At 45.6% G+C, this 144,179-nt stretch overlaps 1 protein-coding gene across 1 annotated transcript; it reads left to right on the forward strand.

Annotated features, from left to right (window-relative positions):
- Positions 1–51,781: 51,781 nt before the first annotated feature.
- Positions 51,782–119,841, forward strand: LOC309523272 (inositol polyphosphate 5-phosphatase OCRL-like; the record flags this gene model as incomplete). The annotated part of the gene is given in 27 exon segments (XM_082207053.1): positions 51,782–51,927; positions 60,042–60,240; positions 73,653–73,780; positions 73,863–74,067; positions 75,246–75,428; positions 76,137–76,257; positions 76,365–76,574; positions 77,969–78,099; positions 88,422–88,531; positions 93,164–93,299; positions 93,796–93,906; positions 94,352–94,543; positions 95,362–95,552; positions 95,554–95,572; positions 95,855–95,878; positions 98,375–98,429; positions 98,432–98,481; positions 98,973–99,073; positions 99,761–99,881; positions 100,697–100,808; positions 102,060–102,162; positions 116,706–116,757; positions 117,517–117,633; positions 117,867–117,946; positions 118,435–118,531; positions 118,664–118,747; positions 119,833–119,841. Coding segments are annotated over 27 exon segments (3,087 nt in total).
- Between the last annotated feature and the right edge of the window lie 24,338 nt (positions 119,842–144,179).

A 144,179-nucleotide genomic window follows, 5' to 3' on the forward strand; every position in this document is an offset into this window, starting at 1 on the left:
CAAGGTACATAGGTGGCAACTATGACCCTTGCTTGGTTAATTCAACAATGGAATCCTCCATTCACCCTTGCAGACTAGCTCCCAAACTCACAAGGCTGAGGGACTTGGCAAGACCAAGGCTGTTTCAAAACCAGTTTTTAGGTGCATGTAGCTTTGTGTTCTATAGCTTTTAGCCCAATATTGATTGATGGGGAATGGAGGCTTATTTTGGGATGGTTTGTGGTGCACAGCCCTGTCTTGCTCCCCCTGGCGACTCATTGACTGAGCTTGTTGAGGGCTGGAATATCCAGCTCCTGGCAGCCATTGATGAGATCGCACCTAGGCGCCCTCTGCGACCCCACAGAAACTGGGCTCCCTGGTTTACCGAGGAGCTTCGGAAAATGAAGCGGGACCTCAGACGGCTAGAGCGAGTATGGCGGGGTGCCCGTGATGGAGCTTCAAGAACATCTTATAGGGTTTTTATGAAAACCTACGAGATGGCAGTGAAGGCCGCTAAGAAGTCCTACTTCTCGGCCTCCATTGCCTCCGCTAGCTCTCGCCCGGCGCAATTATTTAGTATAATTCGGTCTTTAACGTCCCTCGAAGGACAGCCAAATTTAAATAACAATTCGACACACAGCTGCGAGGCATTTGCGAGCTCTTTTGCGGAGAAGGTCCTGTTGCTCCGCCATGACCTCCCTGCCAATTTGGATACAATGAAGGAACTGGAGGCCCCTCGACTGTCCTCGGGTCCAGTATTGGACCACTTTGACCGGATATCCCCAGCCGATGTGGACAGACTCCTCCAAGCTGGAAAGCCCACCACTTGTCCTCTTGACCCGTGCCCGTCCTGGCTGATTAGAGCGTGTCCAGACGAGGTGCGGGCCCCCCTGGGTGATATCATCAATTTGTCCCTTGGCACTGGGATATTCCCAGGGGAACTGAAGGAGGCAGTGGTGCGTCCGCTCTTAAAGAAAACATCATTAGATCCTTTAGATCTATCCAATTACCGCCCGGTTTCGAATCTTCCATTCCTGGGTAAGGTGATTGAGAGAGCGGTTGCTGAACAGCTTGGTAGGTTTCTGGATGAAACATCTGCTCTCGACCCATTCCAGTCCGGCTTCCGCGCTGGCCATGGGACCGAGACAGCTTTGGTCGCCCTAACAGATGATCTCCGCAGGCAGCTGGATCGAGGCGGGTCGGGGCTGCTGATTCTTCTAGACCTGTCAGCAGCCTTCGACATGGTCCATCACGAACTCCTGGACCGCCGCCTTGCCGACGTGGGGATCCAGGGCACAGTCCTTCAATGGCTGCGCTCGTTTCTCTCCGGTCGGGGACAGAGGGTGGCGCTTGGGGGGGAATTGTCATCGCGCCACTCCTTGGTGTGTGGAGTGCCTCAGGGTGCGATTCTCTCCCCGATGCTTTTTAACATCTTTATGCGCCCCCTCGCCCAGCTTGTCCGGAGTTTTGGGCTGGGCTGCCATCAGTATGCTGATGACACCCAACTCTATTTGTTGATGGATGGCCATCCTGACTCGGCCCCAGATACACTGACCAGATGTCTGGAAGCTGTGGCTGGATGGTTACGTGGGAGCCGGTTGAAGTTAAATCCTTCGAAGACAGAGGTCCTCTGGCTGGGACGGAGCGATATGGGATTGAGGGGGCAACTCCCATCTCTTGCGGGGGTGCAATTAGTGCCAGCATCATCCGTGAAGAGTTTGGGTGTAATCTTCGATACCTCCCTCTCTATGGAGGCGCAGATTACAGCTATAACAAAGGTGGCATTTTTTCATCTCCGCCAAGCTAAGCAGTTGGCTCCTTATCTCTCTCGCCCTGACCTAGCCACTGTGATCCATGCGACGGTCACCTCCAGACTGGATTATTGTAACTCGCTCTACGTGGGGCTGCCCTTGAGACTGACCCAGAAACTCCAGCGGGTGCAGAATGCCGCGGCGAGACTCCTTACGGGGTCTTCGCTGCGAGATCATATCCATCCGGTGCTGTACCAGCTGCACTGGCTCCCGGTGGAGTACAGGATCAGGTTTAAGGTGCTGGTTTTAACCTTTAAAGCCCTATACGGCCTAGGACCCTCGTACCTACGGGACCGCCTCTCCTGGTATGTCCCACAGAGAAATTTACGGTCTGCAAATAAAAACACCCTAAAGATCCCAGGCCTCAGAGAGGTTAGGCTGGCCTCAACTAGAGCCAGGGCCTTCTCGGCCGCGGCTCCAATCTGGTGGAACGCTCTGTCACACGAGACTAGGGCCCTGCAGGACCTGACATCCTTCCGCAGGGCCTGCAAGACAGAGCTGTTCCACCAGGCCTTTTGTCAGGGCGCAGCCTGACCCCCTCCTCTGGCAATCTGCACAAAATTTTGCTTGATGGTTGCCATTAATTTGATTTTAATTTGATTTAATTAATTTTATAATGAATGTTTTAGAATGTTGAGCTATTTTGATTGTTGTTAGCCGCCCTGAGCCCAGCTTCGGCTGGGGAGGGCGGGATATAAATAAAATTTATTATTATTATTATTATTATTGTCTTGTCCTCTTGTGTATTTGTGTGTGTGTATTTTTCCAAGGGCTTTTTGCTTGTTCACCGGGATCCTTCAGAAGGAAGAGACAAAAGAGGAGTAGTAACATTTTCCTGCAGGTACCATCTTATCAGGGGTCCCTTCTCTGCTATCTTTTCAATGCCTACTTCCTCTTCCTCTTTCAATAAGCCTTCTAAGGAGAGATTTTTCTTAGTCTGCTTCTGTGTAGGAACTGTTTTTGGATGTTTTGGTTGTTTAACTGTTGTGTGTTTGCTGCCCTGGACTCCTTTGGGAGGAAGGGTGGGATATAAGGATGCCGAGTAGTGCCTCCTGCCCATACCTGAAGGTTTTGTGGAGGCGCCATAGCCTCAGTGTGTCAGCACCTGCATTGCATGCAGAAGGTCCCAGGTGCAGTCCCTAGCACCTGCAGTTAGAAGCTCAATGTAGGTAGGAGCCTCTCTCTGCCCAAGACCTTGGAGAGCTTCTGCCACTCAGGGTGGAAGTGGGCAATACTGGGCTAAATGGATCAATCAGGTTTAGGATCAGGGACTTCCTTCTCTTAAATGAGCTACCTTCCCAGGTGGATGAGCCCCACTGCTCGTCACTTCCCTCTACAGCACGGGCAGAAACCACCTTCTTGACTGTTGGACCCCCTAGTGGTCTCATCTGCTCAATTGTCCGGAGCCTGGCTGTCAGGGCTGATTCAGCTGCAGTTCAGCAGCAAAACTCAGAGATGAGCAGTAAGGTGGACTCTTTCTTCAGAGAGACAAAACCCGAGAGAGAAACTCCACAGGCAGGACTAGCCCCAGTTGCCAGAACGGAGGATATTAGCCTCCTCCTAAGGTAGGGCTATCAGACATCAACAGATTCTGGGTCTTCCTTTAAGAAGCTCAACAATTTGGGGGTCTTCCTAAAAATAGCTCCACAGCTTTCGGGGTGTCTTGGTTTCTACTTTTAGAAATATGGCATCCCTAGCCTAAGGCTCCTCCCCAGTCGGCTGACTTCCCAACAGTCGTGGAGGGGCTCTCTGTGCCTTTTGTTCTGCTCCATGTAATGCCTCCCTTGTTCCTGGGGACAGAGGAGGAGGGGAGAAGGGAACAGTGGACATGGCAGGTGCCTGGGGATCTGTTGCAGCCTCAGCCGCCGCCACCTCCTCCTCCTCCTCAGCTGCCTCAGTCTCCCTTAAACCTGTTGCTTGTTTAGCCTCCAAGCCATCTGCTCCCCCTTCTTCTTCTTCTTCTGACCTGTCTCCTGCATCCCACCAGCAGTCTCCTGGCTTGGAGCCTTCCCACTTTGATGCTTCCCTGGGGGGGTTCCCTGGCTGTAGCCTCCCACCATTCCTCCTCCTCTAGCCAGTACCCGACACTAGCTTTGCATGCAGGGGAAGCCCCTAACTCACTGAGGGTTTGAGACCCATCAACTCCCCTCACCTGGTTAGCCTGCCAGTTGAAGCCATTCCTGGGGTGTGGCTGCTGCTGCAGGCTGACAGTTTCTAAGAGCCGCAGGTGAGAGCTGTAGTGACCAAAGGTGGACAAACTACCCCAGAAGGAGCACAATGTGCCCCCCACCAGAGGTACTACCCCTCCCCTCGCACCCTTGAGTCGTGAAGGACAGAGAGTGGAGAGTTGAATGTGTGTAGAAACCAGCCTCCCTTAGGAAACCAAAGTTTACATTCATCACTCCACCCACTTTCACCTGTGGCCCCTCCCACCACAGGCACACGGCCCCTGGAAGGCTTCCCAGAGGAGAATATGGCCCTTAAGACTGAAAAAGAGTGCCCAACTCCGAACTAGTGACAAACTGCCATTGATGGCTCCAGCTGGATGTTGAAATCTCCCTCTAAGCTCCTTCTCAGATCCATGTTCCCTTTCAACAACTGGCTTCCTCCTGCAGGTCAGACAGTCCCCTCAGTTCAAGGACCCATTGTTTCTCCATGTGCATTTTCAGCAGCCTCCCATGTGACTGCCAGTGATATCATTTTTCCCAGCCTCAGATTTTGCCCCACCCCCGGCAGCCTAAAATTCTCATTAGCTTATATCTTCAAAGGAAATAAGACATCTCCAGCTGAGCAAGACCTCCATGTGGCTGGGGTATTCTGGGGCTTCTGTACCTTGAACTAATAATTTCTTGTTTGCATGTTCTACCCCAGCTGCTGCTCCCTGTTCAGTTCAACTGGGGGATTAATTATGCCTTGTCATTTGATTCATCAGGGTCTGTTCCATACATGCCGGGTGGATAAAACGACTAATTCATGTCATGTCTAACTGGTTTGAGCGAAAGGCTTCTCAGAAGCTAGGGCATGTCATAAAAGACAGTAATGTACAAAAGCGGGTGGAGGGTGGACATTAAAATCAGTCCAAAGAATTCAAATGTCTGGGTGCTCAAGAAATGTTTAAATGATAGCACAGAGCTGTTGGCATAGAAAAGGTCTTCAAGAGATGCCTGAAAGTCAGCATTTCATTCCAGATCAGCCTTCTCACGGGTTCAGTCACTTGTGCAGACAGCTCAACTTCTGCAACCAATGACCTCCTGCAGAGTGTAGCCACAAAAGAGAGTTTTGGGAGGACTGGAGGACAGGCTTGCAGTTCATTCAGGGCAGAAGCAACGGGAGAAGGGCCATAGCTTAGTGGTAAAGCAGCTGCTTACATGCAGAAGCTCTCCGGTTCAATCTGTTGTATCTCCAGCTAGAATGTCCTCTGTCTGAAACCCTGGAGAGTTTTTGCCATCCATTGTGGACAAGACTGAGCTAGATAGAGCCATAGTGGGACTCAGTATAAGGCAGCCTCCTATTGTCCCAGCAACAAGCCTTTGCCACGCACAGAGGACTCCTTTCAGACATGAAATAAATAAAGCTGCCCTGGAAAGGGATGCTGAACATGAGTCACAATTAGAAAGCCCTGGGACAACGAAACACTCGGACACAGTGCCTTTAAAGCACGGACCTGGGCCTAGGAAGCATGGGGCGCCAGGTACCTGTGGCTGAGCCTTGAGAGACTGCTGTCCAAGGTGCTGAAGGGATTGAATACAAAGATGCAACTGTTAGCATGTCAAGGGGCATGATGGTGCTTTGAATGCCTAAAGCAGATGCGGCCTAACTTGCACAGTTGCAGAATGAAATGAACTGAGCTGGAAGAAGCAGGGCTACATGGGATGTAGAACGCTATACAGGAAATGGCTCGGGGTGGCCCACTTTGAGAGGCACATGATGCAAAAAGCGGCAGTTCCAACCCATTCATGGGAAAGAGAGCTCTGAAATCCTGGAGAGCAGCTGCTGGCTGTGGCAGACCATACAGAACTAGATGGCCCAGTGGTCTCACTGGGTTTTCAAGCCAGAACACAGCTTCAGCGCCCCCAGAACAAACCAATTTTTAATCCCCCAAACTCTTACTAATCAGAGTTTCCTTTTTAAAGCGACATTAGTTCAAAGCATTGGCTAGGGGCTTTTCAATGTTCAAAGGCACTTCGGATGCCTTGACTTGCAATCCTTACAACAACCCTGCAGAGCAGTTCAGTGTTATCTCGAGTTGCAGAATAGCGAGGCGCGATGCCGAGGCGGACGCAGGGTGGCCCACCTAAGGAGTTCATGGTAGGGGGGCCTAATGAGGCCAAACTCTTATTTCCGCTGTGTCTTGGCTCTGTGCTCACAAGTGTTCTAGTGACTTTCAGGTAACTTGGAAAGCATGGTAATGATGTCTTGGTTCTGAAGAATGCAATTTCCCCCAGTCTGACTTCGTTATCCTGGTGATGATTCAGCTAGATGTTGTACACGCTGACCATATTCCAGAAGGGGTTTGTTGTCTTGGCCTTGCTTTGGCTTACTGAGATCTGTCTTCTCCCTATAGGTGCTCATTCTAAAATGGGTAATTGTAACGTTTGACTTCATTGATCAGAAGGAAAATATGAATGCTCTCTGTGGTTTCTTCTTCCGCTTCTTACAATATGAGAAATTGGTAAGATAAAAAGGAATGTGTTATTTTGAAGGAACTCGCTTTTTTTCTGACATTAACCCAAATCAAACAATAAAGAGTACTTTCCGACCACACAACAGGACACCATGTGAAAAGTGGGGCCTTACAAAAACCTCTCCCATTTCCTTCCTTTTCCTGTCTTGTTCCTTCCCAATGGGCGCCGGTCGCAGCACCCCCCGGGTGCACGGCATGTTCAGGCAGGCAGGCAGGCAGGCAGGCAGCTATCGGATGTCGATCCCGCCCGTTCCTCCCTCCACCCCCCTCAAAGACAGCCGCGCAGGCAGCTATCCGATGGAGGGAGGGGGGGAATCCTGTTCTGCATAGCTATCAATTCGGGTGTGATAGTCTTATGTTTGCATAACCATGGCAGGGACCATGGCAGGGAGAGAAAGGGTTAACCTCATCCACATCCCTCAGCAAGGTTGCTTTGTACATATTTAGAACACTACAAATGTGAATTGCACATGTCTCCTTTGGCTAGCAGGATGCCTCCTCAATACCCTGCCAAGCAGAGAGCAGCAAGGGGTCAGCTGCAAGGGGGTGGGGACTGGTGGCCAGTGTTATAAGGAAAAAATGGCCCCTTTTCCCTTCTGGGGTACCTCAGAGCCCATATAGAGTCCTTTGGTAGGTTCTCTGTCAGTAGGAGAAAATAACAGAGGCCAACCAGAGAACATTGAGAAGCAAAGCAGCTAGTAAGCCAGATCTTTATTAACTGGTGCTCACCCCCCCACCCCCACACAGAAGGGAGGAGGAGACCCCGAACCAAGTCCTTATATAGACATTTGAAATTGCCCACCCTGGAGCCCAAGACCACCCCTCCATACATCATACATACATCACAGAAGGGGCGGCCTACAACAGACTCCTGTCTGCCAGGAAACCTCTTGATGGGTTTACCTGGCTGTTCATGGGTTTACCTGCATATTCTTTTGTGATGAGAACTACTTACGGTATTTACGGTATGTATGTGTTTATATCTTAGACCTTCTAATTCTCCTAGCACCAGGAATTGACCAGATGGTGCAGGATGCCCCCCCCCAAGTATCTGTTGCAAGCAGATTTAGGAGTGGGGGGTGGAAGCACCTACTGGTGGGGAGCACACTTCTTCTGGGGATGCTTCCTCCTCCTCCTCCTCCTCCTCCCACTTCTCCCTGGGGCCTCAAGATGAGAAGTCAGGCTGGAAGTCTCCTCGGAGAAGACAAAGGAGCAAGCATGGCTGCCTTTCCTCTTCTCCAGACCAGTTAGTTGGACGAGAAACCTTTCCCGTCCCAGTTCTGCAGTGGTTTTCAAGCAGTGTGCTGTGGCAGCTGGGGTGCCTTGAATGATGGTCAGGGGTGCCGCGGGAGACACTGGCCTCTGTCCCTCTTCCCTTCCCTCCCTCCTCGGATGCCATCTCTGCCTCCCCAAGGCTTGTCCAGCTGTTCTCCCCCAGAGAATGGTGCCTCTGGGGCTGGCCAGGGGGTGTGGGCTGCCAGGAGCTGAGGCGGCCTCAGAGGAAGCAAGCCAACTGGCGAGGGGCCCTTGCTGTTGGGAATGGACAGGCAAGTCCCAGGCCCCTGGGGGGCAGCGGGGGCAGCTCAGAGACCAAGAGGAGGACTCCTAAGGAGAGGGGAGAGAAGAGGAGGCTGAGAGAGCACTCCGCAAGGCAGGCTGTTGGAGAAAGGGGGAAGGGAGGCAAGCTGGGCAAGCAAGGGGGGACCTAACTGGTCTCCTGAGCCCCACAGGGGTGCCGCAGAAAGAAGGGAGTTGGTCCAGGGAGCCGTGGACCCAAAAAGGTTGAAAACCTCTGTACTTTTCTTTCCTCCAGTCAATTACTTTCCTATTATAGCAAGGCCACTGGACCCAAGAAGTCAGTAGAATATCCATCTCCTCTCTTTGTCGCCGCCTGGAGATTTGGAGGAAAGAGAGAGGGGAAATTCTGGCCTATCAAGCAGACCTGGACAAGGAAAGCAAAGACCTCCTTGGAAGTGTCCCTATTGTTACTAGTGAGGGAACAAGCACTTCAAGAAACACGTCCGGACTGAGGAGGGATGGGGAAATCTGCCCATTTCAACTTCTCCCCATTTCTCCTTTTCCCATATCGGTTTGCTATTTATTTATTATTCTGAAAATGAATCAAATGCTAGGGTGGCTACTTTCTCGTATAAATAGTTTGATACGTGCTTTACCCTCATAAATTCATTTTTTGTGAACACTACCTGGCTGGGTCAACCTTGAGAAATTCAGAGGTGTTAATTTCAAAAGATTGCTGTTTTGGTCTCCATATTTTCCCAAGAATTGTGAATTAGGTAAGTCCACCTTTGAATGCAGCTAAATGGAGTTTATTTCCCATTGTTGTTTATTATGTGAAAAGCAGTCAAGGAGAAGCCTGAGGACTTGTGAGCTGAGAGGGTGGAAGCAGTTCAATTCAAATCCTAATTCTCTTGCTGATGTTTTGAAGACTGACCATCTTCCTCACTCCGACCTCCTCAGAACCGGAGGCTGAAGACTGTGGAGAAGTTGAGACAACTGTGCCAGTTCCTGGAAGAAGAAGAAGAAGAAAAGCGTCTGCTGAATCATGTGGAAGAGGTGGGGAAGGAGATTGCAGGGAGAAGGGATGAGCAGCTGGTCAGACTCTGCAGGAAACTCTCCTCTCTTGAGAGGATCATCCAGGTGATGGAGGAAAAGGGTCAGCAGCCAGCGAGCGAACTGGTGCAGGTAAGACGGCTCCAGGAAAAGGCTGCCTCCCATCCTTTCTGTGGCCCTTTCATGTACGCAAGGAGTGTAGGGGCTCAGTTGACGGAGCCTCGAGTCAGCTTTGTAATGGACAGGAACACCCCAGAGACCTGGGATGCTGAACTCACCTGAAGGCCGACTAGAGATTCTTCAGTCTTCTTGAGGGAAGGGGAGGGGATTTTCTGCTCCTTGCTGATGATTTGCCTCCGAATGCCTTCCCACTGGGCAATGCTGCCTTCCTGCCCTGCCCTGGGCTTCGCCAAGGATGCAGTCGGGCCTCCTTCTGACATGAGCCAGTCTCTTGACCAGGCTTGTCTTCCCGTTCCCTCCACAACTTCTGGGTGGATCCCTTTCCCCATAGATCCTGATCGGCCCCAAATGGTGCTCGGTCACAGTGACCAAAGAGCAAGACAGAGGGACTCATCCAGACTGCGCCACCTTCTCCACTCACAATCCCATATGGCCAGACATACAAGTGCTTCTGAACGCCCTCTTTAAGGAGGCTGAGAAGGCTGACATACTGGCAAAGGCAGGAGAAGCCCTATTACGGAATGATTACCAGATGTCCCCGTCTCCCGGGGACAGTCCCTGGATTTACAAATCTGTCCCCAACAAAATCCGTCCCCGGAATGTCCCCGGATTTCATATAAGGCCCCCAGATTTATATTTTAAGTGTTGTAGATTTATTAGTAGGGAAGGAATGTTGTGTGATTGGTTCAACAGCACAAGACACATCATATGGGGACTTCCGGCGAGGCAAAATGGCGGGTGCCAGGGCAATGAGCAGCTCCTGAAGCCAGCCAGAGCCAAGTGCACTACCAGGCTGGCTCCGGGCTACTGAGACTGCCGCTACCGCTGCCACTGCCGAGGGGGAACCAGGGATGCCCGGCGCGTCAACTGGGGGAACCGCTGACACACACACCCCAGGACCCAAATCGAGGCGGGAGTGAGAGTGCCCGGCCACATGGCCGACTGCCCAGCGGCGCTCCAGGGCCAGTAAAAACCCCGGAGCCAACCCAAGGAGATGGAGGAAAGGAGAAGGAAGAGAGAGAAAGAGGAAGGAGAAAAAAGAGGGGAGCCCCGACCTTGTGGTCGCTGAGGAAGAGAGGTAGGAGAGCAACAGGAAGGCAAGGACACGGGGCCGAGCCCAGGCCCGACCCGAGCCTACTTCACGGCAGATAGCACTCCAAGAGATCAGACTGGGGCCCAGAGGAAGGCCACGCGACAGAGGAGACCCAGAAGAGAAGGTATTACTTCTTATTTTTTAAAAAAATAATTTTTAAAAAATAACATTTTTTTCTCTTTTGAAAAAAAAAGTGTCCACAGATTCTTTGAAAAAAATCTGGTAACCTTACCTTAAATCCTAACCTTCTAATTCCAAGTCTCTTCTTTCTCAATATCCCCCATTTAAAATGCAAGCTTTCCTTTGCATCTCACAGAACTTTAAATGTAATTCGTGGTTTTTTTCACCTGTCTGCCAAACGTAGGTCGTTTTGCCATCCTTTAAATGGGAAATCAGTAGTCAAGCCATACTTTTTGGTAAAACGTTCATCTGGATCCCGGAAGTCCTACCTGAGAAGAACAATGGGAGTGTCCGCTAGTGCCAGCCGCTTCTCCTTCTGCAAGCAGCGCCACCCGAATTCCCACCTGGGATGAGCCACTTGGCACACTAAACTGAGCTGCCGGAGAAAGACTGGGGTGGGCGGCAAGTGGGAGGGGGAAGTTGTGCGCTTCTGTCCCTTGAGAAAAGTGCTGCTCCTCCCCGGAGGCAGCCTGCTTGCAGAGAAGGGGGCTGGGCTGCCTCAAAGCCCATCAAGGCCAGAGGCTGCTAGCATGACTCATCCCAGCTTTCTCATCTGAGGGGAAAGGGTGCGCGGTCTTAAATGCTGGCCTTGGCAACTTGGCTGAGCTTCCTTGGGCCAGTCCTTGGGCCAGTCCTTGGGCCAGCTTAGCCTCCCTCACAGAGGGTTGTTCTGAAGATACACTCAGGAAAACACCCGAGGCATGAAGAAGAAGAACGAGGAGAGTGGGGTCTGGAAAGGGGGGTGGGGAGCGCTCCCACCCCAGCCGCTCCAGGATGGGAAGTGCGTTCCAGGGGAAGCGGGATTCAGGCGGAGGAGGACGTCGGGTTGGGTGGGGGTTGCCAGGAGCAGCACAGTGTCCCTTGAACCCCCGGCTTCCACTCTCCAGGCAGGCGCCCAACGTGGCCAGCTGGCAAGGGCTCTTTCTTACTCCAGCCTTGGCGTGCAGATCCCGGGTTCAGCCCCAGATCTCTGGAGCGGAAAGGCTCTTGGGCGTGAATATGAAAGGCAGCTTCTGTCAGAATAGGTCATACTGAGCCAGTACAGATGAACATGACTATTGGTTCGCTTCCTCGGCATCCCAGAACTGTGAAGGTTGCCTCAACTGTTGAGCAGCACAGCTAAGGAAGAAGGAGTGGGGTTCTCCGGGGGGAGCATAGCTCCCATTCCCTTCCAAACGCACAGACAGGACTTCCGGGTCAGTGCCATCGCTAATGGTGGATTCCCTCTGAGTCTCGGAGGGATCGGCTCCGTGGGATCGGGTCTTACCGCTGCGGCAAAGCGGGGACCCTTTTAAAATCACAGGCGAAGGAAGCCTGTGAACGTGGGGACTCGGCGGGCACCATTTGCGCCCCCCCAAGTTGCGAAGGGACCCTTTTTAAGGGCTCCAGAGCGGGACGGGGTGAGCGGCGCGGTGCTGAGAGTCGACTGCTTCTTCCACGGAGTGAAGCCGCACAGCCGTTGATGGAGAGCGTTGACTTTTTCCTGGGACAATTGGACTTTGAAAAACAACTACCCGTGAGTAGGATTAAGTTAAATTGGATTTAAAATGAGAAAAAAACAGCTAATTCGGCACCGAAGCGGGAAGGTATAACCAGGAAGTCTGCCTTCCTTTCTTGTAAACAGATCAAAGCAAAGAGAATGTAAAGCGGAAACATAGAAAGACGTTTGGTAAAAAGACCTAAATCTTAACATCTGGAAAGTGGTCTCCCCTCCGGATTGCAGGAGAGGAGGGGGGAAGGTTTGAGTAGTATTTACCTGCAAAAAAAGGGGGGGAAGGAAGCTAAAATCTGCTGCTTAAAACCTGGGAACGGACTGCCCCCAGATAAGGAATGCCGTTCAGCGGAAAGCCTATCGGTAAACAGAGGATTTTTTTACAGCTAACTCTGCAGAAGATACAGTGTTTCTGGACTTCTCCTGGTTTTAAAGTAACTGTTTAGGTGTACTGAAACTGTTGTTTTTAAGTGAATTGGGGGACTTATAAAAACCATCTTTGCTCTTAAAAGTTGCAAGTTTTGGCTGTTACTGTGTCCCCCTAGAGGAGGCTGGACGTTGTTACAATAACAACTGGGCTAGAGGAGAATTCCATTCCAAAACAAACTTTCAACTGTGGGAGCGACCTTGAATTCTCATGAGAGTGTTATGGCAGAAGGGAAAGAAAAGATAGAGCTGGCGCAGGAAAAAACTACCAGGTCTGGCAGACACTATCGGATAGATACTGCGCAGCAGAGAAGGGCTTCTACATCTGGAGCATCTGGAACATCAGGGGCCGTACTCCCACAGGTCAAATCAAAAGTTATGTCGTCCGAAGACGTTTTGGCACATGCACTTGGAAAAATTAATGAATCTTTGGAAAATTTAGCTAAGCAGGTAGCTGAGACAAATAAACAAGTAGCTGAAGCATCAGGTAAAATTGATCTGAACACCACAAGTATCAATAATTTGGGACAGAAGGTGAATTCCAACACAGAGTCTATTGAAAAATTATTACAGGAATCTGTTTCGACCCGTAAGATAGCCGAAGAAGCAAAAGATATCGCAACTGCCATTCAAGAGAAGATACCACCAGTGTATAAGAAATTGGAGGACCACGATTTGGCCTTCTCAACCCAATTGAGATTAGAAACTGTTTCCAGAGGTACTTTAAACAATTATACATGCAAGGGCCACAGAAAGAAATGGACATAGACCGATTTTTGAAGACAAATGGATTACAAAAAATCTCTCAAGAAAGTAAATTAATGTTGAACTATAAAATATCTGAACAGGAAGTGGAAGGTGCCATTCAAAATATGTAACTGGGTAAATCTCCAGGACCGGATGGGCTGACTTCTAGATATTACAGATCCTTGAAAGAGTGGTTATTGCAACCTTTAAAGGAAGTCTGCAACGAAATTTTGGAAGGGAAAAGGGCACCAGAGTCGTGGAAAGAACCATACATTACACTTATACCTAAAACAGAGACTGAAAAGACTCAGCTTAAGAACTACCGCCCTATATCGTTACTTAATGTGGATTACAAAATCTTTGCAGACATTTTGGCCAAGAGATTGAAAAAAGTTTTGATGGAAGAGATTCATAAAGACCAAGCGGACTTTCTCCCGGGAAGACACTTGTCTGATAATTTGAGGAATATAATTGATATTTTGGAAAAACTAGAAGTGAATATAAACACTAAAGCAGTTCTGACATTTGTGGATGCGGAGAAAGCTTTTGACAATATCTCTTGGAGTTTCATGAAGAAGAACCTACAGGGGATGGGGGTAGGCTAAGGTTTTGAAAATGGTATAGGTACAATATACTCTGAACAAAAGGCTAAACTAATTGTAAATAATGTGGTGACAGAAGAATTTAAGATAGAAAAAGGGACACGACAGGGGTGCCCAATCTCCCCACTGCTTTTTATATCGGTCCTGGAGGTTCTGCTGAATATGATTAGAAGGTTGGTTAAAGGTATACAGGTCGGAGCTAAACAGTACAAACTGAGAGCATTTGCAGATGACTTAGTACTGACGTTATAGGAGCCAGAATCTAGTACTAAAAGGGTTTTAGAATTAATTCAAGAATTTGGTCAAGTGGCAGGATTTAAACTGAACAAGCTAAAAACTAAGGTTTTAGAGAAAAATTTAACACCGATTGAAAGAGAGAGGTTTCAGAATGAGACAGGTTTGACTGTGGTTAAGAAAGTGAAATACTTGGGGATTAATATGACAGCAAAAAATGGGAATTTATTTAAAGACAACTATGAAAAATGCTGGGCCGAAGTGAAAAAAGATTTAGAAATTTGGTCAAACCTGAAGCTTTCACTGTTGGGTCGTATTGCTGTGATAAAAATGAATGTATTGCCTAGAATATTGTTTTTGTTTCAGACATTGCAAATTGTGGACAAGATGGACTGTTTCAAGAAGTGGCAGAGAGATATTTCTAGATTTGTCTAGCAGGGCAAGAAGCCCAGAATAAAATTTAAGATATTAACTGATGCAAAGGAAAGAGGTGGATTCGCCCTGCCAGACTTTAAACTTTAGTATGAATCAGCAGCTTTTTGCTGGTTGAAAGAATGGCTACTTCTTGAAAATACAGAAATTTTGGATTTAGAAGGTTTTAACAACGTATTTGGATGGCATGCATATTTATGGTATGATAAGGTCAAAGCACACAAAGCATTCAAAAATCATATTGTCAGGAAAGCATTGTTTAATGTTTGGATAAGATACAAGGATTTATTGAAAAATAAAACCCCAAGGTGGTTGTCACCGATGGAAGCGAAAGCTTTGAAAAGGCTCAATATGGAGGCCAAATGGCCGAAATACTGGGAAATTTTGGAACAAGAAGGAGACAAATTGAAATTGCAGAGTTTCAAGAAATTAAAAAACAAAGTGAGAGATTGGCTTCATTATTATCAGATAATGGAGGCATATAACTTGGATAAGAAAATTGGCTTCCAGGTGGAAAACTCAAAACTAGAAACAAAACTGTTAGAACCCAAAATTAAGAATTTGTCAAGAATGTATAACTTGCTGTTGAAATGGAATACTCAGGATGAAACGGTGAAATCTGCTATGATTAAATGGGCACAAGATGTTGGGCATAATATTATGTTTGCTGACTGGGAACAGTTATGGACCACAGGTATGAAGTTTACGGCATGTAATGCTTTAAGAGAGACTATTATGAAAATGATATACAGGTGGTACATGACCCCAGTCAAGCTTGCAAAAATCTATAACTTGCCCGATAATAAATGTTGGAAATGTAAAGAAACTGAAGGTACATTCTTTCACCTTTGGTGGACGTGCCCAAGGATTAAGGCTTTCTGGGAAATGATATATAATGAACTGAAAAAGGTATTTAAATATACCTTCTTGGGACTTCCGGAGGCGGCGCGAAACTGTAATGGCGGTCCTCTTCGTTCTCTGAAGAGGGGCTCCGCGGAAAAGGGTCACACGCTGCGGCATAGCGGTGACCCATTAAGAGAGACCACGGGTAGAGTGAGCCCGTGGCCGTGGGACTCGGCGGGCACCAGAAGCTACCCCAAAATCACAGAAGGGACCCCGTAAGGAGATCCGGAGTGAGAGAGGGGGAGCGGTGCTGTGAGTTCATCGCTCTTTCCGCGGATGTGAAGCCGCGCGGCTGTTGCAGATGAGCGCTGACCTTTCTTCCTAAAAACCAACATCAAGCTGCAATCAACATACCCGTGAGTAAGGGGCTAAAAATTGGCAAACAATTTGTTGAATTTGACTGAAACCGGGAGACGAAAAAAGGGAAGTCCGCCTCCCGGCATTGCTGGCAAGATCAAAGCAAAGACTCAAGAAACGGAAAGCGCTTAAAAAGAGACTGTGGAAGTTTTAGCTCCCGTGCGCTTTCGGAGCTGTTCTTTTCTAGATAGAAAATAGAGATGGTTATTGAATAAAAGGGACTTTAAGTATTAAATTGGGACTTTCCTCCTATCTTTTCTGGGACTATAAATTTCAAAGAGCCAGATCGTCGGGCTGCCGGGGAGGAGATACTTTGTTAAACTGCGGATACAGTTACTGAAACCTATTGGGACTAAATGATACTTTTGAGCAGAAAAGGCTGGATGTGATATTGTTACAGGCACCCTCTATGAAGCTTTGTTGAACTTTTAAAAGTGCTCTGGGGGACTTTTGGTCTGTGAAGGGACTTTTGGATTTTCAGAACTGAGTGAAATTGGAACTTTAATGGCGGAAAACTTACTTCTTTGTCTTTGAAACTTGGTGGCACTCCCCCTATAGGGCTTTGGGATTATAAAAACCTGGGAACTGATTTTTGTTTTGACTTTTTCTTCACTGGCTGTTTATAACTGGATCTGTCTTTCCCATGGAACAATAGACAATCTGACCTTGAACACTGACAGATGTGTAATGAGTGGTGCAGGGAGAACAAGAGCGTCTAAAGCCAAGGAAACTAAAGAGGCTAAGGAAAAAGAAAAGGAAAAAAAACCAGCTCAACTTGTACAAACAACTTTGACCCAAGGACGTCGATCGTCGGTTCCAACTGTGCTGGTGGCACAAAAGGTGGAAGCTGAAACAACTGAGAAGCCCACTGAGGAAGATATGGCAACAGGTGGATCAGATGTAGTTTTGAAACAAATATTGGAACAATTGGCAAAGCTAAATCAAAAGGTGGACGACCAGTCTTTGAAAATAGATAAGGCGACATCCTCAATTCAAAAATTGACTGAACAAGTTTCCCAGCACACACAAGCAATAGGGAATCTGCAAGGAGCAACAGCTGAAAATCGTGAATTAGCTGGGGAAGCCATTCAGAAAGTGGGAGTTTTACAGAAGGAGGTTGAAGAGATAAAAGGAGAAGTTAAGCCTCTACATAAACAGGTGAGTGAACAACAAGCTTACCTGTCAATGGTGGAATTGAAAAACCGCGAGACCAACGTCAAATTGAGAGGCATCCCAGAACTTGAGCAAGGAGATCTGATTGGATATTTGACACAAGAATTTTCCAAGTTCTGGGGCATAGAGGAAGATACAGACTTCAAGATTGTGTCGGCTTTTAGACTGGGAAGATTGGTAAGGAAGGACAGATCTAGAGACTGTCTGATAATTCTAAGATCAAAGGAAGAGAGAGATAAGATCCTAGGCCTTCATTTTAAAAAAGCAATTGAAATACAAGACAAAAGGGTGGAAATCTACAGAGATATCCCGAGACAGCTATTGGACCTTAGAGCCACCTACACAGAACTGGCAAAACTGCTGAGACACAACGCAATACCCTATAGGTGGGAGTTCCCACAAGGACTATCTTTCACTTACAAAGAAAAGAAGGTAAGAATTAGAACACCTGAGGACAATCAAAGGTTTCTTCACGACCACGGGGAAGATCTTCAAAAAAGAGCCACTTGGCCACCACCTTTACCTACACCAGAACTGCCAGGAGGTGGGCCGGCGCCTATACCCTCGGGACCTGAGGAAAAGGAAGACACCCCACTTTAAGAGCAACATAAATAGAACAGGATGTCTCTGCAGCTACTTAGTTGGAATATAAATGGCGCGAATTCACCCGAAAAAAGAAGGAGGATATTTCACATCTTAAAAAAAGAACAATTGGACGTAATATGTCTTCAAGAAACACACGTGACTAGGCTCCATAGGAGAATATTAATCAATAAAAGACTAGGTCAAGAATTTATATCATCGGACAAAGTTAAAAAAAGAGGTGTGGTAATTTACGCAAAGGAGAACCTGTCACCAAAATTCTTATTTAAGGACGACTATGGAAGAATTTTAGCAATTGAAATTCAGACACAAGGTGAGAAAATCTTGATATTAGGAATTTATGCGCCAAATGACGGGAAATCAGAATTTTATAAGAAACTGCATGAGACAATGCTGGACTATTTGGACTATTCTAACATTATTGTGATGGGAGATATGAATGGGGTGGTGTCAACAAACATGGACAAATCCCAAAATCAAAATTTAACAACAGACGGCAGACTCCCTAAAACGTTTTTTGAAATGACAGACAATATGGACTTGATTGATATATGGAGGACAAAAAACCCCTTGGGTAAAGAAGGAACCTTCTTTTCTGAGGCCCATTTGTCATGGACACGAATCGACCAAATCTGGATATCTAGAGGGCTGGCACCTAAAACAAGAAAGGTGGAAATCTGCCCAAAAACCTGCTCCGACCATAATGCTTTGAAAATGGAACTGAGACTTACCCCAACCGGATCCTTCAGATGGAGAATGAATGACACCTTGTTAAGAGATCAAGAGATTGTTAAGAAGGCCCAAAAAACACTAAAGGACTATTTTGAAATAAATTTGAACACTACGGTTGAAAAAAGAATAATCTGGGACGCAAGCAAAGCAGTTATGAGAGGGTTTCTGATACAACAGAACACAATAAAGAGAAAATTTTGGAATGGAAAAAAGGAGAAGATCCTAGAGAAAATAAGCGAAGGAGAGAAAAAGCTGAGAACTAAACCAAAGTCAAAGGAGGTGCTGAGAGAAATTAAATTCCATCAGGCACAATATGCGAAATTGATCAATCAAGAGATAGAATGGAAAATTAAACAAATGAAGCAGAGATCGTTTGAATCAGCAAATAAATGTGGAAAGCTGCTAGCCTGGCAGCTGAAAAAAAGGCAAAAGCTAAATACGGTTACAAACTTAGAGATTCAAGGCAGAACAGTTCAGAAACCAGAAGAAATAAGGAAGTGCTTCCACAGATATTTTAAAGATCTTTATGCACAGGGGCCTCAGAAAGAGCTGGAAATAGACCAATTTTTAAAGACAAATGGACTATCTAAAATAAGTCAAGATAAAAGATCAACTCTAAACTGTAAAATAACTCAACAGGAAATTGAAGGTGCCATTCAGAACATGCAACTTGGCAAATCTCCAGGCCCAGACGGACTCACCTCCAAATATTATAGGACTTTGAAGGATTTTTTGATACAACCATTGTTGGAGGTTTGCAATCAGATTATGGAGGGGAAGAGAGCACCGGAAACGTGGAAGGTAGCATTCATCACATTGATACCCAAGTCAGAACTGGAAAAGACTCAGCTTAAGAATTACCGTCCCATCTCACTCCTGAATGTGGATTACAAAATATTTGCAGACATTTTAGCAAGTAGACTTAAAAAAGTACTAAATGAAGTAATTCACAGGGACCAAGCAGGCTTTCTTCCTGGTAGACACATGTCTGATAACACTAGGAACATTATCGATATATTGGAACTTTTGCGGATTAGGAACACAAGGGCGGTGTTAATCTTTATTGATGCGGAGAAAGCATTTGACAACATTTCTTGGATGTTTATGAAGAAAAACTTGGAAGGGATGGGTGTGGGGCGTGGGTTTGAAAATGGAATAGAGGCAATCTATTCAGAACAAAAAGCTAAACTGATAGTGAACAATGTGGTGTCGGAGGAACTCAAAATTGAAAAAGGGACACGACAGGGGTGCCCTCTATCTCCTCTTTTATTCATTTCTGTCCTGGAGGTGTTGCTGAATATGATTAGGGAGGACCGGTTGGTGCAGGGTATAGTGGTCGGAGCGAAACAGTACAAACTGAAAGCATTTGCAGATGACCTAGTCTTAACATTACAGGAGCCAGAATCTAGCACAAAAAGAGTTCTTGAACTGATCTCGGAGTTTGGTCGGGTGGCGGGATTTAAGCTAAACAAACAAAAAACCAAGGTTTTGACTAAAAACTTAACACCTATAGAGACGGAGGGGTACCAGAAAGAAACAGAATTAAGTGTGGTTAAAAAAGTGAAGTACCTGGGGGTATTTTTGTCCACCAAAAACCTGAATTTATTTAAGGATAATTATGAAAAATGCTGGTTGGAAATTAAAAAGGACTTGGAAATTTGGTCAAGATTGAAACTTACCTTGTCAGGTCGAATTGCAGCTATAAAGATGTGTGTTTTGCCGAAGATGTTATTTCTGTTTCAAACCCTACAGGTCGTGGACAGAGTGGAATGCTTTGGAAGATGGCAGAAGGATATATCTAGGTTTGTCTGGCAGGGCAAAAAGCCCCGAATAAAATTTAAAATACTAACTGACTCAAAGGAAAGAGGGGGGTTTGCCCTGCCGGACTTAAGGCTATATTACGAAGCTGCAGCCTTCTGCTGGTTAAAAGATTGGTTCTTGTTGGAGAACACTGATGTCCTAGATCTGGAAGGGTTTGATAACGCTTTTGGTTGGCATGCATATTTGTGGTATGACAAGGCGAAAGTGCATAAATTGTTTAAAAACCATATTGTCAGAAAATCAATTTTTGCCGTCTGGATGAAGTATAAGGATTTATTAGAAAACAAGACCCCGAGGTGGCTATCACCGGTGGAGGCCAAGGTTCTCAAAAAAAGGCCCAATATGGAGGCCTACTGGCCAAAATATTGGGAATTAATTGAAAGATCTGGAGATAACTGGAAACTACAGAGCCAGGATAAGCTAAAAAATAAGGTGCGAGATTGGCTACATTACGCTCAAATTCAAAAGGTCTTTAAAATGGACAAAAAAGTTGGTTTCCAGGTGGAGAAATCGAAACTGGAGACGGAGTTGCTAGAACCAAAAACTAAGGTACTTTCGAGAATGTATAACTTGCTACTTAAATGGAATACACAGGATGAGACAGTTAAATCTGCTATGATAAAATGGGCACAGGATGTAGGACATAACATTATGTCTGAGGACTGGGAAAGGTTATGGAACACCGGTATGAAATTTACGGCATGTAGTGCCTTGAAAGAAAACATTATGAAAATGGTATACCGGTGGTACATGACCCCAGTCAAGTTGGCTAAAATATACCACCTGTCTGATAACAAATGCTGGAAATGTAAAGAGGCAGAAGGGACATTCTTTCACCTCTGGTGGACCTGCCCGAAAGTAAAGGCCTTCTGGGAAATGATATACAACGAATTGAAAAAGGTATTTAAATATACCTTCCCCAAGAAACCGGAGGCTTTCCTTCTGGGCATGGTGGACCGGAAGGTCTCAAAGAAAGACAGAACTTTGTTTATGTATGCAACCACAGCAGCAAGAATACTTATTGCAAAGCACTGGAAGACGCAAGATTTACCCACACTGGAGGACTGGCAGGCGCAGTTGATGGACTATGTGGAGTTGGCAGAAATGACCGGCAGAATTCGAGATCTGAGCGAAGAAACAATTGAGGAGGACTGGAAAAAATTCAAGGACTATTTGCAAAAATACTATAAGTTGTTTGAATGTTAAGATTGTGCACGATTAGGAAACGTTATGCTTCCGCAACTTGATTAGGTAAATGATAAAGTAAGTGATGACAAAAAAAGGAGATAAATTCGAAACAAATATATTATGTTTATTATAAAAGTATTAAAATTAAATTACAAATTTTTGAAATTGGTAACATAATGAATCCAAAGGTATAATAAGTGGTGAAATAAGGTAATAAATTGCTGATACTGTTAGATTAAAGAATGCAATGCTGGGAGGATGTGAGGAGGTCCAATGGAAAGTAACTTCTTGAAAGATGATTTGAAGCATATTTAGTTCTTTCTTTTTCTCTATTTTTCTTTATTTCTGAAAACTGTTTCTTGCTTGTTGTTTTGTGATTGAACTTGTGAACCTTTGAAAAGAAACGCAATAAAAAATTTAAAATAAATAAATAAATATACCTTCTTGAAGAAACCAGAGGCCTTTCTTCTGGGCATCGTCGGCCAATTGGTGCCAAAGAAGGACAGAACTTTTTTTATGTACGCTACAACAGCAGCAAGAATACTCATCGCAAAGTATTGGAAGACACAAGATCTACCCACCTTGGAAGAATGGCAGATGAAGGTGATGGACTACATGAAATTGGCAGAAATGACCAGCAGAATCCGAGACCAGGGAGAAGAGTCGGTGGAAGAAGATTGGAAGAAATTTAAAGACTATCTACAGAAATATTGTAAAATTAATGAAAGATAGAATGATGTTAGATAGTAATTAAGGGGTTTCCAGCTGTAATGCCTTAAGAGAATATGAAAAAGGGTTATAAATGGGTTAAAATGTAATGGTAAGGATTTGCTGAACCAATAATTTGAAGTGGAATACAAAGGAGGGAGGTATGAGGAGGTCCGGGAAATAAGTTAAAGAAAAATAAGTGATAGAAAATATGTGTCTTTTTAAAAAAACTGTCTTTATTTTGTATTTTGTATTTTTTTATTTTTATTTTTTACTGTATTATTTTAAAAAACCTTAATAAATATTTTATGGGGGGGGGACCACACAGACAGGACAGTGTGGTGGCACCCAGAGAATAGTTGCAGCAGCCGGATGGCTGGCTGAAACACACACCATTGCACTGTTTTTGAATGGGATTCACTCTGAATCAGCCAGTTAGTGAACTTGGTATGAAGCATCTGATCAGGATCTGCATTGTAAAATGAGCTTAAAATATATATTTTAAAATATCTGTATCTCTTATGCCAGGCAGCATCTCTCATGCCAGGCAGTGAGTGCATCGGCAGATGTGCTCATCTTAAACAGGGCCCCTCTGACAGAGCCTCAGGGTTGCAAAAGGAAATTACAGGCTAGGAGCAAAAGGTCACACTGACCATACAAAATTACAGAATACAATTAAGCTATAAAAACACAATTATTATGCCTCCTATTAGAGACTTAAGCCAAAGGGTGAATTGAAGAAGTTGCTTTTAGAACAGCAGCTGTTTCAGCAGGAAAAGGGGGGCTGTAAACTAAGAGGCTTCTCTCTGAAGTTGATTCTGGAAACTACTGTTTTTATTAAATTCCTTCTCTTTGAAAAGGCCCTTTCCTTCTAAAAATCTATATATATTAATGTATAAATATATTGGCTTAAAAGTAATTACGCAAATTGTCAGAGCTGCTTCAAGATCCTAGCTCACAGAGGATCACGCTAGCCAGCGGTTACTTAGTAAAAGTCTTTATTGAATTACAGTTTCCATTCTCAAGCTGCTGCGTGCAACTCTACGTCTTATGGGTTAGACCGGCGAAGCTCCGTCTGAGTCTCCGCCCCCTGTACACCAGCTAAGTACCCTAGCCTTACTCCACCTTTTCCGCCTGACCGTTCTTCTCTGGGTCCCTCTGCCCCCCGTGGTCTCTTCCTTTCTGGACGCTTCTGACGCTGACCCCCCGGACCCTTCTGTCTCCTTGCGTCGGGCTTTAGGACCTGGCTCCCTTTCCGGGCTGCTTACTGCTCCACCTTCCTGTGTATTTGAACTTGGCGCGTGCGCCCAACCTTCCACTTGCCGCCTGACCGTTTCCTCGCTCCCCGATGGAGGTGTGGCCACTCCTGACTCATGCCCTCCCTCCTGCTGCGAGCTGCCAGAGCTCGGTACCTTGCGCCCTTCCTCTCCACTACGTTCTGTTGGTGATGCTGGCCCCGATTTCCAACTGCTGCTCTCTGAGCCCCCTCTGGACCCTTCTTCCTGTGGTGTCCCCCTAAGCTCCCCCCTTGCTCTGGCCACTGGTGCTCCTTCCTGTGAATCTTCTGATTCACTGGAAAGACTCGGAGATCTCGGGTTGTCGTCATCACTCATCTTTTCTTCTGCCTCCTCCCCCTCGCTCTCTGTTTCCTCCCTTGCCCTCGCCTCTGCTCCTGAACCCCTGACATCCATCCCCCCCTCGAAGCCCCCCCTTCCCCCCTCCCCTCCTTCAGGTGTGGGTGCTGGGTGCTCCATCGTCATGGGGACGAATGTCGGATACAGTTCGCTTCCCGTGGCGGGCCTCCACCTGAAGACTTCCGGTTCTTCCTCCCTGCACTCATCGACAACGGTCACCCGGTCACCTCTGCCTCCATCTCTGTGCCTCCATGCTCGAACCCAAAATCCTCCCCGTACATGTCCGCGTCCATCTCCGCCTCAGGCGTTCCCGGATCCGTCGCTTGACTTGGAACCTCCAGCCACTTCCTGCGCCACTGTTTCTCTGGTCTATCGTCCCACCAATACGAGGGTTCTGAGGCAGATTCCGCTGTCGACCCCTCCGGGGAACGAGTGTCTATTGTCGGTTCCTCATCCGAGTCGAACCCCCGGAACGTGCTGGCGGAAAGCGTGGGTGTGAAAAGCCAGTCGTCGAAAAACTCGGCTGGCATGGGCCTGTGCGGGAAGAGGGCATGAAACTCGTCTTTGAGCAGAGGTTCCTCCAAAGCGTAGCCTGGCACCCAGCTGTTGTCACTGGCTGAGGTGCCCTCTCTGGCGAGAAGGTATTCTACTCCCTCTTCCCCCCATCTAGAGTCCAAAATCTCTGTGACCTCGTTGAGGGGCTCTTCCTGCGGTACTCCCCCCTTCTCGTCCCCCCTCTGGAGTGGACTCGGTGCCGTTCCCGGTTCCTGAAATCTGTGAGGAGCCTTGTAGGGAGTGAGCACCGATCTGTGAAACACCGGATGCATCCTGGATCCCTCCGGAAGAGTCAGCCGGAAGGCCACCGGGTTGACCTGTGCCTCGACTTGGTAGGGCCCCAGTTGCTTATGCCCAAGCTTCTTCTTTGCCAACGATCTGGCCGGCACTGCGTGGGCTGCCAACCAGACCCAGTCTCCCACTTGGATCTCTTCGCCGACCCGCCTGTGTTTGTCCGCTTGCACCTTGTATGCATGCTTAGCTAGCTCCAGCTGCCGCCTGAGCTGATCGTGGACCTCCTGCAACTCCGACGCGAACGCGTCTGCTGCCTGTGGCTCCCCCTCCCCCATTCTTTCCAGTCCCGGGAAGGTTCTGGGGTGCCTTCCATTGTTGGCGAAGAACGGCGTCACCCCTGTGGACACGTGCTTCGTGTTGTTGTAGGCGAACTCGGCGAGTGGCAGGTAATCCACCCATGTTGCAGGTTGTTGGTTTGCATAACATCTCAGGTACTGCTGCATGATGGCATTGACTCGCTCCGCTTGGCCATTGGTCTGCGGGTGTCTCGCCGACGCCAGGTTGATCTTGACGTTCAGGAAGCCCATCAGCTTCTGCCAGAAGTTCGAGATGAACTGTCGCCCCCGGTCGGACAGTATAGACCGCGGCAGACCGTGAACCTTGAACACGTGATCTATGAACAGTTTAGCGGTTTGTTCCACCGTGGCCACCTTCGCACACGGAATGAAATGCGCCATCTTGGTGAACAAGTCCACCACCACGAGCACCGCTGTCTTGCCCCTCGAGCTGGGTAGATCCGTGACAAAGTCCAGGGCCACTCTCTCCCACGGTTCGAACGGGGTTTGCAGCGGTTCCAGCAGTCCGGCCGGCGGTCTGTGCACTGGTTTGGCCCTCTGGTAGGTGTCGCACCTTGCCACGTAGTCCGCGACTTCCTCTCGCATTTTGGGCCACCAGAAGTCTCTAGCGACTAATTCCATCGTCTTTTCCTTGCCAAAGTGCCCGGCAGTGGGCGCGTCGTGCAGCTGCTGCAGTACCTTGGCGCGAAGTTCGTCTCCCGGTACGTAGATGGCGCCTTTACGGATGAGCAATCCATCACGCACCTGGAACTCGTCGGTCGCCGCCGTGCCCCTGTGCACCTCTGCCATCTTTGCTTGCGCAAAGGAGTCATCCTGCAACGCTCACCTTACCGCATCCAGGTCAACTGTTGCCGAAGCGCACGCCCACACTGTCGGTGCGAAGATGTGCATGGCCGCCGCTGGCGTCGCCTCCTCCAGATACTGCGGTTTACGGGATAGGGCATCCGCCATGACGTTGGTGTCTCCCGGGACATACTCTATGCGGAAGTCGAAGTTCGCAAAGAACTCTGCCCAACGTATCTGCCTCTGGTTCAGGAACTGCGCCGTGCGCCAGTGCTCCAGATTCTTGTGGTCCGTGCAGACCTGCACCGTGTGCTTGGCGCCGATCAGGAAGTGCCTCCACGCCTTGAATGCTGCATGAATGGCAAGCAACTCCCTGTCCCAGATGGTGTAGTTCTGTTCAGATTTGCTGAGCTTCCTGGAGTAAAACGCTCCCGGCCTCCAAGCCCCCTGCGGGTCTCGCTGCAACAGGACTGCTCCCACGGCTCTGTCTGAAGCGTCCGTCTCCACCCTCATCGGCCTGCTGGGGTTGACATGCAGCAGCTGCTCTTCCGACGCGAAGAGACGCTTGAGTGCCTGAAAGGACTGCTCCGCCTGTTCCGTCCAGATGAACTTCTTCTTCTTGGAGCTGAGCGTGTCTGTGATGGCCGCTGTTTGCATCGCAAAGCCCTTGATAAACTTGCGATAGAAGTTCGCAAAGCCGACAAACCGCTGGACCTCCTTCCGGTTGCGCGGGCTTTTCCAATCCAACACCGCGCGAACCTTGGCGCTGTCCATGGCGAGCCCCTTGTCAGACAACTTGTAGCCCAGGAAATCCACCTCCGTCACGTCGAACTGGCACTTCTCTAGCTTGGCGTAAAGCCTATGCTGCTGTAGCCTGCTCAGCACTTCCTTGACGTGTCTGTCGTGATCCTGCTGCGATTCCGAAAAGATCAGGATGTCATCCAAGAAGCAGACGCACATCTCGTAGAGGAGCCCCGCTAACACGTGGTGCATGAAGGCTTGAAAACAGTGGGAGCCATTTTGTAGTCCAAAAGGCATAACTCTATATTCGTAGGTGCCCAGGGGCGTAAACATGGCTGTCTTCCACTCATCTCCTTCCCGCATGCGAATGAGGTTGTACGCCCCTCGCAGGTCCAACTTGGTGAACACGCGGCCCTTGCGCACCCCTGCGAGGAGGTCGTCGATTCTGGGCATGGGGAAGTCCGATGGCTTGGTCACACTGTTCAAGGTGCGATATTCCACCACCAGCCTTTTTTGGGGCGTGTCCTTCTTCTTAACAAAGAATACAGGACTGCCCCCCACTGCCTTGGACTCCCGGATGAAACCGTGCTCCAAATTGTGATCTATGAACTCTTTGAGTTCCTGTAGTTCGTCCTCAGACATGGAATACAGCTTCCCTTTGGGCAGCGCCGCCCCTGGCAGCAGGTCAATTTTGCAGTCATATGGTCTGTGGGGGGGTAGCCTGTCCGCCTCCTTCTCGCAGAAGACCTCCAAAAATCCCGCGTACTTGTGGGGAATTGCTTGCAGCGTCCCCAGCTGCAGCTGTGCCTCCTCCCCCTCTCCCTCTTGCTGGGGCAGAATGCAGTGTTCAGCGCAATATGAGGAGCCGAAAACCAGTTGCCGCTGGTACCACGCCAACGTCGGACTGTGTCTGTCCAACCAACTCATGCCCAAGACAATAGGCGTGTCCGACAGTCTGGTGACATTAAAGCTGATGACTTCCTTGTGATTTCCCAGTCGCATCACCATAGGCGGCGTTTGCTTCACCACCTGCCCCCCTAGCAGCTCCCTGCCATCCACTGTGACGACCTGCAGGGGCAGCGTGGCAGGCAGCAGCTGTATAGCGTGTTTATCGACAAAGTCCTGCCCTATAAAGTCTGCATTGCTTCCTGAGTCAACGGTGATTGGCACTTCTAGAGTGAGGCCATTGGGTAGCTGAAGCGATGCAGTGAGCTGCACTACTGGTTTGGGCGGGAGGGGGTCTGTGGGCTGCAAAATCTCTGGGGACTGCTTCACTGACTCGTCTGGCTGGGCCCCAGTGCCTCTGTCTCCAGCCAGACTCCGTCGTTTCCCTGCTGTGAGTCTCCGTGCTGAGTAGCTGCAGTCACCGTTGCAGAGGCTGCATTGAGCTTGTGGATCCTCTGGGGACACTCTTTCGCCATATGCTGCGGACTTTCACAGACGTAACACTTCCGGTTCCCTCTAGGAGGCTTCGCTTTGACTGCTCCCGGTGCTAGGGCTCTGGTTGCTGACTGAGCCCTGGCACCGCCAACCTCCATAGGTTCCGCTCCCCCTCCTGGCGGAGGTGTGGATTGCGCACGCGCAGCTTCCCTGGGAACGAAGGAGAACCCTCTCGCTGTTTCGCGCCCTCCACGCCCTTCGTCCCTGCTCCATGGCCGTTCCTCCAGCCGCACCCCAACCGCCAGCGCCCTCTGAACGATCTCCTGCGTGGTCCGGGGTCTCTCCCCCCTTGCAATTTCGTCTTTAACTGCGCTGTTCAATCCTTCCCAAAACAGGTCTCTGACTGGAGCCGAATCTCTGTCCCATTCCAGGGCACTGACCAATGCAAAAAAGCGGGCGTGGTACTGTCTTACACTGGCCCTCCCTTGCTTCAGCCCATGTACCTCCTTCCGTGCAAGATCCACGTCTATGCTTGATAAGAAGCACCCACCCATTGCTTTAATAAAGGCATCCGCATCTCGGAGCGCCGGATCCTTATCCCTCCACAAATTGCGCAGCCATGCTTTAGCATCTCCATGCAAATGGGACATGATGAATCCCACCTTCTCTTGCTCATCTCTAAAGTCTTTGTTCAGCAATTGCAGTGCACACATTACATCTGCTCTAAAGTTGGGGTACTGTTGCAAATTCCCATCGAAGTGAGAGACTAGACCGCCTGTTCGTCTCCCCAACCCAATCCCCTCCGGTTTGGGTGTCAGTTGCCCTTGCTTCGTAAGCACTTCCAACCTGACCTGGAGATCCCTGTAGGCGGCAGCTGCGTCCTCCTCTCTCTTCCTGGATGCAAGTGCTTCGGCATTCAGTCGTGTTACTGCTTCTTTGAGTTCCGCTATCTGCTGTTCGGCCGTCATATTGTCTACCGTTCGTGAGCTCGCAAGTAGGCACCCGCTTTCTCTCCTCTCCGCGAGACCGTAGATGCCCACAATTTAAGAGACGGAGCTTACTGTCAGAGCTGCTTCAAGATCCTAGCTCACAGAGGATCACGCTAGCCAGCGGTTACTTAGTAAAAGTCTTTATTGAATTACAGTTTCCATTCTCAAGCTGCTGCGTGCAACTCTACGTCTTATGGGTTAGACCGGCGAAGCTCCGTCTGAGTCTCCGCCCCCTGTACACCAGCTAAGTACCCTAGCCTTACTCCACCTTTTCCGCCTGACCGTTCTTCTCTGGGTCCCTCTGCCCCCCGTGGTCTCTTCCTTTCTGGACGCTTCTGACGCTGACCCCCCGGACCCTTCTGTCTCCTTGCGTCGGGCTTTAGGACCTGGCTCCCTTTCCGGGCTGCTTACTGCTCCACCTTCCTGTGTATTTGAACTTGGCGCGCGCGCCCAACCTTCCACTTGCCACCTGACCGTTTCCTCGCTCCCCGATGGAGGTGTGGCCACTCCTGACTCATGCCCTCCCTCCTGCTGCGAGCTGCCAGAGCTCGGTACCTTGCGCCCTTCCTCTCCACTACATTCTGTTGGTGATGCTGGCCCCGATTTCCAACTGCTGCTCTCTGAGCCCCCTCTGGACCCTTCTTCCTGGGGTGTCCCCCTAAGCTCCCCCCTTGCTCTGGCCACTGGCGCTCCTTCCTGTGAATCTTCTGATTCACTGGAAAGACTCGGAGATCTCGGGTCGTCGTCATCACTCATCTTTTCTTCTGCCTCCTCCCCCTCGCTCTCTGTTTCCTCCCTTCCCCTCGCCTCTGCTCCTGAACCCCTGACACAAATGATTTAGAAATTAGAAATGTTAGATTCATGTTAGATTCTTATTTCATAGAATCATAGAGTTGGAAGAGACCACAAGGGCCATTGAATCCAGACCCCTGCCGGGCAGGAGACACTATCGGAGCACTCCTGACATATGGTTGTCGGGCCTCTGTTTAAAATGAAATTAAAAACCATCTGGTTTGCAGGGAATAGGGAAAGAGGGGCCAAAGATTATCTGGTAATTAAGGTGCCTTGTCGAGGTTAATGGCTACTTGTTTGCCATTTATAAATAGAAGAAAATATAGCTCTCTGTCTCCCATAAAAGGTAATAGGAAATGGTTCTAGCAAACAGCCAATAGAAATTTCAACCATGCTGATTGGACAGAGGCAGCCAAAGGAGGAGCAAGGGGACTGGTCTGAGGGAATATAAGTGCTGGCCATAATGGCAGGAGGGCAGGCCAGAGCTTGGTAACCATATACCACTGTGCCTCTTATTTATTTGTCCGACAAATAAATTATTATTTTAATTTCTCTATTACTGCGTTGAATATTTCATTCCAGCTAAGCGTTAACCACAAGCAGGGTGCTACAGGTGCTCCTGTGCAACAAAGCCACTACAAAATTGCTCTTCCACACACACTTCCAGGTCCCTCCAGCTGGGCTTTTCGAGTGTGATGGGTTTTTCTCACTCCAGAGCAGTTTGTGTTTAAGCTGAAAGTCACCAGGAAAGCAAGGGAGGCTAAAAATTTTGCATTTGTTGATATAACAAGGTTTTAAGAACTCTAATAATGCCTATGTGGAAATGACTGGGAAAAGGGAAAAAAGGAAAATCAAGGTTTTTGACTCTTGGTTTCCTGGAAGAAGATCAAAAGACTCCCCTGGACTAGAAGAGACATCTCATTAACAACTGGAGAAATGCCAAAGAACTTTGGATATCTGCTTGGGAACTTTCTGATGCAGTATTAATTTAACAAGGAGCCAGGAGTGAAACCGAAAGTAGACTGACCAGCTAGCTGAATCCAATTATATTGCTATGGGGTGGGGGGAACCTCTAACATTTTACTTTTCGATATTTGTACTTCCAGGGTGAATTGAATGGGTGGAGGGGGGGGTGGAGGAGAGGCAGAAAGAAGAGCTAACTTGTCCGTGGCTAGGGGGCGCAATCTGGACGGTTCTGCCGGGGCGCAAGATCACCTAACTACTGCTCTGCGCCTCTGGACCAGGGGTGGATGGTGCTCATTGGGACTGGGAGGGTGGAAGGCAAGGAGGCCAACAGTAGGTGGCGCCAGAGCCAAGGAGTGGCAGAGCAAATGCGTTCTGTATCTGAGATGGAGTGGGAAGGGGCTGGCAGCCATCCCCTATCTGCCCTCATGGAGCGGCCAGAATCCACTGGGCAAATGCTCATCTTGCCAGAGTCTGGGTCTTCTGCTGTTGCTCTCTCAGAAACCGTGCCCAGGTGGGATGTTTCGTTTTTCGTAGCTTGTTCCTTTTCTTTGTTCAGGAGAGCCAGTGTGGTGTAGTGGTTAAGAGCGGTAATCTCGTAATCTGGGGAACCGGGTTCGCGTCTCCGCTCCTCCACATGCAGCTGCTGGGTGACCTTGGGCCAGTCACACTTCTTTGAAGTCTCTCAGCCCCACTCACCTCACAGAGTGTTTGTTGTGGGGGAGGAAGGGAAAGGAGAATGTTAGCCGCTTTGAGACTCCTGAAGGGGAGTGAAAGGCGGGATATCAAATCCAAACTCTTCTTCTTCTTCATCATCTTCCTACTTCACACCAGCAGTTTAAATGGCAACACTCCTTTGCAAGATTGTCCGCCTTTTAAATTGTTTGTTATGGAAAATCAATAAAATGATAAGTTCCCCTGCCAAAGGGTTGCATGACATCTGGCTGAAGACTTTTTGTGCTAAAAGTTGAAGCTATGCTGGGGTGTGTGGGTGGGTGGGTGTTTGTCCGTCCATGTGGCCGCTGTGTATTCCACATTCCACCTCCTCCAAAGAATCCTAAGAACCTTAGTTTTCCTTTCACAGTGCTACGATTCCCAGCACCCTTAACAAACCATTGTTCCCAGGACTTTTTGGGTGTGGGTGGGAGGAGATGTGCTTTACGTGTGCGGTGTGCAGGCATCTCCCAGCACATGTGTGTGGGGATTCAAGACTAATTCATATGCTTTTCTTCCTTAGACCAGCTTGACGTTGAAAAAGAGGTTCTCTGCGTTGAGGAACACATGCCATTTCACGGCGAAGCAGAACACGGGCTGAATGGTCACTCTGCCATTGCATTTGGTGAAGTCAGACTGGCTTTGCAAAGGAGCTTGCCCCTGAAGCCAGTTGGTTGCCTGCCTCTGGCTGGCTGGCGGCTTGGCACCAGCAAAACACAAAGAGACAGCCCCATGCAACCTCACACCCAAAGATTTCTGCCCATGCTTCAGACATGCAGCCCTAAGAGCAGCTCTGACTCCCACTCTAGGCCCCTCTGCCCCAGTCTTCCTCCTGATGTAGGCTACAGGATCTGGGAAGTCTGATCCAGCTTTGAGGTGTGGTTCCATATGGCCGTTAGTACTGTTGTGCTTTTGCCAGAGAGCCACGTGGTAAGGAAGATCTCCAAGCACGCTTCCTAGGGGGTCCTCTTTAATCCCCAAATGTGCCCACAAAGGCATGAGCCAGCACCCTCATGCCACAGCTGCCTCTGGAGTGACCCTCCCTCCGGTAAGAGGCATGCCTCACAGCTGAGTGCCTGGTTGTTTGTGTAGGGCGGAGGCTTGGAAATCTTGTGGGCTCCCAGATATTGCCAGAGCCAATGGCCTTCTGGTCTAGTGAATTTGAGGTTCTTGGTTTCTCTCCCTCTGCCCCCTTTTGCCTGGAAAAGCACTTTGGCAGATTCCTTTGGAGGATTTGGGTGTGACAAGCTGTAGCAGCGCACTGAATAAAACAACTCTGAGAAGCTGAAACACCGGGCTGTTTTCTTTTCTAATAAAAATATTCACTGTGCAGTTCACAGGCACAAAACACAATGTTGATATTGTCCAGGAAATGGGTTTTCAGTTGGAAGGCATGGGTTGTGTGAGAGCATGTTGTGCGGGATAACCAGTCTCGTATAACCAACATGCTTCAGTCTAATTAGTGCATGAAGGGGTTAACACCATAGAGTAAGCTGTCCTGCCATCTTAGCCATGTCTCTTCCCCTTACCTTGGGAGTCAGTTCTGATCTATTCTGGTATTCACTTCTTCAGTGTTTAATGTACTGTAGGTTTTTCCTGATTTTATGGTTTTATCTTTCTGTAAACGGCTTTGATGTTTCTTACCATCTGGTAGTGTATAAGTTTTATGAAATAAATAAATAATTTCGAATAAATAAATAGGAAGCTGTAAAACCACAACCTCCGAAATGAAAGCTACTGTGCCTCCAGACGGATGTTTTTGCCTGGAGGGGGGCCGTATTCTGCAATGTGCTATCGATGCAATAATAGTGCAGCTTTCTTTTTTTAAAAAAAAATAATATTTATTACTTTTCCAACAATTTAAACACAACAAAAAAAGAAAAAAGACAATACAATACAACACAAAGACACTACATAACACTAACACATTAAACTAACAAAACAAAACAAAAGCCATTTAAAAAACATCAAACAATTTCAATATCTTATCTTTCATTCGCTTATTTCAACGACTTCCTCACACCTCCCTTTTTGTATTCCACTTCTGTTAATTGTTTCAGCAATTCCTTTCCATCTTCCTCTGTTTTCTATCCTATAATTATCTTAACACATCCTAACCTTATTTTTTCCTTTAATACTCTATTATTATTATTTTTTAATATATTTATTAACTTTTCAAAGTTTATACAAAAAAGACAAAAAACAAAAATACAAAAATTAAAAACACATATAATTTCATTCACTTATTTTCTTTTACTTATTTCTCGGACTTCCTCATACCTCCCCTTTTTGTATTCCAATTCAAATTATTCATTCAGCAAATCCTCACCCTTAATTTTCACTTAATTTTACACCTTTCTTTCTTCTTTCCCCCCCCCCCAATTATCTTTATCATTACAGTTGATAACCACTTAGATTCTATCCAACATCAATCTAACATTCCCTAATTTTATAATATTTCCCAAGATAGCCCTTAAATTTCTTCCAAACTTCTTCCGCCGTCTCTCTTCCCAGGTTTTGGATTCTGCCAGTCATTTCTGCCAGTCCCATGTAGTCTATCACCTTCATCTGCCACTCTTCCAAGGTGGGTAGATCTTGTGTCTTCCAGTACTTTGCAATAAGTATTCTTGCTGCCGTTGTTGCGTACATTAAAAATGTTCTGTCTTTCTTTGGCACCAATTGGCCGACCATGCCCAGGAGAAAGGCCTCTGGTTTCTTCAGAAAGGTATATTTAAATACCTTTTTCATTTCATTATATATCATCATTTCCCAGAAAGCCTTAATCTTTGGGCACGTCCACCAAAGGTGAAAGAATGTACCTTCAGTTTCTTTACATTTCCAACATTTATTATCGGGCAAATGATAAATTTTGCAAGCTTGACTGGGGTCATGTACCACCTATAAATCATTTTCATAATATTCTCCCTTAAGGCATTACATGCCGTAAATTTCCCTTTAATACTCTATTAATCTATTTATACTTAGTTCCTTATAACATTTCTACTAAAGCCATATCACTTCATTCCAACATTTTTCTAACATTCATTAATTTTACAGTATTTCTGTAAATAGTCTTTAAACTTTTTCCAGTCTTCTTCCACCGACTCTTCTCCCTGGTCTCGGATTCTGCCAGTCATTTCCGCCAGTTCCATGTAGTCCATCAACTTCATCTGCCATTCTTCCCTGGTGGGTAAATCTTGTGTCTTCCAATACTTCGTGATGAGTATTCTTGCTGCTGTTGTTGCATACATAAAAAAAAAAAACTCTGTCCTTCTTTGGCACCAATTGGCCGACCATGCCCAGGAGAAAGGCCTCTGGTTTCTTCAGGAAGGTATATTTGAATACCTTTTTCATTTCGTTATAAATCATTTCCCAGAATGTCTTAATCCTTGGGCATGTCCACCAAAGGTGAAAGAATGTACCTTCAGTCTCATTACATTTCCAACATTTATTGTCGGGCAAATGGTAATTTTTTTCAAGCTTGACTGGTGTCATGTACCACCTATAAATCATTTTCATTAAATTTTCTCTTAGGGCATTACATGCCGTAAATTTCATACCTGTGATCCATAACTGTTCCCAGTCAGCCATCATTATGTTATGTACAACATCTTGTGCCCAATTAATCATAGCTGATTTCACCATTTCATCCTGAGTGTTCCATTTCAACAGCAAGTTATACATTCTTGACAAATTCTTGATTTTTGGGTCTAACAATTCTGTTTCCAATTTTGATTTTTCCACCTGGAAACCAACTTTTTTGTCCAAATTGTATGCCTCCATTATTTGGTAATAATGGAGCCAATCTCGCGCTTTGTTTTTCAATTTTTCAAAGCTCTGCAATTTTATTCTGTCTACATCTTGTTCCAGAATTTCCCAATATTTCGGCCATTTGGCCTCCATATTGAGTTTTTTCTGTGCCTTCGCTTCCATTGGTAACAACCATCTTGGGGTTTTCTTTTCTCACAAATCCTTATATCTTATCCAAACATTAAACAATGCTTTGCTAACAATATGATTTTTAAACACTTTATGTGCTTTTACCTTATTGTACCACAAATATGCATGCCAACCAAATGCATTGTTGAAACCTTCTAAATCCAACACGTCAGTGTTTTCAAGAAGCAGCCATTCTCTCAGCCAGCAAAAAGCAGCTGATTCATAATAAAGTTTCAGGTCTGACAGGGCAAGTCCACCTCTTTTTTTAGCATCAGTTAATATCTTAAATTTTATTTGAGGCTTCTTGCCCTGCCAGACAAATCTAGAAATATCATTCTGCCACTTCTTGAAACAATCCATCTTATCCAAAATTTGCAATGTTTGAAACAAAAACAACGTCCTTGGCAACACATTCATCTTTATCACAGCAATTCGGCCTAACAATGATAACTTCAAATTTGTCCATATTTCTAAGTCCTTTTTCACTTCAATCCAACATTTTTCATAATTATCCTTAAATAAATTCACATTTTTAGCAGTCATGTTAACCCCTAAATATTTCACTTTCTTAACCAATGTTAACCCTGTCTCCTCCTGAAACTTCTCTCTCTCCTTCACAGTTAAGTTGTTCTCTAAAACCTTAGTCTTCATCTTGTTCAACTTAAAACCTGCTACCTGTTCGAATTCTTGAATCAGTTCCAATACCCTTTTAGCACTAGATTCTGGCTCCTGTAAAGTCAATACTAAGTCATCAGCAAATGCTTTCAGTTCGTACTGTTTAGCTCCCACTTGTATACCTTTAACCTCTTGGTCCTTTCTAATCATATTTAACAAAACCTCGAGGACCGATATAAAAAGCAATGGAGAAATTGGGCAACCTTGTCGTGTCCCTTTCTCAATCTTAAACTCTTCTGTCACTACATTGTTCACAATTAATTTTGCCTTTTGTTCTGAATAAATTGCACCTATACCATTTTCAAATCCTTGACCTACCCCCATCCCCTGTAAATTTTTCTTCACAAAACTCAAAGAAATGTTGTCAAAGGCTTTCTCTGCCTCCACAAATATCAAAACTGCCTTATTATTGATATTCACTTGTAGTTTTTCTAGAATATTAATTATATTCCTCAAATTGTCAGACAAATGTCTGCCTGGGAGAAAGCCCGCTTGGTCCTTATGAATTTCTTCTACTAACACTAAATATTTTAGCCAATCTGCAAAAATTTTGTAATCCACATTAAGCAGCGATATGGGGCGGTAGTTCTTGAGCTGTGTCTTTTCAGTCTCTGTTTTCGGTATAAGGGTAATGTAAGCTTCCTTCCACGACTCTGGTGCCTTTCTCCCTTCCAATATTTCATTGCAGACTTCCTTCAATGGTTGTATTAACCATTCTTTCAAAGATCTGTAATATCTTGAAGTCAAACCATCTGGTCCTGGAGATTTACCTAATTGCATATTCTGGATGGCCCCTTCCACCTCCTGATCCGTTATTTTCTATTTATTTTTTTAAAAAGATATTTATTGCAAATTTTAAACAACAAACAAACCACCAAACATATAAAGTACCATTACCATATAACAAACAGAAAAGATCAAAGCAAGATTAAGAAATAAACAAAAAATAAGAAAGAATACAAGTAAATCACAGTTATTCATAAATCATATTTTCATGATCTTTGGACTTCCTCGCATCGCCCTTCCCTGCGTTCTCGATCATGTAGTCACATACAGCAATTTGTTACCTTATTTCAATTCCTATTCTGTAAATCTCAAATGTTATGTCACAAGTTTGAATAATTTTATCATAAAATAGACTGCTCAGCTTAAACATAATATTAATTCAACATTCATCAATTTCTTGAACACCACTTATTCTCATATATCTTACAACTAAATTACTGATGCCGTGTTATTTTCAATCGTGCATTCTCTTAGCATTCATACAACTTATAATGTTTCTGTAAGTAGTCCTTAAATTTCTTCCAATCCTCTTCCACCGTCTCTTCTCCCAGGTCTCGAATTCTGCCAGTCATTTCAGCCAATTCCATATAATCTATCAGTTGCGCCTGCCATTATTCCAGAGTGGGCAAATCCTGTGTCTTCCAATGCTTTGCAATGAGTATTCTTGCTGCTGTTGTTGCATACATAAAGAAAGTTCTATCCTTCTTTTACACCCCTTGGCCGACAATGCCCGAAAGGAAGGCCTCTGGTTTCTTAAGGAAGGTATACTTAAATACCTTTTTTAACTCATTGTAGATCATTTCCCAGAAAGCCTTAACCCTTGGGCATGTCCACCAGAGGTGAAAGAATGTTCCTTCAGTTCCTTTATATTTCCAACATTTATTATCGGGCAGATGATATATTTTTGCAAGCTTGACTGGGGTCATGTACCACCTGTATATCATTTTCATAATATTTTCTTTCAAGGCATTACATGCCGTGAACCTCACTCCGGTGGTCCATAACTTTTCCCAATCAGCAAACATAATATTGTGCCCAATGTCCTGCACCCATTTTATCATAGCTGACTTAACAGTTTCATCCTGCGTATTCCATTTCAACAGCAAGTTGTACATTTTTGAGAGTACCTTAGTCTTGGGCTCTATCAGTTCTGTTTCCAATTTCGATCTTTCCACCTGGAAACCTGTTTTTTTATCCAAATTAACAACCTCCCTGATCTGAGCATAATGTAACCAATCTCGCACTTTATCCTTTAGTTTCTCAAAACTCTGCAATCTCCAAGTATCTCCTTCTTTTTCTAGTATTTCCCAATATTTCGGCCATTTGGCCTCCATATTGAGTCTCTTCTGAGCCTTGGCTTCCATTGGTGACAACCACCTTGGGGTCTTGTTTTCTAATAAGTTTTTGTATTTTATCCAGACATTAAACACTGCCGTCCTGACAATATGGTTCTTAAAGGCCTTGTGAATTTTTACCTTGTCGTACCACAAGTATGCATGCCATCCGAAGGCATTGTTGAACCCTTCCAGATCTAGGACATCAGTGTTCTCAAGAAGAAGCCAATCTTTCAGCCAGCAGAAAGCTGCAGATTCATAATACAGCCTCAAATCTGGCAGGGCAAACCCCCCTCTCTCCTTAGCATGAGTTAGTATTTTAAATTTTATTCGGGGCTTTTTGCCCTGCCAGACAAATTTGGAAATGTCTCTCTGCCACTTTCTAAAACATTCCACCCTGTCCACGATCTGTAGGGTCTGAAACAGAAACAGCATTTTTGGCAATACATTCATCTCTGATCCGTTATTTTCTAATTCAACATTAGCTGTTTTTCCTGAGAGATTTTGTGTAGTCCATTTATTTTAAAAAATTGATCAATTTCTATTTCTTTCTGCTTCTCCTGCGTATAAAGTTGTTTAAAATACCGAGACTTCCGGGGAGGTGCCTCCGGTAATGGCAGAATTCCTCTGATTGGGAGGAATTTCCCCCGTGGGAATTGGGTCTGCCCGCCACGGCGAAGGCAGAGACCCGTAAAAAATCACAGGCGGGAGAAGCCTGTGAGCGTGGGATTCGGCAGGCACCTTTTGCGCCTCCCCTACTCGCAGGGAAACCCAGTTTCGGGGATCCAGAGCGAAGTGGGATGAGTGGCATGGTGCTTCGAATCGTCTGCTTCTTCCACGGAGCGAAGCCGCATAGCTGTTGCCAGAGAGCACTGACTTTTTCCTGTGGACAATTTGACTTCAAAGTAATTACCCATGAGTAGAGAGGAAGCGGGAGAATTGGACTTTAAATGTTTAATTTGGCATCGAAATGGGGAGGTTCAACACAGGAAGTCCGCCTTCCCCATTTGTAAATAGACGGAAGCAATGAGGCTGCAAGCTAAAGTCTTGGAAAGCCTTTTGTAAAAGACTAAATTTCCATCGGTAAAGAGTATAACCCCCCCCCCTTGGTGGCAGGAGAAGGGGGGGAAGCTGTGGACAGAGTATACCTGCAGGAGAGAGTGAAGAGAGTTAAAATACCGCCGCTCTGACCCTGGAAACGGGCTGCTAGCAGGACCGACGTTTTGGAATGTTCATTGACAGCGCTTAGAACGTTCTTTGACAGCTAGTAAAATAAGAGAAATACATTGTTTCTACTGTCTCCGGCTGTTTCTAAAAAGGAGTAAAAGTAACTGAAAAATTGAAGCTAACTTCGGATTTGTGTTTGAAAGAGGATACTAATTGACTATTATAAATAGAAACTGTTTCCCCCTAGTGGAAGTCTTTGAAATTGGTTGCTTTACAAGAGCTGGGCTAGGGGAATTTCCAGTCACAAGATAAAAAACCGTGAGACTCTGGGACTGACCTTGAATTTGTCAAGTGTTATGGCAAATGAAAAGGGAAAAACAGACCAGCCAACAACTGGGGGAACATTGAGGTCTGGTAAGACTTAGCAGCAACCCAGGAGAGCTTCAACACCAGGCCCTTCTGCCTCTTCTGCGGCTGCTGTTTCTGCATCAGTACATTTAAAATCAAAAGGAATGTCGACAGAAGAGGCTCTAGCGGTTGCATTAAGTAAGATAAATAATTCGCTGGAACAGCTTAACAAGAAAGTGGATACTGCAACTAATAAAATTGTTTTAAATACAGAAAGTATAAATAACTTGGGACAAAAGGTGAACACCAATACAGAATCCATTCAGAAATTGATACAGGAATCTACTTTGACACGGCAGACTGTGGAGGAAGCTAGGGAGAAGGCAGCAGCTGCTGATTGTAAAGTAACTCAATTGGAGAAAGAGGTAGTTCCAACCCTTCAGAGGCAACTTGACAAACACAAGGTGACGCTTGCTATGATTGAACTTAAAGAAAAACAGACAAATTTGAGGATTAGAGCCATACCGGAATTGGAGAAGGAAAGCTTGATAGATTTTCTTACACAGGAATTTGCTGATTTTTGGGACTTGGACTTGGGTCAAGAAGAGTTTAGAATTGTGAGGGCGTTCGGTCCCAGCGCCTGCCAACCTAGCAGTTCGAAAGCACCCCCGGGTGCAAGTAGATAAATAGGTACCGCTTACCAGCGGGAAGGTAAACGGCGTTCCGTGTGCTGCGCTGGCTCGCCAGATGCAGCTTTGTCACGCTGGCCACGTGACCCGGAAGTGTCTCCGGACAGCGCTGGCCCCCGGCCTATAGATGTGAGATGGGCGCACAAACCCCAGAGTCTGTCAAGACTGGCCCGTTCGGGCAGGGGTACCTTTACCTTTACCTTTAGACTTGGAAGAGGAGGGAAAAAAGAGAAGAATAGAACAAGAGACTGTTTGATTTCCCTCCGGACCAAAGAAGAGAGAGAAAAAAATCTTGGGTTGGCATTACCAGAAGAACCTAGAAATACAACAGTCAAGAGTGGAAATTTTTAAAGACGTTCCGAAATACCTTTTGGATCTTAGACCTAACTACGGAGATATTGTTGCTCTGCTGAGAAGGAATAAAATCATCTTCAGGTGGGATTTCCCCCAAGGTCTATCTTTCAGTTTCAAAGGAAGGAAAATAAAAATAAGATCAATAGAAGATAAAGTAAAGTTTTTGTTTAAATACGAAGAAGATCTGCAGAAGGGAATTGGAAAAGAGCCAACAGCATTGGATAGAAGATCACCAGATAGAGGACCAGAGCAAAGAGCATCAGACAGAAGATCACCAAACAGGGGAATACTGGATATATCAACATTATCCTTTGGATTGGACCTCCCAGTGAACGTGTCACCATCACCACCAACAGAAGAGGAGCAAGCATTGGGTGCAGTTGGGGGGATACCAGAGTAATTACATGATGGCGTTGCAGGTTTTGAACTGAATTGTGAATGGACTGAACTCCCCCGAAAAAAGGCGGAGAGTATTTCATTTATTGAAAAAAGAGCATTTGGACTTGATTTGTTTACAAGAAAACACATGTGATAAGGCTACACAGGAAGATATTGAGTAATAAAAGATTAGGCCAATAATTTATCTCATCGGATAAAGTTAAAAAAAGAGGAGTGGTCCTCTATGCAAAGGAGAGCCTATCACCAAAATTCATATTCAAAGATGATCAAGGAAGATTTGTTTCAATTGAAATTCAATTATAAGGAGAGAAATTCCTGATTGTAGGTATTTATGCACCAAATGAAGGGAAATCGGAGTTCTTTAAGAAGCTACATGAGACTCTGATGGACTATATGGACTACAATATGATCTTGATGGGAGATATGAATGGAGTGGTGTCCACAAATATGGACAAGGCACAGAGACAGCTAGTCACCAAAGATGGTAGACTACCAAAAACCTTTTTTGACATGACTGAAAGTATGGACTTAGTTGACATTTGGAGAATGAAGAACCCTCTGGGAAGAGAGGGAACTTTTTTCCCTGAGGCTAAAATGACTTGGACAAGAATTGACCAAATCTGGGTAACCAGGGGACTGGTTCCGAAGATCTGCAAAATGGAGATTGGCCCCAAAACTTGTTCTGACTATAATGCTGTGAAGATGGAAATGAAATTGACGTCAACTGGTTCCTTTAGATGGAGGATGAATGATACTCTGTTCAGGAATAAAGAGGTGACTAAGAAGGCCCAAAAAACTCTAAGAGATTATTTTGAGATAAATATGAATACTACAGTGGAAAAAAGAGTAATTTGGGACACAAGCAAAGCGGTTATGAGAGGATTCCTAATACAATAGAATGCAATTAAGAAGAGAATTCAGAATGAAAAAAAGGATAAAATCCTGGGGAAAATAAAGGAAGGAGAGAAAAAACTGAGAGCAAAACCAAAGTCACAGGAGATCCTGAAAGAGAAGCTTACATTACACTTATACCGAAAACAGAGACTGAAAAGACACAGCTTGTCAGGGCTACCTCAGGTCCCAGCTCACCAAGGACCAACGCCAGGTTTCCTTTATATACAAAGAAGATTATTGCAGTTCATTTTCCGCTTCACAGCCGAGGCGCGTAGCCCCACGTCTGTTACGCTTAGACCGTAGAAGTCCCCTCTGAATCAGTCCCTCCCCTGCACCAGTTTAAGATGCTTGCTTTGCTCCACCTCCTCCTGTCTTTCCTTTTCCGCAGGGTCTTTCTGCCCGCTGGAGTTCCGCCCCTCCTGGATTCCTCTGACGCTGAATCTCCCGATGGCTCTCCCTCCCTCCTGCGGGCTTTGGGACCTGGCTCCTCCCCCGGGCTCTCCGTTTCCCCGCGCGCTTGCACATTTGAACTTGGCGCGCGCGCCCAGCTTCCAACCTTTCTCCTGATCGTTACGTCACTCCTTTCACTGCTCCCCTCCCCTTCTGGGAGGATAGCTTGTTCTGACCTCTCCTCCGTTCCAGCCGACGGAGCTGCTTCCCATGATACACTGGAACTTCCCCCCCCCTTCGCTACGCTCCGGAGGGGAAGCCGGCCCTGATCTCCAGCTGCTGCTTCAGGATTCCCTGTTGGCCTTCTCCCCCTGATGAGTCCCCCCTGGGGCTCCTCTTGCCCTGGCTACAGGCGCCCCCTCCTGGGAATCCCCCGATTCGCTGGAAAAGCTCATGGAGTCCCTTGGGCCACAGTCCTCCTCCTCCTCGCTGTCCTCGGACTCCGCCCAATCGTCCTCCCTCTCCTGCCTCCCATGTGCCTCTGCCCCTGAACCCCTGACATCCATCCCCCCCTCGAAGCCCCCCTTCCCCCCTCCCGCTGCTCGGGAGCTGGTTCCGGGTGCTCCATTGCCGTGGGGGGTAATGCTGGAAACAGTTCATCTCCCCCGGTTTGCCGCAGTCCATCTGGCTCTGGCCAGTCCGTAACGACCTCATCGACGTCGATCTCCTCTGCTTCCAGTTCAGTGTATGCGTGCTCAAAACCGGGCTCCTCCCCCAACCCGTCCAAGCCCGCCTCTCCCCCTGGTACTTCGGGCGATGCTGTTTGCCAAGGCCCCCTCAGCCACCTCATGCCCCACTCCACTTCTGGTTGATCGTCCCACCAGTACGAGTGGTCCGTGTCCACCCCCGAACACGATCCCCTTGGAGGGCTCGATTCCGGCGTCGTCTCCTCTGCGGAGGAGAACCCCCGGAACGTGCTGGCTGAAAGCGTGGGTGTAAAAAGCCAGTCGTCGAAATAATCCGCTAACATGGGTCTGTGTGGGAAGAGTGCATGAAACTCGTCCTTGAGCAGAGGTTCCTCCAAAGCATAGTCCGGCACCCAACAGTTGTTGCTGGCCGGGGTACCTTCCCTGGCGAGGAGGTATTCTACTCCCTCCTCCCCCCATCTCGAGTCCAGAATTTCCGTGACCTCGTTGAGTGTTGTGGCTCTCGGTGACTTCCCCCCCTCTGGTGACTTTCTGCGTGGGTCTGGTGCTGTCCCTGGCTCCTGAAACCTGTGCGGGGCCTTGTAGGGTGTGAGCACCGACCTATGAAAGACCGGGTGCATTCTGTGTTGGGAAACTGCCAGGGAGATATTGTCCATCATGGCCCCAAGCCGGCTGCCGGACGTCCATCGATCTCCCGTAGACAGGCAGATCCAGCAGTTAGCGACACGAAGCCTCGAAACAGATTGCCACATTCCAGGCTTGTGCACAATGTTTATCAGCAGAAACACAGGCAGAAAGCTGCACCGCAGAAGAGCATTATTTTCAGACTTTATTTAGCATTGAACAGAACAAAGAAAAACATGACCGTTCTCAGTCAGCGTCTCTGACCGGCTGGAGAAATCGAAAGGAACAGCAGAACATAAACATCCTGTGAACAGGACATGCGCAGACTCTGTTACTCACAAAGCCTGCTCCCTTTTAAGGTGGAACGGAAATATCCTAACATCCTCCCCCTTTCCGTGTAACCTGTAGTACCCGTGGTTCAACCCAATTGCAACCTTTGTACATAAACCTTAAGTTGTTCTCTGTTAACAACCTTAGACAACAGATCAGCAGGAATTTCATTTCCTGGCATGTAGGACACCTGAATGAGTCCTTTCTGAATACACTCCCTTGCACGATGTAGCTTAATCTGCAAGTACTTGGTTCTTTGCTTGCAACTCTCCGAGTTCAGCAAAGCCAAACACGATCTATTGTCTTGATACACTTGTACAGGACATTTCACAGACACCCTGATGTCCTTAAACAGTTGCATCAACCATTCACAATCCATGAGTGAAAATGACAGAGCATTGAGTTCTGCTTCACAGGAACTAAGGCTCACTGTTGTCTGCTTCCTGCACAACCAGTCAAACAGGCAGTGGTTGTACATGTAGCATACTCCAGAAGTGCTTGTACCATCCGTGGTGTCACTTCCAAAACTTGCATCTGCAAATATTTCAAGACCTCCAGTCTTCTGACAGGTGAACCTCAGCCTGTAGTGCATAGTCCCTTTCAAATAGCGGGCTATGCGCTTCAGAGCTTTCCAATCCTGAACCGTAGGATTGTTGGCATGTCTGCTAAGCAGATTACAGCTTACAGCTATGTCAGGTCTTGAACATCTGGCAATGAAATTCAACTTGCCTAGAATGCATCTGTATAGCGTTGTGTCAGAAAACGCTTCAGCAGTACTGTCTACCTGGTAACCTGTCACCATCGGTGTGTCTGCTGGGTTTGCATCAACCAAATTCAACCTGGTTAATACATCAGCAATTTTCTGTGTTTGGTGTACCAGAAAATTACCTGCTTGGTCCCTCTCCACCTGCAGAGAAAGATAGTTGGATACCTCACCAAGATCCTTCATGTCAAAGTGCTCCTTCAGCTGAGCTAGGGTGCTTTGATAAAAAGCCTGATTCTTCCAAAACATCAGAAGATCATCAACAAAACATAAACAATACAGTTTGTTTTGCCCCTCCTCCTTGACAAACACACATGGATCAGCTTTGCCCTGGTGAAAACCTAGAGAAAGCAATGTCTCAGTGAGTTTTGTGTTCCAACACCTGGCACTCTGCTTGAGACCATATAAGGATTTCCGCAGTTTACAGACCATTCCCTTCTGTATCTCCATCCCATCAGGTGGAAGCATGAACAGCTCCTCGTTCAAAATTCCGTACAAAAAAGCTGTATTAATGTCATGATGGGAAACATGCAGTTTCTCCTCCGCAGCGATCTTGAGCATCAGCCGAATGCTCTCATATTTGACTGTGGGTGAGTAGGTCTCGTGGTAATCCTGTCCTGGTACCTGTGAAAAACCTCTGGCAACCAATCTGGCTTTGTGTCTGACAACCTTGCCATTCTGGTCTGTCTTGGCCTTGAAGACCCATTTGCTGCCAACCAGTCTCATTCCTGGGACTACCAGTACCAGTTCCCAAGTTTGGTTCCTGTTCAAGGAATCAACTTCAGCCTTCATGGCATTAAGCCAAGGCTCAGCATCTTTAGAGGTTAACTCCTGAACCTCTTTGAAGCTTGAAGGTTCCCACACCTTCTCTGAGCTACTAAGAACAGCAGTTGCTGTCTTAGCAAACTCATCAGCAAATCTCTTTGGAGGTCTGCCCTTTGTCGCCCTTTCAGACCTACGTACTAGACGCAAGTCTTCTGGACTCATCTCCTCTTTCTTAGGAGAAAAATGACCAATGGTGAACAGTGGTTCTTCCAGTTCATTGTCAGATGCATCAGATGGTCTGACTGAGGCCTTTGCGCTCTTGTAGTCTGCTGTGTCATCACTGTCACTGACACCAGCAGCAGCGCCGCCCACTGAACTGGAATCCGAACTCTGATCATCATCATCATCATCATCATTATCATCATCATCATCATCATCTTCAGCAGCTTCCTCAGCTTTAGCTCCTTGCTTGACATCACCTTCACCCTCCTCTGGGTAACTCTGGAAAATTCCCACATTTTCCCCCCACTTAGGATTGTACTCAACACTCCTTGTGAACTTAATGGACTTAGAGTTAGTCATCCATACCCTGTATGCACCTTTTTCGTACCCCATGAACAAACCATGTGCCCCACGCTTCCCAAGCTTGTTGGTTTGTGGGGAATGTACCCACATGTCAGAACCAAAGATTTTCATGTGCTTGATGTTGGGCTTTTTGCCAAACATCTTCTCATAGGGGGTACAGCCAATGGGTGATGACAATCTGCGATTGAAAGAATAAACAAAATTCCCCAGAGCTTCCCCCCAAAACTTATCAGGGAGATTGGCATCATGCAACAAGGTTTTGATTCCTTGCAGCAATGTCTGATTTGCTCTCTCCGCAAGCCCATTCATCCATGGCGATCTGGGCGTTGACATGTCATGCTGGATTCCCTTCTCAGTCAGGAAAGCTTCAAACTGCTGAGAAGTAAACTCCCCGCCCCGATCAGTAAACAAACAGGCAATACGTTTACCGTGCACATTCTCCAACCAAGCACAGAATGCCTTAAACTTCGGAAACGCTTGCGATTTCTGCTCGAGCAAAAACACATGAATGTACCTGGAAAAAGAATCAATCAGAATCATGAAGTACCTTGCTCCTCCTAAAGAGGGCGCAAGTGGCCCAACCAGGTCCGCATGCACTAGCTGGTAGGGCTTGGAGGCCTGCCTGCTAGACTCCTTGCCTTTGGGAGCAACCTTCACCTTGTTCTCTGCACAAGATACACATTTCATGTGAAATTTACAGGGTTTGATGTTCAAACCCTCAACCACCTCTGGCATCTTGGCCAGTGCCTTCCAAGAGAGGTGACAAAACCTTCGATGCGCATCGTGAATGCAACCTGCATGAAGAACTTTGTTATTTTGTGCAACACAACAAGAATCAGCATTTGATACAACAGTAGTGTCGTCATAAGTTATATGGAACAAACCATCCATAAACTTTGCATGCAAATAGTCCTCTTTGCCTTTACTGATGACACAGACGCTCCTCTTGAAGGAAATCTGAAAACCACGCCCAGTAAGCTGTGGGACACTTAGCAAATTGCTAGCAGCTCCCGGAACATAAAGTACATTACTGATGGTTGTGTGCAGACTTGCAAGTTTCACAGTCCCTTCTCCTGCGATTTGCAACGTCTTTCCGTCAGCCAGGTGGATCTCACCTTCTTGAGGCTTGAAGGAGATAAAGAGATGGCGGTCCTTCGAAATATGGCGGCTGGCACCTGAATCAACAATAAATCTGCCTTTGGCTGTTGGAGCAGTCTTTACAGCAAGCAAACCCTTGTTTTCCACTGGTGTGGGCTTTTGCAGCTTGCCCCCCTGCTGCTCCTGGCCACCAGACGTGCCTTTAGCCTTTGGTGAAGCTGTGCCAGCAAACAAAACTTTGTTTTTCCCTGGCGCGGGCTCTTCACCCTCCCTCTGCTCCTGGCCATCTGCAGGCGTCTGCCTCTGTTTACCTTTGCCTTTCCGGCCTCTGCAAAGGCGTTGACCTTGGTTCCCATGAGAAACAGAGCTCTCAGCTGCCGACTCCTTGGCTCCCCCTGGAGGCTGGAATGCTGCCTGGGATGACGTGACGGTCAGCTCCCCCTGCAGCTTGCAACCGGTGACCTCAGCATCCCTGCATTCACTTGCATTCTGGGAAACAGCCAGGACTTCCGATGCAGTCAAACTCTGGGCTGGGATGACTGGCAAATGAGCAGCTTTCAAAGCATTCCACATCCCACGTGCAGTGGTGTTGCCAGCTAGCGTCTTAATTTCCTCAAGAGAGACGGATAAGACTATTACGTCTATCGCCTTCGAATCATCGGCTTTCCACCTCTCTGTCAGAGGAACCGGAGGGGCCTCAGATATGGCATGCCAGACCCCAAACTGACGCAGCAAACTTTCACACCATTTTGCCCGGGTTTCATAATTCTGTCCATGTAACTTAGGACACTCATCATTTGCCTCAGAAGCTTGGAAAAACTCCATTTCCAGCTTTTTGCTTTAGCCGTGAGTCTTTTTAACTTCAGAGACTCCTTATCTTGGCAGGTCATTAATCACGAACTCTCTGGCTGGCTCCCAGGCCAATTAAGCCTTCCAGAGTTCAAAGACTCCTTCCGAGGTAAACAGAAAAGCCAAAAGCCTCCCTCTTTTCTTTCACTTTTCCCACGTACCTCAAACGCAGTCTGTTGCAGCATTTACTCTCCTGTAGGTGCTGTGAATCTGGGCCCAAAAGCTTGTTGTTGGGAAACTACCAGGGAGATATTGTCCATCATGGCCCCAAGCCGGCTGCCGGACGTCCATCGATCTCCCGTAGACAGGCAGATCCAGCAGTTAGCGACACGAAGCCTCGAAACAGATTGCCACATTCCAGGCTTGTGCACAATGTTTATCAGCAGAAACACAGGCAGAAAGCTGCACCGCAGAAGAGCATTATTTTCAGACTTTATTTAGCATTGAACAGAACAAAGAAAAACATGACCGTTCTCAGTCAGTGTCTCTGACCGGCTGGAGAAATCGAAAGGAACAGCAGAACATAAACATCCTGTGAACAGGACATGCGCAGACTCAGTTACTCACAAAGCCTGCTCCCTTTTAAGGTGGAACGGAAATATCCTAACATTCTGGACCCTTCCGGGAGGGTCAACCGAAAGGCTACAGGATTGATCTGGGCTTCTACCTGGTATGGCCCTAGCTGCTTGTGGCCTAGCTTCTTCTTAGCTAGCGATTTGGCCGGCACCGCCTGGGCCGCTAACCACACCCAGTCCCCCACCTGGATGTCTTCCCCTGCTCTCCTGTGCCTGTCTGCCTGCACTTTGTAGGGATGTTTGGCTAGCTCCAAGTGGCGTCGGAGCTCTTCGTGGACCTCCTGCAATTCGGCGGCCAAGTGCGCAGCTCCCTGCGGCTCCCCCTCCGTCGGCATCTCCAACCCCGGGAAGGTCCTAGGATGCCGCCCATTGTTGGCGAAGAACGGCGTCACCCCCGTCGACGCGTGCTTCGTGTAGTTGTAGGCAAACTCGGCTAGCGGCAAATAGTCCACCCAGGTCGCAGGCTTTTGATTGGCGTAACAGCGCAGGTACTGCTGCATGATGGCGTTGACCCTCTCTGCTTGTCCGTTGGTCTGCGGATGTCTCGCCGACGTTAAGTTGATCTTGACGTTCAGGATACCCAGCAGCTTCTGCCAGAAACTGGAAATAAATTGGCGACCCCGGTCGGACAGGATGGACCGTGGCAAGCTGTGAACTCTGAACACGTGGTCTATGAACAGCTTGGCGGTCTGTTCCGCTGTGGCCACCTTCGCACAAGGAATGAAATGCGCCATCTTGGTGAACAGGTCTACAACCACAAGGACCGCCGTCTTGCCTCGCGAACTGGGTAGATCAGTAATAAAGTCCAGCGCCACCTTCTCCCACGGCCCTAGTGGCGTCTGCAGCGGTTCCAGCAGTCCCGCTGGCTTCTTGTGCACTGGTTTGGACCTCTGGCAAGTGTCACACCTGGCGACGTAATCCGCGACCTCTCCTCGCATTTGGGGCCACCAAAAGTCCCTGGCCACTAAGTCCGCCGTCTTTTCCTTGCCAAAGTGACCCGCGCTGGGTGCGTCGTGTAACTGCTGCAGGACTTTCGCACGGAGATCGTCCCCCGGCACGTAGAAAGCACCTTTGCGGGTTAGCAGGCCGTCTCGTATCTGAAAATTGGTGTCCTTCGCTGTGCCTCTCCGCAGTTCCTCCATCTTGGATTGTGCGAAGGGATCCGTCTGCAGCGCGCGACGCACCGCGTCCAGGTCCACGGCTGCTGAAGCGCATGCCCATGCCTGCGGTGCGAAAATGTGCCTGGCTGCCACTGGCTCCACTTCCTCGAGATACTGCGGTTTCCTGGAGAGCGCATCTGCGATGACATTGTTGTCTCCCGGGATGTACTCTATCCTGAAGTCGAAATCCGCAAAGAACTCCGCCCAGTGTATGTGCCTCTGGCTCTGGAGCTTCACCGTGCGCCAATACTCTAGGTTCTTGTGGTCTGTGCGGACCTGCACGGTGTGTTTTGCCCCGATGAGGAAGTGCCTCCACGCCTTGAAAGCCGCGTGAATGGCCAACAACTCCCTGTCCCATATGGTGTAGTTCTGTTCCGACTTGCTGAGCTTCCTGGAATAGAATGCGCAGGGCCTCCAGTTCCCTTGCGGATCTTCCTGCAAGAGGACGGCCCCCACCGCTCTGTCTGACGCATCAGTCTCAACCCTCAGGGGCCTGCTGGGATTCACGTGTAGCAGCTGTTCTTCGGACGCGAAGAGGCTCTTAGGTTTCCGAAAGGACTGCTCCGCCTGGTCCGTCCAGGTGAACTTCTTCTTCTTGGAACTGAGTGTGTCCGTGATAGCCGCCGTCTCTTTCGCGAAACCCCTGATGAACTTGCGGTAAAAGTTGGCGAAGCCAACGAACCTCTGGACTTCCTTCCGATTGCGCGGGCTCTTCCAGTCCAACACCGCGCGGACCTTGGCGCTGTCCATGGCTAGTCCCTTGTCGGACAGCCGGTAGCCCAGGAAATCCACCTCTGTCACGTCGAACTGGCACTTCTCCAGTTTGGCGTAGAGTCTGTGCTCCCGTAGCCTCTGCAGGACCTCCTTTACGTCTCTGTCGTGAGCCTCCTGCGATTCCGAGAAGATCAGGATGTCGTCGAGGAAGCATACGCACTTCTTGTAGAGGAGTCCCGCCAGCACGTGGTGCATGAACGCCTGGAAACAGTGGGAGCCATTTTGGAGACCAAACGGCATAACTCTGTACTCATAGGTGCCCAACGGTGTGAACATGGCTGTCTTCCACTCATCCCCCTCCCGCATGCGTATGAGATTGTATGCGCCGCGTACATCAAACTTGGTGAAGATCCTCCCCTTCCTCACCTTCGCGAGCAGGTCGTCAATCTTGGGCATGGGAAAGGCCTTGGGCTTTGTCATCGAGTTCACGGCCCTATAGTCCACAATGAGTCTTTTTTGGGGCGTGTCCTTCTTCTTCACGAAAAACACAGGACTGCCCCCTACTGCCTTGGATTCTCGGATGAATCCCCGCTTCAGGTTGTGATCTATGAACTCCCTGAGTTCCTGCATCTCATCCTCGGACATGAAATACAGCTTCGCAGTCGGCAGCGTTGCCCCTGGCAAGAGGTCAATTGCGCAGTCGTAGGGCCGGTGGGGTGGCAACTGGTCAGCCTCCTTTTCGCAGAAGACCTCCAAAAACCCCTTGTACTTGTGGGGGACCGCCTGCACCATGCCTAGGTGCAGCTGCTGCCCTTCTTCCTGACCCTCTCCTCCTGACCGATCTGGATGCAATGCTGTGCGCAGTAGGATGAGCCAAAGGTGAGCTGCCGCTGGTACCACGCTAATGATGGGCTGTGTCTATCCAGCCAGCTCATGCCTAACACTATAGGCGTGTCTGACAGGCGTGTGACGTTGAAACTGATGATCTCGTGGTGATTCCCAATCTGCATCATCATGGGTGGCGTCTGTTGCACCACCTGCCCACCCAGCAGCTTCCTGCCATCGACTGTGACTACGTTCAAGGGCAGCGTGGCTGGTAGAAGTGCTATGCGATGCTGCTTGATGAACTGCACCCCCATGAAGTCTGCGTTGCTACCAGAGTCAATTGTAATGGGGACTTCCAGGGTGAGTCCATTGGGTAACTGGAGAGTCGCAGTGAGCTGCACCACAGGCTTGGGTGGCAGGGGGTCTGTAGGCTGCAAAATCGCTGGGGACTGCTTTACTGACTTGCCTGGCTGAGCCCCAGCATCTCTGCTTTCAGCCAGGCATTGTCGTTTCCCTGAAACTGCTCTCCGTGGCGAGCTGCCTCTGTTACTGTTGCTAAGGCTGCAGTGTGCTTCTGGAGCCTCTGGGGACACTCTTTGGCCATGTGCTGCACACTGTCACAGATGTAACACTTCCTGCTCCCTCTAGGAGGCTTAGTCTTGACTGCTCCGGGCGCTGGGGCTCCGGCTGCTGTCTGAGACTTGGCACCACCAAGCTCCATTGGTTCCTCCCCCTCCCTCAGCGGAGGCGAGGGATGCATACGTCCCAGGTCCCTGGGAAGAAAAGAAGACGCTCTAGCCTGTGCGCGCACCTGGCGACCCTCATCACTGTTCCAAGGGCGTTCTTCGTGGTGCACTCCTATCGTGAGCGCCCTCTGCACGACGTCTGCAAGGGTTTGAGGTCTGTCCCCCCTTGCCAACTCATCTTGAATGGAGCCATTGAGTCCCTCCCAGAACAAGTCTCTCACTGCCAGGGAGTCCTTTTCCCAGCCCAGCACATTCAGCAATGCAAAAAAGCGAGAATAGTACTGTCGTACTGTATCTTTGCCCTGCCGCAATCCATGCATCTCCCGCCGCGCCATATCCACGTCCACGGTAGATTGGAAGCAAGCGCCCATGGCCGCGATAAATGCGTCAGAATTCCTGCGGGCAGGACCATCTTCGCGCCACAAATTCCGCAGCCAGGCTTTAGCTTCCCCTTGCAAGTGGGACACAATGAAGCCTACTCTCTCCTCCTCATATCTAAAATCCTTCCGAAGCAAATGCAGCGCATACACGACGTCAGCTCTGAAACTGGGATAATGCTTCAGGTTCCCATCGAAGTGGGCTACTAAACTGCCCCCCCCGCCGGCCGAGTCCAATTCCCTCCGATCTGGGCCCCGGGAACCCTTCTGTGCACGCACGCTCCCACCTGGCTTGCAGATCCTGGCATCGCGCTTCTGCTTCTTCTCCTTTCTGCTTGGAGACCACTACTGCAGTGGAAAGCTCTGATACTGCGTTTCGCAGGGCTGTCAGTTGCTCCTCAGAAGTCATGTCTGCCAACGTTCGTGAGCTTGCAAAAAAAAATTTGCGTTTTTTGAGAGGGGACTTACTGTCAGGGCTACCTCAGGTCCCAGCTCACCAAGGACCAACGCCAGGTTTCCTTTATATACAAAGAAGTTTATTGCAGTTCATTTTCCGCTTCACAGCCGAGGCGCGTAGCCCCACGTCTGTTACGCTTAGACCGTAGAAGTCCCCTCTGAATCAGTCCCTCCCCTGCACCAGTTTAAGATGCTTGCTTTGCTCCACCTCCTCCTGTCTTTCCTTTTCCGCAGGATCTTTCTGTCCACTGGAGTTCCGCCCCTCCTGGATTCCTCTGACGCTGAATCTCCCGATGGCTCTCCCTCCCACCTGCGGGCTTTGGTACCTGGCTCCTCCCCCGGGCTCTCCGTTTCCCCGCGCGCTTGCACATTTGAACTTGGCGCCCAGCTTCCAACCTTTCTCCTGATCGCTACGTCACTCCTCTCACTGCTTCCCTCCCCTTCCGGGAGGATAGCTTGTTCTGACCTCTCCTCCGTTCCAGCCGATGGAGCTGCTTCCCCTGATACACTGGAACTCCCCCCCCCCTTCGCTACGCTCCGGAGGGGAAGCCGGCCCTGATCTCCAGCTGCTGCTTCGGGATTCCCTGTTGGCCTTCTCCCCCTGATGAGTCCCCCCTGGGGCTCCTCTTGCCCTGGCTACAGGCACCCCCTCCTGGGAATCCCCCGATTCGCTGGAAAAGCTCATGGAGTCCCTTGGGCCACAGTCCTCCTCCTCCTCGCTGTCCTCGGACTCTGCCCAATGGTCCTCCCTCTCCTGCCTCCCATGTGCCTCTGCCCCTGAACCCCTGACACAGCTCAAGAACTACCGCCCTATATCGCTGCTTAATGTGGATTACAAAATTTTTGCAGATATTTTGGCTAAAAGATTAAAAAAGGTGTTAGCAGAAGAAATTCACACAGATCAAGCGGGCTTTCTCCCGGGCAGACATTTGTCTGACAATACGAGGAATATAATTAATATTCTAGAAAAACTACAAGTGAATATCAATACTAAAGCAGTCTTGATATTTGTGGATGCAGAGAAAGCCTTTGACAATATTTCTTGGAGTTTTATGAAGAAGAATCTACAGGGGATGGGGGTTGGTCAAGGTTTTGAAAATGGTATAGGTGCAATTTATTCAGAACAAAAGGCAAAATTAATTGTGAACAATTTGAACAATTTGATGACAGAAGAGTTTAAGATTGAAAAAGGGACACGACAAGGTTGCTCAATTTCTCCATTTCTCGAGGTTTTGTTAAATATGATTAGAAAGGACCAAGAGGTTAAAGGTATACAAGTGGGAACTAAACAGTACGAACTGAAAGCATTTGCTGATGACTCTACAGGAGACAGAACCTAGTACTAAAAGGGTATTGGAACTGATTCAAGAATTTGGACAGGTTGCAGGTTTCAAGTTGAATAAGATGAAAACCAAGGTTTTAGAGAAAAATTTAACTATGAATGAGAGAGAGAAGTTTCAGGAGGAGACAGGCCTGACACTGGTTAAGAAAGTGAAATATTTAGGGGTTTATATGACTGCTAAGAATGTGAATCTATTTAAGGATAACTATGAAAAATGTTGGACTGAAGTGAAAAAAGATTTAGAAATATGGTCAAATTTGAAGCTATCGTTGCTAGGCCGAATTGCTGTGATAAAAATGAATGTATTGCCAAGAATGTTATTTCTATTTCAATCACTGCAAATATTGGACAAAATGGACTGTTTCAAGAAGCGGCAGCTAGATATTTCTAGATTTGTCTGGCAGGGCAAGAAGCCTCGTATAAAATTTAAGATTTTAACTGATGCTAAAGAAAGAGGTGGATTTGCCCTGCCAGACTTAAAACTTTATTATGAATCAGCTGCTTTTTGCTGGCTGAGAGAATGGCTGCTTCTTGAAAACATGGATGTCTTGGATTTCGAAGGTTTCAATAATGTATTTGGTTGGCATGCATATTTGTGGTACGATAAGGTCAAAGCACACAAAGCGTTCAAAAACCATATTGTAAGAAAAGCACTGTTTAATGTCTGGATACGATATAAGGATTTGTTAGAAAATAAAACCCCAAGATGGCTGTCACCTCTGGAGGCAAAGGTCCAGAAAAAACTCAATATGGAGGCGAAATGGCCGAAGTATTGGGAAATCTTGGAACAAGAGGGTGACAGATTAAAATTACAGAGCTTTGAAAAATTAAAAAACAGAGTGCGAGATTGGCTCCATTATTACCAAATAATGGAGGCATATAATCAGGATAAAAAACTAGGTTTTCAGGTGGAAAAATCAAAGCTGGAAACAGAATTGTTAGACCCTAAAGTTAAGAATTTGTCGAGAATGTATAACTTGCTGTTGAAATGGAACACTCAGGATGAAATGGTGAAATCTGCTATGATTAAATGGGCACAGGATGTTGGACATAATATTATGATGGCTGACTGGGAACAGTTATGGACCACCGGTATGAAATTTACGGCATGCAATGCCTTAAAAGAGAATTTAATGAAAATGATTTACAGGTGGTACATGACACCAGTCAAGCTTGAAAAAAATTATCATCTGCCCGATAATAAATGTTGGAAATGTAAAGAAATTGAAGGTACATTCTTTCACCTTTGCTGGACATGCCCAAAGATTAAGGCATTCTGGGAGATGATCTATAATGAAATGAAAAAGGTATTTAAATATACCTTTATAAAGAAACCAGAGGCCTTTCTCCTGGGCATGGTGGGCCAATTGGTGCCAAAGAAGGACAGAGTTTTTTTCATGTATGCCACAACAGCAGCAAGAATACTCATCGTTAAGCATTGGAAGACATAAGACCTACCTACCAGAGAAGAATGGCAGATGAAGCTGATGGATTACATGGAATTGGCGGAAATGACTGGCAGAATCCGAGACCAGGGAGAAGAGTCGGTGGAAGAAGATTGGAAAAAATTTAAAGTATATTTACAGAAATATTCTAAAATTAACGAATGTTGGAAGGATGCTGGAAAGAAGCTACATGACTTTAGTAGAAATACTATAAAGAATTAAGTATGAATAGATTGATATTGGGTAAAGGGGTAAATTTAAGGCTAAAATGTGTTAAGATAAATTATAGAACTAAATTTGAGAAAGAGGGAAAGAACTTGCTGGAATAATTAATTGAACTAGAATACAAAAAAGGAGGTGTGAGGAAGTCAAGGAAATAAGCAAATGAAAGATAAGGGTATGAAAATACGGGGTTCTTTTTATCTTTGTTTGTTCTTTTTTTGGGTTTATTAAATGTTTTTCTTTTTTGCCTTTTTCTTTTTTGTACTGTTGATGTTTTGTATTACTGTATTTATTTTTGTTTCTGAGGTTTTGTAATTGTTTATTGCTTGTATTTCTTTTTTGTTTCTCTTTTCCTTTTTTCCCCTCTGTAATGTTTAAACTTTAATAAATATTATAAAAAAATGAAATTTATTTATTTATTTATTTATTTTCTTTGTTGATGTGTTTTTAAATTGTTTTTATTGTATTGTATTGTATTGTAATGTATTGTTTTTTCTTTGTTTTGTTTTTTTGGTAATGTTTAAATTGTTGTAAAAGCAATAAATATTATTTTTTAAAAAATAAAGTTATTTAAAATACCTCTGAAAACACTTCCTAATCTCCACTGAGTTCTGCATATTCTTTCCTTCCACTTCCAAATTCGTAATAGTATTGAGTTTTTGTCTTTTTTCATTTGCCAGGCCAACAATTTTGCACACTTATTTGCCGATTCAAATGTCTTTTGCCTCATCTGTTTAATCTTCGATTCTATTTCCTGATTCATCAGCTTCGTGTATTGAACTTGGTATAACTTTATCTCTTTCAGGATCTCCTGTGACTTTGGTTTTACTCTCAGTTTCTTCTCTCCTTCCTTTATTTTCTCCAGGATTTTATCCTTTTTTTCATTCTGAGTTCTCTTCTTAATTGCATTCTGTTGTATTAGGAATCCTCTCATAACTGCTTTGCTTGCGTCCCAAATTACTCTTTTTTCCACTGTAGTATTCATGTTTATCTCGAAATAGTCTCTTAGAGTTTTTTGGGCCTTCTTGGTCACCTCTTCATTCCTAAACAAAGTATCGTTCATCCTCCATCTAAAGGAACCCATTGGTGTCAATTTCATTTTCATCTTCACCGCATTATGGTCAGAACAAGTTTTGGGGCAAATCTCCACTTTGCTGATCTTCGGAGCCAATCCCCTGGTTACCCAGATTTGGTCAATTCTTGTCCATGTCATTTTAGCCTCAGGGAAAAAAGTTCCCTCTCTTCCCAGAGGGTTCTTCATTCTCCAAATGTCAACTAAGTCCATACTTTCAGTCATGTCAAAAAAGGTTTTTGGTAGTCTGCCATCTTTGGTGACTACCTGTCTCTGTGCCTTGTCCATATTTGTAGACACCACTCCATTCATATTTCCCATCAAGATCATATTATAGTCCATATAGTCCATCAGAGTCTCATGTAGTTTCTTAAAGAACTCCGATTTTCCTTCATTTGGTGCGTAAATACCTACAATCAAGAATTTCTCTCCTTGTGATTGAATTTCAATTGCAACAAATCTTCCTTGGTCATCTTTGAATATAAATTTCGGTGATAGGCTCTCCTTTGCATAAAGGACCACTCCTCTTTTTTTAACTTTGTCTGATGAGATAAATTCTTGGCCCAGTCTTTTATTACTCAATATCTTCCTGTGTAGCCTCATCACATGTTTCTTGTAAACAAATCAAGTCCAAATGTTCTTTTTTCAATAAATGAAAGACACTCCGCCTTTTTTCTGGGGAGTTCAGACCATTCACATTCCAACTCAAAACCTGCAACCCCATCATGTAATTACGCTGATGTTCCTCCAACTGCACCTAATGCTTGCTCTTCTTCTGTTGGTGGTGGTGATGACACGTTCACTGGGAGATCCAATCCAAAGGATAATGCTGATATATCCAATATTCCCTTATTTGGTGATCTTCTATCCGATGCTCTTTGCTCTTTTCCAAGTTCCTTCTGCAGATCTTCTTCATATTTATACAAAAACCTTACTTTATCTTCTACTGATCTTATTTTTATTTTCCTTCCTTTGAAACTGAAAGATAGACCTTGGGGAAACTCCCACCTAAAGATGATTTTATTCCTTCTCAGCAGGGCAACAATATCTCGATAGTTAAACCTAAGATCCAAAAGATGTTTCGGGACGTCTTAAAAAATTTCCACTCTTGACTGTTGTACTTCTAGGTTCTTCTGGTAGTGCCAACCCAAAATTCTATCTCTCTCTTCTTTAGTTTGAACGGTGATCAAGCAGTCTCTTATTCTATTCTTCTTTTTTCCCTCCTCTTCCAAGTCTGAAGGCCCTCACAATTCTAAACTCTTCTTGACCCAAGTCCAAGTTCCAGAAGTCAGCAAATTCCTGTGTAAGAAAGTCTGTCAGGCTTTCCTTCTCCAATTCAGGTAGGGCTCTGATCCTCAGATTCGTCTGTTTTTCTTTAAGTTCAATCATAGCAAGCGTCAACTTATGTTCATCAAGTTGCCTCTGTAGGGCTGGGACTCTCTCTCTCTCTCTCTCCAGTTGTGTTACTTTGCATTCCGCAGCAACGGCTTTCTCCCTGGCTTCCTCCGCAGTCTGCCGTATCAAGATAGATTCCTGTATCAATTTCTGGATGGTATCTGTATTGGTATTCACCTTTTGTCCCAAATTATTTATACTTTCTGTATTTAGGTCAATTTTAATAGTTGCAGCATCACTTTCGCATTTGTCGCATCCACTTTCGCATTTGTCGCATCTGCTTTCTTGTTAAGCTGTTCCAATGAATCATTTATCTTACTTAATGCAACCGCTAAGGCCTCTTCTGTCGACATTCCTCTTGGTTTTGAATGTACTGGTACAGAAGCAGCAACAGAAGAAGCAGGGAGGCCTTGTGTTGAGCCTCTCCTAGGTTGCTGCCATGTCTTCCCAGACCTTAATGTTTTTTCAGTCGACTGGTCTGTTTTTTCCTTTCCATTTGCCATAACACTTAAAAGATTCAAGGTCAGTCCCAGAGTCTCACAGTTTTTTTAACTTGCAGCTGGAAATTCCCCTAGCCCAGCTCTTGTAAAGCCACCTGTTTCAAAGGCTTCCACTAGGGGGAAACAGTTTCTATTTATGTTAATCAGTAATGTCCTCTTTTAGACACAGTTCCAACCATCCAAATTTAGTTTCAGTTTTCAATTACTTTTTTACTCCTTTTTAAAGGCAGCCGGAGACAGTAGAAACAATGTATTTCTCTTATTTAGATAGCTGTCAATGAATGTTCTAAACACTGTCAATGAACATTCCATAAGACGTCAGTCCTGCTAGCAGCCCGTTCCCAGGGTCAGAGCGGCGGTATTTTAGCTCTCTTCACTCTCTCCTACAGGCATACTCAGTCCACAACTCCCCCCCTCTTCTCCTGCCTCCAAGGGGGGGTTTAATGTTCTTTGCCGATGGAAATTTAGTCTTTTACAAAAGGCTTTCCAAGACTTCAGCTTGCAGCCTCATTGCTTCAGTCTATTTACAAAAGGGGAAGGCGGACTTCCTGTATTGAACCTCCCCGTTTCGATACCAAATTAAACGTTTAAACATCCAATTCTCCCACTTCAGCTCTACTCACGGGTAATTACTTTAAAGTCAAATTGTCCACAGGAAAAAGTCAGCGCTCTCCGGCAACAGCTATGTGGCTTCACTCCGTGGAAGAAGCAGACGATTCAAAGCAACGCACCGCTCACCCCACGTCGCTCCGGACCCCCGAAACTGGGTTTCCCCGTAAGTAGGGGAGGCGCAAAAGGTGCCCGCCGAATCCCACGCTCACAGGCTTCTCCCACCTGTGATTTTTTGCGGGTCTCCACCTTCACCATGGCGGTCAGACCCAGTTCCCACGGGGCAAATTCCTCCCGGTCAGAGAAATTCCGCCATTGCCGGAGGCGCCTCCCCGGAAGTCCAATAGTGCAGCTTTCTAATGGACTTTCCATGCAAACATCATTCTGCTTTCTCAGTTGCTCTGCAATGCTTTGCCAGGGTTACCACATCATGGCCACCTGGGGGTGCGCTCCTGTGTTGTAGCTCAGCAAAAGCAGGGCAAAATTCCTCTAGTATGGCTCACAGTGAGGGCTGCTGAGAGTTAGGAGAGATCTCGGAGGCCAAAGAGTTTGCTTTTCTGCTCAGTACAGGGGATCTTGCCAGCTCTTCACCCCTGACTGGCCGAAGATGCCCATCTCTCATCCATGCAGCTCCACAGCGTGCCTGGATGATGACTCAGATGGAGCTGGACACACCATTCCTGAAGGATGCAATAATCTTGCAATTGTGGTGGACCAACTACATGCTAACAGGATGTCGGACTGAATGGGCCTTGGCCTGAACCAGCAAGGCTCTTCAAATACGCTTATGTTCCCCTGACTTTGGGGAAGCCTTGCAGGAGTCTCACCCGTCTCATGGCTATTCTTCTAGTGTGGACCAGTTCTACAAGCTCTCCCCTGAAAGCAGGTGCACCATCCAGAACATGCTGGCACTGTACCTGAAGAAGAAAGCGAACACAGACCAGGAGGCAGGGACTTCTAGGGGAAGCGAGGCCTTCATGCGGGAAGCCTTGACTCCTCACGTGCTCCCCGGGATCAGCTTCGACCCCACCACCCAGTCTTCTGCTGGTGTCACTCTTCCCCCTGGCCCAGAACAGGAGGCTCCTTCCCAACACGCAGAATGCCTTGCACGTGATCAATGGGCCTGTGCTCACTGTGACATAGGCAGGGCCGGATTTATGTATAGGCTAAGTAGGCTGAAGCCTAGGGCCTCTAGATCTAGGGGGCCTCGCCAGCCTGCCCGCTCCCCAGCGCCGCAGACAGTCTTCCCTCTCCCCAAATTGCAAACCCAAGACTTCATGCAGGGCATTTCTCCCCCATTTCAAGGACATTTTGCTTCAAAAGGAAAGGTGGACTTGGAGAAGGCAAGCAAAATGCGAGGGAGATAATGAAAGATACAGGAAATTGAATGCAGATTTCCAAAAAATAGCAAGGAGAGACAAGAGGGCCTTCTTAAATGAGCAATGCAAAGAAATAGAGGAAAACAACAGAATGGGAAGAACCAGAGATCTGTTCAAGAAAACTGGAGCTATGAAAGGAACATTTCATACAAAGAGTACCATAATAAAGGACAAAGGTGGAAAGGACCTAACAGAAGCAGAAGACGTCAAGAAGAGGTGGCAAGAATACACAGAGGAATTATACTAGAAAGATATGGATGTCTCATACACCCCAGGTAGTGTGGTTGCTGACCTTGAGCCTGACATCCTGGAGAGCGAAGTCAAATGGGCCTTAGAAAGCACTGCTAATAACAAGGCCAGTGGAAGTGATGATATTCTAGCTGAACTATTAAATTTTGTTAAAGATGATGCTGTCAAGGTGCTACACTCAATATGCCAGCAAGTTTGGAAAACTCAGCAGTGGCCAGAGGATTGGAGAAGATCAGTATACCTCCTTTAGAGGAAAAGGCCTTGACTTCCGGTCGGCGCCAGCGTTAATGGCGGTCCTCTTTCCGAGCTCCGGAGGAGGACTGCTCTGTGAGTTCGGGTCTGACCCGCTACGGCAAGCGGGGGACCCCTAAAATCACAGGCGTAGAAGCCTGTGAACAAGGAGACTCGGTGGGCACCAGAAGCGCCCCCCTTACTGCGAAAGAGCCTTTTTAAAGGCTACGGAACGGCATCGGGAGAGCGCGGTGCTGAGAGTCGCTACCCAGCCCGCAGAGTGAAGCCGCGTTGCCATAACGGAGAGCGCCGATTCCTTCCTGTAAATCTGGGACTGAAAAACCTGTGAGTAAGACTGAACGTCAATTTGGAAAATTTTAAATTTTAATCGGAAATTCGGCTGAAAACGGGGAAGGTGAAAATTAAGGAAGTCTGCCTTCCCCCGACTGCATAACAGCTAAAGCAACGGAACTTTAAAGCTGCATCCATATGAAGTACTTTTGGATTACTTAAATCTGACATTGGATTTAGATTTCCCCTCTAGCAAGCAGGGCAGAGGGGAGGAAGAAGGGACATTAGGAACCTGCATGATTTATCTAAAAGGAAAAAGCCTTCTGCTGTCTTAATACCTGGAAACGGACTGCCAAATACGACATTAGGACACTGAATTGTCTTTAGACTTCTGGGAAAGTTACATGGTTGAAGTTTTGTTTGATACAAAGTTTTAAGACTTCGCTGCCACAGTATATTGGAGTGTGCTGAAAGAGTATCTACTGGAAAAAGTGTCGCAGCATATATTTTCAAGCCTCCTGACACACTTGCTCTTAATTTCTTTGTTTCCTCACTTGGACATTTTGTTTTGCTCCCTCTAGAGGGCTGAAAGTAACGGTTGCAACGGTTTAAGACAGTGGGAATTTCCATCAGGGAATTGTTTTTGTGGGAACGTCCTTGGGACATGAGTGGCCCAGCAGAAGAGATAACCACCAGAGCCAAAGCTAAACAGCAACAACAGCAACAACAGCAACAAAAGAAAAGAGGCTCAATTTCAAGTCTAACTCCTACAGGAGCAGCAGGACAAGAAAAAGTGACAGCTGCCTCCATGGAGTCAGTGACACAGGCGTTACTCAAGATAAATCAGTCTTGGGAGACTTTGACAAAGCAGAGTACAGAAAATACACAGAAATTAACAGAACTAACAGCGAGACTGGATTTGAACACAAAAAGTGTGACAAGCAATACAGAATCTATAAACAGGTTGATTGAAGAAAACTCTGCAACACGTAAAATTGCAGAGGACGCCAGAAGCATTGCCGGAGAGACACAGGAGAAGCTGGAACCGATTGCTAAAAAGGTTTATGAACATGATGCAACTTTGTCTTTGATGGAATTACAGAGAAAGGAAAGAAATCTGAAATTAAGATTAATTCCCGAAAGCGAAGGGGACAGCCTTGCGGAGTTCCTAACACAAAAGTTTGCAGACTTTTGGGAAGATTTGGAGGAGGAAGAATTCAAGATAACAACAGCATTCAGATTAGGCAGGAGACTGAACAAAAAGACTCCGAGGGATTGCCTGATTACTCTTAGATCCAAGGAAGAAAGAGACAAAATATTAAAACTACATTACCAAAAGGCCTTGGAAATTGAAAATTCACCTATACAAATTTTTAAAGACATCCCTAAATATATCTTGGAGGTGAGAACCTTCCATAAGGATCTGGTCTACCTGTTGAAGAAGAACAACATCCTCTTTAGGTGGGAGTTCCCACAAGGACTGCCCTTTAACTACAAGGGAAAGAAGGTGAAAATAAAGACAATTCAAGATAAAGAGAAGTTTCTGGAGAGAAACCAAGAGGATCTGCAGAAGGGAATGGTGGATCCAATTGCAGAACAAAGGAGAGCACTAGATATTCTGAACCTACCGTTTGGACTTAACCCACCACCATCAGAGGAAGAGCAACAACTTGGAGCGGTCGGAGGAGTAACGGAAAAATAACAAGATGGCCCTGCAATTCCTTAGTTGGAATTGTAATGGGCTGAACATGCCTTTGAAGAGACGCCAAGTGTTTCATATTTTGAAAAGAGAACAATTGGATTTGATTTGCCTACAAGAAACCCATGTAACCAGGGTACACAGGAAACTACTTATAAATAAAAGACTAGGACAAGAATTTATTTCATCAGACAAAGTCAAGAAAAGAGGAGTTGTGATTTATGTAAAAGAGAAATGGGCCCCAAAAATGATGTTTAAAGATGAACAAGGAAGATACCTGGCAGTTGAAATACAAGCACAAGGAGAAAAATTTTTAATAGTTGGAGTTTATGCACCAAATGAAGGCAAGGTGGAATTTTTTAAGAAGCTTCATGAAACTCTGATGGACTATTTGGATTATAATGTAATAATTATGGGAGATATGAACGGTGTGGTTTCTACAAATATGGACAAGGCACAAAGATTGACAATCTCCAAGGAAGGGAGACTTCCGAAGACCTTCTTTGAAATGACTGAAAATACGGACCTAATAGACATATGGAGAACGAGGAAACCTCTTGAGAGAGAGGGAACTTTTTTCTCTCAAGCAATGATGACCTGGACCAGAATTGATCAAATTTGGATCACTAGTGGGATGGCTCCAAAGATTAAGAAGGTAGAAATCTGCCCAAAAACTTGCTCCGACCATAACGCCGTGAAGATGGAAATGAAACTTACAACAACTGGTCAATTTAGATGGAGGATGAATGACACCCTGTTTCGAGATAAGGAGATCCACATGAAGGTCCCAAAAACTTTAAAGGACTATTTTGAAATAAATCTAAAGGCCGATGTGGAAAAAAGAGTGATCTGGGACGCAAGCAAAGCTGTGATGCGAGGATTTCTGATTCAACAAAATTCAATAAAAAAGAGAGAGCAGAATGAGAAGAAGGAAAAGATTTTGGAAAAGATAAAAGAAGGAGAGAAAAAATTAAGATCAAAACCAAAGTCCCAGGAGATTTTGAGAGAGATCAAGTTATATCAAACACAATATATGGAATTGATGAATCAAGAGATTGAGTGGAAGATAAAGCAAATGAAACAAAAGACATTTGAATCGACAGATAAATGTGGTAAACCTCTGGCTTGGCAATTGAAGAAAAGGCAGAAACTAAATACAGTTACAAGCCTAGAAGTGGATGGAAAGAATATATCTAAACCCAACGAGATTAGAAACTGTTTTTTGAGCTATTTTAAAAAACTATATTCTCAAGGGCCACAAAATGAAGAGGATATAGATGAATTCCTTAATAAATATGGATTACAAAAAATCTCTCATCAAAGCAAGGTGGATTTAAACCAGAGAATAACAGAACAAGAGATAGAGGGTGCCATTCAGGACATGCAACTGGGCAAATCTCCAGGACCAGACGGACTGACTTCCAGATATTACAAAGCCTTGAAGGAGTGGTTGGTTCAACCGTTAAAGGAAGTCTGCAACGAGATTTTAGAGGGGGGGAAGGCACCAGAGTCGTGGAAAGAAGCTTATATTACACTCATACCAAAGACAGAGACTGAAAAGACTCAACTTAAGAACTACCGCCCAATATCATTACTTAATGTGGATTACAAAATTTTTGCAGACATTTTGGCAAAAAGATTTAAAAGAGTGTTGATGGAGAAGATTCATAAGGACCAAGCAGGCTTTCTCCCAAAAAGGCACTTATCAGACAATGTAAGGAATATAATAGATATTTTGGAACTGCTAGAGGTGAACATAAACACCAAAGCAGTGCTGATCTTTGTGGATGCGGAGAAAGCCTTTGACAATATTTCTTGGAGTTTTATGAAAAAGAATCTCCATGGGATGGGGGTAGGTCAAGGATTTGAGAATGGTATGGGTGCGATATACTCTGAACAAAAAGGTAAGTTGATTGTAAATAATGTGATAACTGAGGAGCTTAAGATAGAAAAAGGAACACGACAGGGGTGCCCAATTTCCCCATTGCTTTTCATTTCTGTTCTGGAGGTGCTGCTGAATATGATTAGAAATGACCAGCAGGTTAAAGGCGTACAGGTCGGAGCTAAACATTACAAGTTGAGGGCTTTTGCAGATGACTTAGTATTGACTTTACAAGAGCCAAACACTAGTACGAAAAGGGTGTTGGAGATAATTCAACACTTTGGCCAGGTAGCCGGATTCAAACTGAATAAACAAAAAACTAAAGTCTTAGAAAAAAATTTAACAGTCATGGAGAGGGAGAAATTTCAAGAAGAGACAGGTTTGACAGTGGTTAAGAAGGTGAAATACCTAGGGGTTCACCTGACATCTAAAAATTTGAACTTGTATGAAGACAATTATGAAAAATGTTGGTCAGAAATTAAAAAAGATCTAGAAATATGGTCAAATTTGAAATTGTCAATGTTAGGCCGAATTGCAGTTATTAAGATGAATGTATTGCCTAGAATGTTTTTTTTGTTTCAAACTTTGCAGATTCTCGGCAAGATGGATTGTTTCAAGAGGTGGCAGAAAGACATTGCGAAATTTGTCTGGCAGGGCAAAAAGCCCAGAATAAAATTTAAAGTACTTACAGATGCAAAAGAAAGAGGGGGATTTGCCCTGCCGGACTTAAAACTGTACTATGAAGCAGCAGCGTTTTGCTGGCTGAAAGAGTGGATGCTCCTCGAGAACACAGATCTCTTGGATTTAGAAGGTTTCAATAACACATTTGGTTGGCATGCATATTTATGGTATGATAAAATCAAAGTGCATAGGGCCTTTAAAAATCACATTGTCAGAAAAGCGTTGTTTAATGTTTGGATAAGATATAAAGACTTGTTGGAAAATAAAACCCCTAGATGGTTGTCACCCTTGGAGGCTAAGGCATTGAAGAAACTCAATATGGAGGCCGAATGGCCAAAGTATTGGGAAATCTTGGAACAAGAGGGAGATAAATTGAAATTACAGAGTCATGAGAAATTGAAACCTAAAGTACGAGATTGGCTCCATTATTATCAAATAATGGAGATCTACAAACAAGATAGGAAAATTGGCTTCCAGGTGGAGAAATCAAAATTAGAAACTGAATTGTTAGAACCCAATACCAAGAATTTGTCAAGAATGTATAATTTGCTGCTGAAATGGAATACACAAGATGAAACAGTTAAATCGGCTATGATTAAGTGGGCACAGGACATTGGTCATAACATTATGTTTGCTGACTGGGAATGGTTGTGGAACACCGGTATAAAATTTACGGCATGTAATGCCCTAAAGGAAAATATTATGAAAATGATTTACAGGTGGTACATGACCCCAGTCAAGCTAGCAAAAATTTATCATTTGCCTGACAATAAGTGTTGGAAGTGTAAAGAAACCGAGGGTACTTTTTATCACCTTTGGTGGACGTGCCTGAAGATTAAGGCTTTCTGGGAAATGATATATAATGAAATGAAAAAGGTACTTAAATGTACTTTCCCTAAGAAACCAGAGGCCTTTCTCTTGGGCATTGTCGGCGAATTGGTGTCAAAAAAAGATAGAATTTTCTTTATGTATGCTACAACAGCAGCAAGAATACTTATCGCAAAGTATTGGAAGACACAAGATCTACCCACACTGGAAGAATGGCAGATGAAAGTGATGGACTATATGACATTAGCTGAGATGACCGGCAGAATCCGCGACCAGGGGAAGGAGACGGCAGAAGAAGAATGGAAGAAATTTAAAATCTATCTTAAGGACTATTATAGACTTGATGAATGTTAGAATGTCGAGGTTTTGAGAAAGAAAGGGTTACAGCGATATAAGATTAGACTGAAGGAAAGATTAAGAAGAAATATGTTTGACAGATTTAATTGGAAGTTGCTGGAAAACTTTGGACATTGGGATGCAGATAGGGGAGGTATGGGGGTGTCTGAGAAACGAGGTTTATGAAAAAAAGTTATGAAACTATATGTGTTTGTATGTCTTTTTATATGTTCGTATTGTTCAAATTTTTTTTTGTAAAACCAATAAAAAATCATATTTAAAAAAATTTAAAAAAAAGGAAAAGGCCTTGAGGGGAGGACCTGTTGCCTCCACAATCCTTCGTAAACATGCATAAGCTGAGAGGCAATTTTCCGGCAAATGTGGTGCTGTGGGGAGGCAGGAACATTTTCCTGCAGTTAAGTATTTTCTTTTTTTTTTCAAATGCTTTTTATTATATTTCCTTCATCATACACATCCAAAGAAGCACAACCAAAAAGAAACATTAAAAGTTAGACATTAAACATTAAAAAGACATTAAATAGAAAAAGAAAAATTAAAGAGAGAAAAGTAAAGAAAAGAAAAAACACATACCACACGTTTACATCGACTTCCTTCCCTCCTGATTTCGGGTTTCTACTTTTGATAAATTCATCTTACAGCTGGTGTTGGTTTATAGTTTATAACATCGGAAGAGTTAAATCAAACCTACTGCAGTTGTTAAGTTACCAGAATTACCTTCACTATATACCATAAATTTATTCCAATCCTCTTTTAACTTTGTATTTTTTTGATTTCTGATTCTTTGCGTCATTCTTGCCAATTCTATAAAATCATATAGCTTCAGTTGCCAATCCTTCACCGTTGGTGTAGTTGGGTTTTTCCAATTTTGGGCGATTAGCATTCTAGCCGCAGCTGTTGCGTATTGGAACAGGGTTTTATCTTTTTCCGGTATTTCTTTTCCAACCATCCCTAGTAAAAAGGCCTCTGGTTTTTTGGGAAATGTGAGTCTAAATATTTTTTTTAGTTCATCATATATCTGATTCCAAAATTTTTTTATTCCCTCACATGTCCACCACATATGTATAAAATTCCCTTCATTTGTTTTGCATCTCCAGCAGGCCTTGTTACCGGTCTTGTACATCCTATTTAGTTTTTCTGGCGTTAAATACCATCTGTATATCATCTTTTCTAAATTTTCTCTAATTGCTACACTTGCTGTGAATTTTATTCCCTGATTCCATAATTTCGACCATTTCTCGTATTCTATATTGTGCCCCAAATCTCTTGCCCACTTTACCATAACTTCTTTAATTTCTACATCTTTTGTATCCTCTTCCAATAAGATATTATACATTTTGGATAATAATTTAGATTTACTTTCAATTATTTCGATTTGGAATTTTGATTTCTTTTCGCTCATTCCTACTTTCTTATCTTCCGTCCATCTTGCATTGATCTGATGGTACTGTAGCCAACCCTTCAGCTTTCCTTTCAGTTCCTCGTACGGTCTTAGTTTCCAGTTTTCATGGGAGCTTGTCAGTAAATCTTCGTATGTTAAATTTTTCTCATCCAGGTTTGTTTTTTTAAATGATAAAATGTCTATTGGGGACAGCCACCAGGGTGTTCTTGGTTCTAACAATTTTTTATTTCTTTCCCAAACTTCATATAATGGACCTCTAATGATATGATTCGAAAAGCCCTTATGTGTTCTTCCTTTATTTAACCAAAGGTAGGCGTGCCAACCCCACCTGTTATCTGCACCTTCGAGTTCCAATAGATCCGTGTTCTCCAAAGTTATCCAATCTTTCACCCAACATAAGCAGGCAGCTTCATAATATAGTTTTAAGTTGGGTACCGCCATCCCCCCTCTCTCCTTTCGATCTGTAAGTAGTTTGTATCTGATCCTTGGCCTTTTTCCCTGCCATATAAATCTTGAGAGGACTTTCTGCCAGTCTTTGAATATTTTGGTCCCTCTAATAACCGGGATATTCTGAAAAAGGAACAGCATCTTGGGAAGAGTGTTCATTTTTATTGCCTCCATCCTACCGAGCCACGAAAGATTAACTCTGCTCCAAACATCCAGATCTTTTTTAATTTTATTCCAGGTCGTTGTATAATTATCTTCAATTAAATTTATATTTTTTGGTGTAAGCCAAATGCCTAAATATTTTACTTTTTTAGTCACTTTAATTCCGTGTTGACTCTCTAATTTTTCTTTTATATCATTTCTCAATTTCTTTGTTAATATTTTGGTCTTTGAGCTATTCAATTTGAATCCTGCTAGTCTGCCATATTCTTCTAATATCTCCAGCGCCTTTTCGATGCTCCCTTGCGGCTCTTCTAAGGGTAACATCAAGTCATCTGCGTAGACTTTTAGTTTGAACTCCTTTGATCCTATTTTGATCCCTTTGATCTCAGGTGTTAATCTTATTTTATTTGCCAAGACTTCTAAAACCATAATGAATAGGAGCGGGGAGAGGGGGCAACCTTGCCTGGTTCCTTTTTCAATTTGGAACATGTTTGTAAGATTGTTATTTATCACCAGTTTGGCAGATTGATTTGAATATATTGCCTGTATTCCTCTCAGAAATTCTCCCTCTATCCCCGCTTCTTCCATAGTCTTTAGTAAGAACGGCCAAGAGACATTATCGAACACCTTTTCGGCATCTATGAAGATCAAGGCCGCTGGTATGTTGTTGTTAATTTCCAGATATTCGATTAAGTTTATAGTGTGTCTCACATTATCCTTCAGGAATCTATTTGGTAAAAAGCCTGCTTGGTCTTTGTGAATTAAATTCAACAGGCACTTTTTTAATCTGTTTGCCATGATATCGGCGTATATTTTGTAATCGTTGTTCAATAGGGATATTGGCCTGTAGTTTTTAATACACATGTTATCTGCATCCGGTTTTGGAATTAATGTTATGAAGGCTTCCCTCCACGACTCAGGTATTTTCCCTCCTCTCAAGATGTTGTTCATTGTATCACAGAGCACCAATGATAGTTGGTTTCCTAAAACTTTGTAATATTTGGCCGAAAGACCATCCGGGCCTGGGGCTTTTCCTATTTTCATTTTTTTTATAGCATTTTGAACCTCTTCTATATTAATGGGTTTGTTTAGTTGAAATCTTTCTTCCTCCGTGATGGTCTTCCCTTTATGTCTCTTTAGATATCTTTCTATTTGCGTTAGGTCCTCTTCCCCCTTCTTATATAGTTCTTCATAAAATTCCAGAAACTTTTTTTGTATTTTAATTGGGTCTACTATCAGATCTTCCTCTACTTTTATTTTATTTATCATATTCTGTTTCTGTCTTTTTCTCAATTGCCAGGCCAGAAATTTCCCTGTTTTGTTCGCTGACTCAAAGTATCTTTGCTTCATTAGTTTGATTTTCCATTCAATTTCTTGACTCGTCAGCATCGAATATTGTGTTTGTAACATTTTTATTGCTCGAATACTTTGCTCATCCTTCGGGTGGTCTGTTAATTTTTTCTCATGCTCTCTTAGCTGCTTAAGTATTTCTTCTTTCTTCTGCTGTCTTATCTTCTTCTTGTAGTTGTTTTGCTGAATAAATAGACCTCTTATTACCGCCTTACTGGCGTCCCAGACCACTTCTATGCTTGTTCCTGTATTTAGATTTGAGTTAAAGTATTCTTTTAGGGTGGTTTTGGCCTTTTCAATAACGTCGTCATTTTCTAATAGGTATTCATTTAATCTCCATCTGAAGCTTCCCTGTGTTATCCCTTTGATTTCCAAAGTTATCATGTTATGATCCGAAAATGTTCTTGGGTGAATTTCACAACTTATTGTTCTTAGAGTGAGTGCTCTCGAGGTCCAGATCTGATCTATTCTGCCCCAGCTTTTATGTGCTTCGGAAAAAAAGGTGAACTGCTTTTCTGTTGGGTGTTTATATCTCCATATGTCTATTAAGTCTAGGTTTTCTTCCAAATCTTGGAATGATTTCGGTAACTTTCCTTGATTTCGTTTTCTGTTTTCCGTTTGTCTATCCCTTTCTGGTGACGGCACCGCGTTGAAGTCTCCCAATAATATCGTCTTGTTGTCATCTAGATCTAATAATACTTGTTCTAATTTCTTGAAAAACTCAGGTTTGTTTGTATTTGGAGCATAAATGTTAACTACATTAATCTTTTCTCCCTGGAACTTGATTTGAACCCCTAGTATCCTCCCCTCCTCATCTTTGTATATCATTTTTGGTTCCCATTTTTCCTTCACATATACTTCCACCCCCTTTTTTTTTTTCTTCCGTAGAGTTTATAAATTCCGTACCCAAGAGTTTGTTTGTTAGGACATGTTTATGCTTTTTAGCTACATGGGTTTCTTGAATACAGATTACATCCAATTTTTCCTTTTTCAACACATTTGCAATTTTATTCCTTTTGGCTTTTTCGTTCGAACCATTTACATTCCATGTTACGATTTTAAGGTTCATTATCACTTTTGTCTACTAATAAGTCAGTAATTTCCCGGTTTGGTTTTGTCTGTTTAGGCTCGGGTTGGTTTGTCTTCTGTTTGTTCTTCGACCTCTTCCTCCTCCTCCTCCTCCCCCTCCTCCCCCTCATCTTCATCCCCTCCTCCCCCGGCTCCTCCCTCCCTCTCCAGTCTCTCCTCCAAACGCACCCCCCCTCTTTCTTCCCTCTCTCCATCCCTCTCCCCATGTCTTTCCTCCACCCCCCGAGGTCCTTTTCGTATCTACGTAGAAATTTGCTGACTTCCTGGTTATCAGTTATCTTAAATCTTTTCCCTTTGTAAAAAAAGGAAATCCCTTCTGGGAATTCCCATCTATGTTGTATGCCATTTTTCCTTAAAATACCAACTATTTGTTTATAGCCCTCTCTTTTCCGAAGTAATCTAATTGGAATTTCTTTAAAAATAATAATTGGTTTTCCATCAATTACCAGTTTCTTCTGGTAGCTCTCTCTCAAAATCCTATTTCTCATGTCTATCGATTTGAAGATCACTAAACAATCTCCTGGGACTTTTTTCAATCTGTTTTGTTTGGGTCTTATTTTTATTCTAAAAGCGTTTTCTATCTTTTGCGCAACCTCTTCTTCTTTCAATACAAGCCATGTCGCAAGTTCTTTGATCATTTTCCCTTTTATATCTTCCTCTCTTTCTTCCCCTATTCCTCTGAATTTTAAGTTTAACTGCTTTTGTTTCATCTCCATCAAGGCTAGGTTGTCTAACACCTGTTCTTGAGTTTTACTCAATTCTCCAAAATTTTCTTTAGCTTTTTCAGCTTCTTTTCTCTGGTCTCTCAAATCTTTTTGCATTTTTTTATTTAATTCTTCTAAAGACTTTGTTTTGACTGTTAAATCTTTTATTTTGTTAGAGAGTTCCCCTGTAACAACTTCAATCTTTTTATCAAAGGATTCCTGCATCTCTCCTAACTTTTTTTCTATACGTGTTTCATTCTGTCTGAGTTCCTCTTTTATTTTCAGCCATAATGCATCTAAGTCTTTTATTTCCTCTTGCCTTGAAGTTCTCCTATCCATTGGTGTTCCCACAGCCTTCTTTCCGTCTCTCCCCGTCATCTGTCCACCTCCCTCCCCTCCCCACCTCCCACCCCTCACAATGAATTAACTTAAGGGTTTTTGTGGTTTTCCCGGCAGGGCATACAATCTTGGGTATTTTGGATATCACAAAAAGAGTTACATTGACCTGCTCCCTGGATTCAAACAATGTTTATGTTAGTAATATCTTTTAGGTCAATGTAAATCTGTCCCCTCTATTTTCAGACTCGATACACAATTAGATCTCTTGCACCATACTGGGGGCCTTCCCGTCTAATTTACATATCCTTGCACTTGGCTGATAAAAAAGATGAATTTCCGCTGAAAGATAAAGGTGTGAAAAAGCCAAAGATGAGAGGGAAGGGGAATGTTAGGATATTCTGGAGGTATGACCCGAAGGAGAAGCAATAAAGGAGTTAATACAGTCAAAATAAGGCAGGTAATATGAAGGCTTCTCTTTTGATTTTCAGCCACTTGTTTGGCTTAATCCGTTCCCCCGTATAACAGGTTCTTGTCCTATTTTCTTAAATCAGCCACATGCAGTGTTACTGCCTGGCTAGGTAAGCAAGGATTCTTATCCTGTTAATATTCCCTTAGACGCAACCAGCAGTCGAAGGGCTTGAAACACAAAAAAGATAGGGGAGGTGGGCATGGGAAGGGGAGGGACAGGTGGGGGAGAGGGGAGACAGAAAGGCAGACGCTGGGACAGAGATCCCTAGAGTTTCAGGGTTTCTCTGCCAAGTTTGAGTTTCTCCAAGAGGGGGAGGGGGAAGAGTTTGGATTCAAAAATGAAGAGTCTAATCCCAGTCTCAAAAAAAAAAAAAAAGAGGCAGACGTCAAGGAAACGGCTGATTCAGCGACGCAGGCTCAATCCAAAAAGAAAGAGGCGAAAAGTTCCTTCCCAGTCTCTAAGTCCTTTGGGGAGACCAGCTTCAGGTAGGCCCAACCGGACATCCCCCAGACAAAAGCAAGCTGTTTCTTCTCACACACAGGGACTTGCGCGCTGTGTTCCTTTTGGTGTTAAAACAGTATGGCAACAGGCTACAAAAGCTGGAGAGCTAAAAAGAACGCAGGTACGGCGGGTCGGGGTAGTTTTAATCCGTCGTGGGGTTTGACGGAGCGGGGGCTGGTGGAGGGGGGGGGGGAATTTGCCAAAGCCTTCAGACTGACTTGCTCTCTCTTTCCCCTCTGTTTGTCTTCCCCACTTCTAGAGTCTCTCCGTTCGCTCCTCCCGATTTTCCCTTTAACTTTCTATCCAGCTCTCCAATAGTCCACTTTTCAATTTCAATTCAAAGTATTTTCTAAGTTCCTTTCCCGAAACGTCCCCAAACGGTTCTGAAGCCTCTCTAACCTCAGAAGTCTTTTCCTCTCTCCGGAATTCTGGGATTCGAGGATAACTTCATGGAGAAGGAAAGAAACCTGCAGAATCAGCAAATGAGTGCCCGCCGGGGGCCTCCACCCCCACCGCTGCCACCAAGCAGGCTGTAAGTTGCCTTAGAGGTGTACTGTGCCCTCCCGCCTCCTTGCTTTTAAGGACTACTTGAGTTCTGTTCTCATCTCCCTGAGGTGTATCCGTGACAAGGAGAGCATGAGCAAGAAGCAACCCCAAGTGACCCACACTATGAGCCAGCTCTTTGTGCCTTCCACACATACTCAGTCCGGACAGAGAGAGGGACTCATCAAGCACGTCCTCGCCAAGAGAAAGAAGGAATATGTCAACACCCAGAATTTCAGGTCAGATCATGCAAAAGTGCAAAGACCAGTGGAACCTGTATCAGAGTTGGGGCTGGAGAAAGCGACATCTACATGACAGCTTTATTGTTGGGTGCCAGGCAAAGTCTGTCCTGTTCACTCAGGCCACATGGGTGGGTAATGGAAAGTATTAGTTGTGGTGGGCAATTTTCCTTGGTGCCACATACTGAACCGTGGCTTCATATTATGAGCAGAACGGCAGCCTCTCCTCCAGGTTTGCACACCTCTCCCCCACCCCAAGCCTATTGGGAAGCTTCCACTTGGATTTTAAATTAACCACAGTTTGGTGTGTCCAGATCCTATGGTGATTCATTTTAAAAGCTTTGTAAACCCACGATTGGAAGTTGGCTTGTTTCAATGAGCCATGGTTCAAATGAAGCGGTTTGTGCAGCTTCAGACATTGTGACAAGATGCAGTTAATCCAAAACTGAAGCAAAACCTTTGGAACTCCTCCTAAAAGCTGTGCTGGAGGACAGGGAGGTGTGACCCCCCCCCCAACACTTGGTGTGGGTCATCCTTATAATGCTAAGCTTACTACTTCAAACAAAGTTTTTGCTTTGGTTATTTCCTTGTACCATTAGTAGTACCCAGGGGCCATTTGTTTTTCATGTCTGCTTTTATGATATGTTTATCAGTATGTGGTTAGCAGCTTCAGATCCTACTGTTTTACAGAGGCTGTTTAGCTTGCTCTTTTTACCCCTTTACTAGACAGGCTGTATTTCTGTGCTGTTTTCAGAGTCGGGAATGCCCATTCCTTCATGGCCAGCATGGAAACACAGAAGGCTAGCCATTTAGGAGGTTTGCAAAGAGGACAAGGGTGTTACGGGGTAATTTTCTAGCAAACAAGCTTGGCACAGCAGATCTGAGAGGTGGTTTTCTGCTCCCGGAAAGCCAGCCTGGAAACCAGGTTGCCAGGTGAAGGAAGAATGGAGAGACCAACCAACTCACTTGCCTTCAAAGAATTTCTGGTTGCCTGTGGCTACTGGGATAGTGCTTAGATATCAGGCTGGCTGACACATCTTAAAAAATACAAGGGAAAAGCTTTTTTTCTTTCATTAGCAAAGCTCCTTTGGGGCCCCGAATAGCTAAGCTGAGGAAGAAGTGGCTGGTCTTACTTGTTTGTTCTTGGTCCTGATCTTGCCTGCCCTTGTAATCCTACCTGCCACACACTCCTGTTGTCTTTCCATATTTAAGCAGCACGTCTGTTCCGATTGGAGTCCTATTCCTGCAGTTCCACATCCTTCTCTTTGGCACTTGGGCATTCGGTTCCAGGAGCTGGACCTGAGCACAGAGGCTTTCTTCTACTTGGACTCGACAAAGGAGCAAGAGTGGCTGACAGCTGTGGAAAAGGCTTTGCGTTCCAAATCCAAGTACAAAAAAGTAAGTCCAACCCCACCCATTTCTTCAGCAGCCAGACAGCTGTCAGGAGCTGGAGTGAGGAGGAGGAGGAGGTCAGCAAGAAAAAACACCTGGAGTCAGTGGTGTTTTATTCAAAAGAAGCCAACATTCTTCATTCAAAGAAACCCAAACCGTCAGGCCTCGTGATCACAGAAACCTTTCCCAACAGGTCTTGCCCCAGTGAGGTAGTTGTGAAGGCTGAAGGTTGCTACCCTCCCACCACTCTCTGAAGTCTCCTCCTCCCCCTGGTCCTTCCCAAGCAACCTGAGACTCTGACACCTTGCCTGTCTTTGCTCCCTCCTCTTAATTTCTCTGTGTTCTGGGAGACCAGCAGGGAGGGGAGCTGATCGCAGCAGGATGGGGAGACCCCCTGGCTTCTTCAGCAGCCTGCCTGATCTCTGCCTCTTGACCCCCGCCTCCAGCCTCCACTTCTGCCTCGGATTCTGGGCTGCTGTTTGCCACAGAATCTTCCTGCCCTCCTGCCTCTTCAGTTTCCAACACCTCCTCTTGCTCACAGTCTGCTCCCTCTTCTCCCTCGGACGACCCCCCACCAGTTCCCTGGCTCTGAGCCTTCTTCCCTTGGGGGATCCCCAGTTGGTGCCACCTGCCACTCCTATCTGCATCCAGCCGGCCCAGGACAGCAAGCAATGAACAGAGCTGGTAGACATCCCAGTACCTTGCATCTTCTAGGTGCAGCTGGTCCGTCTAGTCGGAATGATGTTGCTCATCTTTGTCCGGAAGGACCAGCTCAGCCGCATCAAGGAAGTGATGAGGGAGACAGTGGGCACAGGCATCATGGGGAAGATGGGGAGTAGACCCTGAGAGCGGAATTCCCTACGTCGATCTTTCTGTCTGTCTACCTGTTTTTCTAATCTCTGCCAACCAGTTCCCCCCTCTTTCCTGCTTGCTCACTAACAGGCATCTTTGCTCTGCCCCTGCAGGGTAACAAGGGGTGTGTGGCCGTGAGGCTTGTCTGCAACAATACCAGCTTCTGCATGGTCAATTCCCACCTTGCTGCCCACGTGGAAGACTTTGAGCGCCAAAACCAGGATTACAAGGATATCTGTGCCCAAATGAGCTTCCTGCCCCCTGACCAGGGTCTGCCGCAGCTGACAATCATGGAAACGAGTGCGTTTCGAGGGCTTGGAGGGAGAGAGCCTTGGCTGATGTAACTTGCTGGTCTCCGCTATCTGTAGAAGCAAATTGAGTCATGTTTCTGTAACTTTCCTGCCTGTGTGTAGCTCAGGGTAGGCAGCATTTGTTGTTGTTTAGTCGTTTAGTCGTGTCCGCCTCTGTGTGACCCCCTGGACCAGAGCACGCCTGGCCCTCCTGTCTTCCACTGCCTCCCACAGTTTGGTCAAACTCATGCTGGTAGCTTCGAGAACACTGTCCCACCATCTCGTCCTCTGTCGTCCCCTTCTCCTTGTGCCCTCCATCTTTCCCAACATCAGAGTCTTTTCCAGGGAGTCTTCTCTTCTCATGAGGTGGCCAAAGTACTGGAGCCTCAGCTTCAGGATCTGTCCTTCCAGTGAGCACTCAGGGCTGATTTCCTTCAGAATGGATAGGTTTGATCTTCTTGCAGTCCATGGGACTCTCAAGAGTCTCCTCCAGCACCAGAATTCAAAAGCATCAATTCTTCGGTGATCAGCCTTCTTTATGGCAGGCAGCATAGTGCTCTCCAAATGTTGATAGACCAAAATTCCCATAATTGCTAAGAACTGGCCTTGCTGACTGGGGCTCATGAGAGTTCCACTTCAGCAACACCAGGAGGGTGCAGTGTCGGCGATCCCTGCTGCTGCAGCTGCACCACTAAAGTTTCTACTAGAGCAGCCAGTAGAGAGCAACATAAACCGAGTGGCAGAGATGTACTAGATTAGATTATAGCAAATGTAGGCAACTTCTCCAGTGATCGGGGTGGGAGTTGCAGTTTGTTAAGGGCAGTAACGCGAAAGCAGAGTGGCCATTTTGCATGGAGAAGGTTCCAGGCTCAGTCACCAGTGTGTGCAGCTAGGGCTGGGCATGATCTCTGCCTGAAAGCTGCTGCCAGTCCATGTAGTCCGTCCTGAGCTTGATGGGTCAATGGTCTGCCTCAATATAAGGTAGCTTCCTATGTTCCTGTGTACTACAGCAGGGTTTGGAGGGCCACAAGCTCCCTGCCCATGAATTCAAGAACCAGGGGAAATTCTAAAAGTCTTTGCTGAAAGGACATCGAAGCAGGGGCCAGGTGAACCTCTTTGGGAGATTATTCTGAAAGGTTGGGTGCCATGACTGAAAAGGCCCTGCCATACTTGAAAGAGCAGGAGTTCCCTGGGAAAGGGATTCTAGTCAGTGGAGAGGCAGTGCAAACATAAGTGGGCCTTCTTCTGGTACCCTTTTCCTAAACCTTGAAACACTTGAAAGGCCAAATGGGATGCTCTGAATTGGGCCTGGAAGCAGTTCAAGAGTCAGTCTAGTTCACAGAGCACTAGCCTAATATGATCATACTGCCCAATCCTAGTTATCAGTCTTACTACATATTGCAGGAAGTGGCAGCAGGCTGCTCCCCGACCCCCGACCCCGTGAGCTAGCCTGTAGCTGTGGTTGCTTTGCTTTTTTCCAGCATTGTCATCTGATCACTAAAAATGAGCTTCAGAGACTTCTGACCTACGACCAGGTGAGAGAGATCTTTGTGTTATATGTGGTGGTTTAGGATATTGCCCTGTTTATTTCCTTTGTCTGGGATACCCCAGCCTAGGCTAGAGAAACCACTTTCAGGCAGTTAGGAGCAAAGTGTAGCTAGAACATAGGATGACTGCGACTTCTACAAATGCTTTTTATTTATTTTTTATTTTTAAAATATTTTTATTGCATTTTTTCCCAAATACAGATACTAAGTCAGATATATATAAAGAGATAACAGAAAGAAAAAAGAAGAAAGAAAAAGAAAGTCATCTATCTAAAAACATTTTAACATAACCAACCGGACTTCCCCACGTCTCCCTCACCATGCATTCTTTACAATAAATATATCAGCAAATTATCACCTTGTTTCGTGCGTTCTTTTGTTCCTTCAAATAATTATATTTTAGGTTTAAAATACTTCTTATCAATTTACTTTTGCTCTAAACCAAATGTAGTGTTGTTTTAAACATTAGTCCTTTCATTAATATAACTTAATTTCCCATACCATCAAATCTTATTGCTGAAGCTAAATTTTCCAAATCATGCAAATTCTTAACATTCATATAACTTATAAAATTTTTGTAAGTAATCCTTAAATTTTTTCCAATCCTCCTCTGTTGCTTCTTCTCCCAAATCTCGGATTCTGCCAGTCATTTCAGCCAGTTCCATATAGTCCATCAATTGCGTCTGCCACTCTTCCAGTGTGGGTAAATCTTGTGTCTTCCAGTATTTTGTGATGAGAATTCTTGCTGCTGTAGTTGCATACATAAAAAAAGTTCTATCCTTCTTTGACACCTTCTGGCCGACAATGCCCAGGAGGAAGGCCTCTGGTTTCTTAGGGAAGGTGTACTTAAACACCTTTTTTAACTCATTATAGATCATTTCCCAGAAGGCCTTCACTTTTGGACAGGTCCACCAGAGGTGAAAGAATGTCCCTTCAGCCTCCTTACATTTCCAACATTTATTATCAGACAGATGATATATCTTAGCAAGCTTGACTGGGGTCATGTACCACCTGTATATCATTTTCATAATATTTTCTTTCAAGGCATTACATGCCGTGAATTTCATACCAGTGGTCCATAACCTTTCCCAGTCTTCAAACATAATGTTGTACCCAATGTCCTGAGCCCATTTTATCATGGCTGATTTGACTGTCTCATCCTGAGTGTTCCATTTAAGCAGCAGGTTATACATTCTCGTAAGTACCTTAGTCTTTGGTTCTAACAGTTCTGTCTCTAGTTTCAATTTTTCCGCCTGGAATCCTGTTTTTTTGTCCAACTTAAAAACCTCTTGAATTTGGGCATAATGAAACCAATCTTGCACCTTATTCTTTAGTTTTTCGTAGCTCTGCAACCTCCAATTGTCACCAATTTTTTCTATTATTTCCCCATATTTCGGGCAGCCGGCCTCCATATTGGGTTTTTTTCGAGCCTTGGCCTCCACTGGTGATAACCACCTCGGGGTCTTACCTTCTAATAAGTCTTTGTATTTTGTCCAGACCATAAATATTGCTTTTCTGACAATATGGTTTTTGAACATTTTATGAGTCTTTACCTTGTCGTACCACAGATATGCATGCCATCCCAAAGAGTTGTTAAACCCTTCCAGATCTAGGACATCAGTGTTCTCTAAGAGTAGCCAATCCTTCATCCAGCAGAAGGCTGCAGCTTCGTAATATAACCTTAAGTCTGGCAGGGCAAACCCCCCTCTTTCTTTTGCATCAGTTAGTATTTTAAATTTTATTCGGGGCTTTTTGCCCTGCCAGACAAACTTAGAAATATCCTTCTGCCATTTACAAAAACATTCCACTCTGTCCACAATCTGTAGGGTTTGAAACAAAAACAACATCTTTGGCAATACATTCATCTTTATAGCTGCAATTCAACCCAACAAGGAAAGTTTCAGTCTTGACCAAATTTCTAAATCCTTTTTAACTTCAGACCAACATTTTTCGTAATTATCTTTAAATAAATTCAAGTTTTTGGAAGACAAATTAACCCCTAGGTATTTCACTTTTTTAACCACATTTAATTCTGTTTCCTTCTGAAACCCGTCTGTTTCTAGAGGTGTCAAGTTTTTCCCCAAAACTTTAGTTTTTTGCTTATTCAACTTGAATCCCGCCACCCGACCAAACTCATGAATCAGTTCTAAAACTCTCTTTGTACTGGGTTCTGGCTCCTGTAATGTTAAAACCAAGTCATCTGCAAAGGCTTTCAATTTGCATTGTTTCACTCCGACCTGTATTCCTTGCACCAACCGGTCCTCCCTAATCATGTTCAAAAGCACCTCCAGGACTGAGATAAATAAAAGAGGGGAGAGGGGGCACCCCTGTCGTGTTCCTTTTTCAATTTTAAACTCTTCTGTCACCACATTGTTCACTATCAATTTAGCTTTTTGCTCTGAATAGATCGCTTCTATGCCATTTTCAAACCCCCGTCCCACTCCCATCCCTTCCAAATTTTTCTTCATAAACTTCCAAGAAATATTGTCAAAGGCCTTCTCCGCATCAATAAAAATTAACACTGCTTTGGTATTAATGTTAGTTTGCAAAAGTTCCAAAATGTCAATAATGTTCGTAGTGTTATCAGACAAATGTCTACCTGGGAGAAAGCCTGCCTGATCCTTGTGAATTACTTCATTTAACACTTTTTTAAGTCTACTTGCCAAAATATCTGCAAAAATTTTGTAATCCACATTTAGGAGTGAGATGGGACGGTAGTTCTTAAGTTGAGTCTTTTCAGTTTCCAGTTTAGGTATCAATGTGATGAAGGCTTCTTTCCACGTTTCCGGTGCCCTCCTCCCCTCCATAATCTGGTTACAAACCTCCATTAGTGGTTGTGTCAAATAGTCTTTTAATGTCTTATAGTACTTGGAGGTAAGTCCATCTGGGCCTGGAGATTTGCCTAGTTGCATATTCTGAATGGCACCCTCGATTTCCTGTTGTGTTATTCTGTAGTTCAAGATTGTTCTCTTCTCCTGAGATAGTTTTGGTAATCCGTTAACTGGAGGTTTTGCTGAATATGATAAGGGAGGATCGGCAGGTACAAGGAATACGGGTCGGAGCGAAACAATATAAACTGAAAGCATTTGCAGATGACTTGGTTTTAACATTACAGGAGCCAGAACCTAGTACAAAAAGAGTTTTGGAATTGATTCAGAAATTTGGTCGGGTGGCGGGTTTTAAGCTGAACAAACAAAAAACTAAGGTGCTAGGGAAAAACTTGACGGTTACTGAAACAGAGGGGTTTCAGAAGGAAACAGAACTAAACATTGTTAAAAAAGTGAAATACCTGGGGGTCAATCTGTCTTCTAAGAATTTGAATCTGTTTAAAGATAACTATGAAAAATGTTGGTCAGAAGTCAAAAAAGATCTAGAAATTTGGTCAAGATTGAAATTATCCTTGTTAGGCCGAATCGCAGCTATAAAAATGAACGTTTTGCCAAAAATGTTATTTTTGTTTCAAGCCTTGCAGGTCGTGGACAGAGTGGAATGTTTTGGAAAGTGGCAGAGGGATATTTCTAGGTTTGTCTGGCAGGGCAAAAAGCCCCGAATAAAGTTTAAAATACTAACTGATGCAAAGGAGAGAGGGGGGTTTGCCCTGCCGGACTTAAGGTTATATTATGAAGCTGCGGCCTTCTGCTGGATGAAAGATTGGATCTTATTGGAAAACACTGATGTCCTAGATCTGGAAGGCTTCAATAATTCGTTAGGTTGGCATGCGTATTTGTGGTATGACAAGGGGAAAACACATGGAATGTTCAAAAACCATATTGTCAGAAAAGCAATATATATGGTCTGGAAAAAATACAAAGACTTATTGGAAAGTAAAACTCCGAGGTGGATTTCACCAATAGAGGCCAAAGCTCGGAAAACATCCAATATGGAGGCATATTGGCCGAAATATTGGGAAATAATAGAAAACATTGGAGGCAATTGGAGGTTGCAGAGCTTTGAAAAATTAAAGGATAAGGTGCAAAATTGGCTACACTATGCCCAAATTAATGAGGTTTTTAAGCTAGATAAAAAAATAGGATTCCAGGTGGAAAAATCGAAACTTGAGACAGAGTTGTTAGAACCAAAGACCAAGGTATTATCGAGAATGTACAACTTGCTGCTTAAATGGAATACTCAGGATGAGACAGTTAAATCAGCCATGATAAAATGGGCTCAAGACATTGGTTACAATATTATGTCTGAGGACTGGGAAAGGTTATGGACCACCGGTATGAAATTTACGGCATGTAATGCCTTGAAAGAAAACATTATGAAAATGGTATACAGGTGGTACATGACCCCAGTCAAGCTCGCTAAGATATACCATTTGTCTGACAATAAATGTTGGAAATGCAAGGAGGCTGAAGGGACATTCTTTCACCTCTGGTGGACTTGTCCAAGATTGAAGGCCTTTTGGGAAATGATCTATAACGAGTTAAAAAAGGTGTTCAAGTACACCTTCCCCAAGAAACCAGAGGCCTTCCTTCTGGGCATTGTCGGCCAGAAGGTGTTAAAAAAGGATAGAACTTTTTTTATGTATGCTACAACAGCAGCAAGAATCCTTATCGCTAAGCATTGGAAGACCCAAGATTTGCCCACACTGGAGGACTGGCAGACGCAATTGATGAACTACATGGAACTGGCCGAGATGACTGCAAGGATCCGAGACTTGGGAGAAGAGGCAATAGAGGAGGACTGGAAAAAATTTAAAGACTATTTGCAAAAGTATTATAAGTTATATGAAACATAAGATGCCGTATGATTTGGAACGTTAGCCCCAGCAATGAAATTTAATTACCTATGAAATTGATAACATTCATGAAAGAATCAAAGTTTAAATGGGTAAAAATGACATTATGTTATATCTTTAGAGTAAATGGAGAATAAGAGATTTAAACTTAAATTGCAACTGAAAATATAAAGAAACACACGAAATAAGGGTATAATTTGCTGATAACTTTATTATCAAGAATGCATTATGGGGGAGATGTGGGGAAGTCCAATGGAAATTTGAAATAAGTTGTTGAAATGGTTGTGATTTTCTGTTCTTTTTTCTTTTTTTTTCTTCTATTCTGCCTATCCTTTTGTTCTTTCTGTAATTTGGAAAAAATGCAATAAAAATTATTATAAAAAAAAAATAAAAATTGGTCTATCTCAGTCACTTCCTGAGGCCCTTGCGTGGAAAGTTTATTGAAGTATCTCTGGAAACACTTTCTAATTTCTTCTGGTTTCTGGATATTTCTCCCTTCAACCTCCAGATTGGTAACAAAGTTCAATTTTTGTCTCTTTTTCAACTGCCATGCCAGCAGTTTTCCACATTTGTTCGCCGATTCAAATGATCTTTGTTTCATTTGTTTAATTTTCCATTCCACTTCTTGGTTTATCAATTTCGCATATTGTGCTTGATGGAATTTAATTTCTCTTAGGACCTCTTTGGATTTTGGTTTTAGTCTCAGTTTTTTCTCTCCGTCTCTTATCTTCTCTAATATCTTGTCCTTTTTTCCATTCCAGAGTTTTTTCTTGATCGTATTCTGTTGTATCAGAAACCCTCTCATTACTGCTTTGCTTGCGTCCCAGATTGTTCTCTTTTCCACCGAGGTGTTCAAATTAATTTCAAAATAGTCTTTTAAAGTTTTTTGGGCCTTCTTCACGATCTCCTGATCTCTTAGTAGGGTGTCATTCATTTTCCATCTAAAGGAACCGATTGGAGTGAGTCTCAATTCCACTTTCAAGGCGTTATGGTTGGAGCAAGTTTTTGGGCAGATTTCCACTTTTCTAGTCTTAGGTGCCAGCCCTCTAGTTGTCCATATTTGGTCGATTCTTGTCCATGACAGGTGGGCCTCAGAAAAGAATGTTCCTTCTTTACCTAAGGGGTTCTTTGTCCTCCAGATGTCAATCAAATCCATACTGTCAGTTAGTTCAAAAAAAGTTTTAGGTAGTCTGCCATCTTTAGTTAAATTTTGATTCTGTGACTTATCCATGTAAGTAGAGACCACCCATTCATATCTCCCATCATAATGATGTTGGAATAATCCAGATAGTCCAGCATTATCTCATGCAGCTTCTTGTAAAATTCCGACTTCCCCTCATTTGGTGCGTAGATTCCTAATATCAGAAATTTTTCTCCTTGTGTTTGTATTTCAATTGCCAAAATTCTTCCTTGCTCATCTTTAAATAAGAATTTCGGTGACAGGTTCTCCTTTGCATAAATCACCACGCCACTTTTCTTAACTCTGTCTGATGAAATAAATTCTTGGCCTAGTCTTTTATTAATTAACACTTTCCTGTGGAGCCTAGTCACATGCGTTTCCTGCAGGCAAATAATGTCCAATTGTTCTTTTTTCAATATATGAAAGATTCTTCTTCTTTTTTCCGGGGAATTTCTGCCATTAATATTCCAACTAAAAAGCTGCAGAGACATCCTGGATCAATCTGTTAGTGCTATAGTGGTGTCTCTTCCTTTTCGTCCGAACCCAGAGGTGCTGGTGTTGGTACAATTCCAGGCGGTGGCGGTGGCCAAGATGCTGCTGCTCCCTTTTGAAGGTCTTCTCCGTGGTCGTTCAGGAACTTCTGGTTATCTTCTGTTGTTTTGATTTTAACTTTCTTTCCTTTGAAGTTAAAGGATAATCCTTGGGGAAACTCCCACCTATAAGGAATCGAATTGCCTCTCAATAGTCTTGCTAGGTCTGTGTATGTAGCTCTGAGGTCCAAAAGTTGTTTTGGTATATCTCTGTAAATTTCTGCTCTTTTGTCTTGAATAACAAGTGATTTCTTAAAATGAAGGCCTAATATTTTGTCTCTCTCCTGCTTGGATCTCAAGATAATCAAGCAGTCTCTGGATCTGTCCTTCCTCACGACTCTTCCCAATCTGAATGCAGTTGTAATTTTAAAATCTTTGTCCTCTTCTATACCCCAGAACTTAGAGAATTCTGCTGTCAGGTAGCCAGTCAGATCTTCCTGTTCAAGCTCTGGAATAGCTCTCAGTCTCAGGTTATTTTCCCGATTTCTCAACTCCACCATAGACAGGTAGGCCTGCTGTTCACTGATCTGCTTGTGTAGCGGCCTTACCTCCCCTTTTATTGCCTCAACCTTCTGATCTGCTTGTTCTGCTTTTTGATTGGCTTCCTCAGCCAGTTTACGATTTTCTAAAGTTGCTTCCTTGAGGTTCCCAATTACTTGTGAATGTTGAGCAACTTGGTCAGTCAGTTTACTAATAGAGGTTGTAGCTTGATCAATTTTTGTCGATTGGTCATCCACCTTCTGGTTCAAAATTGCCAGTTGCTCCAATATTTGTTTTAAAAAGGTTTCAGATCCTCCTGTAGCCATATCCTCTGATGCTGGCTGCTCAACTTCCCCTTCTAGTGCACCCAACACAGCTGGGACAGATGATCTACGTGACTGAGAAGTCAAGGTTGTTTGAACAAGTTGGGCTTGTTTTGCTTTCGTTTTTGCAGATCTTGTTTTCCCTGGGCCACTCATTCCACACCTGTCTTTGTGTCAAGGTCAAGTTATATACTGTCCCATGGGAAAAACAGTTCCGAAATGTAAATAACAAAGCAGCAGAGAGTAAAAATAAAATGCTGTTCCCAGACAACTGGGAGGAGTACCACTGTAGTTCACAAGAAAGAAAAGTTTTTATCCGCCATTAAAGTTCCTGCAGTCCCAAACCGTTTACAAAAAGTCCTTCAATCTCTTTTTTAACGTGCAGAGCTCTTCCCAAGTTAAAGCAAAGTCTCACAAAAGAGGTGCAAGAAACAGTTTCCCTGATTGTATCCTGTCAGTATCGCTCAAATGTAACAATTTCAATTTTAGATACAGTTTCCGCAATTTGACAGTTCTCTTATCCCCTGGCAGTCTGAGGCTTGGTTTCTTAATCCTTTGTAATCCACAAAAGGGAGGAAAGTCCCGTTTCATATCCAACAAGTTTAAAAACAAAAACCTTTCCCCCCCCTTAAAATCCGATTCCGTCAATACACGATAGTCCCAACTTTATAATCCCTTTTAAAGCGCTTCCCGCTTGTCAAAGTCTTTGCTTTTGATCTTTAAAGCACAGTCGGAAGACGGACTTCCTGTTTCGCGTCTCCCGTTTTCAGCCAAATTTTAAATCTTTTAGTCCCGAAAATTTAATCCTTACTCACGAGTATGTAGTTTGAAGCCTGATGTTTCAAGAAGAAAGGTCAGCGCTCATCAGCAGCAGCCGTGCGGCTTCGCTTCCGCAGAAAGAGCGATGAACTCACAGCACCGCTTCCCCTTCCCCGTTCCGGAGCCCCTTACGGGCTTTCTTCTCCGTTTCTGGGGTCGCTTCTGGTGCCCGCCGAGTCCCACGGCCACGGGCTCGCTCTGCCCGTGGTTTTTCTTGATGGGTCGTCGCTGTGCCGCAGCGCACGACCCTTTTCCGCGGAGCCCCTCTTCAGAGCCCGAAGAGGACCGCCATTGCTGTTTCGCACCGCCTCCGGAAGTCTCTACAAATGCTTTTTAAGGTTGCAGGTTTGTGCAACCTGAATTAGAAGCAAGTCCCAATTAAGTTGGAGGGTTGCCTTGGAATAAGTAGGACTGCTCTGCAATTTCCCAGTTACAGGGCTTTCCTAGCTCAGCACACGCTCCAGATGTTGTTGGACTCCCATCAGCCCAAGCATAGCGGCTGTCCAGCAATATCTAAAGGTCTAAGGTTTCCTGCTCTAGGTTTTGCATCGATCTGGAAAATCTGCGTTGCTCACATGTTCTTATCAGCAGATACTTCCATTAAGTCCAATTAAATTGCTGATGCTTTTTGTTTTACATTTTTCTCTCCAAGGTTTGTGTGTTCATCATGTTGACGACCTTTCTCCCACTTGGCATAAGGATCATTGGTATTTTGTGTTGAAACAGAGGCCTGATTGCTGCACCTTACGGTGGATTTAAACTCTGTGAGCGTAGTCATGCCTTAGCCCTTTGAGAAGGATGCTGCAAGGAAGGCAAGGGGGGGGGCAGCCTCAGACTTCCAACATATGCAAAACCATCATAAAACATTAAAAACTTCCCTAAAGGCTGTATAGTTACTTATCTCCTTGACATCTGACGGGAGGATGTCCCACAGGGCAGGTTCCACTACTCAGAAGGCCCTCTGCCTGGTTCCCTGTAACTTCGCTTCTCACAGTGAGGAAACCGCCAGAAGGCCCTCGGTGCTGAACCCTGATGCCTGGGCTGAACAATGGGGATGGAGACACTCTTTCAGGGCTGAGGCCATTTAGGGCTTTAAAGGTTGGCACCAACACTCAGAATTGTGCTCAGAAACGTCCTGGGAGCCAACGTAGGATTCAAAAAGATGGTTTTGCAGTTGCTCATAGTGTCAGGGTGTATTCTGGTGGTTGTTAACAGTTTGTATGGATTATTGGTACATATAGCAATGCATATTGTAGGTATGGCTAACCTGTGGTCTGCCAGATGTTACTGAGCTGCAGTTCCTGTTGGCTCCAGCCATCATGGCCAGTAATCAGGGATGATGGGAATTGTAGTTCTGCAGCATTGTGAGGGCCACGTGTCTGCTGCTCCTGAGTTAGAGGATTTTCCTGTCGTGTGATGCAGCAAAGTAATTTAAGATGACATGGGGCAAAAATGCACAAGCATCCTGTACCTTTAATAAGTGTGTATGAGATAAGATTTCAGCAGGTATACCCCTTTTTTTGCACTTGGCTAACCTACTAGTAGGGACGCGGGTGGTGCTGTGGGTTAAACCACAGAGCCTAGGGCTTGACGATCAGAAGGTCGGCGGTTCGAATCCCTGCGACGGGGTGAGCTTCCCTTGCTCGGTCCCTGCTCCTGCCAACCTAGCAGTTCGAAAGCACGTCTAAGTGCAAGTAGATAAATAGGTACCGCTCTGGCGGGAAGGTAAACGCCGTTTCTGTGTGCTGCTCTGGTTCACCAGAAGCGGCTTAGTCATGCTGGCCACATGACCCGGAAGCTGTACGCCGGCTCCCTTGGCCAATAAAGTGAGATGAGCGCCGCAACCCCAGAGTCGGTCACAACTGGACCTAATGGTCAGGGGTCCCTTTGTTGTTGTTTAGTCGTTTAGTCGTGTCCGCCTCTTCGTGACCCCATGGACCAGAGCATGCCAGGCACTCCTGTCTTCCACTGCCTCCCGCAGTTTGGTCAGACTCATGTTTGTAGCTTCGAGAACACTGTCCAACCAGGGGTCCCTTTACCTTTACCTTTACCTTTAACCTACTAGTACTTCACCTTGGTCTTCCAGCACAACAGTGGCTGTTAATAGACTCCATTGTCAGGCAACAGGGGGTCTTTTGCTTCTCTGCTGATTAGCGATTTCTTTTTGGCTTTAGCTAAACATTCAGCGTACCCAAAAGACAGCTTTTGCTGATTTCACAGAGGGAGAGATCAAGTTCATCCTGACGTACAAATTTGACTCTAAAACAGATCGCTGGGACTCCAGGTAAGCGCCTGCTTGATAGTTGAGCCTTTGTAAGTAAGTCCTCTCAATCATTCTTCTGCAAGGCTTGTTTGTTTTTCCTAGTCTGCGGAGATGCTAGTAGTGTCCTGCCTTTCCATCCTCCTGAGCAGGCTAGTAAAAAATATATTTTAAACATGGCTTTGTGCTAAGCAAGCTTTTGGAGGAGGGCTAGAGTTGAGGGCTGGACGGACTTCCTTTCCTCTGCAGCCAGAATGTACACCAAGCCACGGAGGAAGAGAGAGATCCAGCTCTCCTTCACCTGCTCACTTTGCTTGCATGGAATTCCGGGTTGCCAAAGGCTGCTAGGCGAGTTGTGAAATGCAAGGCTGTGATATGTTGTCTTCCTCAAGCCATCCCTGCTCTGGAAATATTTTGGCTCCTTTCCCCCACATTTGTCCTGATAACCAGCATCCTCTGTTTCGTGGTGTGTATAAGCGGTGTTGCAGTTCCTTGAAAGGTGCAGCAGGCTGAATGAGAATCCTCTTTGTGTCAAGGAAGTCTGGGAATGAGACTTGGTGCTCTCTCAAGATGAGTCTGCCAGGGCATAAGAGCATGAGAGCAGCCCTGCTGGATCAGGCCATTGGTCCATCTGGCCCAGCAACCTGTTCTCACATTGGCCAATGAGATGCCTCTCGGGGAGCCCACAATCAGGACCTGAGTGCAACAGCACGCTCCCCTCCTCCAAGCCATACTGCTTCTCTTGGTGGAGTATGTTCTGTGGCCATTATGGCTAGTAGGCACTGAGCCTCACCATCCAGGATTTGGCATATTCTTGTGGTTCTCGACAACTGTCAGAAGCCACCTAGACCTGCTAGTTTCATTGCTCTTGCTGTGGTAATGGGGAAATCAAAAGGACAGGCGGAACATGTAGTGACGAAGCCGGAAAACGGCAGGCTCCTTTGGGCAGCATTTCAGGTGCCAGAAAGGGTCTTTTGGGTCACTGAAAAAATAGTGTCTGAACAAGAATAACGGGGCCCCTTGCTTTGGGGAAGGATCATCATTTGGTGGTGTGCCATATGCTTTGTATGCAGAGTCTCAAGTTGAAACTCTATGGCGCCTCCACCTGAAAAAGGATTGGGCCACAGAGAGCTGCTGCCAGCCAAAGTATGGCTGGGGCATGTTCCACAGGGGGGAATGCACTGGGACAACCGATCTCAGTGATCACGGGTAGGAGGAGGGGTTACGCTAAGACCAGACCATGTCATTACAGAGGAGGCAGATTTAGTCGTTGTCTGAGGACTATCCCTGCCTCCGGGTCTGGTCCTGACCGGATGGATACTAGAATCAGCAAGGGATACCCACATGACCTGAACGTGTTGCTGTGCATACCAGGTCAATGATTCATAAGACCACTGCCATCCATGACTTGATCATGGATGGAGGACTTGACCTGGCATGTGTGACAGAGACTTGGTTGGATGAAGCAGATGGGCCTGTCCTTGCCGCTGCTTGTCCACCAGGTTTCTCTTACGCACAGCAACCCAGGTCATGTGGGCGGGGAGGGGGGGTTGCAGTGATTTTTAGGAAGTCATTAGTTTGCACCAGGCGTCCTATTGGGAAGACCCAGTTTTCCGAGTGCATGTTCTGGAAGTTGGGCAATAGGGGCAGTACAGGATTCCTTTTGGTGTACCGACCTCCCCGCTACACCAAGGATTCCCTGCCCGAGCTGCTTCAGGTTGTGGCGGATGTTCTCCTGGAGACACCTAGCTTGGTTGTCCTAGGGGATTTTAACATCCATGCCGACACAACCTTACAAGGGGCCGCTCGGGACTTCGTGGAAAGCATGGCCTCCATGGGGCTGTCCCTGAATAAGTCTGGCCCAACCGATAACCGCGGACATGCCTTGGACCTGGTGTTTACCTCTATGGATGCTGGTGATCTGACACTAAGTAAAAGCGAAACGAAAGAAGTGCCATGGTCAGATCACTTCCTGGTGCAACTGGACTTCTCTGCGACCCATCCCCTCTGCAGGGAGGTGGGACCGATTCGGATGGTCCGCCCCCGCCACTTAATGGATCCAAATGGTTTCCAGAGAGTGGTAGGGGATGCTCTATCCCATGTTGATGGCCTTTCAGCCGATTCCCTGGTGGCCCGCTGGAATGTGGAGTTAACCAGGGCTATTGACTGTTTGGCTCCAAAGCGCCCTCTCCGATTGCACGGAGCCCGGAGAGCCCCGTGGTTCTCCACGGATCTGAGGGCAATGAAACAATCGTTGAGACGGCTAGAGCGCCGGTGGCGGATAACTCATTCTGAATCTGACCAGACACAGGTTAGAGATCAACGTCGAGCCTACCAAGTGGCGATAGCGATGGCGAAGAACACTTTCTTCGCCGCCTCTATTGCATCTGCAGAAAACAGCAGCAGGAGACTTTTTCAGGTGGTTCACAATTTAGCGGAACCACCTGCGACATCGGGGCCCAGTACGGGCCACATGATCTCCTGCAATGATTTTGCAAAGTTTTTTGCAGATAAAATCGCTCAGATTCGGGAAGAGGTAGACTCCACCGTGGGAGCAGGGCTGGGGCGGGAGAGTGCTAGATTCCTGTCTAGTCAAGTTGTGTGGGATCAATTCCAATCTGTTACCTCCGAGGATGTGGGCAGGCTGCTTGGACGAGTGAGGCCAACCACCTGTCTCCTGGATCCTTGCCCATCCTGGCTTATAAAAGCTAGCTGGGAAGGACTGGGCGATGGGCTTCGTGGGGTGGTGAATGCTTCCCTCCGTGAGGGAGCCTTCCCAGACCCGCTGAAAGAGGCGGTTATTAAACCGCTTCTTAAAAAAAACATCTTTAGATGCGGCCACGATGGCCAACTATCGCCCAGTCTCAAATCTTCCATTCCTGGGTAAGGTGATTGAGCGAGTGGTTGCTGAACAACTCCAGGCATGCCTGGAAGAAGCGGACCATTTGGATCCCTTCCAGTCGGGATTCAGGCCTCATCATGGGACTGAAACTGCCTTGGTCGCACTGGTTGATGATCTCCGGCGGGCTAGGGACAAAGGTGAGAGCTGTTTCCTAGTTCTGCTGGATCTCTCAGCGGCGTTTAATACCATCGACCATAACATCTTTCTGGACCGTCTTGAGGGGCTGGGAGCTGGGGGCACTGTTATACAGTGGTTCCGCTCCTTCCTCCTGGGCCGTGTCCAGAAAGTGGTGGTGGGGGATGAGTGTTCAGACCCCTGGGCTCTCACTTGTGGGGTGCCTCAGGGTTCTGTCCTCTCCCCCATGCTTTTCAACATTTACATGCAGCCACTGGGAGAGATCATCTCAGGAGGTTTGGGCTGGGTGTTCATCAGTATGCGGATGATACCCAGCTCTACTTCTCTTTTAAATCAGAACCAGTGAAGGCGGTGAAGGTCCTGTGTGAGTGTCTGGAAGTGGTTGGAGGATGGATGGCGGCTAACAGATTGAGGTTGAATCCTGACAAGACAGAAGTACTGTTTTTGGGGGACAGGAGGCGAGCAGGTGTGGAGGATTCCCCTGTCCTGAATGGGGTAACTGTGCCCCTGAAGGACCAGGTGCGCAGCCTGGGAGTCATTTTGGAATCACAGCTGTCCATGGAGGCACAGGTCAAATCTGTATCCAGGGCAGCTGTATACCAGCTCCATCTGGTACGTAGGCTGAGACCCTATCTGCCTGCAGACTGTCTCGCCAGAGTGGTACATGCTCTGGTTATCTCCCGCTTGGACTACTGCAATGCGCTCTACGTGGGGCTACCTTTGAAGGTGACCCAGAAACTACAACTAATCCAGAATGCGGCAGCTAGACTGGTGACTGGGAGCGGCCGCCGAGACCATATAACACCAGTCTTGAAAGACCTACATTGGCTCCCAGTACGTTTCCGAGCACAATTCAAAGTGTTGGTGCTGACCTTTAAAGCCCTAAATGACCTTGGTCCGGTATATCTGAAGGAGCGTCTCCTCCCCCATCGTTCTGCCTGGACACTGAGGTCCAGCTCCGAGGGCCTTCTGGTGGTTCCCTCACTGCGAGAGGCCAAGTTACAGGGAACCAGGCAGAGGGCCTTCTCGGTAGTGGCGCCTGCCCTGTGGAACGCCCTCCCACCAGATGTCAAAGAGAACAACAACTACCAGACTTTTAGAAGACATCTGAAGGCAGCCCTGTTTAGGGAAGTTTTAAAAATGTGACATTTTAGTGTATCTTTCATCTTTGTTGGAAGCCGCCCAGAGTGGCTGGGGAAACCCAGCCAGATGGGCGGGGTACAAATAAATTATTATTATTATTATTATTATTATTATTATTATTATTATTATTATTATTATTGACTTAATTAATGAATTGTGGGGTTGGAAGGGATCACGAGGGTCATCTAGTCCAATCCCCTGCAATGTAGGAATCCAAACTGGGGGAGGTCAGAAATTCATTCTGACCTGGTAGAAGGCAGCTTTTGATTTCCTGACAACTCTCTCCATGAAGCAAAATGCCTGCACACCTGCAAGGTCCGCCCCTTCAGAAGTTGGACTCCCAAGCCCCATCATCTCCAGCTGTTGATCGTGGTCAAGATCACAGGCCGTGTGTGGCGCCAAAGTTTGACTGTGTGAGCCTTGTGTGTTGCCTCAGCCAGTCCAACAGTCCTGGTGTCTCTCCTGTCTCCTTGCAGTGGGAAGTGCCGTGTGCCAGCATGGTGTGAGCCAATCCTCTGGAGAGGAGGCAGCGTGAATCAGCTCAGCTACCGAAGCCACATGGAATTGAAAAGGAGCGACCACAAGCCCGTCGGCTCCCTCTTCCTCACAGGGGTAACACCTGCCCTGGCCAGGGCTATCGTCTATTCAGGGTTTTTAGTTGCCTGCTATGTGGCACCTCCTCGAATCTGGGCAGGCCCTGACCAACAACCAGGCCCCTTTCCACAGAGCTCCTCCTTGGCCAATGACTTCCGGTGCAAGGAGTGGGCAGGTTTTGGCTCTCTTAAATCCCTAGGCTTCCATTCTCCACTGTTCTGAGTACACGCTGCTCCTGCAGGCATGGCAGACCACATGGGCTGAACTGTATACCTTAACCGTTGGCTCCATTCATGCAATGGAGCTTCTGTGGTACTTGGCTTGGAGCATTTGGCTTCAGCCCATTGGCTCTGGAAGTCACAGCCGCTGCCATCCTGGGGAAGCTCTCAGAGTTACAGTACTTGCCTCTTTCAGGGCTGGGAACAGGGGGGTGCATCAGGCCTTTCTGCTCTTAACTCATGCCCCCCCTTTAGTCCATAGCTCCAACAAATGTGCTCTGCCCCCCCCCCCATAGGTGAAGGTTGTGGCTGACCGACGGTACCGGAAAGTGTTTGAGGATATTGTTCAGTTGATGGACAGGATGGAGAACGAATTCCTTCCCTCCCTGGAGGGAGGTAAAGACGAATAGGATCCTCTCCAACCCCTTAAAGAGGGTTTGCTGCAAAAAGACCAGGGGGGGAAGAAGCCCTTGGCCCATCTAGCTCAGTCTTGATTTCCGGGGGATCTCTCCCAGCCCTACCTGGAGATGCTGGGGATAGAACCTGGGACCTTTGCAGGCAAGGCAGATGCCCTTCCACTGAGCGGCAGCCTCTTCCTCTTCCTCGCAGGCAAAGACTCCAGGGGTAGCCAGCGCGGTGCCCTCCAGATGCTGGACTACAACTCCCATCATCCCCAGCCAACATGGCCAGGGGCAAGTGCAGCAATATCTGGAGAGCCCCACGTGGACCTGTTGCATGTGCAGTCCCCTAAACGAGAGCCCGGGGCCAAGGACAAACTTCCCCCTGGAGCTCGTTTCCTTGCCTCTGCTGAAGGCAAGCACTCTCTTTCCTCCCCCCCCTTTTGCTCTCCAGTTTCCGTTTGAGAATGTGAAGTTCCGGCAGCTGCAGAAGGAGAAGTTCCAGATCACAAACAACGGGCAGCTCACCCTCCACTTCTCCTTTATCCCCAAGCTCAGTGACAGCCAGGATTGGAAGCCATGGCTTCGCGCTGAGCCCTGCGAGGGATACTTGGAGCCCAGCGCGTCTCTCTCGGGAATCAGAGAAGTGTAGAGTTGGAAAGGGACCCCAAGGCTCATCTAGGGAAGGCCTTCCTTTTCTCCTCCTCTTCCCAACCCTCCTCCCTCAAACCTTGGGAGTTTGGTAGAGCAGGGGAGGCTTAACATTTGTGGGCTGCATTGCCCCATGCTCAAGCCTCCAAGGGCCACACGTCAAAGCAGCTGAGCCCAAAGTGTAAAAGTGTGTGTGACCAGCTTTAAACACACACACACACACACACACACACACACACACACACACAAATGAATTGAAGCCAAACAATGCTGGAGGGTCCCAAAGCACCTTCTGGCATCGCAGGGAACCAGTGAGAGCATTCCGTCCAAAAATTACTTTTTTAAAACAATGCGTATTTTTATGTTGTGGAGGCACAAAAATATCTTGGGGATCATATAGAACTAGCCAAACTTTTAAAAACTCAATGAAATGTAAACTAACTAAAAAAGAAAGTTACATTGGGGGCGCAAAAATCCTTTCCCTTTTTATATTCTTTTGTTAGGATCACTTTCTCTCACCCCCCAGTATCCTGTCACCATCTTCTGTGCAGCTGCTGCTTTGGAGGACTAGAGAGGAAAGTGGGCTGGGGGTGGGAACTGAGTCGCTTCTTCCCCTAATTCTTGAAGTTAAGGTTTCCCCCATACACCTGTGAGAACAGGATGCTGTATTAGATGGGCCATTGGCCTGATCCAGCAGGCTCCTATTGTGTCCTTCTGTTCAATTCCTCACTGTCTTCTCTTTTAATTTACAGACAAGCCAACTTGGCTGTGCCAAAGAGTGTATCTACCTGACCTCCTCCCGTTTTAGGTGAGACAGGGGACATTTCCCTGGATGTGTGCGTCCGCAAGGAAGAGAAGATTGAGGCTAGCTTTGTCCTTCACCTTGACCGTGGCAAGGACTATTTCCTCACCATCAGTGGGAGCTACCTACCAAGCTGCTTCGGGACCTCCTTGGAAGCCTTGTGCTGGATGTCTACCCTTCCCACTCCGCTTGCCTGCTTGAAAAACAGCTGCTCTTCCACTCAGAAATGTGGGGGCTGGGGGTCCTCCGCTGCATTCAGCTTCAGCTTCTGTAGCTGTGCATCCGCTTCCTGTGTGCTGTTCATGCCCTTTGTTTGCCTTGACTGAGTCATCCCAGGTTCTGGTCCTCCCACCTGCCCTTTCGCAGGGCCACTGAACCGTGTGCATTTCCCTGCCATCTGCCCAGATACTGTTCAGCCAACGGGCTGTTTCTTTCTCTTCTCAGGGCCTGTGCCATTAACACCCTTGGTTGTCTTTTGCTCTTGCCTTCCTCCTCTGATCTCAGGGAGAAGACAGCTTCCTAGAAAAGGTAACAGTTGGTTTGCTATCCTCTAGATGTTCTTGTAGCGGGCTCAAATCAGGTTTACACGGGGGTTGCATTCCGAGGTACCGTGCGTTTAAATGAAATTGCGTATATTGGGGACAGCATTGGAAAAGCCTGCAAGCACCCTCTAAACTTCTGGAAGCCCTTTTGAAAGGCCTTTTGAAAACCAGCAGCCTCCCTGCAAAACTCCTTGCTCCAACTCTCCGCAGGCCTGAGAGGTCGGTGCCAAAGCTCCTGGGAGGGAGTCGAGATGCTGTTTCCATGCCACTTTGCCGCTTTTGTGCTCTTGGGGGGGGGGGGCATTTTTGCCCCTTCAAGTGCCCCTTCCAGCTTTGCGGCAGTGTGCATGTGCCTCGAAGGCACGTAAATGGAGTTGCCCTTGTCACCGATCAGCAGCTGCTCCATGCAGTGGCAGCTGGTCCCTTAGGGCAAACCAGGCACTACCCCACCAACCTGACTTTCCTCTCAGGCAACCCGCACCTGCCTGCCTTCTGACTCAAATCCAGTCCAGGTGGTGGCTCTAGCTCTCTGCTTTGGTCTCTTCCCTAGTCTCAACGTGGCCCTTGTAGAACTCGGCAGAGGAGAACGGAGACGAAACCAGAATTTGCCAGCACTGCTTGTCACTGATTTCGCGCTGCTTGACTCTGGGTCCGCTTGCGATTGGCAGCACGGGAGGCAGAAAGCCCAGTCTCATGATGCAGGCGCCAGCCCCCTCTGGCCCCAAGAGCCAGTTTTCTCCTTGTCTCTGTGCGCAGCCACTGCTGCACAGGCTATGCCACTCTGGCTTACTCTTACCACCTGAGCACTGGCATTTGGGAAGCGGTAGTGGCTGCTTTGGGGTGGCTCAGGGAAATGTCACTCCTCTCGAAATCAGATCTACTTGGGTGTATTATCCTAGCCACAAGGAGACAGTGGTGACTGTCAATTTGGACAGCTGTAGACATTTAGAACCATGGAGGATATGTTTATCAGTGGCTATTTCTTGCCACTATTATCACAAACCACATGCTTTTGATTACCAGTTTCTGGGGAACATGATGGACAGAGTGCTCTTGTCCCCGTGTCCCCATGGACTCCCAAGGGCATGTGGTTGGCCATTGTGGGAACAAAATGCTGATGTAACCCAGCTAGGCTCCTGTGTTCTTTAGCATGCACCAGCTACTCTTACACTAAGACTCTGATACAGCATGTGTCATTCCCCACACCAATACTCTCTCTCTCTCTCTCTCTCTCTCTCTCCAGGGGCGGGGAGTATTGGCGGGGGGGGGAGGGGGGATGAACTGGGTCCTAATCCACAGCTGCCCTGGGGATGAGGGGATCAAATTCTCCATCCTTGCCAACTCCTTTTAGTGATGGGCTGCTTGCCATTGCTGTGCTCCTAAAGCTCTCTTGCTCCTCCTCCTCTCTTTCTCTTTCTCTTTCTCTTTCTCTTTCTCTTTCTCTTTCTCTTTCTCTTTCTCTTTCTCTTTCTCTTCAATGTGGCAGCTTGAGATAGAACTAACCACCCTGAACATTTCTGGAGAGGAAGATGGGAAGGAGGCGGGAGGCATTGTTCACCAGCTGCTGTGTGCTGCATTGCCCAGACAAAGTCGTGGGCTGGGGCTCCAGCTGTTGCTCAGTTTCTACCACTGCCTCTGCAACGTGCTCTAGACAAGGGGTGGTGAACATGTGACCCCATCATCTCATCATGCTGGCTGGGGCTGCAGCCCATCAACCTATGAAGGCCCATCCATGTTCTGTTGCTGTTTTTCTTACTTATTTCCTGCCCTTCACCCTAAGGTCCCAGGGCAGGTTCCAGCAATTTAAATAAAATGTTAGCCAAACCTCATGTCCACAGCTGCATATTCAGTAAGCTTTTGGGTGAACTGCACATCCGGAGTGGGAGGATTACTAGCTGCATATTAATAGGGGGAGGGGGAGCTTGGATTTGGGGTGCAAGCAATTTGTTTTTTGTTTTCCCCCTTGAGATGCTTGCTGTCGCTAGGGCCGGGCGATACGTCAAAATAGATATATTTTCAAATCAGCTTGAAGTCTAGATAGTGAGACTGGTTTCATAATTTCTGACCTGGCAATATATTGCGAATCATGATGTGTGTGTGTACTATGCAAAAAACACCATGTGGGGGGAAACTGTGAAGCCAGACAATGCTTCTCGAGATTCCTGCAGCCCCTGTGGACTCTGCCGGTTCAGCTTTCCCCTGCCCTCCTGCAGGGGGCAGCAAAAATCACAATGCGGGGGAAATCGTGAAGCCAGCCAATGCCTCTACATAGCTCCATCTTATTTCAGACATTGTGCTATATTGGTGTATTGCAATGTTTAGCTAGTGATATATCACCGTGTTGAAAGCCAGCTATCGCCCAGCCCTAGTTGTGGCCTCAGGGGGCAAGACTTGTCCACCCAGCTGGAGCAAGGAAAGAATGCATACAGGCACACATTCTGTCAGGCTCTCGTGCCAGTCCCGCTTGTCATTGGACCTCCAGGAGAAGCAGTTTCTGGATATCGTACCCCAGGATGGTGATGACTCCACTGAGCGGCCAAGGAGATCTGGCTTTTGGTGGACCTCCTCTTCAAGAATGCCTGCCACCAGGTGAGGTGAGGGGGACTGTACCATTGAAAGGATGGGTGTGGGCTGGAATCCAGTACCAGTTTTGGGGTGTGTAGCTACCGACTCGCTCTTACAAACTCCTGCTGTGAGTATAGTGGCACCTTGGTGGAGTGGCAGCGGGTGGGACATCCAGCATACGGTCTTCCTTAGAGTGGCTCAGAAGAACCCAAGTGTTCCCAACCATTGTCTGTCTATCCCTAGCAAAGCGGCTCTCTGAGACTGGCCACTAGAAGAAACGGGGAATGATTTCACTCTCCCATTGCCCCAAATCATGAGAAGGGTAGTAGGAATGCTACTGTGGAAAGCAGGCGGGATACAAGTCTCAGCCCTTGTGCCAGCTCTCTTGGTGATGGGCTTCTCTCCATTGTGGCATTCCTCGACCTCACATTATGCACCCCAGGGCTGGATTGTTCTTCATGCTATCCAGGATGTACCTCATCCCTTCCTAACGCATGGGTGATACTCTGCTTCAGGAGGACCTCTTCCAGACCCTGGGGACGCAGGGCGAGCTGCAGGAGAGAATTGAGTGCCTGGACACCAGCATTCCTGAGACGATCCATATCCTCTTTGGGGGGTATTGTTGGGGAGCAGGGCTGCTTGGTGGTTTTCTTTCGCTCTTGGCTGGAGTGGACCTCACTTTTATATACCTGGTGGCTTAGGTTCCTAGGCCACCCCATCCTTAAGGCTCTGGGACACAGCACAATGAAATGCCCACAGTCAAGTCCAGTCATGCATCCAAACAGCTTCACAGCTTTAACCCCCATTTGAAAACATCAGCCTGGCTAGATAGAGCAGAGGTGGGGAACCTTGACAGGCCCACAGGCCCCACATCTAGCATAATATGTCAGGTGTGGAGACAGGTAATGACATGGCTGCAAAGGAGCTTCAAGGGTGCGTTCAATTGTTCTTTGGCAAGCAGGGTTTGTTGACCGCACTTTTGGAGTTGACCACTAGTATTTGTTGTTTGGATTGAAACCATGCCTGCAGAAGGACATTTCCTCTGCAGATCAGCTTTGCTGGCAGCTTCGTCAAGAGGGGAGGTGTGGGATAATTACAGTGGGATGGCTCAGCTGGTAGAGCGTGACACTCTTAATCTCAGGGCTGCGGGTTCAAGGTCCACCTTGCGCCAAAAGGGGGAACTTGCATGGTGGGCCCAGATGTATAAGGACCAAGCTTCTTGCTTTGGACCAGCCTGGGAAGGAGGCAGGCTGCAGGTAACAGGACAGAACACTTTCCTTGCCTGGCTGTCAATAGCTGGCAGTAACCACTCAGTGGCCGAAGCTCTGCTCATCTTCCTGAAGGCAGTGCCAGAACCAGTCCTTTGCTATGAACTGTATCAGCGCTGCCTTGAGTGCTCAAATGACAGCCACCTCTGTCGCCAGGTCGGCCCCAGAGCCCCATCTCTTCCTGGCTGGTCTGTGGTGTGTACAGAAGCATAGAATCAGAAGGGATTTCCAAAGTCATCTAGTCCAAATGTTGCCGCGAGTAACAGGAAATCCACTAAAACATCCCTGAAAGCCAGTAAACCGGCACACTGGCAGGAGGGCTAGTCTGGTCTGGGAAGCCTTGTTAACTGCAGAGGTTGCTGATGTCTCCTTTGATAACCATCCCTCTCGGTTGTGGAGGGGGGTGGGGTGCGCACATGTTGCCTTTTTGCTTTCTGACCAGGACTTGTAACAATAGCCCACCTGTTTCAGTGAACCTCGCTTGAATTTCCAACCCAGGAAGCGGCCATATACTGGGCCATCTAGCTCAGTATTGTCGAAATTGACAAGCAGTGGCTCTCCAGGATTTCAGACAAGGGATGTTCCCTACCCTCCTGGGAGATGCTGGGGGTGGAGCCTGAGACTTTCTGCATGAAAAGCAGGTGGTTTACTGCAGAGCTATGGCCCTTCCCCCAAGATATCTCGGTTGGTAGAGCATAAGACTCTTCATCTCAGTGTCCTGAGTTCGAGCCCCACCTTAGGCATTGCAGGGGGTTCGATTAGTTAACCCTCGTGGTCCCTTCCAACTCTACAGTTGTATTATTCCCCAAAGTTCCCAGCAGAGTTCTAGTCCGGTTACCATTTTAAACATTCTTTTTTTTATGCCAGGTCTAAACCTGCAAACATAACACGTACACCGTGCGAGTGATCCATGCCCCTCCTCTAGCAAAGCTCTGCACTGAAACTCCAAACCGCCCCTCCCTGTCTTGCAGGTGATCTGCCAGTTGCCGCGGTCGCACCAGAACGTGTTCCGCTTTGTGGTGGCTTTCCTGCGGGAGCTGCTTAAATACTCTGAGAGCAACAACGTCAGTGGCAACATGCTAGGTAAGGCCTGCCTGTCCTAGCTGGGAGCTGGCCTTCCTCCTGCTCCCGCTGAGGCATCAGATGAAGATCTGCATTTTAAAATGAGCTTAAAAAAATATATATGTTTGTATCTCTCATGCCAGGCAGCTGGGTGCATCGGCAGATGCTCATCTTGAACAAAGGCCCCACTGATCTAACAACATTTCAGGGTTGTAAAAGGAAATTACAGGCTAGGAGCAAAAGGTCACACTGACCATACAAATTACAGAATACAATTAAGCTATAAAAACACAATTAAGAGTTGGTAAATAGTAAGAATTATTATGCCTCCCATTAAACTTGAGCCACATTTTCATAAGGTTAAAGGGTAAATTGAAGAAGTTGCTTTTAGAAACAGCAGCCGTTTCAGCAGGGAAAGGGGGGCTACTCTCTGAAGTGGCTTTTGGAAAGTGTTTTTAAGTTTCTTTTTACTTTGAAAAGGCCTTTCCTTTTCTACTAAAAATCTATATATGTTATGTATTAAATATATTGGCTTAAATGTAATTATGCAAAGGATTTAGAAAGTAAGAAATGTTAGATTCTTATGTTAGATTCTTATTTCATAGAATCATAGAATTGTGGAGTTGGAAGAGACCACAGGGGCCATTGAGTCTGACCCCCCTGCCGGGCAGAAAACACCATCAGAGCACTCCTGACATATGGTTGTCGGGCCTCTGTTTAAAGACCTCCAAAGAAGGAGATATTTCATAGATGGTGTGTGAGAAGGTGAACCCTGTTTAAAATGAAATTAAAAACCATCTGCTTTAACCATCTGGTTTGCAGTGAATAGGGCAGTAGGGGCCAAAGGTTATCTGGTAATTAAGGTGCCTGGTCGAGGTAAATGTAAGATATATGACTACTTGTTTGCCATTTATAGATAGAAGGAAATATAGCTCTTTGTCTCCCATAAAAGGCAATAGGAAATGGGTGTATCTTTTATGATTGGTTCTAGCAAACAGCCAATAGGAATTTCAACCAGGCTGATTGGACAGAGGCAGCCAAAGGAGGAGCAAGGGGGCTGGGCTGAGGGAATATAAGCGCTGGCCATCAGGGCTGGAAGAGCAGAGCATTGGTAACCATATACCACTGTGTCTCTCATTTATTTGTCTGACAAATAAATTATTATTTTAATTTCTCTACTGCTGCGTTGAATATTTCATTCCAGCTAAGCGTTAACCACAAGCAGGTTGCTACACCGCCTCCTCTCATGCAAATGTTTTCTCTTCCCTGCAGCCACCCTCTTCGCCAGCCTCCTGCTATGGCCTCTGCCCAACCTTCTGCCGAGTGCCATCAGCTTCCTCCTGGGCTTCCTGCTGGGGGCAGATGACTACGAAAGGTGCCAAGCGTGACTGGAGACAAAGTGGGGAGGGAAGAGGCAAGGCCCAGCCTCTGTTCTCTGGTTCCTGCCCTTCCCCTTGTGCCATCTTGCCATGTGCCAGCTCCCTTCCCTGTGCTTTGCCCTTTCCACCTTTTCCTCTTGACTCCTGACATGGTTGCACACTTGGCTTTCCACATGGTTCCAGGGCATTGGCAGCAGGTTCAGGGTGCTTGGGGAGGGACCCTGTTGGAGGACAGTCATTCCCCTGCCCATCCTACTACCACCACTGCTGCTCTCAGTCCCTGCGCAGTAGTCCACGCTCTCCCCTTCTGCTGCAGCTGAGCATGTGCTACTCTTGGTGGGTACCAGGCATAAGGATTCCTGGCCTGTCCTGGGATTGCAGGACCTCTTTCTCTGTCCCCCCAGCCTTGATGCTCATCAAGAAGGGGCAGCGCAGCCACTGTGGCCCACGTACGCCTTAGCCTGCTCTCTATAGTTCAGCTATCTGTCCCCATTCTGCCAAGTAGAGTTCTAGGGTGTTCATTCTTCATGAAACACTAAGCATTGCCTAAAGGGACCAGGGAGGAGGAGGGGGCGCAGGCTGGGCAGCAGGAGGGGAGCTGAGGCAGTGGGTACAGCTGGGTTGGGTTGGGCTCCCCACCCGACCCCAAGTTCTGCAACTTTGTCTTTCTGCTTTTCTGTCCTGGGTTCCTGTACTTGGTGCACACACACTCTTAATTTATTGGGAAACGGTTGTTTCAAAATGAAAGATCCGCTGTGCAGAGATTGTTCTGGTGTTTGGAGGGGAGCTACACTTGCCTTTGCTGGTTTCTCCACTGCTCTGAAGCTCAGCCAGACTTTCCAAATGTAGCCTTCTTGGGCCCTTGCAGCACACATGAGAGAGAGGCTGTGGAGAGGGGGTGCTGCATGGGGCATCAGGTCGTGCAGATACCATGGAATCTGACTTCGCTCTTCACAACAAGGCTTGCAGGTGCAGAAAGAGGGCTACATTGCTTCCCCAAGGTGTTTCTCAATTGCTCTCCTTCCTCATACTGCTTGCAGCTTGCAAGTTTCAGCCCAGCAGCAGCTGGCTGCGAATTATTGCATGGACTCTTGAGGGGAGGTCTGCCCTCCCCTCTCCCCATTAAGCTTTGTCTCCAGGGCTCAGTGGTAGGAGAACAGAGGAAGAAAAAGAACTGGGCTTGGCTTGAGGGGGTTATGAGAGCATATGTGCACCTGGTGCCAAGGGATAAGGCTGCAGAACTGAGCAGAGCACACTTAAGAGCAGGAGGAGCTGAGCCCTGCTCCCGCCGCCACCACCAACAGCAACTCCTAGATGTCCACTTGTTCTTCTCAAGGGAGTCCCCAAAATGACCAAAGGAGACTGGAGCTCTGAGGGCAGCTATGGAGACTGCAGAGTCTGGATGGGAGCTCTTTTATTATTTATTTTCATTTGAAGTGGGATGGAGTGGAGGCTAGATGGATCACTTTGAGGGGGGGAAGCAGGCGGAGAGCAGTGGAACGGGATTGGGAACTTCCCCCTTCCCCACTGAAATAATCCAACTGGGCACCCTAGGAATTGGCAGGGCCAACCTGCGCATGAGGCGTTGCGAGGCCATTGGCTCAAGGGGGGGCAGATCAAGGTCCATAGAGCACCATGCTTGCAGCCATGCCACTATTGTGACTACGGTCAGGCCCTTGTGAGGGTTTTGCCAACACAACCTGCTCCTCTCCAGCCTCCTTTCCTAAAGGAGAAGCAGAGGCAGGGCTCAGGGTGTTTCTGCCTCAAGCAAAAACATCCTCAGCTGGTCCTGGCAGTGGACATTAGAAATTGCTTTCGATATGGAAAAGAGTGGAATGAAGGAAAGTGGGGGGAGAGGAGTGTGTTAAAGGAAAAGGGAGGAGTTTTCCAAACTAAAATTGGGGTTGAAGACAGAGCTCTATTGAGTCACAAAAGGGGCTTCTGCCAGCCCAGTGGAATTTCTGGCTCCCCACATCCCAGCGTCTTAAAACACAAGAAGAGCTTGGGGAGTCAATTTTGTGCATAAGGTAGATGTTTGGCATGGTCTGTCCTTGATGTGAAAAGAGGATCCTTTCAATATTTACTTTGGTGAACTACAGCTCCCACAACAACAACTCTGAAGGTGACGCAGATGTTCAGAGTGGGGTCTGATAATGCCAAGGTCATAAGTTTGATCCCTGTATAGGCCAACTGCATTATTCCTGCATTGTAGGGGATGGAACTAGATCAGTGGTTCCTAATTGGCTCATTACTGAGGACCCCTTATTTTCCAAAAGCCAAGCCGTAGACCCGCTACTTTTGAAAAATGTGATAACTCTATGGTAGTTACCTCTGCAAAGCAATTTTTTTGAACAAAATGTGGGGTAATAGGCAAAGGATTTTAGGTATACTAAAAACAAGAAGACCACCCATAAAATGTATGCTATTGCCATGCCAATATGAGAGAAAATTAGTTGGAGGGAGGCAAGGGATGGGGCCACGGACCCCTGATTGGGAATAAGGGAACTAGATGGTCCTCGGTGTCCCTTCCAACTCCACAATTCTATCATCCTGTGTCTTAAAGACAAATCTTGAGGAATAGTGTGTGTGTGTTTCTGTTTGAACTTTCCCAGCCTTTGCTTTATTCTGATTTGCGCTTGCGTCCCTACTCCCCACGTGTAGAATTGCTATACCTTTGGATTTTCCTGGACATTCAAGCGTTTCCCGCATGGACACTTGTTTCCAACAGCCAAATCCCGGCGGATGGCAACCCTACCCACTTGTGCCAGATTGCCTGGCATACATTACAAGCATCTAGTCACATAGATTCTCCAGAATCCCGGGGCTAGCCCACCTGACGGGAAGAGTCCGCGACCAGAAGGAGGAGGAGTACCAGGAAGAATGGACAAAATTCAAAGATTCTTTAGCTGAATATGTCAAGATAACCTAACTGGAAAAGCTTGCAAATATGAGATAGGCTTAGGATTTAAATATGTAAGGATAGGAATTGAGATGTTTCAAGCTAGATTAGAAAGAATGAAAGATGTGAAGTGATCAAGTTAATTATTATTTTTTGAGAAGATTGATTTTGGAAAACTGTTAAAATGAAATACAATGAAATTCAACCAGGGGGATTTGAGGAAGTCACTTAACAATGTTATCAATTACAATTACAATGTTTAATTACAATTAGGATGTGTGTTTGTTTGTTTGTCTTAAATATTTTTTGGAAAATTAATTTAAAAAACTGAAAAGAAAAACACCATAGATTATCCAGAATCCCAAGCAGCGACATTGTGAAACTTTCATAGGAATAAAAGGTAGGGGGGAAGGAGGCACAATGTCAAGCAGGCAACAGAATAAACCCGAGCACTGTGGGTCTAAAACCGGCCCCTGAATCTCTTGCTCCCCACTCTGCCCTTCTAACAAGAACATTTTTTTGCTTGCTGGATGGCTGTGTGCAATGAGAGCTCAGTCACTGAGGAAGGGTGCTGGCCCGTGGGAGAAGTATGTGCTTGGCATGCAGGCGATCCAAAAATCCATTCAAGCCCAAAATTCCAGTTCTCGTGTTTTCTGTCGAAATGGCTAATTTAAAGGGGAATAGCATGGTGCCTTCCACAGAGTCAGCCCATCGAGCCGCCTAACTCCTTAAGGGAGGACCAGAGCTCGCTGGTGATGCAGGTCCCAGAACAGTCTCCAGCATCTCCAGGTGAAACTGAAAACATCACCTGCCTGGAACCTTGTAGAGCCACTGCCAATCAGTACAGACAGTGCTGAGTTTGGTAGCTAGGATCCATCCACCATCACCCTTTGCCCGAAGCAAAGGCACATCGGGAATAGCATGGTGGGAATAGCATGGTGCCTTCCACAGAGTCAGACCAAGGAGAAATTCTGTAAGCAAAGGTAGCAGGCTTTGAAAAGCTTATGCAGATACACAAGGACACATTGCTAAAAGAAACAAAGGGATTTGGAGGGACCGTGAGTGAACAGGTAGTACCAGAATGTACAGAATTGTACCTAGAAAAAGGTTACAACTGGATTACCTTTTTGTAAACAACAACAACCCCCAAAATAAAACTCGGAAGCAGCAGGACTCCTTAGGAACTCTTCAAAAAACAAAACACAAAACTGCATATCCCTACCTAGTCACCAAATGTGAGGGGAAACGTAAACCAGCATCTTACACTGCTTTAAATGATAGCCAGATTCTGCAGTTTTTTACCACACCAGAAGTAAAAGCACGGGGCATTAATAAGTTTTTGAAAAATCATGCACTTCATTTGTAGGCAAGGGAAAGCTTTCTGAAATGTACAAAATCTTACTAAGACACACAATCTGTTGAAATGACCAAGCAGCGGACGAGATTCGGGGACAGTGGTGTGCCGCCTGGGGAAATGTTCCTTTCCATTCACCTTAAGCAAAGTTGTGGTGACCTTGTGCACCCATAAATAACTTTCAGAAATGTATTTCATTACTTCCCAAAGCTTCTCAATGGGCTACCAAATGGCATTTCTTTCTATTTGGGATGAAACTGGGGAAGCAGCTTTAGAAGAAGGGGTTGCTGACATTCACTGGCCTGGAAAACACCTGATGCCAATATGATGGCATAGCGGTGTCTGCAAATTGTGGGTGGTGAATTGCTTGGGTGGCCTCTCTTGAGAAACGTTGCCAGAAAATGTATGAACCTGTTTGTGATAAAAAGTGATTCGTAAAGCTGCAAACAGCAGGTGTCCCAAGGTTAGGGAGAAAACATGGCAACGAAAGAGCGGGGAGATTAGTTCAGGGTCAAGCTGGGTGGGTTGTCAAGGAAACAGTGTCCTGCCCATCTTTGTGACATCTCGTGCTGCTTGTAGAAAAGACAGCAGCTACACATCCCCGTCGTGGGATAGTTGGGAGGAGTTGGCTGAGACAGAACTGAGACGGAGAAGCAAGCAAGCAAGCGAGGGACCAACAGGGGAGATAGGTGTAGATTTTGCTTTGCTTTGCTTTCACTTTATCATTTCATTTTCATCTGTATCTTTTGTGCACATATTTTCCTGTATATTTTAGACAGAGAGGAGTAGCAATAGGGTTAGAGGCAAGGTTCAGAGTTAGTGTTGTGTGAGCATTTTAAAGCAGTTGAGTTTAAACAGGAGGGGATTTCACCTGAAGAGATGGCCAGCATCGTGAATTTTTTCTTCCGGAGGCGGCGCGAAACAGCAATGGCGGTCCTCTTCAGGCTCTGAAGAGGGGCTCCGCGGAAAAGGGTCGTGCGCTGCGGCACAGCGACGACCCACTAAGAAAAACCACGGGCAGAGTGAGCCCGTGGCCGTGGGACTCGGCGGGCACCAGGAGCTACCCCAGAAACGGTGAAGGAACCCCGTAAGGGGCTCCGGAACGTGGAAGGGGGAGCGGTGCTGTGAGTTCATCGCTCTTTCTGCGGAAGCGAAGCCGCGCGGCTGCTGCTGATGAGCGCTGTCCTTTCTTCCTGGAACATTAGGCTGCAAAACTCTACACTCGTGAGTAAGGACTATAAGAATCTTTTGGGACTAAAATCTTTAAATTCGGCTGAAAACGGGAGGTGAAAACAGGAAGTCCGATTCTGCTTAAGATCAAAGCAAAGACCTTAGCAAGCGGGAAGCGCTTTGAAAAGGATTATAAAAAGAAGTTGTAATAATCGTGCAACTTTGAATCGATTCATCTGGAAGGGAAAAGGAGTAATTTGGTGGTGAGTGAATTGATTTGAACTGAAACCTTTCCTCTACTTAGTGGATTACAAAAGTTGAATAACCAAATCGTTGGGCTGCCAGGACAATAGAACTGTCAGATTGCGGAAACTGTAACTAAAGGTGGAAGTGTTACTGTTGAGCGTGGGATACAAATAAGAAACTGCTACTTGCACCATTACTGAAACTTTGTTTTACTTTGGGAAGGCTCTGCAAGTTTAAAGGGACATTGAAGGTACCTCTTTAATTTTTTCCTTTTTGGATTGCTGTTTAATGGTGGAAAAAGATTCTTTTTTCCTTTGAATTACAGGGGAGCTCCCTCTAGTGGATTTGGGATTAATAAGTCTCTGGGAACTGCATATTATTTGGACTATCTTCTGGGTGGTTGTTTATACTCTGGATTATTTTTCCCATGGGACTTACAATTTGACCTTGACGCATAGACAGCTGTGGAATGAGCGGCACAAGGAAAACTAGGGCAGCCAAAACAAAAGCAGAACAATCTGCTCAGCAACTGCTACAAACAACGTTGACTGTACAGCCACGTAGATCATCTGTTCCTACTGTTTTAACATTGCAAGAAGGAGAAGTTGTGCAGCCAGCCCAAGAGCCAGCTCCAAAGGACATGGCTTCAGGAGGGATTGACCCAATTTCTAAACAAATTTTGGATCAGCTGGCAGCCTTAAATACAAAATTTGATCAAGTTACTACTACCATTAATAAGCTGACTGAGCAAGTCTCCCAAAATACACAAGTAATTGGGAACCTTCAAACAACAACTGCAGAAAATCGTATACTGGCTGTAGAAGCAAATCAAAAAGCAGAACAAGCCAATAAGAAGGCCGAGGAAGTAAGAAGGGAAGTAAGGCCATTGTGCAGGCAAATCAATGAACAGCAGGCCTATCTGTCTATGGTGGAATTGAAAAATCGGGAAAATAATCTTAGATTACGAGCAATACCAGAACTCGAACAAGAAGATTTGATTGGTTTTTTGACATCAGAATTATCAAAGTTCTGGGACATAGAAGAAGATAAGGACTTTAAAATTGTCACCGCTTTTAGATTGGGAAGAGTGGTGAGGAAGGATAGACCTAGAGATTGCCTGATCATTTTGAGATCTAGGCAAGAAAGAGACAAAATATTAGGCCTACATTTCAAAAAAGCACTGGTGCTTCAAGGTAAAAAAGCAGAAATCTACAGAGACATACCGAAACAACTTTTGGAGTTAAGAACTACATATACAGATTTAACAGGACTACTGAGAAACAACACAATTCCCTACAGGTGGGAGTTCCCACAAGGATTATCTTTTAATTTCAAAGGGAAAAAAGTTAAAATTAGAACAGCAGAGGACCAACAAAAGTTTTTGAACGACTACGGGGAGGACCTTCGGAAAGGAGTAGCAGGAGTCTGGCCACCACCTTCGTCTGAATTAACACCTGTGCCAACTCTGGGTCTGGACGAAAAGGAAGTTACATCTCTATAGGACTTATAGATTGATCCAGGATGTCTCTGCAGCTACTCAGTTGGAACATACATGGCGGTAATTCCCCGGAAAAAAGAAGAAGGATTTTTCATATATTGAAAAAAGAACAATTGGACATTATTTGCTTGCAGGAAACACATGTGACTAGGCTTCACAGGAAAGTATTAATCAACAAAAGACTAGGCCAGGAATTTATTTCATCAGACAAAGTTAAGAAAAGAGGCGTAGTGATTTATGCAAAGGAGAACCTGTCACCGAAATTTCTGTTTAAAGATGAGCAAGGAAGAATTTTGGCAATTGAGATACAAACACAAGGAGAAAAATTTCTGATAGTAGGAATCTATGCACCAAATGAGGGGAAGTCGGAATTCTACAAGAAGCTGCATGAGATAATGCTGGACTATCTGGACTATACCAACATCATTATGATGGGAGACATGAATGGGGTGGTTTCTACTTACATGGACAAGTCACAAAACCAAAATTTAACTAAAGATGGCAGACTACCTAAAACCTTTTTTGAACTAACTGACAGTATGGATCTGATTGACATTTGGAGGACAAAGAACCCCTTAGGTAAAAAAGGAACATTCTTTTCTGAGGCTCACTTGTCATGGACAAGAATCGACCAAATATGGACATCTAGAGGGCTGGCACCTAAGACTAAAAAAGTGGAAATCTGCCCAAAAACCTGCTCCGACCATAACGCTTTGAAAATGGAATTGAGACTTACTCCAACCGGATCCTTCAGATGGAGAATGAATGACACCCTACTAAGAGATCAGGAGATTGAGAAGAAGGCCCAAAAAACCTTAAAAGACTACTTTGAAATAAACTTGAACACCTCGGTGGAAAAGAGAACAATCTGGGATGCAAGTAAGGCAGTAATGAGAGGGTTTCTGATACAACAGAATACGATCAAGAAAAAACTCTGGAATGGAAAAAAGGATAAGATATTAGAGAAGATAAGAGATGGAGAGAAAAATTGGAGACTGAAACCAAAATCAAAAAAGATTCTAAGAGAAATTAAGTTCCATCAAGCACAATATGCGAAATTGATAAATCAAGAAGTGGAATGGAAAATTAAACAAATGAAACAAAGATCATTTGAATCGGCGAACAAATGTGGAAAACTGCTAGCATGGCAGTTGAAAAAGAGACAAAAATTGAATTTTGTTACCAATCTGGAGGTCGAAGGAAGAAATATACAGAAACCAGAAGAAATTAGAAAGTGCTTCCAGAAATATTTTAAAAACCTTACACGCAAGGGCCTCAGGAAGTGACTGAGATAGACCAATTTTTAAAAGTTAACGGATTGCCAAAACTATCTCAAGAGAAGAGAACAATCTTGAATTATAGAATAACACAACAGGAAATTGAGGGTGCCATCCAGAATATGCAACTTGGCAAATCTCCAGGCCCAGATGGACTTACCTCCAAGTATTATAAGACTTTAAAGGACTACTTGACACAACCATTAATGGAGGTTTGTAATCAGATTATGGAGGGGAGGAAGGCACCGGAAACGTGGAAAGAAGCTTTCATCACATTGATTCCTAAATTGGAAACTGAAAAGACCCAGCTAAAGAACTACCGTCCCATCTCACTCCTAAATGTGGATTACAAAATTTTTGCAGACATTTTGGCAAGTAGGCTTAAAAAAGTGTTGAATGAAGTAATTCATAAGGACCAGGCAGGCTTTCTCCCAGGTAGACATTTGTTCGATAATACTAGGAACATTATTGACATTTTGGAACTTTTGCAAACTAACACTAATACTAAAGCAGTGTTAATTTTCATTGACGCGGAGAAGGCCTTTGACAACATTTCCTGGAAGTTCATGAAGAAAAATTTGGAAGGGATGGGAGTGGGACGGGGGTTTGAAAATGGCATAGAAGCAATCTATTCAGAGCAAAAAGCTAAATTGATAGTGAACAATGTGGTGACAGAAGAGTTTAAAATTGAAAAAGGAACATGACAGGGGTGCCCCTTATCCCCTCTTTTATTCATTACAGTCCTGGAGGTGCTTTTGAGTATGATTAGGGAGGATCGGTTGGTGCAAGGAATACAGGTCGGAGTGAAACAATACAAAATGAAAGCTTTTGCAGATGATTTGGTTTTAACATTACAGGAGCCAGAATCTAGTACAAAAAGAGTTTTAGAACTGATTCATGAGTTTGGTCGGGTGGCGGGATTTAAGTTGAACAAGCAAAAAACCAAGGTTTTGGGGAAAAACTTGACACCTTTAGAAACAGATGAGTTTCAGAAGGAAACAGAATTAAATGTGGTTAAAAAAGTGAAATACCTGGGGGTTAATTTGTCCTCCAAAAACCTGAATTTATTCAAGGATAATTATGAAAAATGCTGGGTAGAAGTTAAAAGGGATTTAGAAACTTGGTCAAGACTGAAACTTTCCTTGTTGGGTAGAATTGCAGCTGTAAAAATGAATGTATTGCCAAAGATGTTGTTTTTGTTTCAAACCCTACAGATTGTGGACAGGGTGGAATGTTTTGGAAAGTGGCAGAAAGATATCTCTAAGTTTGTCTGGCAGGGCAAAAAGCCCAGGATAAAATTGAAAATACTAACTGATGCAAAAGAAAGAGGGGGATTTGCCCTGCCGGACTTAAGGTTATACTTTGAAGCTGCAGCTTTCTGCTGGTTGAAAGATTGGTTTCTATTAGAAAACACTGATGTCCTAGATCTGGAAGGGTTTAACATTGCTTTTGGATGGCATGCATATTTGTGGTACGACAAGGTTAAGATTCACAAAATGTTTTAAAATCATATTGTCAGAAAAGCATTATTTATTGTCTGGACTAAATATAAGGACTTATTAGAAAACAAGACCCCGAGGTGGCTATCACCAATAGAGGCTAAGGCCCGAAAAAGACTCAATATGGAGGCCGGTTGGCCAAAATATTGGGAGATAATAGAAAAAATTGGAGACAATTGGAGGCTGCAGAGCCTGGACAAATTAAAGGACAAGGTGCAAGACTGGTTACATTATGCTCAAATCCAAGAGGTTTTTAAAATGGACAAAAAAATAGGATTCCAGGTGGAAAAATCGAAACTAGAGACAGAACTGTTAGAACCAAAGACTAAGGTTCTTTCAAGAATGTATAACTTGCTGCTTAAATGGAACACTCAGGATGAGACAGTCAAATCAGCCATGATAAAATGGGCACAGGATATTGGGTATAACATCATGTTCGAGGACTGGGAAAGCTTATGGACCACCGGTATGAAATTCACGGCATGTAACGCCTTGAAAGAAAATATTATGAAAATGATATATAGGTGGTACATGACCCCAGTCAAACTCGCAAAGATATATCACCTGTCTGATAATAAATGTTGGAAATGTAAGGAGGCTGAAGGGACATTCTTTCACCTCTGGTGGACTTGTCCAAAAGTGAAGGCCTTCTGGGAAATGATTTATAATGAGTTAAAAAAGGTATTTAAGTATACCTTTCCCAAGAAACCAGAGGCCTTCCTCCTGGGCATTGTCGGCCAGAATGTGTTAAAGAAGGATAGAACTTTTTTTATGTACGCAACTACAGCAGCAAGAATTCTCATCGCAAAATCCTGGAAGACACAAGATTTACCCACACTGGAAGAGTGGCAGACGCAATTGATGGATTATATGGAACTGGCTGAAATGACTGGCAGAATCCGAGATTTGGGAGAAGAAACAATGGAAGAGGACTGGAAAAAATTCAAGGACTATTTACAAAAATATTATAAGCCATATGAAAGTTAAGAATTTGCATGATTTGGAAAATCCAGCTTCAGCAATAAGATTTGGGGATATGGGAAACTAAGTTATAATTATGAAAGTACTAAAGTTTAAAATAACATTATATCTATTTTAGGGTAAAAGTAAATTGATAATAAGTATTTTAAACCCAAAACATAATTATCTGAAAGTACAAAGAATATATGAAACAAGGTAATAATTTGCTGATATTTTTATTGTAAAGAATGCAGGGTGAGGGAGACGTGGGGAAGTCCGGTAGATTATGAAAAAATGTTTTGGAAAGATGGATCTTTTTTATTTCTCTTTTTCTTTTTCTGTTATTTCCTTTTATATCTGACTTCGTATCTGTACCTGGAAAAAATAATAAAAAAATATATATTTTTTTAAAAAAATAAAAATAAACAGGAGGGGATTTCACCTGAAGAGATGGCCAGCATCGTGAATCTGTAAGTAGGATTTCTTCTGCTTCTTTTTTGTAATCTTCTGGGGCGAGGGCTTGGGGTCCCCCACACGGCCAGCATCCCCATGGAATTCAACCCCTTCCTGAACAGCTTAACTTCTCTTCCCTCCCGCCTTCCCATTCTCCCTCAAATCTCATTGCAGCTCAGCTGTTTAGAGGGAGCTGCAGATAGCATCAAGGTTGCAGGTTCGATTCCCATAAGGTACAGCTGCATATTCCTGCATTGCAGGGGGTTGGACTAGATGACCCCCGGGGTACCTTCCATGATCATTATTTTGGGATGCTTTTTATTACATTCGTAGCCCACTTTTCATCCAAGCAGTTCAAGGTGGCATTTATGGCTTGCCTTTCCCCCTGTTTTTCCCCTCACAACAAAACTGTTAGGCAAGCTAGGATGAGAGTGACTGGACCCAACATCAAACAGTGCACTTCATGACTGAGTGGGGATTTGCACTCGGATCTCCCAGGTCCTCCTAGTCCAGAATTCTCGCCACTATACACCCCCCCCCTCTCTCTACCCCTTCTCCGTTTCTCAATTCTTCAGTCATCAACTGCAACAGACAGGCGTTCTGTCAGTCTTCCTGTCAGTCACTCTGGCTCTAAGCGAGTTTTCATTGCATTCTTCGGCTCATCTATGCCTTGATGCTTTGACGACCTTCCTAGCAGCCCCCTTCCCTCTCCAGGCAGGGCTGCTGTCCTAACAGCATTATGCTGAGGGCTCTTTTAAATGCTGGAAATGCTTCCCTTATCTTTCCTTTGTTGGGGGTGGGGGGAGTTTTGGAATCCCCCCCCCCATACATGAGATGCACCACTGTGTTCCTGTGGAGAGCCGTTTGGGGTCTGTGGGTGCATAAAAAAACAAAAAGAGCCCTATTGCGTGGCGAGTTTCCGCCCCCCCCCAAGTGGAAATAAAGACACATGACACAATTATTTCAGGTTAATGGGCTAAATATGGCCACAACTTTATTGGTTACAGGTGATGAGTGGTATTGGCTTAGGCATTGGTCCTAACCGACTATCCGGCTTCAGCCCGTCCGTTTGAAGTCCGGGAAGGGTTAACCACCAGTAGGGGGAGTCCTGCTGATGCACATCAACTCGGGAACCCCCCCCCCCGGGGGTCACCGCTCAGGGGCGTGCCTTAGGCAGTCACCTCCATAGGCTTTGGACAGGGCCACGCCCCCCGGAATCCTTTATCGGACTACCCTTCAATATGCGGGGCAGGTGGTGACGCTTCCTCCCCTCTTCCATCTACAGAGCAATACCAATACCAATGCCTAACCTCCAATACCCAGAAAGTTGTGACGATTTGCTACGAGGCAGGCGGCGATAAATAGGGCTGGTCACACTCCCTGAGCCAGCGATTGGCTGTCCAGGGGCTGACGCGGCCGGGGATTCCCTCAGTCGCCCGCAACTCCACCTCCTTTGTACGCGGAAGTGGCTTTGCTGGATCAGAGGAAAAGCCCGTCTAGTCCAAACTCACAAGCAGTAGCCCACTCCTGCTGCTTCTCCTCTAGCTGTGGGCTTCAGAGGTAGAGTGCCTCTGTTCCTGGAAGCTCTATATTGCTATGCTGAGTAATAGTAAGAGATGCTGTTGTTCTCCTCCAACAATTGGTGTAATCTGCTTCCCAGCCCTGCAGGCTACTTGTCCTTGTAGTATCGGCTGCCTGCAAATTTCAGCAACGGAGTAAACATGATGTGAAGAAGGTCCCACCAGCATTCTCAAATTAGTTGATTCAAAGCTTTCCCTCCATCCGCTTTCTCTCCAAGGCCACGATCATCTTGGATAACTCCTTCCTGCTCCTTTCCTTGTTGGTGTATTAAATAATAAATAAACAAACAAACAAATGATTGAAGATTTCTTAGTTTACAAAAAAAGTGTGCCTTGTCTCTTTTGTCAAGTTGTGTTTTCTACAGATCAGTTTCATTTGTTGTGAGACATTAGTGTTGCATGCAGTGTTGGGTTAGGAAGAACAGAGGGGGGAAGAGGGGGAGGGTGGGGTCGGGTGGCAATGCTTCTCTTCTACTTAGTGTACAGGGGAAACTCGGGAAATGAGAATATCGTGGAAAAGTTCATTTATTCAAGTAATTCAACTTAAAAGGTGAAACTAATATATGAGATAGACTCATGACATGCAAAGCGAGATATGTCAAGCCTTTATTTGTTATGATTGTGATATTATGGCGTACAGCTGATGAAAACCCCAAATTAACAATCTCAGAAAATTAGAATATGAAATGACATCAGCAAAACAAGGATTGCAAATAGAGAATAGAGATTGACCTCTGAGAAGTAGACCTTTTAAGTTGAATTACTGAAATAAATGAACTTCTCCACGATATTCTAATTTCCCGAGTTTCCCCTGTATGTGTGGGGTTTTGTGTCAGCATCACTTGTGTGGGTTCACTTACTATTCCCTTGTTGCATTTCCTTGGTGGTGAGAGAGGTTGGGGGGCGACCTAGGGTGTGGTTGGTGGTCTTTGGTTGGCTGCAGGGAGATTTGTTTTTGTGTGTGAGTGGGCACCTAGGGTACAAATAACCAGAAACCTCATCAAACTATACCTCCACAATTACAACCCCTCGTGGCGACAAATCAACAAATACCCGAGGAGATGCAACAACACCACATGCTCCTTTCCTTGTTGATACGATGTCCCGCAGCCGAAGTAGTGTGTGAAATGATATGGGTCTGCCTGCAACTGTTAGGCCACCCGTATTTGTGTTATGGCTATGCTGCAAAGACTCCCTGTCTTCTCTTACACACACACACCCCATTTTGGTTGTAGGCTTCTGTCTCAGGTTTTGAAATGTGTTGGGGAGGGGGCTTTACTGGGTTGTTTTTCACCTTTATTATGCATTTTGTGTTTCTATATTGCGATTTTTATGTTGTAACCAGTGTTTTTTTCTATTAAAAAAAAAAGGTTTGGGGTACTCTCATTTTGACTCAAGAAAATCACCATTTTATAGTTCAAATCGGGGGAAATAAATGCAGTACAGTAAATGGAGAAAAGTGCAAAGATTCACAAAATGTTTTGGGGTGTGCGTACCCCTGCATCCCCCCAGAAAAAGCACTGGTTGTAACTGAAACCTGTGGGTATAGGGCGGTATAACAACAACAACAACAACAAGGTCTGCCCCTCTCCTTCTCTTCTAGGTTCAGGCGACTGAGGGACATGGCAGCCCGCAAGAAGAAGGGGACCCGCAAAGTCCCCAAGAATTTCTTGGGAAATTGACCCTGCCGTCCAGCCAGCGCTTCCCCTGCGCAGCTCGGCTCGGAAGCTTGAAGCTGACCCAGGCAGGGAGCAGAGCAGCAGCGGTCCTGCATCCGTGTGAGATGAGGGATAAATCAAGTCCAAAGACAGATCGGTTCTTATCTTTAGAAGCGTTTATTTACAAGCCATAAATCAGTCACATTCCAGCAGAGCATTCCGGCATCTTTCCGGCATCTTTCTGTGCTCCAAAAGCACTCCTGTGCAGCTTCTGTGCCAAGCTGCTTGTTGCTCTCTGTCTCAGTCAGAAGTGAAAGTACTTCTCGCAGACAAAGCCTGTGATGCACTTCCCTGCATCAGGCTCCTCCCAGATACAGGACACCACGGAGATTTAACCCTGTCAGTTCTAAACTCCACAGTCCAGGGTTGCTGTGGGCCCACGTGAGCAAATGCTTCCTTTTCATTTTGGAGCGTAAGGAGGGGTGGCCTTAATGCTCTAATCCTCAACTGTGAAAAATAAGTAGAAATGAACTAACCTGCCCCCATGTCCTTTCCTTCTTCTCTTGTTGCAGATGGTTCAGAGACTGGCAGGGTCTGGGCATCGCCTGTGGTTAGTATTTGAGAAAACAGCACAGTACATACTAAATCCCTCACCCCCCCCCATCCACCAGTGCTGTTTATACCCCAATTTTGGCATTCTCAGATGCAGAGAAGCCCTCCTGCCATGAACTGACAGCCTGACTCTTGCCATTTCAGCAACTGGAGAAGGATGAGATGTTCCTCTGCTGCGTGCTGGCCACTTGCTCGGAGGCCCGCAAGAAAGAAAAGGACAGGTTGAGGTACTCCAAGAAGATGGCCGTCAAGGCAATTGCGGTGAGTGAGAGGTTGCATGAGGTATCCAGGGGTGAGGGGGGCAGGAGAGCTGGGGATGGGATTGGGGGGATGCTGGGCAGAAGGAAGGCCTGGCGGGGTCTGGCCAAGAGAAGGGTTGTGCAGGCATTTGGCATTACATTGCCAATTCCTGCACTGAGTTTGGGGTTGGAGGAATCCACCTGATGTCCGTAGGGAACTGACGTTTTCCCCCTCCGCCCTCTGTTCTCTATCAGGATCTCATGGGACGGATTGCGTGCTTTACACAGCCTGAATTGACCCTTGCTACGGCACTGGAAGCCCTTTACCAACTGAGGTATACTGGTTTTTTTGAGGTTGACGAGGAGCTGGCGGGGGGGGGGGGAGGAGCAGAATGTGGAAAGGTGTTACCAGACCTTGCCACTTCAGTAAATTAGATTGGAATAATTGCTTACAATTTCTTGGGTTTCTTGCATTCAAAAAGCTTTATTCATGCAGCAACTATTTACAGGATGAGTGGAGATGTGAGAGAGAAAATAGAAGCTATATTGTCTAGAGATGACTGCGAAATGGCTCAGCTTTTAGGGGTGGGATTAACTAAGACCTAGAGGCTTGCAACCAAGTGCCAGGTAGACTGCCACATAAACAGTGCCCTGGTGTGTTTATTTTACCTTTATTCATTTTTACCCTGTAAATCTATATGCTGCTTGATTGTAAAAAGTGGTTTAAGCTAACACATGCATTCAGTTCAAGAGAATGAAATGTATTTGATGCTCCCCCCCCATATGAGACAGAGTCTAAAAAGGTTTCCCGCCTTCTCTCCAGCCTCATGAAGCCCAAATTACCACTGAAGCTCCACAGCCTGATTGTGCATGCAGCCTTTGCAGCGGTCATTGAGGTCAAAACTGAGCCCGACAAGCAGGTAGCCTTGAAATTTGTCTTCTCTAGTTGTTGTTTCTTCTTCACACGCTTTAAGCATTGCTCCCATTGCTCAACATCTGATCTCTCTTTCCCCTGCTTGGAGCATCCTCTCCCTCATTGCCACTGCCTGCAGGAGTTAGAGGAACGTTATACTCTGATGCTGGGAGGCCTTCTCTGGGAGGCCCCAAGCACTAAGACCCTGAACTTGCTGGTGAATGTAAGTATCTTGATGGCCTCAGTGGCTGTTTGACCTAGAAAGCTTTCATGGAGAAACCGCCACCTAGCAGTGCACCTCTTGGGCCCTTCCCCTCTTGTAAGGCAAGCTGGCCACATGGACCAGCCAGCAAAGGCCCACTTGCCCAGACAGCCAAAGGAGGGCCTTGGATGCAGAGCTACAATTTGGGGCTGGAGGACATTGCCATTTTAGAACAGAAACGGATCTCTCTCTGAGAGTGTAAAGGGCTTCACAGTGGTCTGCCTCTTTTCCCCAGACCAGCCTCCTGATCCTGAGGTCCCCTTTCCTCCCACAGGAACTGAGAGGTTACACAACAAGTGCGATTGCAGCGGAGAGGCAACTGGCAGCCAGTGGCATTAGCTGGCTGATGTCCTGTGCAAGAAGGCTCAGTTGCCTGAAGGTAAGTCTCTCACCTTTGGCACCTTCACAGCCTCAAGAGGCTCCCAGAGTGGCTTGTGAAAGGATTCCCACAGGAGGAATCACAGTCTGGTATCAGGCGCACAACACAATGTGTGTCCCTGGGAGGCCGGACAAGGCTGGAGACATTTCCTGCCCTCTTCCTTGATCTTACACTTCCACCTTGGGGCCAGGCAATAGAACTCACTCATCCCATGATGGAAGCAAGTCTTCCCTGGCTTGGGTCTGCTTCCATGTTCTCTTGCACCCATTATTTGGGGGGGAGGGTTGAGGATCAGATCAGTCATCTGATCCAGTACGGTCTTGTCTTTTCCCTACAGCATGCTCTCATCCCTCTGGAGCTGGCTCACTTCTGCCCCAAAGAAGGTAACACCCACAGCCTGGGGACATGGGACGCACTTTCCAGACTAAGGAGAGCCCACTCAGTAGCTGCAGCATCCTTGCTTGATGCAGACCTCCTGGGTCATGTGGCTGTGAAATCCTGCCACAGCACAAAGATGGCCAAACTGCAGGCTTGGAAGGAGTCGTTGCCACCAAAGACAGGATCCATAAAGCCTCCTTGTAAATAGGGTGGAATGGGGGCCAGGTCAATTTGGTGAATCAGTAAATGTGGCAGAAATTCATCTCTCTTCTCCTTCATTCTCTTCCAGATGACATAAAACTTGATGTCAGTTTCGATTATGGGGATAAGACACAAGTTTCAAGGCTCAGCGATGATGGAGTGGCAATTTTTGCTTGCTGTTTCATTGTGTCTTGTTGCTAATTGTGATAATTGCTGTTGTTTTAGAATTCTTTCCTATGCAATATTACTTTTTTATTGCTTTTAAATTGTTGCTTTTTAAATTTTCCTTGTAAAGGAAAGTGTTCTGCTAATGTTGATTGTATTCTGAATTGCTTCAAGAATGTTGGACTTCCGGTCGGCGCCAGCGCTTATGGCGGTCCTCTTTCCGAGCTCCGGAGGAGGACTGCTCTGCGAGTTCGGGTCTGACCCGCTACGGCAAGCGGGGGACCCCTAAAATCACAGGCGCGGAAGCCTGTGAACGAGGAGATTCGGTGGGTACCAGGAGCGCCCCCCCTTTACCGCAGAAAGAGCCTTTTTAAAGGCTCCGGAACGACATCGGGGGAGCGCGGTGCTGAGAATCGCTACCCAGCCCGCAGAGTGAAGCCGCGTCGCCATTTGCGGAGAGCGCCGATTCCTTCCTGTAAATTCCGGACTGAAAAAACCCGTGAGTAAAACTGAACCTCTATTTGGAACCAAAGTTGGAAATTTGGCTGAAAGCGGGGAAGGGGAAAATTAAGGAAGTCTGCCTTCCCCCGACTGCATGACAGTGAAAGCAACGAAACCTTAAAGCTGCATCCGCAAGAGATATTGATTTTGACAACTTAAATCTGACATTTGGACTTTAGACCTCCCCTCTAGCTAGCAGGGCAGAGGGGAGGAAAAAGAGACATTAGTAACTGCACAATTTAATTAAAAGAAAAAATCTTCTGCTGCCTCAATAACCTGAAACGGACTGCTAAACAAGACAGCAGGGCACTGAACTGACTTTAAACTGACTTTAAACTTTTGTGAAAGTTACATGGTGTGATACAAAGTTTCTGGACTTTTTTGTTACAGTATACCAGAGCAGGCTGCGATAGTATCAATTGGAAAAGTGTTGCAATTCACATTACAAGCCTCCTGATATACTTGGCTCAAACTTTCTTTGTCTTCCTATGTGGACATTTTCTTTGTCTTTGTACTTGGACATTTTGATTTGCTCCCTCTAGAGGGTAAAGGAAAGGCTGCTACAGCCCAGAACAGCGGAATTTTCCATTAAGAGACGGTTCCTGTGGGAACGACCTTGGGACATGAGTGCTCCGCCAGAAGAGATAGCCACAAGAGCCAAGACTAGACAACAACAACATTATCAGCAACAGCAACAGCAACAGCAGCAAAAGAAGAGAGGCTCGATTACAGGTGCAATCCCTACAGGAACAACAGGACAAGAAAAAGTGACAGCTGTCTCCATGGATGCTGTAACACAAGCTCTACTTAAGATAAATCAATCCCTGGAGACTTTAACAAAGCAGACTTCAGAAAATACACAAAAACTAGCAGAAATATCAGTAAGATTGGACCAGAACACAGATTCTATAAATAAGTTGGTTCAGGAAAATTCTGCAACACGTAAAATTGCGGAAGAAGCTAGAGCCATTGCTGGAGAGACTCAAGAGAACTTAGAACCGATTGCTAAGAAGGTCCATGAACATGACGCAACTCTGGCTTTGTGGGAATTACAGAGAAAAGAGAGAAATTTGAAATTGCGACTAATTCCGGAGGACGAAGGTGACAATCTCGTGGAGTTCCTAACACAAGAGTTTGCTGATTGCTGGGAAGATTTGGAGGAGGACGAATTTAAAATAACAACAGCGTTTAGACTGGGTAAAAAACAGAACAGAAAGTCTCCGAGGGATTGTCTGATTACTCTAAGATCCAAGGAAGAAAGAGATAAAATATTAAGATTACATTTTGAAAAGGCCTTGCAAATTGGAAACTCACCTATACAGATCTTCAAAGACATTCCTAAATATATCCTGGATCTGAGAGCACTATACAAGGACTTGGCTTATCTGTTGAAGAAGAATACTATTCTCTTCAGGTGGGAATTCCCACAGGGATTGTCCTTTGATTACAAGGGAAAGAAGGTGAAAATAAAGACGATACAAGATAAAGAGAGATTCCTGGAAAGAAACAGAGAGGATTTACAGAAGGGAACTGTGGACCCAATTGCAGAACAGAAGAGAGCAATAGACATTTTGAATCTATCGTTCGGACACAAACCACCACCATCAGAGGAAGAGCAACAACTTGGAGCTGTTGGAGGAGTTGTAGAAAAATAACAAGATGGCCCTGCAATTCCTTAGTTGGAATTGTAATGGACTCAACATGCCTTTGAGGAGACGACAAGTTTTTCATATTTTGAATAGAGAACAACTGGATTTGATATGTTTGCAAGAAACTCATATAACCAGAGCCCACAGGAGATTACTTATAAACAAAAGATTAGGACAAGAATTTATCTCATCGGACAAAGTTAAAAAGAGAGGAGTTGTGATTTATGTAAAAGAGAAGTGGGCTCCAAAAATGATGTTTAAAGATGAACAAGGAAGATATTTGGCAGTTGAGATACAAGTACAAGGAGAAAAATTTTTGATAGTTGGAATCTATGCACCAAATGAAGGCAAGGCAGAATTTTTTAAGAAACTCCATGAAATTCTGATGGACTATTTGGATTACAATATGATAATTTTGGGAGACATGAATGGTGTGGTCTCCACAAACATGGACAAGACACAAAGATTGACAGTCACCAAAGAAAGGGAGACTTCCGAAGACCTTCTTTGAAATGACGGAAAATATGGATTTAATAGACATATGGAGAACAAGGAACCCTCTTGAGAGAGAGGGAACCTTTTTCTCACAAGCAACAATGACCTGGACCAGAATTGATCAAATTTGGATCACTAGTGGGATGGCTCCAAAGATTAAGAAGGTAGAAATCTGCCCAAAAACCTGCTCCGACCATAACGCCGTAAAGATGGAAATGAAAATTACAACAACTGGTCAATTTAGATGGAGGATGAATGACGCCCTCTTTCGAGATAAGGAGATCCACATGAAGGCCCAAAAAACTTTAAAGGACTATTTTGAAATAAATTTAAAAGCCGATGTGGAAAAAAGAGTGATCTGGGACGCAAGCAAAGCTGTGATGCGAGGTTTTTTGATTCAACAAAATTCAATAAAGAAGAGAAAACAGAACGAGAAAAAGGAAAAGATTTTGGAAAAGATAAAGGAAGGAGAGAAAAAATTAAGAGTAAAGCCAAAGTCCCAGGAGATTCTGAGAGAGATTAAGTTATATCAAACACAATATATGGAATTGATGAACCAAGAGGTTGAATGGAAGATAAAGCAAATGAAACAAAAGACATTTGAATCGGCAGATAAATGTGGTAAACTTCTGGCATGGCAATTGAAGAAAAGACAGAAACTAAATACAGTTACAAGCCTAGAAGTGGATGGAAAGAACATATCTAAACCCAATGAGATTAGAAATTGCTTTTTGAGTTATTTCAAAAAACTTTATGCTCAAGGGCCAGAAAATGAAGAAGATATAGAAAAATTCCTTGACAAATATGGATTACAAAAAATCTCTCAGCAAAGTAAGATGGAACTGAACCAGAGAATAACAGAACAAGAGATAGAGGGCGCCATTCAGAACATGCAACTGGGCAAATCTCCAGGGCCAGATGGACTGACTTCCAGATATTACAAATCTTTGAAGGAGTGGTTGATTCAACCGTTAAAGGAAGTCTGTAATGAGATCCTAGAGGGAGAAAAGGCACCTGAATCGTGGAAAGAAGCGTATATTTCACTCATACCAAAGACAGAGACTGAAAAGACTCAATTGAAGAACTACCGCCCAATATCATTACTTAATGTGGATTACAAAATTTTTGCAGACATTTTGGCAAAAAGACTTAAAAAAGTGTTGATGGAGAAGATTCATAAGGACCAAGCAGGCTTTCTCCCAAAAAGGCACCTATCAGATAACGTAAGGAATATAATAGATATTTTGGAAAAGTTAGAGGTGAATATAAATACTAAAGCAGTGTTGATTTTTGTGGACGCGGAGAAAGCCTTTGACAATATTTCTTGGAGTTTTATGAAAAAGAATCTTCATGGGATGGGGGTAGGCCAAGGATTTGAGAACGGTATGGGTGCGATATACTCTGAACAAAAAGCTAAGCTGATTGTAAATAACGTAATAACTGAGGAACTTAAGATAGAAAAAGGAACACGACAGGGGTGCCCAATTTCCCCATTGCTTTTTATTTCAGTCCTGGAGGTGTTGCTGAATATGATTAGAAATGACCAGCAGGTTAAAGGTGTACAGGTCGGAGCTAAACATTACAAGTTAAGGGCATTTGCAGATGATCTAGTATTGACCTTGCAAGAGCCAAATACTAGTACGAAAAAAGTGTTAGAAATAATTCAACAATTTGGCCAGGTAGCTGGATTTAAGTTGAATAAACAAAAAACTAAAGTTCTAGGAAAGAATTTAACAGATATGGAGAAGGAGAAATTCCAAGAGGAGACAGGATTGACGGTGGTTAAGAAGGTGAAATACCTAGGGGTTCATTTGACATCTAAAAATTTGAACTTGTATAAGGATAATTATGAAAAATGCTGGTCAGAAATTAAAAAAGACCTAGAAATATGGTCAAATCTGAAATTGTCAATGTTAGGCCGAATTGCAGTGATTAAGATGAATGTATTGCCTAGAATGTTATTTTTGTTTCAGACCTTGCAGATTCTTGACAAGATGGATTGTTTCAAGAGGTGGCAGAAAGACATTTCGAAATTTGTCTGGCAGGGCAAAAAGCCCAGAATAAAATTTAAAATATTGACAGATGCCAAAGAAAGAGGGGGATTTTCCCTGCCGGACTTAAAATTGTACTATGAAGCAGCAGCGTTTTGCTGGCTGAAAGAGTGGATGCTCCTCGAGAACACGGACATTTTGGATCTGGAAGGTTTTAATAATGCAGTTGGTTGGCATGCATATCTATGGTATGATAAAATCAAGGTGCATAGGGCCTTTAAAAACCATATTGTTAGAAAAGCATTGTTTAATGTTTGGATAAGATATAAAGATCTGTTGGAAAACAAAACCCCTAGATGGGTGTCTCCTGTAGAAGCTAAGGCATTGAAGAAACTCAATATGGAGGTCGGATGGCCGAAGTATTGGGAAATTTTGGAACAGGAGGGAGATAAATTGAAATTACAAAGTTATGAGAAAATGAAATCTAAAGTACAAGATTGGCTTCAATATCACCAAATAATGGAGATCTTTAAACAGGATAGGAAAATTGGCTTTCAGGTGGAAAAATCAAAATTAGAGACTGAACTGTTAGAACCCAATACTAAGAACTTGTCAAGAATGTATAACTTGCTGCTGAAATGGAATACACAAGATGAAACAGTTAAATCGGCTATGATTAAATGGGCACAGGACATTGGTCATAATATTATGTCTGCTGACTGGGAATGGTTGTGGAACACCGGTATCAAATTTACGGCATGTAATGCCCTAAAGGAAAACATTATGAAAATGGTCTACAGGTGGTACATGACCCCAGTCAAGCTTGCAAAAATTTACCATTTGCCTGATAACAAGTGTTGGAAATGTAAAGAGACTGAAGGTACCTTTTATCACCTTTGGTGGACATGCCCGAAGATTAAGGCTTTCTGGGAAATGATATATAATGAAATGAAAAAGGTACTCAAATGTACTTTCCCTAAAAAACCAGAGGCCTTTCTCTTGGGCATTGTCGGCCAATTGGTGTCAAAGAAGGACAGAACTTTCTTTATGTATGCTACAACAGCAGCAAGAATACTCATTGCAAAGTATTGGAAGACACAAGAATTACCCACTCTGGAAGAATGGCAGATGAAAGTGATGGACTATATGACACTGGCTGAGATGACTGGCAGAATCCGTGACCAGGGAAAAGAGACGGCGGAAGAAGAATGGAAAAAATTTAAAATTTATCTCAAGGACTATTATAAACTTGATGAATGCTAGAATGTTGAGGTTTTCAGAAAGAAAGGGTTACAGTGACATAAGATTAGATTAAAGAAAAGATTAAGATGACAGAGGCTGGAAAGAAGTATTTAGAAGTTGCTAAAAATTTTGGACATTGGGATGCAGAAAGGGGGGGTATGGGGGAGTCCCTGAAAAGAGGTATATGAAAAAATGCTATGAAGTTATACGTGTTTGTTTGTCTTTTTATGTGTTTGTTTGTTCTAAAAAACTCTGTAAAAGCAATAAAAAATTTTATTAAAAAAAAAGATGAATTGCTTCAAGAAGCCTCATAGCAATGAATACTGTTAAGAGTAATAATAATTATTATTTTTTTAATATAAAATTTTTTATTAGGTTTTATCAGTAGAAAAGTTTAGAAAAAACAAAAAACAAATGCAAAACAGATACAAAATACAAGAGTACAAAAATACAAAATACAAAAATACAAACATTAAACACAAAAAAGAGAAAAAAGAAAAAACACATATAAAAGAAAAACAAAATTTCCCTCTTTCTTAATCTCTCCACTTTAGTTAACTTATTTTCCTGACTTCCTCACGTCTCCCATTTTTGTATCCCTTTTAAATTTGGTTCAGCAAATTCATAATCTATTAATTTATCTATTATTAATCCCCTCATACTTTTTACCTTGTTGCTAGAGCCCCTTCAATTCATTTCAATGTCATCAGCATTCAAAAATTTTACAATGTTTCTGCAAATAAATTTTAAATTTCCTCCAATCTTCTTCCACCGACTCTTCTCCCTGGTCTCGGATTCTGCCAGTCATTTCAGCCATCTCCATATAGTCTATTAGTTGCATCTGCCATTCTTCCAAGGTGGGTAGGTCTTGTGTCTTCCAATGCTTTGCGATGAGAATTCCTGCTGCTGCTGTAGCATACATAAAGAAAGTTCTGTCCCTCTTTAACACCGTTTGGTCCACTATGCCCAGGAGGAAGGCCTCTGGTTTCTTCGGGAAAGTATATTTAAATACCTTTTTCAGTTCATTATTGTCAGAGCTGCTCCCAGATCCTAGCTCACAGAGGATCACGCTAGCCAGCGGTCACTTTGTAAAAGTCTTTATTGAGTTACAGTTTCCATTCTCAAGCTGCTGCGTGCAGCTCTACATCTTATGGGTTAGACCGGTGAAGCTCCGTCTGAGTCTCCGCCCCTTGTACACCAGCTTAATACCCTAGCCTTACTCCACCTTTTCCGCCTGACCGTTCTTCTCTGGGTCCCTCTGCCCCCCGGGGTCTCTTCCTTCCTGGATTCTTCTGACGCTGACCCCCCGGACCCTTCTGTCTCCCTGCGTCGGGCTTTAGGACCTGGCTCCCTTTCCGGGCTGCTTACTGCACCACCTTCCTGTGCATTTGAACTTGGCGCGCGCGCCCAACCTTCCACTTTCCGCCTGACCGTTTCTTCGCTCCCCGATGGAGGTGTGGCCACTCCTGACTCATGCCCTCCCTCCTGCTGCGAGCTGCCAGAGCTCGATACCTGGCGCCCTTCCTCTCCACTGCGCTCTGTTGGTGACGCTGGTCCCGATTTCCCACTGCTGCCCTCTGAGCCCCCTCTGGACCCTTCTTCCTGGGATGTCCCCCTAGGCTCCCCCCTTGCTCTGGCCACTGGCGCTCCTTTCTGTGAATCTTCTGATTCACTGGAAAGACTCAGAGATCTCGGGTCGTCGTCATCACTCATCTTTTCTTCTGCCTCCTCCCCCTCGCTCTCTGTTTCCTCCCTTGCCCTCGCCTCTGCTCCTGAACCCCTGACATCCATCCCCCCCCCTCGAAGCCCCCCCTTCCCCCCTCCCCTCCTTCCGGTGAGGGAGCTGGGTGCTGCGGTGTCATGGGGACGAATGTCGGATACAGTTCGCTTCCCGTGGCGGGCCTCCAACTGAAGACTTCCGGTTCTTCTTCCCTGCGCTCGTCGACAACGGGCACCTCTGCCTCCATCTCTGTGCCTCCGTGCCGCACCCCCACCGCCAGCGCCCTCTGAACGACCTCCTGCGTGCTCCGGGGTCTCTCCCCCCTCGCAATTTCGTCTTTCACCGCGCTGTTCAATCCTTCCCAAAACAGGTCTCTGACGGGAGCTGAATCTCTGTCCCATTCCAGGGCACTGACCAGTGCAAAAAAGCGGGCATGATACTGCCTTACACTGGCCCTCCCTTGCTTCAGTCCGTGTACCTCCCTCCGGGTAAGATCCACGTCTATGCTTGATAAAAATCATCCGTCCATCGCTTTAAGAAAGGCATCCGCATTTTGGAGCGCCGGATCCTTATCTCTCCACAAATTGCGCAGCCATGCTTTAGCATCTCCATGCAAATGGGACATGATAAACCCCACCTTCTCTTGCTCATCCCTAAAGTCTTTGTGCAGCAGTTGCAGCGCACACTGTACATCTGCTCGGAAGTTGGGGTACTGTTGTAAATTCCCATCGAAGTGAGAGACTAGACCGCCTGTTCGTCTCCCCAACCCAATCCCCTCCGGTTTGGGTGTCAGTTGCCCTTGCTTCGTAAGCATTTCCAACCTGACCTGGAGATCTCTGTAGGCGGCAGCTGCGTCCTCCTCTCTCTTCTTGGATGCAAGTATCTCGGCATTCAGTTGTGTCACTGCTCCTCTGAGATCCGCTATCTGCTGTTCGGCCGTCATATTGCCTGCCGTTCGTGAGCTCGCTAGTGGGCACCCGCCTTCTCTCCTGTCCGCTAGGCTGTAGATGCCCACCACTGGAGACGGAGCTTACTGTCAGAGCTGCTCCCAGATCCTAGCTCACAGAGGATCACGCTAGCCAGCGGTCACTTTGTAAAAGTCTTTATTGAGTTACAGTTTCCATTCTCAAGCTGCTGCGTGCAGCTCTACGTCTTATGGGTTAGACCGGCGAAGCTCCGTCTGAGTCTCCGCCCCTTGTACACCAGCTTAATACCCTAGCCTTACTCCACCTTTTCCGCCTGACCGTTCTTCTCTGGGTCCCTCTGCCCCCCGTGGTCTCTTCCTTCCGGGACTCTTCTGACGCTGACCCCCCGGACCCTTCTGTCTCCCTGCGTCGGGCTTTAGGACCTGGCTCCCTTTCCGGGCTGCTTACTGCACCACCTTCCTGTGCATTTGAACTTGGCGCGCGCGCCCAACCTTCCACTTTCCGCCTGACCGTTTCTTCGCTCCCCGATGGAGGTGTGGCCACTCCTGACTCATGCCCTCCCTCCTGCTGCGAGCTGCCAGAGCTCGATACCTGGCGCCCTTCCTCTCCACTGCGCTCTGTTGGTGACGCTGGTCCCAATTTCCCACTGCTGCCCTCTGAGCCCCCTCTGGACCCTTCTTCCTGGGATGTCCCCCTAGGCTCCCCCCTTGCTCTGGCCAATGGCGCTCCTTTCTGTGAATCTTCTGATTCACTGGAAAGACTCGGAGATCTCGGGTCGTCGTCATCACTCATCTTTTCTTCTGCCTCCTCCCCCTCGCTCTCTGTTTCCTCCCTTGCCCTCGCCTCTGCTCCTGAACCCCTGACAATTATATATCATTTCCCAGAAAGCCTTGATCCTTGGGCACGTCCACCAAAGGTGAAAAAATGTACGTTCAGTTTCTTTACATTTCCAACATTTTTTATCGGGCAAGTGATATATTTTTGAGAGGTTGACTGGGGTCATGTACCACCTGTACATCATTTTCATAATATTCTCTCTTAGGGCATTACATGCCGTAAATTTAATCCCGGTGGTCCATAACTGACTGAGCTATGGGCAGATATCTTGTTTGATAAATGTGTCACTTGGAAACATTTTGGTTTTATCCATTGTGCAGGAGTTGCTATGCCTGATCATTCCATCTAGTTCTGTCGAAAGAGAGGTGGGGGTTGTTTTCTGATTTCTTAATTGTGAATATTTGGGGGAGGGGAGGCATAGGTGGAAAGGAGATACTCAGATGGACCAGAGTGAAATGGGGCCGAGTGAAATTGGGGCTTCGGAATGGCTTGGGGAATTCTCAAAGTGTCACATCCAAACCAGAACTCTTGCTTGTTGGATGTCCCTGCCTTCTGTCATCATTTGAGCTTTCCTCTGCTTCCCTTTCAAGCTGCTGTCTGGAAGGAGGCCAAAGCCCACTTAAACATAAGAATGATTATAAGAAAGCATTCATTCAACAGCCAGAGTTGAATGAAGACGATGTGCTAGGAGGAGAACGAGCTAATTAAATCATTCTGCAACACACACACACACACACACACACACCAGCACAGCTTCAACTTTTAGCACAAAAAGTCTTTAGCCAGATGTCGTGCAACACTTTGGCAGGGGCAACTTATCATTTTATTGATTTTCCATAACAAAGAATTAAAAAGGCGGACAATCTTGCCAAGGAGTGTTGCCATTTAAACTGCTGCTGTGACGTAGGAACCCGAACAAAGAGAAGGAACCAACTACCCAGAGTCTGCTTCCGGTTGCCCTTGTTCTCCACCTCCCTCTGTCCTAATCAGCCGCAAACAAGAGTTCAGATTTGAAAGCCTTGTTATCACCTCATTCCCTTCAATTAGCCAGCTGCTCTGGCAGATGACATCAGTTCCTTCCCGCTCCCAATATTCCTGCTCCTAACCTAGTTAGCCATAGCCCGGAAGCTGAATCTCAGGGGAACGCCTTTGGGCTGGGAAGGGCTCATCTTTTCTGGGCCTCTTCTCCCCCTCAGGAATCGGTGCTTGGCTCCTGGCCTGTGAAATGCACTCAAAATGTAAAGATGCCTTCTTTCCACAGAGCCAAGGAAGAAGGGTGGAAATTGAAATACCTCCAAACCTTCCCACGACAGAGATGCAGGAGTTGCGTCATCTCCAACTTCCTCAGGGATGAAGCAGCTACGAAAAATGAAACATCCCACCTGGGCACGGTTTCTGAGAGAGCAACAGCAGAAGACCCAGACTCTGGCAAGATGAGCATTTGCCCAGTGGATTCTGGCCGCTCCATGAGGGCAGACAGGGGATGACTGCCAGCCCCTTCCCACTCCATCTCAGATACAGAACGCATTTGCTTTGCCACTCCTTGGCTCTGGCGCCACCTACTGTTGGCCTCCTTGCCTTCCACCCTCCCAGTCCCAATGAGCACCATCCACCCCTGGTCCAGAGGCGCAGAGCAGTAGTTAGGTGATCTTGCGCCCCGGCAGAACCGTCCAGATTGCGCCCCCTAGCCACGGACAAGTTAGCTCTTCTTTCTGCCTCTCCTCCACCCCCCTCCACCCATTCAATTCACCCTGGAAGTACAAATATCGAAAAGTAAAATGTTAGAGGTCCCCCCCCCCCATAGCAATATAATTGGATTCAGCTAGCTGGTCAGTCTACTTTCGGTTTCACTCCTGGCTCCTTGTTAAATGAATACTGCATCAGAAACCTCCCAAGCAGATATCCAAAGTTCTTTGGCATTTCTCCAGTTGTTAATGAGATGTCTCTTCTAGTCCAGGGGAGTCTTTTGATCTTCTTCCAGGAAACCAAGAGTGCAATTTTTTTTAGTCTCCCTTGCTTTCCTGGTGACCTTCAGCTTAAAGACAAACTGCTCTGGAGTGAGAAAAACCCATCACACTCAAAAAGCCCAGCTGGAGGGACCTGGAAGTGTGTGGGGAAGAGCAATTTTGTAGTGGCTTTGTTGCACAGGAGCACCAAGTTCACTAACTGGCTGATTCAGAGTGAATCCCATCCAAAAAGATTGCAATGGTGTGTGTTTCAGCCAGCCATCCGGCTGCTGCAACTATTCCCTGGGTGCCACTATGTAGCACCCTGCTTGTGGTTAACGCTTAGCTGGAATGAAATATTCAACGCAGCAACAGAGAAATTAAAATAATAATTTATTTGTCAGACAAATAAATGAGAGGCACAGTGGTATATGGTTACCAAGCTCTGGCCTGGTCTCCTGTCATTATGGCCAGCACTTATATTCCCTCAGTCCAGCCCCCTTGCTCCTCCTTTGGCTGCCTCTGTCCAATCAGCCTGGTTGAATTTCCTATTGGCTGATTGCTATAACCAATCCTAAAAGATACACCCATTTCCTATTACCTTTTATGGGATACAAAAAGCTATATATTCTTCTATCTATAAATGACAAATAAGTAGTCATATATCTTACATTTGCTTTCGTAGATTTTCACGGGTACAGGAATGCAGGTTTTGGTGTCTTCGGGTGTCTTCCCGTGTAAGAGTCGGGGTGTCTGTGCGACGTTTCGACGAGGTCTCACTCGTCATCTTCAGGCTGGTGCTTTCGGCTTCTTGTTACTGGAACAGAGCAGAGTCTGGTGTTTGAGTTCCTATAAATACTGTTGAGGGGTGTGGTGTATAGCCTCCAACGTTCTGGGCAGAGAGGAAGTTCCTAGATTAGTGTGCCTTTTCTTCTTTTGTTCCTTAATTACTTGAGGGATATCTTGGGTGATTTCATGAGTGATATTCTGAATATCACTGGGTGGGTCATTAAGTGTAGATTAGTTGCTAAAGCTTTCGTGTCTTGACCTCTTGGGCTTGTGAAGAGTTTTTCTGAGAAGATGGCTGTGCTGCATTTAGTTGTGCTCTGGCTTGGCTTCGTGTATAGGGGCGAGCTATGGTTTTGTGCCTTGTGCCAGCCAGATCTGTGTAGGGATTGCAGGGGGGTGCAGCATCCGGAGGTGCCACTATAGTTTGGCTACTGGATGGAGTCTGTAATATGTCTGTGGAGAGGGTCTGGGTTTGGGTCTGGTGTGGTTGATTGGTGACGGCGTTCTGTGTGCCTCTGGTTCTGGTGTCGGTTTTTGTGGGGAGGGCTAATTTCCAGATGTCTGGCAGGCGGGACGTGTCGTCACGCTTGTTCATGTTGTGAGGGTGTTTCTCTATCTCGATGGCTTCCATGATTATTCTCTTGTGGTGATGTTCCATGTTAAAGAGCAATTTGGAATCTGCAAAATTAATTTCGTGTCCTGTTTCTTTCATGTGTTGGAAAAGAGAGGAAGTTTTTTCTTCTTTTTTGACGGCATTCTTGTGTTCTGCGATACGTGCATTTATTCGTCTGTTTGTTTGTCCAATGTACGTGGCTGGGCAGACTTTGCAGGGTATTTCATAGACCCCTTGGTTTTCCAGCTGGATTTTGTCTTTTGGGTTTCTGAGGATATTGGCTATTTTTTGGTTGGTGCAGAAGGCTGTTTTGATATTGTGTTTATGGAGGATTTTGCTGATTTTGTCTGTAGTGCCCTTGATATAAGGAAGGAGGGCCATGCCATTGTTTTCTTCTGTGTCTTGGTTTTTGGGGGGTGTTTCTTTTTGGATTAGCTTCGTAACCCTGTTTTTCTGGTATCCATTGGCGATTAACACATTTGAGAGATTCTGTAACTCAGTTGTCAAGTGGTCTTTGTCAGCCAGGCGTTTGGTTCTGGAGATGAGAGTCTTGGCTACGGAGTTTATTTGTGCAGGGTGGTGGTGTGATTGTGCATGTAAGTAGCGGTTGGTGTGTGTTTTTTTCCGGTAGATAGTGTGTCCTAGGGAGCCATCAGGTTTTTTGTAGATTAGGACGTCAAGAAAGGGGAGTTGGTTGTTGTCTTCTATTTCCATAGTGAATTGTATTTTGGGGTGTAGGCTGTTGAGATGTGTGAGGAAGCTATCTAGTTTTTCTTTCCCGTGTGGCCAAATTACAAAGGTGTCGTCAACATATCTGAGCCAAAGTTTGGGTTTGTGTTCTGACTTGTCTAAAGCATTGGTTTCAAAGTGTTCCATGTACAAATTTGCGATGACCGGTGAGAGGGGTGATCCCATAGGTGCTCCTTCTATCTGTTTGTATCTTTGTCCATTGTGGATGAAGTACGTGTTGGTTAGGCAGTGGTTGGTCAGGTCCAGGATGTATTTGGGGGGGTTGTATTTGTTTTGAATGGCTGTCAAGGCTTCATTAATGGGCACTTGAGTGAAGAGAGATACAACATCGAAGCTCACAAGTAGGTCATCGGGATGTAGGTATTGTTTCTTTATTGTTTCTATGAACTGGAAGGAGTTAGTAACGTGTGAAGCGATGGATTCTGCATAGGGCTGAAGTTGCTTAGCGAGAAATTTAGCGAGATTTTGTAGAGGTGAGCCTATGGAGCTGACTATTGGTCTGAGTGGTGTTCCTTCTTTGTGTATCTTGGGGAGACCGTAGAGTTTGGGGCATCTGGATGATTTTTCTCTGGGGATGATTCTTAGCTGGATTTCTTCACTGATAGGAGAGGCTTTTATTTTGGATTTGGTGGTTTTTTCCAGATAGGTGGTGGGATCTGTTTTTATAGGTTGGTAGGTAGGGTCTTGGAGTAGATTTGATAGTTTTGCTTGGTAGTCCGATGTGTTCATCACAACAGTGGCGTTGCCTTTGTCTGCTGGGAGAATGATTATGTTGTTGTCTTTCCTCAGGTTGGTGAGTGCTTTCTGTTCTTCTTTGTGTAAATTGCTTCTGGGTGGTTTGCTGGAGCAGAGGATGTTGGTGACTTCAAGTCTGATTTTATTGGCTTCATCTGGGTCGATTTTGGTCAGGCTAGCTTCGACTCCGCATATGATGTTTTCCGTGGGGATGCGTCTCGGGGCGACTGCAAAGTTGAAACCTTTGGAGAGTACTTTGGTTTCAGTTGGGGTGAGGATCCTGTTTGATATGTTATGTACTGTTTGTTTCATGGGTTGTTGTGGAGGGTGGCTGGGCTTCTGGCGTTTCTCTAGTTTGTAGAGTTTGTTGGTGTGTCTGTCTGTCTTATGTGAGGTCTCAGTTTCAGCTCTCCAGACGGCTAGTTGTTTGCATTTGTCCCAGAGTGCAGGGTGGATTTTGTTACATAGTTTGAGGTGAAGAGTGAGCAGATCTTTGTTGGTTTGGTTTAGTAGGTATCTTTTCTTATGTATTTCGTTTCTGATTAGGGATAGTTCAGTTCGTTTCAGGATCCTTTCGGTAGCTGGGGTTTTAGAGTGGAATTTAAGTTGGAAGCATGTGGGAGTTAAGTTGTTGTCTCGGCAGTTGCGTAGGAACAGGAGATCACATAAGATGGTGGCTCTTCGGATTTCTAGTTTCTCGTAGGTTCTTGTCAGCTGGAAGGTTTCCTCCCCGTAGAGGTGAGATATTTGCTTTCGTAGATTTTCACGGGTACAGGAATGCAGGTTTTGGTGTCTTCGGGTGTCTTCCCGTGTAAGAGTCGGGGTGTCTGTGCGACGTTTCGACGAGGTCTCACTCGTCATCTTCAGGCTGGTGCTTTCGGCTTCTTGTTACTGGAACAGAGCAGAGTCTGGTGTTTGAGTTCCTATAAATACTGTTGAGGGGTGTGGTGTATAGCCTCCAACGTTCTGGGCAGAGAGGAAGTTCCTAGATTAGTGTGCCTTTTCTTCTTTTGTTCCTTAATTACTTGAGGGATATCTTGGGTGATTTCATGAGTGATATTCTGAATATCACTGGGTGGGTCATTAAGTGTAGATTAGTTGCTAAAGCTTTCGTGTCTTGACCTCTTGGGCTTGTGAAGAGTTTTTCTGAGAAGATGGCTGTGCTGCATTTAGTTGTGCTCTGGCTTGGCTTCATGTATAGGGGCGAGCTATGGTTTTGTGCCTTGTGCCAGCCAGATCTGTGTAGGGATTGCAGGGGGGTGCAGCATCCGGAGGTGCCACTATAGTTTGGCTACTGGATGGAGTCTGTAATATGTCTGTGGAGAGGGTCTGGGTTTGGGTCTGGTGTGGTTGATTGGTGACGGCGTTCTGTGTGCCTCTGGTTCTGGTGTCGGTTTTTGTGGGGAGGGCTAATTTCCAGATGTCTGGCAGGCGGGACGTGTCGTCACGCTTGTTCATGTTGTGAGGGTGTTTCTCTATCTCGATGGCTTCCATGATTATTCTCTTGTGGTGATGTTCCATGTTAAAGAGCAATTTGGAATCTGCAAAATTAATTTCGTGTCCTGTTTCTTTCATGTGTTGGAAAAGAGAGGAAGTTTTTTCTTCTTTTTTGACGGCATTCTTGTGTTCTGCGATACGTGCATTTATTCGTCTGTTTGTTTGTCCAATGTACGTGGCTGGGCAGACTTTGCAGGGTATTTCATAGACCCCTTGGTTTTCCAGCTGGATTTTGTCTTTTGGGTTTCTGAGGATATTGGCTATTTTTTGGTTGGTGCAGAAGGCTGTTTTGATATTGTGTTTATGGAGGATTTTGCTGATTTTGTCTGTAGTGCCCTTGATATAAGGAAGGAGGGCCATGCCATTGTTTTCTTCTGTGTCTTGGTTTTTGGGGGGTGTTTCTTTTTGGATTAGCTTCGTAACCCTGTTTTTCTGGTATCCATTGGCGATTAACACATTTGAGAGATTCTGTAACTCAGTTGTCAAGTGGTCTTTGTCAGCCAGGCGTTTGGTTCTGGAGATGAGAGTCTTGGCTACGGAGTTTATTTGTGCAGGGTGGTGGTGTGATTGTGCATGTAAGTAGCGGTTGGTGTGTGTTTTTTTCCGGTAGATAGTGTGTCCTAGGGAGCCATCAGGTTTTTTGTAGATTAGGACGTCAAGAAAGGGGAGTTGGTTGTTGTCTTCTATTTCCATAGTGAATTGTATTTTGGGGTGTAGGCTGTTGAGATGTGTGAGGAAGCTATCTAGTTTTTCTTTCCCGTGTGGCCAAATTACAAAGGTGTCGTCAACATATCTGAGCCAAAGTTTGGGTTTGTGTTCTGACTTGTCTAAAGCATTGGTTTCAAAGTGTTCCATGTACAAATTTGCGATGACCGGTGAGAGGGGTGATCCCATAGGTGCTCCTTCTATCTGTTTGTATCTTTGTCCATTGTGGATGAAGTACGTGTTGGTTAGGCAGTGGTTGGTCAGGTCCAGGATGTATTTGGGGGGGTTGTATTTGTTTTGAATGGCTGTCAAGGCTTCATTAATGGGCACTTGAGTGAAGAGAGATACAACATCGAAGCTCACAAGTAGGTCATCGGGATGTAGGTATTGTTTCTTTATTGTTTCTATGAACTGGAAGGAGTTAGTAACGTGTGAAGCGATGGATTCTGCATAGGGCTGAAGTTGCTTAGCGAGAAATTTAGCGAGATTTTGTAGAGGTGAGCCTATGGAGCTGACTATTGGTCTGAGTGGTGTTCCTTCTTTGTGTATCTTGGGGAGACCGTAGAGTTTGGGGCATCTGGATGATTTTTCTCTGGGGATGATTCTTAGCTGGATTTCTTCACTGATAGGAGAGGCTTTTATTTTGGATTTGGTGGTTTTTTCCAGATAGGTGGTGGGATCTGTTTTTATAGGTTGGTAGGTAGGGTCTTGGAGTAGATTTGATAGTTTTGCTTGGTAGTCCGATGTGTTCATCACAACAGTGGCGTTGCCTTTGTCTGCTGGGAGAATGATTATGTTGTTGTCTTTCCTCAGGTTGGTGAGTGCTTTCTGTTCTTCTTTGTGTAAATTGCTTCTGGGTGGTTTGCTGGAGCAGAGGATGTTGGTGACTTCAAGTCTGATTTTATTGGCTTCATCTGGGTCGATTTTGGTCAGGCTAGCTTCGACTCCGCATATGATGTTTTCCGTGGGGATGCGTCTCGGGGCGACTGCAAAGTTGAAACCTTTGGAGAGTACTTTGGTTTCAGTTGGGGTGAGGATCCTGTTTGATATGTTATGTACTGTTTGTTTCATGGGTTGTTGTGGAGGGTGGCTGGGCTTCTGGCGTTTCTCTAGTTTGTAGAGTTTGTTGGTGTGTCTGTCTGTCTTATGTGAGGTCTCAGTTTCAGCTCTCCAGACGGCTAGTTGTTTGCATTTGTCCCAGAGTGCAGGGTGGATTTTGTTACATAGTTTGAGGTGAAGAGTGAGCAGATCTTTGTTGGTTTGGTTTAGTAGGTATCTTTTCTTATGTATTTCGTTTCTGATTAGGATAGTTCAGTTCGTTTCAGGATCCTTTCGGTAGCTGGGGTTTTAGAGTGGAATTTAAGTTGGAAGCATGTGGGAGTTAAGTTGTTGTCTCGGCAGTTGCGTAGGAACAGGAGATCACATAAGATGGTGGCTCTTCGGATTTCTAGTTTCTCGTAGGTTCTTGTCAGCTGGAAGGTTTCCTCCCCGTAGAGGTGAGATATTTGCTTTCGTAGATTTTCACGGGTACAGGAATGCAGGTTTTGGTGTCTTCGGGTGTCTTCCCGTGTAAGAGTCGGGGTGTCTGTGTGAAATACCCTGCAAAGTCTGCCCAGCCACGTACATTGGACAAACAAACAGACGAATAAATGCACGTATCGCAGAACACAAGAATGCCGTCAAAAAAGAAGAAAAAACTTCCTCTCTTTTCCAACACATGAAAGAAAACAGGACACGAAATTAATTTTGCAGATTCCAAATTGCTCTTTAACATGGAACATCACCACAAGAGAATAATCATGGAAGCCATCGAGATAGAGAAACACCCTCACAACATGAACAAGCGTGACGACACGTCCCGCCTGCCAGACATCTGGAAATTAGCCCTCCCACAAAAACCGACACCAGAACCAGAGCACACAGAACGCCGTCACCAATCAACCACACCAGACCCAAACCCAGACCCTCTCCACAGACATATTACAGACTCCATCCAGTAGCCAAACTATAGTGGCACCTCCGGATGCTGCACCCCCCTGCAATCCCTACACAGATCTGGCTGGCACAAGGCACAAAACCATAGCTCGCCCCTATACACGAAGCCAAGCCAGAGCACAACTAAATGCAGCACAGCCATCTTCTCAGAAAAACTCTTCACAAGCCCAAGAGGTCAAGACACGAAAGCTTTAGCAACTAATCTACACTTAATGACCCACCCAGTGATATTCAGAATATCACTCATGAAATCACCCAAGATATCCCTCAAGTAATTAAGGAACAAAAGAAGAAAAGGCACACTAATCTAGGAACTTCCTCCTCTGCCCAGAACGTTGGAGGCTATACACCACACCCCTCAACAGTATTTATAGGAACTCAAACACCAGACTCTGCTCTGTTCCAGTAACAAGAAGCCGAAAGCACCAGCCTGAAGATGACGAGTGAGACCTCGTCGAAACGTCGCACAGACACCCGACTCTTACACGGGAAGACACCCGAAGACACCAAAACCTGCATATCTTACATTTGTCTCAACAAGGAACCTTAATTACCAGCTCACCTCTTGCCCTCCTTGCCCTATTGCCCTCCAAAACAGATGGTTAATAGTTTTAAATTTTTATCTTAGACAGATGTCAGGGGATCTTGGGTTCACATTCTCATGCATCATCAAATGAAAGATCTCCTTTTTGGAGGTCTTTAACAATGGCCTGACAACCATATATCAGGAGTGCTTGATGGCGTCTCCTGTCTGGCAGGGGGCTGGGCTCGTTTGCCCCTCTGGTCTCCTACAGCAATATGACTCTATGAAATAAGAATTTAACATTTCTTCTTTCTAGATCCTTTGCATAATTATATTTAAGCCAGTATATTTCATACATTAGCATAGATAGCTTTTTAGAAGAATAAACCTTCTCAAAGGAAAGGATGGACCAGTTTACAGCCTCAAAATAAAAGCCTCTTCTTCTATTTACACTTCCCTTCTCAGCCAGTTGTTTTCTTTTCCATTTACTCTTGGCCTTTAACCTTAGGAAGATATGGCTCAAGTTTAAGGCACATGGTTTATTTTACTGTTTACCAACTATTAATTATGTAGGGTCAGTGTAACCTTGGTCTCAGCAATGTAATTCCCTTTTTACGACTTTGAGAATTGTTTTCTGCTATAAATCAGGGGCCCCTTGTCCAGGAGGATAAACATCCTGCCAAAGTACTTAGGCAGTTGGTCTTCTGCCTGGCATAAAACAATTGAAAATCTTTAAGCTCATTTTAAAATACAGACCCTAATCAAACTATAAGCCTTGATAAAAATGCAGGCTATGATTAGATGCCTCAACCAAACTGTGCTGTCTGTGTGTTTGGAAGGGAATGGGAGCTATGCTCCCCCCGGAGACACTCCACTCCTTCTTCCTTAGCTGTGTTGCTCAACAGTTGAGGCAACCTTCACAGTTCTGGGATGCCAATGCCAAAGACCTGGAAGAGTGCTGTCAATATATTTACAGTGCAGGGGTTCCTCCGGAGGAGACGACCACTTGTTTGTTTTGCATTCATGTCTTCCTTGCCCAAAACTTACAACAGTAGTTAGACTCTACTAAGAAAATGGTCAGAGTGCTTTAATCCATTCTCATTGGAAAAGCTGAAGTTCTGGGCTGGACCTGAATCCCTCCCACAAAATCCTGACAGTCTGGAACACCCTGGGTGCAAACATGTTTTACTGGAGAAAGGATCTTTGCCTCTTCCTCCTTCCTAACCTGCAGTAGTGCCCTGGCAAATCACAAAGTGCAGGCTCCCTTTATGGTACTCAGAGCCACACCACTTCTAAGATTATACAAATTTAATATATCAATAACAAATCAACACAATGAGGCTATAATGACACAATCTGAATCATTAGGGGTGCATTGCAGCAGTCATTGCAAATCTCCCATGAGTCGCCTTTCAGCCAGAAGCTCTGCAGCACGGTGGTTCTGATGATTCCCTGTAAGGAAGGCTTACAATGTAGGAGGCTTTGGGGCTTTGCGAGAGGGGGAAAGTGGGGACATCATAGAAGTATGCATGATGTGGGAAAGGGGCAGAGCGATGTTTTCTCCCTCATAATATCAGAACCTGGATCTGGGGCTGAACCCGGGATCTGCACGCCAAGGCTGGAGTAAGAAAGAGCCCTTGCCAGCTGGCCACGTTGGGCGCCTGCCTGGAGAGTGGAAGGACATCGTGCTGCTCCTGGCAACCCTCACCCAACCCGGCGTCCTCCTCCGCCTGAATCCCGCTTCCCCTGGGACGCACTTCCCATCCTGGAGCGGCTGGGGTGGGAGCGCTCCCCACCCCCCTTTCCAGACCCCACTCTCCTCGTTCTTCTTCTTCATGCCTCGGGTGTTTTCCTGAGTGTACTTCAGAACAACCCTCGGTGAGGGAGGCTAAGCCTGGCCGAAGGACTGGCCCAAGGTAGCTCAGCCAAGTTGCCAAGGCCAGCATTTAAGACCACACATCCTTTACCCCTCAGATGAGAAAGCCGGGATGAGTCATGCTAGCAGCCTGTGGCCTTGATGGGCTTTGTGGCAGCGAAGAAGAAGAAGAAGAAGAAGAAGAAGAAAAGAAGAAGAAGAAGAAGAAGAAGAAGAAGAAGAAGAAGAGAAGAAGAAGAAGAAGAAGAGAAGAAGAAGAAGAGAAGAAGAAGAAGAAGAAGAAGAAGAAGAAGAAGAAGAAGAAGAAGAAGAAGAAGAAGAAGAAGAAGAAGAAGAAGAAGAAAAGAAGAAGAAGAAGAAGAAGAAGAAGAAGAAAGAAAGAAGAAAGAAGAAGAAGAAGAAGAAGAAGAAGAAAAGAAGAAGAAGAAGAAGAAGAAGAAGAAAAGAAGAAAGAAGAGAAGAAGAAGAAGAAAGAAGAAGAAGAAGAAGAAGAAGAAGAAGAAGAAGAAGAAGAAGAAGAAGAAGAGAAGAAGAAGAAGAAGAAGAAGAAGAAGAAGAAGAAGAAGAGAAGGAAGAAGAAGAAGAAGAAGAAGAAGAGAAGAAGAAGAAGAAGAAGAAGAAGAAGAAGAAGAAGAAGAAGAAGAAGAAAGAAAGAAGAAGAAGAAGAAGAAGAAGAAGAAGAAGAAGAAGAAGAAGAAGAAGAAGAGAAGAAGAAGAAGAAGAAGAAGAAAGAAGAAGAAGAAGAAGAAGAAGAAGAAGAAGAAGAAGAAGAAGAAGAAGAAAGAAGAAGAAGAAGAAGAAGAAGAAGAAGAAGAAGAAGAAGAAGAAGAAGAAGAAGAAGAAGAAGAAGAAGAAGAAGAAGAAGAAGAAGAGAAAGAAGAAGAAGAAGAAGAAGAAGAAGAAGAAGAAGAAGAAGAAGAAGGAGAAGAAGAAGAAGAAGAAGAAGAAGAGAAGAAGAAGAAGAAGAAGAAGAAGAAGAAGAAGAAGAAGAAGAAGAAGAAGAAGAAGAAGAAGAAGAAGAAGAAGAAGAAGAAGAAGAAGAAGAAGAAGAAGAAGAAGAAGAAGAAGAAGAAGAAGAAGAAGAAGAAGAAGAGGAGGAGTTTGGATTTGATGTTCCCGCCTTTCACTCCCTTCGGAGTCTCAAAGCGGCTAACATTCTTCTTTCCTTCCTCCCCTACAACAAACACTCTGTCAGGTGAGTGGGGCTGAGAGACTCAGAGAGCAAACCTCCTGGGAGGAGCAGCACTTTTCTCACGGGACAGAAGCGCACGACTTCCCCCTCCCACTTTCCGCCCGCCCCAGTCTTTTCTTCGGCGGCTCAGTTTAGCGGCTCATCCCAGGTGGGAATTCGGGTGGCACTGCTTGCAGAAGGAGAAGTGGCTAGTACTAGCGGAACCTCCATCTCAGGTAGGACTTCCGGGATCCAGACGAACGTTTTACCAAAAAGTATGGCTCGACTACCGATTTCCCATTTAAAGGATGGCAAAAAGGCCTAAGTTTGGAGACAGGTGAAAAAACCCACGAATTACATTTAACGTTCTGCAAGATGCAAAGAAAGCTTGTGTTTTAAACTTGCATTTTACAGCTTGTTGCTTGGTGCGGTTAACGGAATGGGGGATATTGAGAAAGAAGAGACTTGGAATTAGAAGGTTAGGATTTCAGGGTTAGATGGCTTGGATATTTGTGGTAGATAAAATCAGAGTAAATGCGCACCTTGAGAAACACAATAGACGTGCGTGGCGTATTAAGAATCTGAAAATAGATATAAAGTTAGTTTATACACAAAGACTCTATTTTGGGTTTCACCAGAAGACACTTTTTATAGACAAAAGGGTGACGGATAAAGAGAAATGGTTAATCTACTGAGAGTTCTTAAAGCGGAAACAGGGAGATTGTAAAATTTAAACAGGGGTTTCTCTTTTACACTTAATAAAAGAGGGTTGGGGTGTTGTTTATGGGTTCTTTTTCCGGGGGGGGGGGGGTTGCTGTTGCTGATGATAATTTTTTATCTCTTTAGTTTGGATTATATGATTTACGTGGACTCTTATTATTTATGTGGATTTTTTTTTCAATTTCGTTGTGTACTTTTTGATATTTGTCATTGTTTACGACTAGTTTTGTTATGTTTGCAGTTATCTAATATTTTTTTTTTTGGTAAGCTGCCTTGCACATGGTTTGAAATTTGGAAAGGCGCAACATACAAATAAATAAATGATTGACTGATTGATTGAGAGATTCTAGTTGGAAATGAAGTCTTGGGGTATGGAAGAGTGGAAGACGGGTTTTGAGATACAATTGTGCACATCATGTGATATCAAAAATGTACAAACTTTTGTTGAAATCCTAAATGGAAGAGCAACAGATTAAAAAGTGCATGATTAAAGGGGCAAGATTTTTCTTTTTTTGGTTATATTGTACAGTTGGAATAGTGGTAACATATGTGGACTAAAGAGTTAAAATATACATTGAGTTATGACTTAAAGTAGACTTTTAAATATATATATATGTCAGGGAACTGACCTCAGAGGGAAAGGAGGTGATAGGGCTCCCAGAGACTGGGAGAGACTCAACAGCCAAAGCAGGGACCAGCAGGGGGAGCGCGGGGTCTCTGGAGGAGGATCTCAGGGATACTGAGAGAGATGCAGCAGCGCAGGCAGGAAGCAGGGGGGAGAAAGGGGTGAGAGACACGTCCAGTGAAAATAGTGGGGAGGTGTCAGAAGCAATTGCAGGGAGACCCATGCTTCGTCGGAAGCTGTCACGTCGTGAGTCCAGGAGACGTGTTTCCGTTAAGGAACTTCTTTGTTGGAGGCGTTTCCGCAAACAGCCACTGTCGGACTCTAACAGTGACTAGAGCAGACATGTCTGAGGAGCTCTGTCACACACAGAGGTTTGTGGGGCCGCACAAACTCTGAAGGGGCACCATTTTAAGCACAAGCAGCTAATCATCCCTTAATAGCAGTCCGACAGTCTCTGTACGCTGCCTGTGCAGGAGAAAGCATCATGAGCGACCCAGCCGGAGCAGGGGGAGGAGCTGATCCAAGCTTGGAAGAAAGATGCCGAGCATTGGAGGTCCAACTGGCGCTGCAGACGGCGAGGCTCGAGGAGAGGAGGGCTCAAGATGCAGACAAGAAGGGGAGAACCACTCAGTTCCCCAGAAAGGTACCAGGATTGGTGCAGAAGTTTGGGGGGGACCCCAAGGATTACCATGCCTTTAGGACTGAAATGCAATATGCCCTGAATGTCCAGTTTGATGAGTTCCCTGATGAGGAATCTCGAGTTGCTTTTGTAATTGGGCATCTTGAGAAGGGCGCGCGAGACTGGGTTCGACCCCTGATGGCAACGCACAACGATATCCTAAAGGACACTATGAAATTTTTTCGTGCAATGGATATCATGTTTTCCAGCGACGTTGAGGAAGGGGCGGTGCGCAGACAGTTAATGGCTTGCAAGCAGGGAAGCAGATCTGTCCGTGAGTACTGG

Source organism: Podarcis vaucheri (genome assembly GCF_965113315.1).
Source record: "Podarcis vaucheri genome assembly, chromosome: W".
NCBI lineage: Eukaryota > Metazoa > Chordata > Lepidosauria > Squamata > Lacertidae > Podarcis > Podarcis vaucheri.